We start from the raw sequence: 144,179 nt of genomic DNA on the forward strand, positions 1-144,179 counted from the left end.
GGGCCAGGCAAGGGCATTTCTCCACAGCCATCAGCCTCACACTGCATTGCAATGTTTGGATGCAATTTTCAGAGACTTGAGGCAAAGTGCTGTGTGTAATCCTGGGCACCCTTGGAATGGCAGAAAGTTGTGAGAATCAGGGAATCTTGTTTGCTGTGTAGTGGCAGCAGTGAGACAGGTGTGCGTTTTCTTGTGCACTATACTCTATTACTCCACAGGTATAAATGATGTGATGTGGCTGAATTTACAGTCTAGCATCTGTCAGCTGGGAGGGAAACACAGTCAGGCACCTCATTAGTCACTTGGGGATTAGCTGAGTGGTAGGTAATCCAGGAATGGTATTCTCCAATGCTTCTCACACCATGGGGGAGACCTTTTCATGTTGTATATAGGTAGTGCCACCTGAAGCTTCAGATGTAGTTGCTGGAAAATTAGTTGACCTAATACAAGATCTATTCACATATTTTTCAAAAGCCTGGATAATAAACTCTGACATTTGTGTAGCATGATACATTTGTGGAAGGGCTTTTACTTGGAGTGTCTTACATGATCCTTACAAAAAATTATAGGTCCTCCAAACAGGTATTACTGCCCAATTCTGTGCTTGCTGAGGGAGTTTCGTGTGGAGTACTGGGCTTGGAAATGGGCTTCACAACCACTATGAGCCAATTACTGTTATGTGCCTTGGTTTTGGCATCTACAAAGGCCAGGGGTTGGACTATGGGCATTTATGTCCAGGGTCATTCTTCATTGAGGTACCATCCTGTGCACCATAGGACATTCAGCAGCCTCCCTGGCCTCCACCTACCAGAAGCCAGGAGGACCCCCTACCCTAGAAAAGGCAGCCCAAAATAGCTCCCAACTTTGTCAAGTGCCCCCTGGGGCATAACCTCTGGTCTAGATAATGCTGTATTAATACACTGGGTGATCTGGAATTTTATTTTTTCTACATATCTGCCACTGAGGGTTACTTGGGAGAGACAATGTGTTGTATTAAAGATTACCAAGCAGTCATTTTACTAAGCATTTTTATAAATATAGCTGACACTTATGAGGTATCTATCATGTCCTAAGCACCTGCTGGGCATGTGTTATACAGATGTGGGTATTAGGTTTAATTTTTTTTCATCTCCATTTTAAAGATAGGAAAGCCAAAGCACGGTGATGATATGCAGTTTTATTGATGTAAACTGTGGCTTGAAACTGGATCTGTCTGGTTCTATAAACCTTCACTCATTTTAACGGTGGCATGTTTAAGGGTATGGATTCAGGATCCAAACTGCCTGGGTTCAAATCCTAGCAGAGGGGCTCTGTTACCTTACATGGGCTCTTTAGCTTACCATGAAGCCTGTGAAGTTGCTGTTATTAGCTTGATTTTACTTATGAAAAAATTGAGGCATCAAGAGGTTAAATGAATTAATGCTTGAAAATGCTTAGAACAGTGTCTGGCATATCACAAATGCTACATAAGCAGTTATTAAAAAATACAACAAGAGGCCTCTCTATTCTGCTTCTATTAGTACTTGGTGGAGTCACAAGGAAAATAAAAGACCTGATTTCTGGCTACTTGGATCATCTACTGTGGTTGACAGGAAACAGGCCCTGTAAATGTGGTCCTGCAGTGGGTGGGAGTAAATGCTGGTCTAGATAATGCCATATTAATACACTGAGTGATCTGGATTTTAATTTTTCTACAAAGTGCCTTTGACTAATTTTTAGCATCTGAATTTTTCCACTTCTAATGGCCATCACCTGTGTCTCTCTTCAGTGACCCACTTTTGGCGCATGCACTCAAGTACAGAGTGTTGGAAGTGATGTTCCTGGGAGTGCATGTACCTACCCAGCCTACAGCAGTGCCACTTATGTTGGGACATGAAACTTCAGATGCTTTAATTCAGATCAGGACAAACTGTAAGCTGTAAACTGCACTCCAGAGTTAGACTGCAGGCTCAGGAGGAGAGCAGCGCTCCTCCTGAAATCACCCACTTACTTGGTTTCTTCCCCTTTGTTCTTAGGCCCCACTCCTTTCCTGGTTCTCCTGGGAGCATGTCCATAATAAATTCCTGGTACACAATCTTGCTTTTAGGGAGCCTGGCCTCAGATAGGCCCCAGGGCAGAGGTAGGCCTTGAGCAGAGGGGCCACTTCTCTACTCCCTCTGGGTCACACACATAATTTGTGTGGCTGCTTTCTGGGCAAATGTTTGATACACAGAATCCAACCCGAAGACAAGATAGCTCTGAACTATGAGGTGTCATCCTGAGTATGATGGGTGTCCATTCATGCCTATTTAGAGGAGGGAGGCCATTCTGGACGAGGCTGGTAGGGAAGGTGCCCTGGGGGACAGGAAATCACATGGGCTTGGTCTGAGGGGCATGGGGGCTTTGGTGGAAGCCACTGAAATGATCTCCATGTTGAGCCAAGTGACCTCTGGGAGCTTGTGTATTTCAGTGATGCAGAAATACAAAACGTATGCACTGATCTGAGTCTTCCCTTGGTGTTTGCTTGAAACATACTGTGCCTGAAATAAAATCTCACAGCAGCCCTCAGAAAGAAGTGGCTGTGGTGGCTGAGCCCTCTGGTTCTACTCTGAGTATTTCTGGTACCTTGGACCTGCCCTTCGTACCTCAGCACAGTCCTTCCTGCCCCAGTGACTCCGGAGGAGTAGCTGTGATTTCACTCTCCTGACTGACACCAAGGACCTTGAGGGGCTGCAGATCCTGGGGCTTAAGTGCCCATCTGGGAAACAGCTGAGGCAGGCTCACTATTTAAAGGGACCTGTGGGGGGTCCTTTGGAATGATAAAAATCCTCTCCTTGTATGCATCTGAATGCATCTGCTCTGTGATACAAGCGCACAGTTAAGGTGGAGAAGGACCTTGAGCATGTGCTCGACACATCCAAGTTTGTGTAAGGACTGAGAAACCCAGGTCTCCTGACTCTCAAATCATGTTGTCTCCACAGTCCTGTTTCTATTTATTTACTTACTTAAATTTCTAACACTAGGTTTCCTTAAGCTATGGCACTAAGGCCATTAAGCTCATTTTTTTTCTTTCACTCCCCCAAACATCTACTGTGTGCCAGGCACTGGATGACATGTTTAGAGCTGTGTAAGAGGGGTTCCCTGGAAGCTGCATCAGTGCTTGGGACTTCCCTGTGAACGTGCCCACAGAGGTGGGAGCCATAGGACACCTTCTGGAAAATGCCCCAGAGCCAGGCTTTTGACCTGTGGTGATGGTAATAAAATAGTGGCTCACAGAGCAGCCTTCCTTCAGCTGTCTTGGTTTAGCTCATACAATGTTTGAAAGGTTTTGAATTAGCTGCCAATATTTGTAAGTTGGGGTTTCACATAGCATCCAGATTTCCAGTGTGTCTTGGTAAGAAAAAATCCTATGTCTGTATGCCACTCTGAATCTGAGAAGAGACTGCTTCCTTTAAGTCAGAGAATGCCCATGCCAGTTTGCCCCCGTCTCCACAACTCCATACTGTCTTACCCCCGATCTGCTTCACCCTTTGTCTCCTGCCTGGCAGCCATGGGCCATGTAGCACTGTGACCAAGAGCATTGACTTGGCAGCCGGGTCATCTGAGTTCAAATCTCTGCCTTTTCACTTCCCCACCTTATGACTTTGGGCTAGTTACTTCATCTTTCTATGCCATAGATTTCTCATCTGTAAACTGAAGCTAAGAATAGGGTCCACAATAGGGTGGTTGAGAGAAGTACATGAATGAATATTTGCAAAGGCCTAGAGCTGTGCCTGACACATGGTCAGCACCCAATAAATATTACTTCTTCTATCCCTTCTTTACCCAGTATCAGAATATGGTTGCGATTTGGCAGCCATTCTGCATCATTTTCACCTTGGGACTTCTGTAGTATCTGTAAGTAAAGATCAGGTTTGTTTGAGCTACATCCTGGGTCCCTGGAAAAAAAAGAGAACCTGTCTGAGTTCAAATCCCTCTTTGGGAATTGAGGGGTGGCTATTATATGGATCCATGTCTAGATGCCAAAGGGAACTTGAAAGCATAGAACTTCCATGTAGAATCTCAAGAAATATCTTTAGTGAAGACCCAGGTTTAAAAAAAATTGCTCTTATTGACTTGCTCTCAGAAGGATTTGTTGGATTCTCCCAGAGGAGGACGCCGCCCCAAATCACTCACGAAAGACGTCTCTTGATGCAACAAGCAAGAGGAATTTATTCAGGAACCAGCTAGCTGGGGGCCAAGTTAGCCCGGCGCAGCGGGTCTCAACAAGGACCCCGAACAGTCAAAGCCAGAGGTTTTTATAGCATAGCATTTTCAAAACGACAGTATTTTCTTACAGAGTGTTTTAGCAAGATAAGCTTGGTATGCATGACTATCCGACCAAGGTTAGCAGTCTGAAGGCCGCAGCTGCCCACCACCTGGTGTTCATGATTAACTGATTTGAGGTTAGCTAACTGAAGGTCACTACATTTAACAGTGGCTGACTAATTTGTTTCTCAAGATTCTAATAATTTTCCTTCTCCTAGGCTAGAGGGTGGTGTTTAACCCTTTAAGATGGCTGTACTTATGCACTTATGCTAACTTTTGATTTTTCAGATACTACAGATTAAATAAAAAGCTGCTTCTGGAAATGGACAAATCCTTTTCCTCACAGCGCTGTTACCCCCTTTGGCCCTGGAAGAAAAAAAAAGGAAGAAAAAAGGCAACAAAGACAGGGAGTTTGTTCATTGCTATTCTAGCAGCGTCCCCTCCCTAGGCATTGGCATCCATTTCATCCCACCCCAGTCAGTATATTTTCACCAGGCAGTGATGCAAAAATGTCTGTGTACTCCAATTTTATTGTAGTCAGGCAGCATTTACAGGTTTGACTTTCAACTGACCATGGCAGGAAGTCTAGAAGCAATTATAACTAACACCTGCCCTTTCTGTGCTTTGAGCACGCAGTGACTGATTCCAGGCCTCTGGTGCATGAGTGTTTTTCCTATCAGCTCACAATAACAACAGTGACACCTCACTTCCTCTCTATCTAGAGGACCTCATGGCACTTTACTCTGGAAACCCTCAAATTATTGGCATTTCTTTTAGTGAAGATATCAAATTAGTGACTGGAAAGGAAAGTGTAGAAGATGGTTATTGTCAATGTTAAAAGACAAGTTTAAATCATTGTTGCCACAGACCATGTCTCATAAGTGTATTTGAGTAGCGAAACTTATTGATGCAAAATTGAACAGAATCTGAATTGAGGCAATATTTCTGGCTGGAGAAAGGACACAGTTTTTGTAGCAGTGATTTCCACCCAGAATGTGTCTTGCTATTGTGTAAAATAGTTTTTGATTTTGGGCAAATCTCTATTTCCACTTGCTCTAATGTTTTGCCGGCTAGCTGAGGGATTCTGAGAAGGTGGAGGGGCCTGGGGGCTGGGCTGACCTCAGGAAATCATGTGTAAAGGGTTTTTTTCTCGCTTGGACACCGGCCAGAATCACAGCTGTTCTGTGTAATAATAATTCCTGCGCTCTTGCTTCTGAGCCTTGGCAAAATCTGAGTCCTAAGAGGCAAATAAAGGTGAGAAACACCTCAAGGATCTTAGGGTACTTCTTGGCTACCATCCTGCACTGCTCCATCTTATTTGGGCCCCAATTTTACTCTCCTTTTGTTTTACATAGAGCCAAAATGAGCTATATACAGAGGGCCAGATGGGCCACAGGAACCTAGTCAGACACCTAGTGGCTGGGCAGGGCAGAGGAATGGAAAACAGCAGTATAAAGGCTGCTGGCCAGCTCACCTGAGTGCGGGGTTGTTACAGTCAGTCTGGGAAATCCCAATGTGGCTTCCCATTAGCTGGGGACCAAGTGGTTCTCAAGTCCAGAATTTATGTTACATGTGTCTCTGAATCTCAAAATACGGGTTGGGCTTGCAGTGTTTAACAACAAGGTAGAAACTTGGTTTGTGAATTCTCTCTGATTCATACATTTCAAAGAGCTTTACACACAGACGTTTTAATACTCAGAGCACAGCAGGGAAAGCACAGGATGCTGTATTTCTCCTTGTCCCTCTTTTCTGGAATTCGTGGACTTCCAAGTGGCCACCCTGAACTGATGCTGTTTAGTTCAAGTTTAAAGATGTCCCAGTTCTGAGAGACTGTGCTTCTTGTGTAGGAAGACTTGATTTCTTATCTTGTGACAAAATGCAGAGCACTGAGGTCTCTGAGCCCACATCATTGTCACATGACCTTTGCTCTTTCTCTGGATATAACACTCACCTGTGCTCAGTGGCGAGCACCAAATCCTCACATCCTCAGATAATTTTCCCTCTTAGCAAGAAATAAGTGAACATTTTGTTAGCAACTCCATCCCCTTACCCCCACCCCCCCACCTCCACCATTACCCCCACCCACCCACCCACCCCCACCACCACACACACACACATCTGTGTTCTGGGTTCTTGTATTCTGTTTTTACAACCTCAGGCCTCCTACTTGCCCTGGCTTGCAAATTCCAATGCCAATAGGTCTAGGCAGCTAGCATAAATGGTAATTCTAAGAGGTAATAAGAGTTGTGAGGACTATGGCTACTTGGTGAGCTGTGGGGAAATGGAAATTCCTATGGCCAGGATCGTCTCCTGACCCTAAACTACTTGATGATGTAACTGGCCTGCTGCTAGGCTGCTGCTTCCACACCCATAGGCAATAAGCTATTATTGACTGTGTCACTATATAAAGAGCTCTGCCCAGTGCTCTGGGTAAAGGCAGAGACAAAAGGAGGATTACAGATCTGCAGTCTGTTGGATGCAGACTTAATTCTATTGCTTGACCTATCGCTGGGAGAAAAAGCTGGGTAATAATAAACCTTTTTACCCCAAGAAAGTTCTGTTGTCATTCCTCAGTATCACTGAATCCATAGTGAACTTGCCTGGGGCTGAAACCCATTGGTAAGACATGAGCCATACATGCTGTCTACATAGAATAACTCCATCTCACTTTTTCCATCTGGAAATACAAGCCATGTCTTACAGTTAATCCACATTTTTAAGCAAAAATTTCCAGTTACACATAAAATAACACACATTATGATAAACACTGAGCCAAAGTAAACATGTTTGTCAGATGGTCAAGTTTTAATTTCTGCTTTGGAAATTGGAGCAATTAAAGGTTATTCTATGAAGGAGGGGCTTAATCCAAATGGCCACAGACAAGGTGAAGCAGAGGAACTAGTTATGAAGTGTCTTCTGCACCATTGTAGGGAAGAGATGGTGAGGGCCAGAAAATAGTGACATAGAGGGTCTGGATTTGAGAAATACTTCTTAAATAGAATGCCCAGTGCTCAGAAGTTTACTGGGTTTGGGGGAGGGACATGAGAGATGTGTTGTCCCTTATGTGAATTCTCTCTTGAACTTTGGCTCACGAATGCTTCCAGGGTCATGACCTTTGGTCCACAATCAGGCCTGCCAATACTGTCTTACCCTGTTTAGTTCTCATACTCTTGCCTGGTTCCCATGTTGCTGTCATTCTGGGAGCAGCCAAACAAACCAGGCACGTTTTGCAGACAAGAACATGTCCCACTTCAACCAAGAGCAGGTATTTCAGGATGATGGATCTGAGATACCATGGAAAGCAAATCTGTTATCGTCCATGGTGCACAAAACACGCTGTCACAGCTAGGACTCATAATAATCCCTCAGTTTCCTAAATTGCTTTACTGCTGCTTTTTTAATTAAAACCCATTAACTTGTCATATATTGATAACAGGTTTGACCCTGAACTAGATGGATAAATTAAAGCTCCCTTTTGTTCTGTGCTTTTATGTAAGTGTGTTAATTATTTTCATTATTAGGGAGACTGATGGGGAAGAAACCAGTGGATTTTGACAAAGTGTTGGAGTTTGCAGCTGAAAACTCAGTGCTTGTCAGATGTCCTTTACCCTTTAATTTCACAGTTGGCACAGAGGGGCCACACTAGGACTTCTTGTACTCATAGTCTCCATCACAGAGGCTAATGGAGGGCACAGAGGACCCACTATTTTGCTGCAGAGTTGCACCCTGGCATTTATAGCAAACCAGATCTGGTGCTCAGATGGAGTTTTATTTGAATGCACACAGTTCACACCCTAATTTTTTAAAATAAAAATGCTTAACATTTAAGATAGGAAGATTTTACATAAAAATCTGGATTTCTAGCTGCTAAAAAATGTCTGAAGGTCTGACTCACTGGGCCTATGTTTCTGAATGGCAATGAGATCTGAGGCATGGCTGCTCCTTTGGAAGACCACATGCTCAACAGTTTATCCCACTGCCCACCACTTCCATTTGCCCATTGGTCACTAAAACTATGAGTGTTGTGGGATATTTGCTATTATGCTTGTGTGGTGGTTTTGTTTGTTTGTTATGGTAGAATTAGGGAACAAATGAAAACATTTTTGGTATGTATCTCCATAAAAAGAAAAGTGAAATATAGACTAAGGCAGGTAATGTTTTTTCAAGGAAATTGAGAGAGAGCGCATATCTATGAAGGAGTGAAGGCTGGAGCGGATATGCTATTTGCACACAGCTAGCTAGGCAAGAGCAGTCATGATGACTCATGGAGGGAGCTGATCAGAGCTTGGAATCCTTGCTTTCTAGTCACCTGCAGCTGTACCTTAAGGGGTGCAGGCATTTAGGAATGGAGTTCCAGGAAATAGGTTAGTATGGTACATAAAGCACATGGTCAGTCTATGAAGGGATACTATTTCAATTTATTGAGAATTCATTTTGTGCTTGCTAGGTTCTCAGGACATAGTTCCTCACCCTACCTGCTATGTGAAACTGGGAACATCCACAAATGCATAAAGCCAAGTACAGAAGGAGGAGCATCCAGCAGACCAAATGTCTTGGCCAAAACATAAACATTTACAGAAGGAAAGCTCAGGAGGGGCTCCTTTTGCCTGAAAAATGCAGGAAGTCTCTTTGGAGGACCAGGAATTGAGAACAGCCAGGTGAGGTGATGTTTGGAAGCACTCTTTCCTCCCCAGAAGGGCCCTTTGATTCAGTTTGTTTATCTGAATATTTATCCCAGGGTGTTATCTCTGGGATAATGCAAATCGTATGGTGTAAGGGTGTAAGTTATCTTTGGAAGTGACCACATGAGGCTGTCTTATGAGGACAGCTTGTCCCAGGTTCATTGCTGGGTCGTGCAGTGGAGATGGAGTCACTGTTCCAGCTTTGGTAAGTGGTTTTGGTGCATTGCTAAAAGTCCTTACCTGACTCATGTTCTCTGGGAGCCTGTGTTGTGTCATTCTCCTACTGACCTAGTCAGAGCAGCGGCATTGGCACTGCAGCCATCCCTGTCTCCTGGTGCACAGCCCACATTGCCCCACTTGGCACCATTACTCTTTGTCCCCCGCTGACCTGGAGCTGGTATACTTGCTTCATCCTCTCCCTTGGGAACGCTTTCCTTTGCCTTCACATGTGCTGCCCCATCAGACATGTACTGCTGAATCAGGAGGCAAGAACCTGATGAAACTGTTCATTCTGAGTCTTCCAATCCCAGCACCACTTTTTAATAGCTGGGTGGGTTTCAGCAAGTGGCTTTCTGGCTCTCAGTGTATCAGTCAAGGAGAGAGTAGAAAAGAGAACCCCAAATTGCCATTTAAACAATGGAAGTTTATTTTTCAAGCATGCTGCAAATCCAGTGTAGGCCTGGGGTGGTGGGGATGTGGGACTGCTTCACAAAATCATCAAGAACTCATACCAATAGAACTACTGCTCCAGAAGAGGGAGGGCCTGGGGGACCAACACCTGTAGTTAATGATTTTTGCCTGGATGGGACACAAGGCGCTTCTGCTCATCTTCCAGTGGTCAAAACCAGCCACACAGCAGTGCCTAAATTCAAGGTGTGAGAGAATTGTAATTCTTTAGGGACCAGAAAGTAGAGAAGAGTTGGATATAGTGAATATTAATAATGTGTACTGTACTTATTTTATCTATAAAACAGCAATATTAATAATTGTAGTACTTCAAATACTTGCATATGCTGTTGTGAAGCTTTCATAAGTATTTTCTATTATTTGTCATCATTATCATTATACTATGGTCTTGATGACTTTCTGGAATGTGTACTCAGGTGGAAGGTCCCTGAGAGGTCATCCAGCTCAACTTCTCAGGAAGCATATGATGTTTAGAGAGAGATCAGCTGGTGTTTGATTACTGGTCCTGCCATTTAGTGACTATGTGATTTCAAGCATTTATTTATCCTTTGTGAGCCTCAATTTCTTCATTTATTATTTGGGACTGTAAACTGTACTTCTTACAGGGTTTGGGAAGATTACAAGTGTCTCAGGCTTCCCTGATGACAAATGCTAGGGTAAACAAGAGCTTTACAGAGCTCTTTACTACAAGAGCTCTCAGCTATCCCTTTCTTCACCAGCTGGCAGCCCAGGGCCTCTTCCGCAGAGGTGCCCAACAGAAGTCCTGGGAGAGAGAAGTGTCTACCCATTTAATTATGGCTCTCCGGATGTTTCCTATCACAGACTCACTCTTTTCCTTATGACTGCTGCCTGTGGTGGGTGGCTGTCTGGCAAGTGCCAACTCTCTCCCAAACCACTCTCACCCCTGCCCATTGACTACTGCCTCCTTCTTTGATGGCCTCTCCATCATCTTGACTCTCATGTCTGTCTCTTTAGAAGACAGTCCCATAGCTCTGTAGTGGACACCCACTAATTGACAGATCTTTGTACAACAGCCCTCTATCTCGAAGCAATTGGGCCAGGCAATGAGGATGGAGTTAGACAATGGCTCAGCACAGCGTTTACCTTCCTCTGGCCCCCTGCTCTGTCCCACCACGTGGATAGATTCCATCTTCCCTGCCGGATCCCTTGTCTTCCCTTAAACTGACCTGCCTTTATCTCTTAGTTGTGTCTGCATACTTATGAAAGCCAATCATGACTTGGTTTAGATCGCTCCCACAGGGCTTCTGAGTCTGAGTGAATCCAGGAACATGCTGGGGGAGCATGCCTGGGGGCATCATCCCAGAGCTCACAGTGGGCTCCATGCGGTCTGTCTAGTCTTCCTGGCCTTTTAGAGTCTCAACTCTGGCTCAAACACTGTCAAAAAGCTTGGTCCTCTAAAATGTTAGGCACCAACATGAGAGCTCAATAAACAGTAGAGTAGAGAAGAGTCCAGGCTCTGGGTTAGACTCCTTGGGTTTACTTCCTGACTCCACTGCTTATGAGCTTGGATATTCTTATCTGCAGGACTGAATCATGGAATTTCCCACCTGACAGGATTGATGTAAAGTATTTAGTGCTTAATAACTGTTATTTATAATTGTTATTTTCTCTGGCCAGTATCCTTGCCAAATGATTATCTAGTAATGGCTTAACTTTCTATGACAGTCTATTCTGCAGAATTTGATGTTGTCAATTCCTCTATCCTGATTCCATGTTTCAGTGGGGACAGATGCAGAAATATAGATTCATAAACACTTTCATTTGAGCAAAGGGACTCCTAAACTCACTGTCAAACACTTCCTAGGGGATTTTATTCTTTGTTCTCTCCAATCTCCTAGACCTCACCCCAATCCCTGCTCTAGGTTGGGATTCTCAGGACTGTGTTATGTAATTACTGTTGACTTCATTTGTATCTGGATTTCTTTATTACATGTCATCAGCATTAGCAACCAGGAGAGTGGCCATTTATACTTGGTTATTAATCCTTTGCTTCCCTTGGTTGAACTTCAGAGATGTAGTTGAAGTGGCAGGAATATGGACTTCCCTTCTGCACACCTCACCTTCACTGAGCACATTCACCATGAATGGACTTACGAACATTCTTGGAAACTTGGAAGATTCCATTTTTAGTTTGTACACATGGACCATTCCTAAGCACACATCATCACCTAATGAAATCTTCACCAACCCTCTAATGAATATTTTTATATTCTAATTCCAGAATGTAAGCAAATTCAGTATGTTTCTCCTCTGGTTAACTCTACCCATCAGCTATTAACAAGTTCTTCCTTCCTCTGATCTGAAATGCACCTCTTGTAACTGCCAGAAGATTGATCTATTAATCACAAGTTATGCTTTATACTGGGAGTTCTTCTCTGGGTGAGTTTAAATAACCCCTTCCTGCACAGGAGAATCATTTATTTTGGTTGAAAAATACTGCTTTTAGGTTTTGTTCATGTGAGGCTCCTCATGGGGTAAATATCCTGAGCTTCATCAATCATTCCTAAAAGGCAGGTATGGGGGTTAGGCCCCTTCCCCACTCTGAACCCCTGTATGTAGCTGTACTTCCTGTGAAAGACACTGCCCAGCAGTGCAGGGGTTTCTCCTTAGAGACATTCACATTCTTTTTTGAGAGGGCATCTCTCATATTTATTGATCAGATGGTTGTTAACAATAATAAAATTCTATATAGGGGACTCAATGCTCAATGCACAATCATTAATCCACCCCAAGCCTAATTCTCATCCATCTCCAATCTTCTGAAGCATATCAAACAAGTTCTTACATGGTGAACAAATTCTTACATAGTGAATAAGTTCTTACATGGTGAACAGTACAACGGCAGTCATCACAGAAACTTTCGGTTTTGATCATGCATTATGAACTATAATCAATCAGGTCAAATATGAATATTCGTTTGATTTTTATACTTGATTTATATGTGAATCCCACATTTCTCCATTATTATTATTATTATTATTATTATTTTTAATAAAATGCTGAAGTGGTAGGTAGATGCAAGATAAAGGTAGAAAACACAGTTTAGTGCTATAAGAGAGCAAATGTAGATGATCAGGTGTGTGCCTGTAGAGTAAGTTTTAATCCAAGCTAGACAAGGGCAATAAAACATTCACGGATGCAGAAGATTTCTATCAAAACGGGGGGGGGGGGGTGAGGTTCTAAGCCTCACCTCTGTTGATCCCCAATTTCTCACCTGATGGCCCCCCTGCAACTGTGCCTGCCTTAGGTTGTTCCTCCCCTGAGGAATCTTACCCATCTCTGGCTAACCAGTCATCTTCTGGGGCCATACAGGCAAATGTAAAGTTGGTAAGTGAGAGAGAGGTAATATTGTTTGAAAGGTTACCTTTTTACTTCTTTGCATATTTATGCCCTGGGGCTTTTATGCCCAGTATGTGTCTTGAGGTATCTTTATCACTTAGAAGAATTATGATACTCGGTAAATTCGATATGAGGCATGAATTCTATTTAAGGGTTGTAATTAGGAAGGAAGATGGAAAGCTATAGGAGTAGTAGATGGAAGAAAACATGGGAGGATTGATTATTTCTTTGACATATCTTCTTGTAGAGTAACTTAAGCATGTATAGGTTTTAAACTACTAATTAAATTGTGCACACACATTAACATAATAGGAATACAGTTACATAACCAAAGCAGACCTATAATTACCAGCCATCTCCAGTGAAACCAAGAAAACCAGTTAGGCGCCCTAGGCATTTGTGAAAACTTATCTGTTATATGGTGGATATTGTCCAACTGAACTTGAACACTCTGAGAGAAATAAAACAAATTAAAACAACCCATTCTTGGGGACTGTTCACATCCCATATATTCTTTTAACGGTAGATAGTCTGTAGTCATAAGTTTTTGGAGTGCTAAAACTTGCACTTCTCCTTATTCTTGGTTGAGTTCCAACAGTATAGATCCAGTCAAATTTTTTGTTTTACTGAAAGCACAGGCCAGCTTAGATATCTCCTTTTTCATTCCAATGGCAAGTCCAGGAACCAGTGGGAAGAACGCAGCTACAACTGCAGCATCGCCTGGATCTTTGTTGAGGTTTTTGATGATCATCTTCTGGTATGACTCTTCCAGAGAGTGCTGATGTTGGAAGTTCTTCTTCATATTGTATCCTAGTTCATTTTCTGGGTGGCCAAATTAGGCTTTGATCCTCTGTATAAACACAAACAGACCCTTTGCCCACACTTTGATATGCCCTTTATACAATTGTGTAGAAATTATTGGAGGTCATCACACAGGAAATGCTTTTTTTTAAGAGAAAGGAATATTATCAAAAAAGTGTACCTCCATAGCCGATCATCTGACACCCTCTAAGTGATCAAAATTAAGGATATTTAAAGCATGCATTAATCATTGATTTACAGTTAGTTTTATCCTATCAGGGAGTAATCCCCCTTTTCATTCTTTCTTTTTTTTATCTTTAATCTACACTTACATGAAGAATATTATGTTTACTAGGCTCTCCCCTATACCAGGTACCCTCTTTAAATCCCTTTACAGTCACTGTCCATCAGCATAGCAAAATGTTGTAGAATAACTACTTGTCTTGTCTGTGTTGTACAGACCTCCCCCTTTCTCCCAACCCCCCATGCATGCTAATCCTAATACCCCACTTCCTCTTTCCCCCCCTTATCCCTTCATACCCACCCACTCTTTCCAGTTGGTACCTGTTAGTCCATTCTTGGGTTCTGTGATTCCACTGCTGTTTTGTTCTTTCAGCTTTTCCTTTGTTCTTATACTCCACATATGAGTGAAATCATTTGGTATTTCTCTTTCTCCGCTTGGCTTATTTCACTGAGCATAATACCCCTCCAGCTCCATCCATGTTGCTGCAAATGGTAGGATTTGCCCAATTCTTATGGCTGAGTAGTATTCCATTGTGTATATGTACCACATCTTCTTTATCCATTCATCTACCAATGGACATATAGGTTGCTGCCAATTCTTGGCTATTGTAAATAGTGCTGCGATAAACATAGGGGTGCATCTATCTTTCTCAAACTTGATTGCTGCATTCTCAGGGTAAATTCCTAGGAGTGGAATTCCTGGGTCAAATGGCAAGTCTGTTTTGAGCATTTTGATGAACCTCCATACTGCTTTCCACAATGGTTGAACTAATTTACATTCCCACCAGCAGTGTAGGAGGGTTCCCCTTTCTCCACAGCCTCGCCAACATTTGTTGTTGTTTGTCTTTTGGATGGCAGCCATCCTTACTGGTGTGAGGTGATACCTCATTGTACTTTTAATTTGCATTTCTCTGATAATAAATGATATGGAGCATCTTTTCATGTGTCTGTTGGCCATCTGTATTTCTTTTTTGGAGAACTGTCTGTTCATTTCCTCTGCCCATTTTTAAGTGGATTATTTGTTTTTTGTTTGTTGAGGCATGTGAGCTCTTTATATATTCTGGACGTCAAGCCTTTATCGGATCTGTCATTTTCAAATATATTCTCCCATACTGTAGGGTTCCTTTTTGTTCTATTGATGGTGTCTTTCGCTGTACAGAAGCTTTTCAGCTTAATGTAGTCCCACTTGCTCACTTTTGCTGTTGTTTTCCTTGCCCGGGGAGATATGTTCAAGAAGAGATCACTCATGTTTATGTCTAAGAGGTTTTTGCCTATGTTTTTTTTCCAAGAGTTTAATGGTTTCATGACTTACATTCAGGTCTTTGATCCATTTTGAGTTTACCTTTGTATATGGGGTGAGACAATGATCCAGTTTCATTCTCCTACACGTAGCTGTGTAGTTTTGCCAGCACCATCTGTTGAAGAGACTGTCATTTTGCCATTGTGTGTCCATGGCTCCTTTATCAAATATTAATTGACCATATATGTTTGGGTTAATGTCTGGAGTCTCTAGTCTGTTCCACTGGTCTGTGGCTCTGTTCTTGTGCCAGTACCAAATTGTCTTGATTACTATGGCTTTATAATAGAGTTTTGAAGTTGGGGAGTGAGATCCCCCCCTACTTTATTCTTCTTTCTCAGGATTGCTTTGGCTATTCGGTGTCTTTGGTGTTTCCATATGAATTTTTTAGTTATTCTGTTCCAGTTCATTGAAGAATGTTGCTGGTAGTTTCATAGGGATTGCATCAAATCTGCATATTGCTTTGGGCAGGATGGCCATTTTGACGATATTAATTCTTCCCTAGCCATGAGCATGGTATCAGTTTCCATCTGTTAGAGTCCCCTTTGATTTCTCTTAAGAGTGACTTGTAGTTTTCATAGTATAGGTCATTAACTTCTTTGGTTAGATTTATTCCTAGGTATTTTATTCTTCTGATGCAATTGTGAATGGAGTTGTTTTTCCTGATTTCTCTTTCTATTAGTTCATTGTTAGTGTATAGGAAAGCTACAGATTTCTGTGTGTTAATTTTGTATCCTGCAACTTTGCTGTATTCTGATATCAGTTCTAGTAGTTTTGGGGGTGGAGTCTTTGGTTTTTTTTATGTTACAATATCATGTCATCAGCAAATAGGTGACAGTTTAACTTCTTCTTCACCAATCTGGATTCCTTGTATTTCTTTGTTTTGTCTGATTGCTGTGGCTAGGACCTCCAGTACTATGTATATATAGCAGTGGGAGAGAGTGGGCTTCCCTGTCTAGTTCCCGATCTCAGAGGAAAAGCTTTCAGCTTCTCGCAGTTCAGTATAATGTTGGCTGTGTGTTTTATCATATATGGCCTTTATTATGTTGAGGTACTTGCCCTCTATTCCCAGTTTGCTGAGAGTTTTTATCATGAATGGATGTTGAATTTTGTCAAATGCTTTTTCAGCATCTATGGAGATGATCATGTGGTTTTTGTCTTTCTTTGTGTTGATGTGGTGGATGATGTTGATGGATTTTTGAATGTTGTACCATCCTTGCATCCCTGGGATTAATCCCACTTGGTCATGGTGTATGATTCTTTTGATATACTTTTGAATTCAGTTTGCTAATATTTTATTAAGTATTTTTGCACCTACATTTATTAGGGACATTGGTCTGTAATTTTCTTTTTTGGTGGGGTCTTTGCCTGGTTTTGGTATTAGGGTGATGTTGGCTTCATAGAATGAGTTTGGAAGTATTCCCTCCTCTTCTATTTTTTGGAAACCTTCAAGGAGAATGGGTATTATGTCTTCTTTGTGTGTCCGATAAAATTCCAAGGTAAATCCATCTGGCCCAGGGGTTTTGTTCTTGGGTAGTTTTTTGATTACCGTTTCAATTTCTTTGCTCGTAATTGGTTTGTTTAACTTTTGTGGTTTCTTCCTTGGTCAGTCTTGGAAGGTTGTATTTTTCTAGGAAGTTGTCCATTTCTTCTAGGTTTTCCAGCTTGTTGGCATATAGGTTTTCATAATAGTATTTAATAATTCTTTGTATTTCTGTGGAGTCTGTCATGATTTTTCCATTCTCATTTCTGATTCTGTTGATTTGTGTTGATTCTCTTTTTCTCTTAATAAGTTTGGCTAGAGGCTTATCTATTTTGTTAATTTTTTCGAAGAACCAGGTCTTGGTTTCATTGATTTTTGCTATTGTTTTATTCTTCTCAATTTTGTTTATTTCTTCTCTGATCTTTATTATGTCCCTCTTTCTGCTGACTTTAGGCCTCATTTGTTTTTCTTTTTCAATTTCAATAATTGTGACATTAGACTATTCATTTGGGATTGTTCTTCCTTCTTCAAGTGTGCCTGGATTGCTATATACTTTCCTCTTAAGACTGCTTTCGCTGCATCCCATAGAAGTTTGTGTTCTTGTCATTTGTTTCTATATATTTCTTCATCTCTATTTTAATGTGTTTGTTGATCCATTGATTATTTAGGAGCATGTTGTTAAGCCTCCATGTGTTTGTGAGCCTTTTTGTTTTCTTTGTAGAGTTTATTTCTAGCTTTATACCTTTGTTTTCTGAAAAAATGGTTGGTAGAATTTCAATATTTTGGATTTTGCTGTGGCTCTTTGTGGGCTAGATGTGGTCTATTCTGGAGAATGTTCCATGTGCACTTGAGAAAAATGTATATCCTGTTGCTTTTGGATTTAGAGTTCTATAGATGTCTGTTATGTCCATCTGCTCTACTGTGTGTTCAGTGCTTCCATGTCCTTACTTATTTTCTGCCTGGTGGATCTATCCTTTGGGGTGAGTGGTGTGTTGAAGTCTTCTAAAATGAATGCATTGCAGTCTATTTCCCCCTTTAGTTCTGTTAGTATTTGTTTCACATATGCTGGTGCTTCTGTGTTGGGTGCATATATATTTAGGATGGTTATATCCTCTTGATGGACTGAGCCCTTTATCATTATGTAGTGTCCTTCTTTACCTCTTGTTACTTTCTTTGTTTTGAAGTCTATTTTGTCTGATATTAGTACTGCAACCCTTGCTTTCTTCTCGCTGTTGTTTGCGTGAAATATGTTTTTACATCCCTTGACTTTTAGTCTGTGCATGTCTTTGGGTTTGAGGTGTTTCTTGTAAGCAGCATATAGATGGGTCTTGCTTTTTTATCCATTCTATTACTCTGGTCTTTTGATTGGTGCATTAAGTCCATTTACATTTAGGGTGACTATTGAGAGATATGTACTTATTGCCATTGCAGCCTTTAAATTTGTGGTTACCAAAGGTTCAAGGTTAGCCTCTTTAGTATCTTACTGCCTAACTTCGCTCACTTATTGAGCTTTTATATACACTGTCTGGAGATTCTTTTCTTCTCTCCCTTCTTATTCCTCCTCCTCCATTCTTCATATGTTGTGTGTTTTGTTCTGTGTTCTTTTTTGGAGTGCTCCCATCTAGAGCAATCCCTGTAAGATGCCCTGTAGAGGTGGTTTGTGGGAAGCAAATTCCCTCAGCTTTTGCTTGTCTGGGAACTGTTTAATCCCACCATCATAGTTAAATAATAGTCATGCTGGATACAGTATCCTTGGTTCACGGCCCTTCTGTTTTATTGCATTAAGTATATCATGCCATTCTCTTCTGACCTGTAGGGTTTCTGTCAAGAAGTCTGATGTTAACCTGATGGGTTTTCCTTTATAGGTGACCTTTTTCTCTCTAGCTGCCTTTAAAACTCTTTCCTTGTCCTTGATCCTTGCCATTTTAATTATTATGTGTCTTAGTGTTGTCCTCCTTGTATCCTTTCTGTTGGGGGTTCTGTGTATTTCCGTGGTCTGTTCGATTATTTCCTCCCCCAGTTCAGGGAAGTTTGCAGCAATTATTTCTTCCAAGATACTTTCCATCCCTTTTCCTCTCTCTTCTTCTTCTGGTACCCCTATAATATGATATTGTTCCTTTTGGATTGGTCACACAGTTCTCTTAATATTGTTTCATTCCTGGAGATCCTTTTATCTCTCTCTATGTCAGCTTCTATGAGTTCCTGTTCTCTGGTTTCTATTCCATTAATGGCCTCTTGCATCTTATCCATTCTGCTTATAAATCCTTCCAGAGTTTGTTTCATTTCTGTAATCTCGTTTCTGGCATCTGTGATCTCCCTCCAGACTTCATCCCATTTCTCTTGCATATTTCTCTGCATCTCTGTCAGCATGTTTATGATTTTTATTTTGAATTCTTTGTCAGGAAGACTGGTTAGGTATGTGTCCTTCTCTGGTGTCTCTGTGATCTTGGTTTGCCTGTAATTTTGTCTTTTCATGGTGATAGGAATAGTTTGCAGAGCTGGGACGATTGACGGCTGGAAGAACTTCCCTTCTTGTTTGTTTGTGGCTTTCCTCTTCTGGGAGAACAGCGACCTCTAGTGGCTTGTGCTGGGTATTTGCACACAGACAGGGCTTCTGCTTCCTTCCTGGATGCTATGGAGTTTATCTCTGCTGTTTCTCTGGGCATGGTCTGGCTTGGGCTGCTGCTCCAAAATGGTGGAGTCGCATTGGAGGGGCAGCAGCCAGGAGGCTATTTATCTCTGTAAGGGGCTCTGTGCTTCCTGCAGCCCAGGGGATTAGAGTGCCCAGAGATCCCCGGATTCTCTACATCTGGACAACGTGTCCGGCTCTGCCCCTTTTAGACTTCCAAAAATCACCCACCAAAACAAAACAACGACCACAAAAAAAAAAAATGGCCACTCGTTTTTCTTTATTCTCTGATGCCAGCCTCAGGCACCCGCTCACCGGTCTTGCTGTCCTGTTTCCCTAGTATTGGGGTCCCTGTCCCTTTAAGACTTCCAAAAAGCACTCGCCACAACAGAAAAACAAACAAACAAACAATATGGCCACTCGCTTTTCTTTTGTCCTCCAGTGCTGGCCTCTGGTACCTGCTCACCATTCTTGCTGCCCTGTTTCCCTAGTATCCAGGACCCCACGCATGCAATGTGTCTGTACTCTGGTCTAGATGGCTGGGGCTTGGTGTTCAGCAGTCCTAGGCTCCGTCTCCCTCCCTGCTCTAACTCCTCTCCTCCCGCCGGGAACTGGGGGGAGGTGTGCTCAGGTCCTGCCGGGCCGGGGCTTGTATCTTATCCACTTTGTGAGGCGCTGGGTTCTCGCAGGTGTTGATGTGGTCTGGATGTTGTCCTGTGTCCTCTGGTCTTTATTCTAGGAAGAGTTGAATTTGTTATATTTTCATAGATATATGTAGTTTGGGTGGAGATTTCCACTACTCTTCTCATGCTGCCATCTTGGCTCTGCCTCGAGACATTCACATTTTATAGGAGGATCTCTGGAGAGAATCATTTCTAAGAAGGAACATGAGTAATTCTTTATCCAAATGAGTAACGTTGATAGTGGGAAGTCAGAGGAAATCGTGGGGGCGCTCTTGGTGTCCTTTAAATTATATCAGGAAAGGGGCATCCTGTTCCCACAAGTAAACAGGTGGAGAGATCACCAGGCATGCTATATGTCTTTTCTGAATGCTGCAATTGCCTCCGCTCCAGAAGTCTATGAATTTGAAATAGAATTGTTATCTTTTATTTGGAACCTTGAGTGAGAGCTAATTGTGTCCTTTTAGATGTTCCCTTGCATTTTTGGGAAGATTCCTTCCTTACAGCTTGGGTGTATTCTTTATAAGTGACAGTGAACTGAGGTCTGTGAGGGGGTCAGGGAGGTGGCCCTTACATACTTTGAGTAATCTTGCCCAGGATGTTCACTCTGTGTGGTGGAATATATATATTTTCTGTGTTCACTGTCTCTGAGAAAAGCCTCTCTCCTTTGATGACCAGCAGTTTCACCTTTAAGGACTGCACCTTCTGCTGACAAGGGCTGACCTCAGACCAACCCTATCTCTTTTCCAGGTCTCATTTTCTTGTCTGAAAAATGAGAGCACTAGAGTAGATAAGCTCTAGGTGCCTTTTATGCTCTGACATTCCATTATTAATTTCTTTAACTTTTAGTCTAAAGAATACAATTTGCCATTCCTGAGTAGACAATTTTGTTTTAAGTTTTCAGTTATTTCTATGTGTAATTATTTTCAATCCTTTCCTCTGTGTTATTTAGATGTGTACATGTATGGGTCAATCTGTATTTGTGTAAATCTTTGGGTATTTGTGTGGTATATGCATGGGTGTAAATGGGTGTGTCTATGTGTATGTGTTTTGTGTGTCACTGTGTATGTATGTGCCTATATGTATGTTGTATGCATGTCATGTATATGTGTTTGAGCCTGTGTGTACATGTATGTTGTGCATATGTTATGTGTATATGTGGATGTTGTTTATGTGTGCATTTTGTGTGCCTATGTATGTGTTGTATATGTATGTGCATATATGTTGTCTCTCTGTATGTTGTGTGTCTGTGTACAAATGCATGTTGTGTATATTATGTGTCTATGTGCATACTGTGTGACTGTGTATGTATATGTTGTATATCTACATGTGTATGCTGTGTCTCTATTCATGTTTGTTGTACTGGTATGCTGCATGCATATGTATATGTTGTAGGCATGCCCATGTGTACATGCATGTATGTTGTATGTGTGTCTATGTGAGTGTGTCTATGTGTGTACATGCATGTTGTGTGTGTACATGTGTGTGTATTGTTCCTGAGCTGACTTTCCCTTCTTTCCAGCCCATCAGTAACCCTGGGTGTTTGTGGAAGGGCAGGGGCCCTGGCAGGGCTAGGCTGCTCCAGCTCAGTGTGTCTTGCTGACTGGAATAAGCCATCCCATCTGCAGAACTCCTATGCCCCAGTGCAAACTTTGCCCCTCTGCCAGCATGTGCATTGTCTCCCCTGCATCTCCTACCCGCCCCTCCTCCCTCCAGCTTTGGCCACTTCCCACTACAGCAGTACACTTCAGAGAAGCCTGTTTTGCTTCAGTGGCTCCTGCTTGTAGAGGATCTGGATGGGGGACTTGGGAGCTCTAGGGGAGCACAAGTGAGCACTAGAGTGTTCTTTTAAGAGTGCCGCAAACAATGAGCAATGACCCCACACTCCAGACACCAGGTCTACCCAGCACCGGCTGTGTGTGAGGGCTTGTTCATGCTCTCCACTGAGGGTCAGGGCTGCATTACCATTACAACTTTTGTGGGCCTGAGACACTTTCATCTTCATGGGGTCCTTCCTCCATAAATATTAAATATAATACTTTATGACGGAGTTTACATAAAGATGTGTATAATCCAGGCTGGATTCACTATTATATATTCATTTCTTTCCATCTAATTTTAAAGGAAAATTAAAATATCCTTGTAGGCCTCTGAAAGTTGCATGGGCCCTGGGCATTGTCTACTGTGCCTCATGAGGAAGTCAGCCCTGTTGGGGAGGGTGTCCTGCAACCCAGGTTGTTCTGACTCCAGGAATCTATTGTTATTTTCCTTCTGTCACCAGTGATCATCTGTAACCCCACAATTTGCTGGTTAACACTTTCTCACCATTTCCTTCCCCTGTTCCACTCTCTTCAGTGGGCTTCACTCCTGAGCCCCATTCTTACCCCATCATCTGGCCAGCTCACCTTTCCCAGCACCTAAGAGCTGTTTCAGGAGCTCCAGGGTCTGCAGAGGGATTTAAGTCAGAGCTAGGAGAACTGGTCCTTGCTTTATATCCAGTTTCAAAATTTCTGCTCCTTTATTCACTGCTGCTGGATTGAGCACCCACCCCTTGGGAGGCAGTGTGGTCTCCTGGTTAGGGCTGTGTGCTCATGGAGCCTGACCTCAGTATTCTTCATTCATGGTCTGGGCAGGTTCTTCACTCTATGCCCACTTTTTCATTGGTAAAATGAGAATAGTTGCAATTATCTCTTAGGGTTTTTTAAGGTTCAACGAAATGAAAACTGTGTCTAGAATAAAGTAAGTGCCAGATTTAACAAACAGAAATATAGGACACCCAGTTACATGTGAAAAAAAGCTCTGACTGATGAATTTTTATAGTTTATTGAAAAAAAAGGAAGCTGAAGACAGACATTTAGGGCATCTTGACAAAGTCAGTACAGTATGCAGGACAAGAATTAAATATATAACATGTCATGTATATAGAGGATACATGAAACCCTATAGATTCCACAATTATGCACAAAGGCCAGGAGGATGGGGCAGATCCAGGAACCCAGCTGTCCTGTAATACCAAGACTATGATACTGAGAACATCTGTCCCTACCAGCCAGTGACCCACATTCTCTGAAGGTAGAAAGAGCACTGTATGAGAAGTCAAAGTCAAGAGCATTGGATTTCATGTCACAGCATAATTTCATCACATCTTTTATCTTCTGTAGTTACTCTTCCTTTGAGTCTAAGTGTCTGTGTTTAGGTAACCATTTTCTTGTCACTGGTTGTTTCCTAGGCAAAATTTGGAGTTTTAAATGAGAAAGTCTTTGGAAGGGTAGTCCATTCCTCTCACTTTGTGAGGAAGCCGAGGCTCATAGGGACTCAAAGCACTGCATGAGACAGCTCCCGCTGGCCCAGCCCTTGTCCCTACCAACTCCTGGTCCTCCCCCATTTGCACCCCATACCACACCCTCCTGAGCGGCCGCACATCTTCCCTGTTAATATTCCCACAGGTTGCTGTTTATTTGCACTCAGAACTCTGTGGGGTTTTGTTTTCCATCGAATGACATGCTTGCCCTTATCCTCAGTCCTGGAAGTAAGACATTTGAATTAGTAGGGGCCTTGGGAGAGCAATCTCTAGGACTCTGTCCTTTCTCATCAGGGAGGCCCAGTGGATTTTGGCAAGAAAAGGCTCCTTTTGCTTGAAGATAGTTAAATGATTTTAAAATAAATCATTTTGTTTGTTTGGGTTAAATAAATGGGTTAGAAATAAGGAGAAGCAGGACAGATGCCTTCCAATTGCATTCTTCATTCCTTTTACAAAATTGAGAGAACTCAAAAATTCTTCCTGTGGCTGCCTATTTCTTAAATATATCTTGCCTGTGGCTTCAGCCTATGGTATAAATATGTGCTTAATGGTCCTATTTTATGTAAAAAGTATTTTTCAGACACACTGTCAAAAATATATGATTGGTTTGGAACCCTGAATTATTCAAGGACCCCTGTCTTTTCTCTGCATTCCCCTTTCCTGCTTTGTTTTTCTTCCTCTTTCCTGTTTTTAAGAATATTCTTACAGATTACCATGGCCAGACATCTTCCCCTGGCAGAATTCCTCCTGGACCTGGGTGAGCCATTGTAGCTTAGGGCACACAGGGTGACTTCCCTGCCTTGAGAAGCCAGACCAGGCTGGTCTTCACAAGACTTAGTTTTCAGAGGCAGAGTCATAGGTCTGAAAAGCTTGGAACAGAAGCGAGTCATTTCCATCTTGCTCAATTCAAAGACAGAACTAGGGGTCCTGGGAAGTGAGCTTGGCACACTTTGCCATTCCTGGGAGGACAGCAGAGCCAGGCATTAGTTTCTCAGAGTCCTTGAGCTGTTGGACAAGGACAGACAGGGCCTAGGACCTGAATCAGAGAAACTCTCATTCCTTCATGAGCCTTCTCCTCAGCTCAGCAGCATTGAGCCACCTACAGCTTGGCCGCCAGTGGGCATGAAGGACTGATGCCAAGATTTGGGGTGCTTATTCATTTTTCAGGAGACACTGACAAGCCCAAGTCCTAGTCTTCAGCAGCCCTGCCTGAATAAAGCCAGGCCCGCACTGACCTATCACATCAGGGGAAGGGGCAATGACTTAGTCCCTGCTGGGATGCAGTTAAAAAGAGAGCTCCGCCTAAAATAATTCTCTACCCCAAAGTGGGACCATGCTGACATCAATGAACATAACTGTGTTGGAGGAAAACAACTAAAATTTTAAATAATGCCTTGGAAAAGGGAGCAGGAAGAATTATAATTCCCTGGTATTTAATTTGATTCATTGTTCTCCTTGGGTGGGAATTCCTGTATAACCTCTCAGTTGCTATTGACACAGAGGAAGAGAAGATCCTCAGAAAAAAGTCAGTGTGCATGTGCAAGTGTGTGTGTGTGTGTGTGTGTGTGTGTGTCTGTCTTTGTGTGTGTATGGATGGGGCATGGTCTGGGGAAGCAAGGAAGATTTACCTAGCAGTGCTTATCTGCTAGGGGATTTCTATGATGTCATGAGTACAAATATTTTGAAAAGCAGCATGAAGCTGCCTCACTTACAGGCACAAAAGGAAACAAAACAAACCTGGTCCAGGAAACCCAACCAATCAGCAGATCATTTTTTGAGCATATGTATGTTCTGTATGAGACTCCCTTCTAGGAATGGTGAGGAGGGGACGGTACAAAGAGATAAATGAGGAGATAGATGCCCTGCAGCTCCCTGGCTGAGGAGACAAGATATACAATCCTTGGGAGATCGCTAACAGTTCTCCCTGAAGAAATTTTGCTTTCTAGGCTGTTCAGACTCTTGGTACTTTTGATCTTGAGGTGTTCAAGGCTGAGAATTCAGAAGGTGGAGATATGTCTAGTCACTGGTCTGCCAGGATGCATCAGACATACCTGTGCTAGCTGTAAGTGACAGATCCGGTGATGAAAGGTATTCACTGGCTTATAAACTGAGAAGTCCAGAGAGAGCATGTGCATCAGGCATGGCTAGAGATGAGACTCCAAGACTGCATCAGGAACATGCCTTTTCACATCTTGGCTCTGTTGTCCACTGTACTGGCTTCATTCTCAGGCAAACTGCCCCAAGCAGGGGCAAACATGGTCACCAGCAGCTCTAGACCAAGTTTTCAAGACAAAAAAGGATTTTTGTTTCCCAAAATCCAGCAAAAGTCCCAGGCTCTCATTGGCTCTCAACCAGTCAAATGCCCATATGTGACCCAACTACTGGCCAGGGAGGTAGAATGCCCTCCAAGATTGGCCAAGCTTTGGTCATAGCCTACACTGAGGGCTAAGAAGGCAGATGGAGACCCACATATACTACAAGGATAGAAGGTGGAGGAGGATTGAGTCCCCAGGAAAATTAGATGCTGAACAAGAAGGAGAAGGAGTAATGCTGGGTGAGCAAAAATAAGAGTTGAACACTTTAAAGTGAAGCTTCCCAAGAAGGGGTGGGACTTGAATAGTGTCTTGGAGGATGTTCAGGATCATCTAGAATGGAGAGGGTATTTCAGGCAGGGGGTCTAGAATGATCAAAGTTGTGACAAGCAAATGTGAATGGTGTATTTGGATCATGGAATGGGGAACAGTTTGATTGGAGTGGTGTTCTTGTGAGATGTCATTGGCTGTTGGATTGGTTGAATCCAGGCCAAGCAAAACTCTAAGGGGTCAGGAGAAGATTGGTTTTCTAAGGAACTGTGAGCAGGAAAGTGGCATGGTGGGGGCTGATCTTTAAGGAGATCAACTTAGCAGCAGATGGGTTGGATATGAGAATGGAACTCCTGTCTGGAGTCAGGCAGACTAGGGGAGGAACAGGTGGTGACAATGGGAAAGGAAGAAAGGAAAAAGTAACAGTAAGCCACTTCCACAACAACAGTGTGTGATAAGCCTCCTAAAGCTCAGCGACTTAGAGCAGCGGTTATTTTTTCTCACCTATCTCCATGTTGACTAGGAATTGGCTAATCAACTTGGGGTCAGGTTGGGTCCAGGCCTGTTTTGTGGGTCTCCCATCTTCCTTGAACAGTGAGCTAGCTGGAGGATGTTCTCATGGTGATACCAGAAACATAAGAACACAAGCTTTTCAAGTTCCTGCTTGTCACATCTGCTAATGTTCCACTGGCCATTCAATGACCAAGCTCAAAGTCAAGGGAAAACAAATAAACTGTGCTTCTACTGGAAAGAACTGTAAATTCATGTATTCTTTGCATATATGAAAAGATAAAAGGACTGGGGACAATATAATCTATCACTGAAGGGATGAAAAATATGGGCTATTAATTTTTCAAAGAAATTCTTTTCTTTTTAGTAGGATTAGCCATGGAGTTCTCCTCCCCCTTTAACACTGTAATTTTTCTTTAATTTTCTTTTTAATTACAAAATATTACAAAGATATACAGGATATAATATAATAATATAATATAATTAATATAATATAATATAATAATATAGTATAATTAATATAATATAATATAATATAATATAATATAATATAATATAATATAATATAATATAATATAATATAATATAATATAATATAATATAATATAATATAATATAATATAATATAATATAATATAATATAATATAATATAATTAATATATAAAATGGATCTCTGTGTACTCAGAATTCTGATTTCACAGATGTTAATACTGCTTTATGTTCTCTTCTCTTTACTCCCCCAAGAAATAAAATACTGATTTTACCAAGGGTCCATTCCAATATTCCTCAGCTCATTCTACCATGCATGTTTATATATTTCTACCTATTTCAGTTCCTTTAAACATGCTTTTATTAAAGAAAGAATCCATTGATGTGAACATCTGACTCACAGGGTAAAAGTTCTCAGTAATGCCTCTGGCTTTAGTGACTCTACCGAGAGTCCATAAGAGGGCAGTATGACCTCAGGCAAACAGTAAGGGGCTGGAGGAGGGACAGCCATTTATCCTTTCTCTCCACCTGCTGAGGCAAACTTTCTAGGTCTGGGTTTCTCTGATTCACCCTTGATGGATGATGTGTGGTCTGTGCGTGTGCGCGTGGTGACAGAGTGCTGGCCTCTCCCACGCTTCCTGCCTCACTGTCATTTCCTGGGTGCACTGACCTCCTGCTTCAGGCTCTGCTTTTGGGCCTGTTTCTAGTTCCATTTATTCTCTGTCTTGGTCTCAGTTCTCTCTTGGCATCCCTCTCCATGTCTGTCTTTGGTATTTGTTGTGTTTAGGGCCTGGATTTCTGCTCCCAGTTTTCAAATCTCTCCTGAGTGATGCAGACATTGAGTGCCATCCACTTCACAGCATGGGAGGCAGGACCCTGCCTGGCCCAGGAAGGAGGGCATGGCCCAGGGGTTTTCCCAGAATGGTGGGCACCTGAGGGGAATGAAAGATATTTTCCTTTCTTTCAAAAAATCAACACCAATTAAAACTCTGTACTAAACAGATTTATTTCTAACCATTTTATGTGTGGCATTAATTGGCTTTGTTTGGATGTTAAGGATCTTGACTAAGAAAAGCTCCCTGGCTTTGTTGTACAGGCCCATGTTGATTTACTGAGTACTGTAGTGTGTATATGTTTTTGTATTAAAAAGAGAGGGAATGTATACTTCTGTGTCTTGGAGAGTAGATGTGTAAGTTGCATGTATGTCTCCATAAGTGTTTGTTTCTGTGAGTTTGTTCTGACTGTGTATAATTGTGCCTGTAGGTCTCTTGGTGAAGGTGCGTGGCTCTATATGTTGGAGATAATGTCAGTGTGTGTATAAATGTTTGTGGTGCTGAGTGTTTCTAGGTATAAGTCTGTGGATAAATGTCCACATTTGGTAGACACCATGAGTGTCAGGGTTTGTGTTTGTTCTCTGAGTGTGAGTGTATAAACTGGTGCCAGAATTGTGGCACTTACTGCCAGGTTATCTCTGGAGCAGTGCAGGTGTAGGACAGGTGGTGATAATAGTGATGGATTGATCAACCATATGGAATTGAATTCTGATCTCCCAGGGGCCTGGGGATATGATTTAAAATTGCCTTTAGTTCAGAGAATACCAGTATTTCAGTGACTTTGTAGGAACACTAAGGTGACTTTGTAGGAAAGCTGCAAATTGGTAGGAGAATTGGGGCATCTCAGAGGATGAGCCTTAGAATCTTCCTTCCCCTCATGCCTGCTGCAGGATCATCCAGCTGGGGTTTCCCTGCTCCAGGACCCCCAGTCATTTTGGTACTTAGGAAGCCTCCCTGATCTGTTCATTTGTAAGTTGGGCATGTGGTGAGGGTCTTGGGGCACTGGGTGTCCAATTCTGTTCAAAGCCAAATGCAGCTTTCCAGTTCCTGTCCCCTCCAAGTTCTGCCAGCCTTTCAGAGCATGGCTCTGGCTCACAGGCAACAGCAGGCATGGGGATTGTGAGCCTGCCCTCCTGCAGTGTGGACTACCCAGGTAGATTGGAGTGGGGCTCTTTTGAGGCTCACTGCAGTGTCCTCCCTGGGAGACCGCTGCATGGCAGGAGAGAGGATCAGCTTGACTTTACCTCACTCACTTGCACCATTTCTCACTTTCCTCGTGCCAGTCATGCTAGAGCAGTGGTGGGTGGAATGGGGGTGTGAGTGTGGAGGCAGGGCCTAGGAGGTGGAGCTAGGAGTTTGACGCAGGTGAAAAGATCACTTTATTGTGTTAATTTGCTAGAGCTCCACAACATAATACCACAAACAGAACGGCTTCAAACATCAGAAGTTGGTTGTCTCACAGTCTAGAGGCTTGAAGTCTGAAATCCAGGTGTTGGCAGGGCCATGCTCCCTCTGAAACCTCTGGGAACCCTTCCGTGATGCTTCCTAGCTCCGGTCTGCTAGGATCTTTGGTGATGCTCGGCTCACATCTGTGTAACTCGTCTTTGCTCTTGTTGTCATATCATCCCTGTGTCTGACTTCACATGGCCATCTTGTAAGGACACCAGTCATACTGGAATGGGGGCCACCCTATTCCAGTGTGACCTCATCTTGACTGATTATATCTACAATGACCATATTTCCAAATGAGGCCACACTCTAAGGTTCGACGTACCTTTTTTGAGGGGACACAAAACCTGTGACACTAACCATCTCACCAATCATCCCTTCACACTTCCAGGACCCATGTCTTCAGATTACCCCACAGGTCTATATCTGAGCAGTGGAGCCCTCCCTTGCCCCTCTCCCCCATTCTTCTTTCTCTCTCCTCTATTGTCACAATCAGCTACCAGCTATAGATCCTCAACTGTACCAGCCTCTCCACAGGAATGAAAATTCAGTGTTATGGAACAGTAAAGGACTGAGACTGTGTATGTTACAGACAGCACTCGATTCAGCCCTGACCATGTGCACCCCCAGGAAACACTATAGTTGGGGGTGGGGGAAACACAAACAACTAAAAGTCACTTGAGACAACAAAGCTTTACTGAACATTTAGGCCTGCACAAGCTCAGATTTCAGATTTCATTCTCCCTTTTGGGAAGTGAACTGTCTGATTTTTTAAAGGGGCTGTTAATCTACCCTTTTACATTTCATTTCCTGGCTCTCCTCATCAGATTAATGGTTCCTTCTTCTGCTATGAGAAGCCACAATGTGCTGCATTAAATTCTTAGTGATTAGGTATTTGTGTTTCTTTTTTATTTTTGAGGAAGCTTATATTTATAAATAAAATGTGAAATTTCAGTTTCCCAGTATTGTAGCCACAGTAGACATGTGGTGTGTATATGTGCATATGCATGTTTTCATATGTATATGTGTACAACTGTGTATATGTACAGGCATGTGGTATATGTACAGGCACCTATGTATATGTGTATGGTGTGTGTGCACATATGCATATGTGCATGTATATGTGTGTGTGGTGTGTATGTGTGTATGTATGGTGTGTGTGCTGTGTGTGTATGTATAGGTGTGCATGTATTATATTAGTGTATGTGTGGTGTGTGAATGAATGCTTTGAATGAATGAATGAATGAATTCACAGCATTCTCACTCTCCTCTCCAGATATGAAAGCTGGGAGGTAACTTACTGAAGTTACTCAAGAACCTGGACCACCCAGTCTTGGTCTATGTCTTCTGGATGTTGAATTCTGTTTCTAGGGTGAGGCAGAGGGATTCTTGGCAGCCAGAAGACACTTTCTAGTCTTAGCACCATCATTTTGCTCTTAGTCCCAGAGGGAAAAGGAAGACTGTCTCTTGCCCCAGTTGCTACTGCACAACAGCTGGGATTCAGTGGCTGGATCGTTGGGTCATACACCCTTTCTTGAGCCAGTCCCTAGACCTAAGGGGGATTCAATTAGCAGATGGCCAAGCTCCTCTTCGAAACTTGGGTTGGAGCCCTTATGAACTGCATGAATGTGGAGTAGTGGTGGTGGTGCAGATGCAGCAACTCCTAGGAAATTTCTTCCTCCAAGAAAAAAGGCAAACATGCCGTGGGGGAAATAGCAGAGTTCTTCTTTGCCCTGATTCAGTTGCCTGAGGCACAGCCCACATGAACCAGGGGAGCAGTTTCCTGTCCTGCTACCTCCAGCTTGATTTCTTTTGCATTGGCCCAGGAGTCTGGTGCTCTGTGTTTGAGTGGAGGGGAGGTGACATCATCTGTATGAAAAGTAGCAGATCTGCCTGGGGTTTGAGTCCCATGTTGGCTTGGGAGCACGGGAAGGAGGGAAATATGCAAAGGGGTCCCTATTATCAGTCTTCTGTTCCTGGCTCAGCAAAACTTAAGAAGGGAGAGGCTGGAGAGGTCAATGACTAGACCAGCTGGTCCATCAAACTCAGACCAAAGCCTGGAAGTTCCAAGGTCTTTTGTGATATACACTGTGAGATCTCTGTCTTTTGTTCTCTCTGGACACTTCCATCAATGAGTTTCCTCTCTGTAGCTCCCTCAACATGTTGTCTTTCTTTTAGGAAAGCAGTCCCCTTTCTCCCTATATTACAGCACATAGTCCCTCCTTTCCTGTTTCTGAGTGCCTCCCACTGACCCATGGGGTAAACCTCCTTCTTACAGTTTTTCCCTGGTGTTGCACATGTGCATGTAGTATTACATGTGTACTTAAGCAGCCCTTCCTGACAGCCAGGATGATTTCACTTCATAATCCATGGTGGGATGCTAGGGGCAGAGTGTTGGCCCCATTCCTGTCTCTGCAGGAACACCCAACCCCCACCCAGGGTGAATGGAGGTCCTGTAATTTCTTGCTCAGTCAGTCCTCCTGACTGCCTGGTCTGCCTCAGATTAAAGAGGCTTCTGTACCACAGCAGAAGAACTTAGGAAAGGGTCAGGTGGACTTCAGAATAAACACATGGCTGGAGGAAAGGATCTACAACTTGACCTAAGACATTAGCCTGAATTATCCAAGAGAGGGTCCTTTCTGAGTTAGGGTTTGGAGAGGAGGGGGCAAATTCCACATGGCTCATTCTTTCTATGTAATCCAAGCTACCCCTTTGAGTTCCCTAATTGAGTCCCTCACTTTTCTTAAGATAATATAAGTTGGGAATGTTGCTTTGGCAATCGTGGGACCTGTTTAGAGTTTTTTTGCCCAAATACCAGACCCCATAAATCTAGACACTCAGCGTGCCTCCTCCTCCCACCATAGGAACTTTCCATGACAGTGTGGGAGACCTCTGTCTGCATCAATAAAGACAGGATCAGTATTTAGAAGATTGCTTTTTGAGGATAATTTCCATAGAAAGCAGCATCAGAGGTGGAAAGCTTGAATCTAGGAAATAGAGACTGGTGACTGCCAGATGAATTTCACCCACAGAAACACTTTATTTGTCTTTGAAAACTGAAAGGAGAATTCATATGCCTTCAGGTGGGGTCACATTCTCTATTTAGCCAGTTACAAAGATCAACTTTGCCAGTATACACTTGTCTTGTCCCAAAGGCATTTAATTTTGCAGGCCTTTATGGTCACCCCTTCCTTTGTTTATAGATGTGGAAATGAAGGTCCAGAGAGGGCCAGGTCATAGTTAGCTGGTGAGATCACCCAGGTCTTGGGCTCCTAGGCCAATCCTCTTTCTTTAATGACCAGGCTAAGTTTGTGCTCACAAATGTTTCCATGTTGCAGCCTCCCCAGTGATACCTGTAGCTGCAACAGCTGGACTTCAGGCATCATGGTTAAGAGAGTAGAGACCCTGGCTGTCACCAACAACCTTAATCTGACTTCGCCTGTGCCAACATTGGTTGCTTACTTAAGACTGGCTTGACAGCAGCCATAGACTCTGTCCTTACATATTCTGTGATTTAACATGAGGCCCTCCTGGCTACAGAATGCATTAGGGAGCTGTGAATAATCTTTGTGTTAATGAAACATTGGATTTTGCTCAGCCCTAGAGGGCTCTAGAGGTGGTGAGGAGATCAATGGCTGGCCTGGGAACCCTCAAGGCCCTGCAGAATCTCACTTCTGCTCTTCTGAGCTACTCTCAGAACCCCAGGTGGGGGACTCTTGTCAGCTATTCCATCTGGAGTCAGCGTGCTGCCCTAGCTTGGCTGATGCAGGAAGCAGTGGAGCATGATCAGAGAATATGATGTCCTGGAATGTAGAAAGAGGCTGTATGTGACGGGCCCCCACCCGTAAGATGGCGAACTTCTGGCTTCTCTTCCGGGTCCTTGGTTCCCGATGGCGCCACCTCAAGCCCAATCACCTCTCACCCCCCTCCCAATCCCAGCACCTAGGCAATAGCCACCAGCCCCGTAGAAGTAACACCACAATCACCTCATGCCCCTTCCTATATAACCCAGCAGCTTTCCCTAATAAAGCGGAATTCTCCGGTGAATTGCTGCTGTGTGTCACTCCTTCCTTTCATTGGTGCCAAAACCTGGGAGACGGGACACCCCAACTGGGCCCTGTCTTCCCCCCCAACACCAGCAGCAGCTTGCCCTCATCCTCTTTTTCCAGCGCTGACTCATCACACTCACCACTCCTCTATGGCCTTTGGGTAAGTTTTCCCCCGGAGTGGGCCACTCTTCCCTGAGGTATTGCAGCACCATTGACCGTGATCATCTGGCAAGGCCCTGAAGCTCGGGGACGAGGAGGGAACTCTCCCCGCCTCAGGCCTTCACAGCTGCAGCGGACCCTCAGGTCCCTCCTCCAACAGCCATAAATGAGGTGACTCCTTTGCGGATGAGAATGCTCCCTTTTCCCCCTCCTCCTTCCATTCCATCTGCCAAAAATTCTTAGTACTAGGTTCCTCGTGACTCCAGCACTCTGACTTCTTAGAGAAGTCTGTGTGACGACCCACACTTCCTAAGAAATTCTGACTCATATACGAGTTTCCACACACCACCAGGGATCATCAGGGACGCCCTTTGTCTCCTTGCAGTCTGCTCCCAGTCCAAGGATCTCCTTTCATCTTCCCCTGTTTGTCTCCTCCTCTGTCCTCTAGCCAAGGGAGCCTCCTCATCCCTCCCTGAAAGTTCACCTCTTGAATGCCTGCTCAAGCATCTAGCTACCCTCTCCCTGACACCTGATATAAAACCAAAACTTCTCCATAAACACTGCTCCCAAGATTGGCCAACATACCCCCTAGACAATAACAACCAATGGCCCACAGGGGGAACTCTTGATCCTAACATCACTCGCAATCTTTTTAACTACTGCCAGCACCTGAAAAAAATGAAAGGAGATTCCCTATATCGAAGCTTTTCGCCTCCTAGCTCAAAATCCCAGCCTCTGCAACACCTGTTCCCCACCCCACGTTCTCCTAGCCTGCAAGCCGTCTCCCTCCCCTCCCCATACTCCCAATCCCTCTTCTATTGCTTTGACCCAGCCAACGAGCCTCTGCCATACAGGCTTTCCCTTCAGCCCCTCCCCTCCCTCCTCCCTCTACCACTGTCGCCGCCACCTCCGCCTCCTCCCCCGCAGAAGCCTCCCATCCTCTCTCTTCCCACTCCTCTCCTTCCTCCACCACCATCTCCTCCCCCACCTCACCCCCTCAGCCTTCATCCCCCTCGCCCCCCCTACAGATCAAGCCTGAGCCTTTCAGCCCCCCTAAGTCCCAGGAGCCTCCTCCGTCTTTGCCCCCTCAGACTCGGTCCTGAGGGCCTCCCAAAATTATCACATCTTTGCCCCCATCACCTGTTTCCCCCTCACAGACTGAGCCAGAACCCTTCAGTCCCCCTCAGACTCGGTCCTGAGGGCCTCCCAAAATTATCGCCCCCTCCGGGAGGTAGCAGGATCTGAAAGCATCGTGTGCGTTCACATCCCTTTCTCCTTAGGAGATTTACCCCAACTTGAGAAACGCCTAGGTTCCTTTTCCACTGATACCATGACATACATCAGGGAGTTTCAATGGACCCTCCAGTCTTACAGCCTCACACATCATGACATTTTCATGCTCCTGGCCAATACCCTCCTCCCTGAAGAGCATAGATGAGTTTGGGACTTTTTGCCCAAATGCATGCTACAGAAACCCACAGGACTGACCCCACCTATCCCCCTGACCCCACCGCTGTCCCCGAACAAGACCCACACTGGGATTATAACACCGCCGTGGGTCTCCGCTCTCAAGATATTTTCACCTCCTGCTTAATAGCAGGTCTGAAAAGGCAGCTCGTAAAGTAGTCAAGTTTCAAAAGCTTCAAGACATAATTCAAAGGAGGGAGGAAACTCCCTCCAAGTTCTTAGACTCACTCAAGCCCTATTACAGTATACCAGCCTGGACCCAGAAACACCTGACAGAAGACATGTCCTTATGACATACTTCCTAGCTCAAAGCTACCCCGACATTAAAGCTAAACTCAAAAAGTTAGAACAGGGCCCGGCTACCCCACAGACTGAGATCCTAACAGTGGCCTTTAAAGTCTTCCATAACCAGAAGGAGGAGAAAGAATGCCGTAAACAAAAGGCTGATCAGGCCAACTTCCAGATGTTGGCCCAGCTGATAAAACCACAACCTGGGCGCCCCTCTGCAAACAAGGCCCCCCCAGAGCTTATTTCAAGTGCAGAAAAGAAGGACATTGGTCAAGGGCGTGCCCCTCCCCCAGATCTCCTACCACCCCATGCCCCAGATGCCACAAAAAGGGCCACTGGGGGTCTGATTGCCCAGCCACCCGAAGGGGAGGCTGGATGAACAACCCCCATCCTAAGCCCGCCATAGTGGGGCTGGCAGAAGAAGATTGATGGGGCCTGGGGGCTTCTCGCCCGACCATTTCCATCACCAAACAGGAGCCCAGGGTTACTTTAACAGTAGACGGTCACCCCATCTCCTTCCTCCTAGATACAGGAGCCACCTTCTCGGTCTTGTGAGAATACCGGGGCCCTACCACACCAGCCATTACTCCTATAGTCGGTATAGGAGGTAAACAGATTTTCCCATTAAACCCCCCCCCTTTTATGTACAATCCAAGACAATCCCATACCTTTCTCCCACTCCTTCCAGGTTATGCCCCAGTATCCCATCCCTTTACTAGGATGGGACATCCTTTCTCTCCTCCATGTTTCCATAACTATATCCACTCCCACAGCCCCCAGTACTCCCTTTCTGATGGCCTTCATAGCCGACGACCCCCTTCTACCCAATGAAAGCTCCAGTTCCACCCTCATGCACCCTGTAAATCCCAAAGTTTGGGACATTACAATCCCCTCCGTGGCTCTATGTCCTCCTGCCTCTATCAAATTATGTGACCCTTCTCAGTATATCTGTCAGGCCCAATACCCCCTAACCACTTCAGCCCTCATAGGCCTCCAACCCATCATTCAAGATCTCTTAAACAAAAATTACCTCAGACCCACTCACTCCCCATTTAATACCCCCATATTAGGTGTTAAAAAAAACCAACGGATCTTTCCGCCTTGTCCAAGACCTTCGTCTCATCAACATGGCCACTGTCCCTATCCATCCCTTAGTTCCAAATCCATACACCCTTTTATCACAGATCCCTGCCTCGGCATCCCACTTCTCAGTCCTAGATCTCAAGGACGCATTTTTTTCTATCCCTCTAGACCCCTCCTCCCAAGATTTTTTCGCCTTCACCTGGACGGACCCATACACAAGACATTCTGAACAACTCACTTGGACAGTTTTGCCACAAGGCTTCCGAGATAGTCCCTATATTTTTGGACAGGTCCTAGCTCAGGACCTCAAACAGTTTCATCATGATCACTTCAAGTCCACCTTATTACAATATGTAGACGATGTTCTACTCTGCAGTCCCTCGTGGGAACAGTCTCAACTTGACACTGCCTCCCTACTTAACCTTCTAGCTTCCAGAGGTTACCGGGTATCCCCCATCAAAGCTGAAATCTCTTCCCCTTCTGTCACTTACCTCAGATTCCTTCTATCTCAACAAAGAAAGTCCATTACCTTAGACAGAAAATGGCTCCTATCTGACCTGCCCATTCCCAAAACCAAGACAGAAATCCTTTCCTTTCTAGGCCTGGCTGGGTATTTTAGAGCATGGATTCCTAACTTCTACCTGTTGGCAAGACACCTATACGACCTCAGCAAAGGCCCCCCTGAAGAACCATTAACCTCCTCATCCCGACACTCCTTCATTAAGCTCCGTCAAGCCCTTGTAGAAGCCCCAGCTCTCCATCCTCCTGATTTATCGAAGCCCTTCTCATTATACATTCATGAGAGGTCCAGTCAAGCTCTAGGAGTCCTAGGCCAATATTATGGCCCATCCTTTGCCCCAGTAGCTCATCTTTCCAAGCAATTAGACCCCACAGTTCGGGGATGGGCCCCCTGCCTATGGGCATTAGCCACTCGACAGCTCTTGCAGAAGGAAGCTCATAAACTGACATTTGGGGTGCCCCTTACCATTCTGTCCCCACATAATGTAAAGGACCTCTTAACCTACAAAAGTTTACAGACTCTCCCTCCCTCCAGACTCCTGACCTTACTGTCCTCCTTCCTCCAAAATCCAGACATTTCTTTCCTCCCATGCCCGCCCCTGAATCTGGCCACTCTTCTTCCTCTTCTCTACCCTCCTCATACTCCCTCGCATAATTGCTTGGAAGCCCTACACAACTTCCTTCTGTGCCACTCCACGATCTCCGAAGGAGCCCTCTCACACTCCAACCTCATATGGTTTACTGATGGGCCCTCCTTTAAACATGAGGGCACCAACTACGCAGTATACGCAGAGTTTCCCTCGAAGACGTCATCGAGGTACGAGCCCTACCCGCCAGTACAACCAATCAACAGGCCGAACTCATTGTGGTCACCAGAGCTTGCACTCTAGCCCGGGACATGTCTCTCACACTGTACACTGATTCCAAATACGTATTCCACATTCTCTTGTCCCATGCGGCAGTATGGAAAGAATGAGACCTCCTCACCACAAAAGGAAATTCCATCACTAATTCAGCCTTAATTACCAAACTTATAGAGGCTTCACAACTCCCACACAGACTGGGCATAGTCTACTGCAAATCACATCAAAAAGATGACTCCCCCATTACAAGGGGTAACAACAAAGCTGACAGAGTAGCCCAGTCAGTTGCCCTATCAGAAGACGCACCAGACAATGATCTGTCTGCCCTTGCGGTTTTAGTTTTATCACAAGACACCCTCTGTTCCTAGGACAAAAAGGCCCTCTTCCGCTTCTTACACAATCTGTTCCATCCCAGCCCCCAATCCTTGATCCATTTTTTACAATCCTCTTTTTTTTCTCTCTCCTGAAGACAAAACCCTACTTAACCAAATCACCCACAGGTGTACCATCTGCCAACGCACTAACCCTAATACCCCCATCATAGCCCGACCCTTCCCGGCTCATCAAGCAAGGGGTAATGTCCCTGCCGCAGATTGGCAAATAGACTTCACTAACATGCCCCCCATACGGTGTACCAGATACCTACTCGTGTTAGTAGATACATTTTCAGGATGGGTCGAAGCTTTCCCCACCACTAACAAACAAGTGTCCGTGGTTGCCTCTATCCTCCTCACCCAGATCTTTCTTAGGTTTGGGATGCCCACTTCCCTCCAATCAGATAATGGCCCTGAGTTCACTGCCCAAATTTTCCATAATCTCTCCAAGTCACTTTTGCTCCCCTGGCATTTACATTGTCCTTATCGACCACAGGCTTCGGGAAAAGTAGAAAGAGCCAATAGGACTCTAAAGGACATCCTGACCAAACTATCTCTAGAACTACACCTTGACTGGGTTTGCTTACTTCCCTTAGCTCTACTCCGCATTCGGGCCCTCCCAAAGAAACCTTCCTCCTTGTCGCCCTTTGAGATCATGTACGGCTGCCCAATTCTACCTCCAGGGCTACCTTCCCACAAAGGACCAATTCCTCCCAATATGACCCTTCCGCTACTCTCTCTCCTCCACACCGAATTGTGGAAATATCAGGATTGGCTCCTTCCTGATCCATCCGCCTCCCAAAATCCTCCTGACTTACAGCCTGGCCATCTAGTGTTTTATAAGCCGCCAGAGGATCAGCCCTCTCTCACCCCAAAATGGGAAGGTCCACACCCAGTTATTTTCTGCACCCCCTTGGCTGCCAAGCTCTCACTGCCTGATAACTCTGTCACCCCTTGGATTCATATCTCCAGGTTGAAACCAAACACCCAGGACCCACCTTCTCTGGACACCCAAGACCCATTAGTCACAATCCAGAGTCCTTTGGATACAGCCCAAGATGCTGTCTACTCTACCATGCCTCATCCCTCTGATCCCTTAAAACTCCGCATCTCCCGTTCACCCCCTTTGCCATCCATACCCGAATCATGATTTTTTTCTCCTTTGCTGCTCTCTCGCTTTTTTTCCTCATTCCTATTGTCTACCCCACCACCCCAGCCTCCTTTGTATGGTGATTCAAAGTCAGACAGACTTACACACAGCATCAAACAAAAGTTACTGCCCTCATTGCCACATCAGATTGCCCTCTGAAAGGCTGCTCCTAGCCTTTATACCTCCACTTTCCTCCCTCCACTGAAGTGTTCACTAGCAGTTACCTTTATTCTCCCTACCTCTGCTTCCTCTATGACCAAAGACAAGCCTATTGCAGGTGATGGCAAGACACCTATGGGGGATGTCCCTACTGGTCTTGCGCCATTCATTACATGGGTAACTCCCAGTACCCACAGTATTACTCCTCCAACCATTTCATAAAATATTCCAATGGCTCATTCTCCTTATCAATCCCAGATCCCTGGGACTCTCGATGGGCCACTGGAGTCACAGCCTCAGTTTACTATGGGGGGGTCCTTGACCCCCCACGGTACCCTTCATATCTCTCAAGAGTATGTTCCCTCTCATTCCCAGATCTCTCAAGTTGCATCCGATATCAGACATTCCAAAAAAGTCATTATCCAAACTCTTGACGGCGCCTCTTCATCTTCTCACCCCCGCCCCTCTTCCAATCCTCCTACTCTTGGTAACAGCTCATTCAGGACACCACCATCTTTCTCAACCACACCCTTAAGACCACCAATTGTTTCTTGTGCACATCACTACAGCGCCCACTGCTAGCCGCTGTGACCCTTAACATTTCCAACTACTCCTTTCACGCAGAAGGACAACCCTTCTGCCCCCTGGCAGACATACCCCTATGGGAACCAGAATATGCAAACAATATCACCATCCACCACTGTGTAGGCCCAGCCCCTCCCCCCTCCAGCACACTTCACTGTCTCTCTATCCACACCCCTACCTCTGGCTCTAAGACTTTTATGCAACTGGGACACTTCTTTTGGTGTAATGGCAGTCTTTTCAACTCACTGCCTCCCAACTCCAGCACACCCTGCATTTTCGTCACCCTAATCCCACAGCTTACACTTTACCGCATGGCAGAATTCCTTGAGCTCCAACCTCCCTTGTCCTTGCACACAAGAAGGGCTGCTTTCCTTCCCATTATGGTTGGTATTTCCCTAGCCACCTCAGCCATTGGGGCAGGATTTTCAGGGAGAGCCTTGGGTCACTCTCTATGGGAAATTAGAGATCTCAATGCCAAACTTGAGGTAGCCCTGACATCCACTGCCGATTCCCTGGCCTCTCTCCAAAGACAGGTCACTTCACTAGCTAAGGTCACCCTTATAAACCGGCGGGCCTTAGATCTCTTACAGCCAAAAAAGGGTGGCACCTGTGTCTTCCTTCGAGAAGAGTGCTGCTATTACATCAACGAATCTGGCATTGTAGAAACTGACATTACCAAACTCACCAACCTTGCCTCCAGCCTCCATTATGCTTCCAATTCTAACCCATTCTCCTCAATACTAACAAGCCCCTTCCTTACCTGGCTGTGGCCCATTGCAGGACCTATAATAATCATTCTTCTCACCTGTCTCTTCTTGCCTTGTATAATAAAGTTTATCAAATCTCAAGTTGGAAAAATCTCTAATCAAACTTTCAACCAGCTTTTACTCAGGAACTACCAGCTTTTAGCCACAGAAGATCCCTCACCCTCACATAACTTCCTCACCACACGCTGAGATGGACCCTTCTCTCCACTGGAAACAATGGCCACAGACGCCTGGATTCTGGCACCTGTGTCCTCTTGGCACCATTGGAATCAACAAGTCCTCAACGTATGGTTACAGGGAACCTTCATTGATTTCCAACCTGAAGAAGTCCACATCTACTCATCCTTACTGTGAGGAGTCCTATCAACCCTTTCCTCCCAATCCTCAAGCCCTCACTCCCTTCTCTGCCCCTGTTCAGCAGAAAGCAGTCAGAGAGAAAGCAACGTCCACAACCCCATAGAGGAGAAAGGGGGGAATGAATGGCCCCCACCCGTAAGATGGCAAACTTCCTGCTTCTCTTCTGGGTCTTCAGTTCCCACCAGCACCACCTGAAGCCCAATCACCTCTTGCCCCCCTCCCAATCTCAGCAACTAGCCAATAGCCACCAGCCCCGTAGAAGTAACACCTCAATCACCTCATGCCCCTTCCTATATAACCCAGCACCTTTCCCTAATAAAGCGGAATTCTCTGGTGAATTGCTGCTGTATGTCACTCCATCCTTTCAAACATAATGAAGGCCACATATGACAAACCCACAGCCAACATTATACCTTACAGTGAGAAGATGAAAACTTTTCCTTTAAGATCGGAAACAAGACAAGGATGCCCACTCTCCCCACTTCTATTCAACATAGTACTGGAGGTCCTAGACATGGGAATCAGACAACACAAAGAAATAAAAGGCTTCCAGATTGGCAAGGAAGAAGTTAAACTGTCCCTGTTTGCAGATGACATGATACTGTACATAAAAAACCCTAAAGAATCCACTCCAAAACTACTAGATCTAATATCTCAATTCAGCAAAGTTGCAGGATACAAAATTAATACACAGAAATCTGTGTCATTCCTATACACTAACAATGAACTAGCAGAGAGAGAAATCAGGAAAACAATTCCATTCACAATCACATCAAAAAGAATAAAATACCTAGGAATAAACCTAACCAAGGAAGTGAAAGACCTATACTCTGAAAACTACAAGACACTCATGAGAGAAATTAAATAAGATACCAATAAATGGAAACACATCCTGTGGTCATGGATAGGAATAATTAATATTGTCAAAATGGCCATCCTGCCTAAAGAAATCTATAGATTCAATGCAATTCCTATGAAAATACCAACAGCATTCTTCAACGAACTAGAGCAAATTTTTCTAAAATTCATATGGAACCACAAAAGACCTAAAATAGCCAAAGCAATCATGAGAAGGAAGAATAAAGCAGGGGGAATTATGGCTCCCCAACTTCAAGCTCTACTACAAAGCCACAGTAATCAAGACAATTTAGTACTAGCACAAGAACAGACCCATAGACCAATGGAACAGACTAGAGAGCCCTGATATAAACCCAACCATATATGGTTAATTATGGTTGATACCACTATATTATAAAGGAGCCATGGACATTCAATGGGGAAATGACAGCCTCTTCAACAGCTGGTGTTGGCAAAACTGGTCAGCTACATGCAGGAGAATGAAACTGGATTATTGTTTAACCCCATACACAAAAGTAAACTCGAAATGGATTAAAGACTTGAATGTAAGTCATGAAACCATAAAACTCTTAGAAGACAACATAGGCAAACATCTCCTGAATATAAGCATGAGCAACTTCTTCCTGAACGCATCTCCTCAAGAAAGGGAAACAAAAGCAAAAATGAACTCATGGGACTACATCAAACTAAAAAGTTTCTGTATGGCAAAGGACATCATCAACAATACAAAAAGGCATCCTACAGATGGGAGAATATATTTGTAAATTACATATCTGACAAGGGGTTGACATCCAAAATATATAAAGAACTTACACACCTCAGCACCCAAAGAGCAAATAACCCGATTAACAAATGGGCAGAGGATATGAAGAGAAGGTTCTCCAAAGAGGAAATTCGGATGGCCAACAGACACATGAAAAGATGCTCCACATCACTAATCATCAGGGAAATGCAAATTAAAACCACAATGAGATATCACCTCACACCAGTAAGGATGGCCAACATTGAAAAGACTTAGAACAACAAATGTTGGCGAGGATGCAGAGAAAGGGGAACCCTCCTACACTGCTGGTGGGAATGTAAACTAGTTCAACCATTGTGGAAAGCAATATGGAGGTTCCTTAAAAAACTAAAAATACAAATACCATTTGACCCAGGAATCCCACTCCTTGGAATATACCCAAAGAATACAACTTCTCAGATTCAAAAAGACATATGCACCCCTATGTTCATCATAGCACTTTTTACAATAGCCAAGATATGGAAGCAACCTAAGTGTCCATCTGTAGATGAATGGATAAAGAAGCCATGGTACATATATATAATGGAATACTATTCGGCCATAAGAATGAAACAAATCCTACAATTTGCAACAACATGGATGGAGCTGGAGGACATTATGCTCAGTGAAATAAGCCAGGTGGAGAAAGACAAATGCCAAGTGATTTCACTCATTTGTGGAGTATAACAATGAAGCAAAACTGAAGGAACAAGATGGCAGCAGAATCAGTGACTCCAAGAATGAACTAGTGGTTACCAAAGGGAAGGGGTGTGGGAGGGAGGGTGAGGAAGGAGGGGGAAGGGGACTGAGGGGTATTATGTTTAGTACACATGGTGTGGGGGATCATGGGGAGAACAGTGTATCACAGAGAAGGGACATAGTGGATCTCTGACAACTTGCTGCACTGATGGACAGTGACTGCATTGGGTTATGGCTAGGGACTTGATAATACAGGTAAATGTAGTGACCACATTGTTTTTTCATGTTAAACCTTCGTAAGAGTGTATATCAATCATACCTTAATAAAAAATTACAAAATATATATTCCATTGTATGTATAATCCACATTTGCTTATTTATTCATCCATCAATGGATATTTAGTTTGTTTCCATATTTTGGCTATTGTGAATAGTGTGTCTATGAACATTGATATACAAATATGTATTTGAATCTTTGCTTTCAATTCTTTTGAATTGGGCTTGGTTTTGTCAAGTTTAAATCCTAAATAATGCCTTGCTTCTCTCATTTGACATTGCCTTTAATATATTGGGTGTAGAGTAAGTATAATTAGCTCATGAAAACAAATCTTTCTTTATTGTGCAGGGAATTACAACTCACACAAAAAAGATTTATAAGTTCATGGGAACTACCTCCATTTATATAGGGAAGAAGAAATAAACAGTATTTCTGAGGCTGCAGAAGGAAAGAGAACTAGAGCTTCTGGGATCCAGTGTTCAGCTTAACATAAGCAGAAACTTTCTAGATAAGAGCATTACCCAAAAAGGGACCGAACAGGTGAGGCTGTGAGAAAGCTGTTGCCACCTGCATGGGGTTGGAGGAGTGCTCAGTGTGCTCCCATAACTCGGTGTCTCCAAACATTTTTATCATCCTCTTCTTTATCTCCTTTTTCTGAAATACTTCCTACTCATATTGTTCATTTTGTAGTTGATTATGTGTGGGTAAAATTGCAATATTTCCAGAATCTCTTGCCTGGCTTTAGTGGTATCTCCACACAATAGGTGTTTTCCAAGTGATGGAGAGAAGTCCGTTCATCTCCATATCAATAGGTGATTACAAGAGGGGAGTGAGGGCTTATCTGAACCAGAGAGGTTGGGTGGAGGCCTCTTTTGCAGCCCGGTTGAGAGAGACATGGGAAAGCAGAAGTGGACTGCTTCTCCCACTTTATTTCTCCCTTTGACTGATTTCGGTTTCAAAGGTATTTTGCCCCTGGATTTACCCTCTGGAGTTACATTATGATTCTGTTATGTGGTACCCTTATTCACACATACACTTAATATGTGTGAATCTTGACTCCCAACAATATTTGGCAGGACTTAATACAGGCTTTTCTTCAAGTTTGGTGGGCTCAGTCCAATTTATTGCATTGGAGAGAAGCTGGAAACCTTATCAGAGAAAGAGAGATAATGGGAGAAAGAGGGAGAGACAGGGTTGGGGGAAAGGGAGATGGAGGGGAGAGATAATTTCTGACTTAATACACTTTGAATGGAAGAGGAACAGGAATGTTTTTCTCTCTTTCTTCTTCCAGGTACTTCTGCCCTTTACCATCTTCTCCTATCCCTCCTTCTTCAGAGAAGAGCTGGTAATTATTCATCTGTGATATCAGGGAATCATTATTAGCCCAAGTACCTGCTCTCCAATCCTTTAAGTAGTGTTTGTGTTAGGGGGGGCTGTGCATATAAAGCTCTCTAAATGGTGTGGCTAGAACTCCCCCATGTATCCTGTTAGCAAGGACAGGGCTTGTTTTGGACAGCTGCCAGGGAAGCATTTCAAAGATAGTTGGCAAATAATGTCTTAGGGAGAATGCAAAAAATGCATTGAATTTTCCTAGCCTGAGATTGGAAATGGTCCACTCTCTGCAAGGCAACCCTATGGTTTATAATAATCAACTATGGAAAATTGTATTTTCAAGATCCCAATTAATTTCTTAACCACTGAAGATTATGAAAGGACTGTCAGCCAGGAACTAAAAATAGCTTAATGGAGTGCTTTATTTCTTTACAAAAAAAAAATGAGTTTGTTTCTTTTGTCTTTTTTTTTTTTTAAAAACAAAACAAAACAAAGGATGTGGTCCAGAGATTACAAGCAGGAGTGAAGCAGCAGCAGTAATAATAAGGAAGGAGTGGGCTGCTCATTTGTACATTTGATCTATTGACTAATCAGGAGAATAATTAAAAGGCTCCCTTCATGTCAAGGTAGGAGATTGATGGCTGTAGATAGTGGAATGCCAAGGTGTTGATCTGCTATGGGGCCAAGTCTGAGATGTAGGCATCCTCTGGAGGCAGAAGGTCTTGGCCTCTGGCCTCAGTCTCTTGCATCTCCTGTGAGCTTTTTCTCTGGTTCCTGTGTATGCACAGTCCTTGAAACTCCCTCCTGTTCTCTGTCTTAGCTTGAGTTTCCTCAGTGGCCGACCCAGAAACAATGATCTGGGTGCATGTAGTTTCCAAGGATATACAATGGGAGAGTGGAGACAAGGAAGAAAAGGACAGAAAGTTGCGTTATGATCAAGGTACCATTGTGGGCAACTGGAACCCATCCCACTGGGGGACTTTGATAACTTTGTAGAACATACCCCAGAATTGTTCCCCAGAAAGCTGAGGAAGCCAAAGTATTTACCTTCATCTGTCATTGGTTAACCCCTGGTGTTTCTGGCTTTGCCTGTGAGGGCAGCATATAGCCCAGTGGCCAGGGAGCCCCACTGGGCAGAGAGACCCAGGCAGCCCCCACCATGAACTGGACCTGTGTAGACATCCTCCTGGATAGGCTGATCGGATACAAGTTTATCAACATAGGATTTATTATAGGTTCCTTCTCCATTTTCCTCTTCTTTCCAATTACCCCATGAAAATGGGACCTGAACAGAAGTCTCCTTGATTTCTTTCTACTCTTGTTTATGATTCTCCCTGGGGCATTTCATTCACTTTGTGTACCTTCTACCAGTTGCTCATCTGTAAAGTGGGATAATGACAGCTTCCTATAGGAGATGCCTTTTGGTTTGTCTGTCCAGCTGTTTATCTTTTCTGGGAACTAACCAGTCTCCACCTCTTTTCTGGGAAATGTTACTTGGTCTTCCTTCCAAACACATGGTTTCTCTCTGTGTCCCCTGCCCCTGGGCTACAGGTAATTGGTTCAGAGATATGCACCTCCCCAACATGGGCCAATCAAATCACTTCCCTGGCAATTTTCACTTGGCATTGAGAAAGAGTGCTGGCATACATCAAGCTGGGGAGTTGTTGGTGGACACATTCCACTGCAGGAACTAAGCCCAGGGTAAGCTGTTCTGCTGCTGTGAAGCTGACCTTTAGAGAGGAGGATAGACAAAGATGTGGGAGAATAGTCTTGAGGGTGTTCAACTGTGGGTTCCAGTTCTTCCAAGAGGCCTACAGCTGCCTAGCCCACTGATCCTGCAAGGCACCTCTCTTTCCTCATAAACATTCTACTTTTCACTAACTCAAATGAATGGGAGGAACAGAGACACAACTTGAACAAATATTCTCTGTTTATAGAGTCCTTATAATGACCCTATGAGATGAATGCCTGGGAAACACCCAGACCTCAACAAAATGGCAACTATTATTACTTATAATAATGACTCCTGCATCTCCAGTCCTACATAACCTTACCCCCAGCTTTTGGTAGTTTCATTATGAATGTCCCAAACACCTCAAACTCAATAAAACTGACCTTCCCATCTAAGACATCTCAACCTTTCTCTGTAAATGATCACTGCATATCTAGCACTTGGTTCAGAAACCTGGGAGCATCCTTGACTGCTTCGCATGCTCTGCAGCCAATCAGTGAACAGGTTTTGGTGAATTTTCCCTCAGAAACCTTTCTCATGTCCATGAGTTTCATTCCACATCACTACCATCCTAGTCCCTCCCCTATCAGTGCTCACTCCAAATTACAGCAATTATGTCCAACAAATCTCCTAACCATTGCTTTTTATCCTCTCCAGTCTGGTGGTTTTAAAAGCTCTCTGCTAAGGCAGGGGAATCCTTTGTTCACATGAAATCTTATGTGGAACTCCAATATATAAAGCACACAAAATGAAGCTATTTTGGTTCAAAAGAGGGGACTGGAGACTACTTGAACCCCTCCCAACCAACCTCCCCCTCCACACCCTGTCCCCACCCATCCCAAGGCCCAGAAGATGACATGCGAGCAAAGAGGTGAAGGAGGAGAAGAGTTCAGCCCCAAAGACATTTGAGAGAAGAGCACTCCAGATGGAGAAAACATTCAGTACACAGACTGTAAGGAGGTGGGGCATGTGTGAGGAGCAGCTGGGGGGCCAGTGCTGATGGAGCCCACTGAGCGTGGTAGAACAGCAGGCAAGGAATGACATGGCCTGATCATATAGGGCCTTGGCCATTGGGAGAACTTTGATGTTTACTCTGAGTGAGATGGGAGTGAAAAGCTCTGGGCACAGGAGTTACCTGGTTGACTTGTATCCTGAAAGTATCACTTAGATCACTGTGTGGAAAATAGACTGTGTGAAGGTGAGGATGGGAGAAGAGAGATCTGGGATGAGTCTGTTGTAGTAATTACATTAGAGATGACGAGGGTGGTGGCAGAGGAGGTATTGAGAAGGGATCAGATTCCAGATGTATTTTATTTTGGAAGTAAATACAACAGTATTGCTTAGAGGATTGCATGTGTCAAGAAAGATGCCACCTTTTTTTTTGCCTGAATATCTAGAAGGCTGAATTCTCATCAGCTGAGATGAAGAAGGCTGAAGGTTATTAGGCACACATGTCTAATGGTCACACAGATACAGAATTCCTCATAGGTGAACTTTGCATAATACTTTATTGACACCATTTCAGATATTCTTTGCATAAAAATTTCATACCCAATTATCTGGTTTCAAAAATCAGATCAGTAAGGGAAAGATTATTCACTTTTCAGAAAAGCTTAGACTTGGGACTGATTTCAGTAGCAAAAAGAGTAAACCCTCAAAGCATATATAAAACATGAATCAATTTAACATAAATTTTTAGAAACACATTTGTTATATAAAAGTCAGCCAGGAAAGTTAAGATGAAGCTAAGCAATATGCCAGTGGCCCTTATTGCTTTAGTACACAGTGACTTTGATAGGCACTATCAGGATGCTCTCCTCTTCTGGAATGCTCTACTCTTGTACTCAATACAATGATGAGCACACACACGGTTAGTTTCCATGCAGCAGAGAAGAATCTTCTCAGGGATTTAGATGGAGAGGGCACACACGGCTCAGGTGATTAGAGCAGGACAATGCATACTTTGGAAATGTTGAATCTACAGATATTCATGTTTTAAAACAGCTATGAAATAATATTTATATGTTTATAGTATCACATAGCTAATATCTAACACATAAGCACAGCAGATACTCCATGAGAATAACTAAATGAGTGGATATTGCTATAAGAGGTACATGCGAAGAGGGTTGTCATAGTCTACACTGATCTTATCTGCTTTCCATAGTGAGCTACAGCCTTCAGTGGTTTTTAGATAGGACTACTGACCACAGTGTTTCAATTTCCCTGCTGAGCTGGCATAATTATGTATCCTTCTCTGCTTCTCTCTCTAACTGTGCCTACTGCGAATGCTTTCAGTAGCAAGCTACAGAAATACCTAACTATAGCAACTTAATTTGGAGGTGACCAGCCCAGGGATTGTGCAACAATTCAGGTGCCTTGAAGGATCTGGGCTCATACCGTTTGGTTCTTCCATTCTTAGCAGGCTGGATTCCATCCTTGAGCTTATCACCTCATATTTGTGAGGTAACAGATGTATTTCCATAAATTCCAAGCCTACTTCAAGCAGGAATGGAAAAGAAAGTAAAGAAAATGAGAACCATATTCATTTCCTTTTATTAGAAAAGAAAGTTTTCCCAGAAACTTTGAAGCAGACTTCCTTTTAGGTCTCATTAACCGTAATTGTCACATGAGTGGCTTTCTAAAAGGAGCTTGGGCAAAAGACTGTGTTATGCAGATCCTATTGCTGCTCCAAAAAAACTAGGTTTCTGTTAAAATGAGGGAAATATCTAGGCAACTACCAGATTTGCTTCACCAACCACACTAAAATCCATGGCCATTGGGTCCATGTTTTCTACTCTGGTCTTTACTGAAGACCCCCATATGCCATAGAAGAGAACTAACACTTCCCAGTGGGTGGATTCCAGTGGCAGTAGTTATAGGGAGTCTGTCCAAATCTGGGAAATGTGTCCCATTGATCTCTGGCACTTTCACTAATAACCAGACCTTCACCTTGAGATGAAACTACTGTTGCTTCTGCCAAAAAATGCTGCGGGGCTCGTTAAGGGTTCTCTTTAGCTGTCAAGACTCATCATCAAACTATCCTTGACAAATTTTAATTTTAGTTTAAGTAATTGGCCTGACATGAATCAGACTGACAGCCAGCTTTCAGAACAGTTTCTAATAGCCTGTAATATCCACGCTACCAAGGGGATTCAAGATGACATCTCCGAAGATAAATATTACAGGATGTAGGTGCTAATAGTGAGGGCTAATTTAAGGTCTTATTTCATGTATATTTCCTGCTTAAAGGAAGGAAATAGGGAGCTCTGGAGAGAAGTAACAGGCTTCTGGGGAAAGTAATTTCCAGTAGTAATTCAGGATTACATCAGGATTTTAACTTCAGGAAGTTTCTGTTCAGCCCAGGAATAAGGCTGAATAAGAGAAATAGAAATATCTAAACTTCTAGGGAGAAACTCACAGAGTAATTAGAGGAAAAAGGCTGAATTAAGAAGTAGTATATCATATTATTAAAAGGACAGCTTTGAAGTAAGATGGGTCTGGATTCAGAGTCCAGCCCTGACACTAGTTTGAGAGCTTGGGCACTTTATTTAACTTCTTATACTTGGTTTTCTAATCTGCAAATGGGAGGCAATAATGGATACCTTTATGGAATTGAGGCAAGAGTTAACATGAGGTAGTGAATGTAAAGCACATAGCCCGAGCCTAGCAAATATAATAGGATGTATTAAAGATGGTTGTTTGGCAGAGTAAGTTGGCATGTGGGTCAGGGTTCAAGCCCCCTCCCCCCCACCTATGGTGACCACTGCATGTTTTGAATACATAGGGGATTTTGTTTCATAACTGGGAGGCTGGATGGAGATTGTCATTGGTGTTGGAACAGGCTGACAAGGATAAGTGAGGAGCTGCATCCCATACAGTAGGACAGCTCCTGGCCAGGTGCACATACCATGGCTAGAGGGGTAAGGACCAGAGGCCAGAGAAAGTGTGGCAAAAGTCTTTATGACTGGGCCTCAAAGCTGCTCTGCATGTGTCCACACATCCTGGACAGTGGCGTAGGTTAGAAGCAGAATTCTCCCCATGTGGCACAGGTCCCAGCATGTCTAGTGACTTTGTTAGGGAGCAATGTACTTTGCACACGCACTGATGAGCATCTAGCTGTGGGCAGACAGGAAGACAAGCCAATGCTGATGTAGCTGTGCCAGGTTTGGGGATCATGAGACTGTTTTTAGGGGGACTCTTCGATATGCCTGGAGGTGATATCAGAAGGCCTCATGTTTCTGGAAGCCCATGTTCATCACATTAGCTGGTGGCATGAATTTTAATGTAACTGGTACCTTCATTCTTATCTGCAGGCTAGTGCAGCCAAACGACACTGTGGCTGTGCTTCACACTGACCAAGTGTAATTAAGTATCGGAATGAGAGAGTGCTATGTCTTCAGATGAGAAAAGCTTCATAAATTATATACCATAGTGTCTGGAATATAGTAGGTGCTCAACAAGTGCCATTCATTCTTTAAGATTAAATTTCAACTTTTAGTGAAGATAAAGAATGTTATGTCCTAGAAAGCTCAGGCAAATGTTTATTCACATATCTGTTCATTCAACAAGAACTCATTTGGTGCTTATGTATATATGTGTGTGTGCATGTGTATATACATATATGCATAGTACACGTGATACACATGGTTGAACAGCATGACCTCTGCACTGGGGATCCCCAGCTCCTGATGGATGAGGCCTGTATGTGCCTTAATAGGTATAACGCCAAGCAGAGGCTGCTGACCAGTGCACCAGAGGGAGAAAGAAGCATGATAAAAGCATAAGTAAGGGTCTGGAATGGCTTTGTGGGGAGAAGGCAAATGAACTGAGTCTCAAAGAGCTCCACCTCCACACATCAGAGAAAACAGCAAGAACATGCATGGTAATTACAAGGGATCATAAACAGTTCACTTTGACTGAAGCCTCATTGGTCAGAAAGGAGAACAGTAGGGACACTTGCGAGTGTGGCTGGCCAAGGTTCACTTATAGAAGGCCTCTAACATGAACCTTGGAAGGGCAGGAAATGAAGGGGCTCTGTTGAGAGTTGTGGAGTGGCCAGTGGCACATTTTGGGGAGTTAGGCATGTAAGACTCCTGGACTCTATAAACAGAAAGGCTCTGTTTAAAGGAATGGTAATTTACCTTTACAAGGACTTGGACAAAAGCTGCTTTTTGTCCCCAGAAGCAGGGGTTGCTGGTGCCCTGGCACATAGGATTTGTGGCTTTTTTTCTCTTTTAAAGAACAGAGTTTCACGTTTCCTTGTTTGTTACCCCAACCCCACCCCATCCCCACTGCCCCCACCGCCCCCACCACAGTCATCTCCTAATTACCTTTGCATATTGTGAAAATGTCACTTGGTGGGGAAAGGAAGTGTTCTTCCATAAAATGCCAGGAACTGCCCACCCATCCTTCTCCGACTCCTATTTTTATGAGGTGCACAGGGCACAGACAGCAGAAAGAATGCCACCTGTGCAGGAACTTTGCAGCACAGATTTGCCCCTGCCTGAGCAGTCAGTGGGGAACATGCATGTCTCCTCCTCCCCACCAAGATTTTCTTTCCAATGAAGTGCATGACCAGTATCCAAAAGGGAGCCTCTCAATGAAGAACAACTTAATGGGAGATGGTGGCTAATCAATCAGCCAAGGACTGTCCCTCCTAGTGGCCTTGTAAGCCCAAATTGCCCACCTACCCTCTCAGAGCAATAACAGCACCGTTAGCCTTCCTCTCCCTCCATCTCCTTCACTTGAACCAAAGTTGACATCATAAGGCAAGTCATGAACCAATGATTTGGTTCATGATTTTTTTCATTTCCTCTTTGCTCTTAACTTGGAACTGCCAGGCACTCCTCCCCTTCCTCCAAGGGCCCATGTTCCTGTGACAGCTCTCCCAGACCAAGGTAAGATGCAGTGACCATGGGCCTACCTTGAGAAATGAGACTGTCCATGACTGCCCCATGGCTGAGTGGTGATGATGGAGAGAGCAATGCAGGGGAGGGATGGAGGTCCAAGAGGAGTGGAGAAACTCAGAAGTGGCACCATGACCCTGTTTGTGGAGTCTGCCCAGCGCTGGGTGCAAATCACAAATGGCCACAGATGGTCCTTTCATGGGGCATGCCTAGAGAGAGTCCCCTAGTGATAATTAGGTTCCTGCTGTAGCTGCTAAAGCCCATTTACCAACCATTACTGAGGAACTGCTCTGCTTCAATTACCTCTCCTCAGCACCAATAAAGCATATATTGGCAGCTCTGAGCTTGGGCACACACTTTCTTTCATGGAGTAGCTCCAACTTCCATCCACAGTGATTTTATTATGGCAAAATATTTTACTTCTGATTAACCTGAAACAGTTTTTAAGTCTCTCTTTGCACTGAGCTATCTGGGAAAATCAATGAATGGGTAGGTGGGCCCTTTGGGGCAACAAATACAGGCATGTGGTGGGGACTTGAGCTAAAGTTCTTTAAATCCATATCCCAAAATTTAAATTATTTCTCACTCAGTCCTCCTATTAGAAAAAATTTAACTGTTCCCTTGCTGACAAAATGTAAGTGGGAGGGAGATATTGTCTGTGGTCCACCCATATTCCCTTGAGTCTTAACATTATAGTACAGACTTCCAGCTGCCTGAAGGATTTCTCTGGGGGTCAGAGTTTACTCTTCTTGCACTTTGTAAGATGTGATGAGTGAAATAATTCCCCCCAAGTAAAAAGCTCACAGTAGAAGGCTGGCTTGAGTTGGTATATAATTGCCCTTGTCCCATTTTCCCTCAGTGAGATAACTGAGGGTGGTCTACACTGGCTCTCCAAGTTCCCCAGAAGGATAATGCTCTAATTGCCCACAGTGGTAATTAGCTCAATAACTCACCTGTTATTAGTTACTTCTTGCTCTGTCTCACTCTTCTATTCTCCTACTTACGTTTCCTGGGATCACCTTCCAAATAAATTTCTTACTCTTGAATCCTTGTCTCAGGATTTGTTTCTGGAAGAAGCAGAGAGAAAAATGCCATCAAGATGATCAAAATACCTAGTTTGGGTCTTGTTGAAGTATGAAGGTGCAGGATTGAGGATAAAATTTCTAAATTCCAGGGTAATGCTTTACATTCAGCATTGAACAGACAGTTCTTGATAGAAAATAATTCAAATGTTGGCCTTAAGGTTCAGCAAATTATATGTAAGTTCTTCCTAAGACCCCTTATGAAATTTACATTATGATTTGGGGAGCTCTTTGGCCTGAAGACATTTAACCATTTTACTCTACTCAATGTGTTGAAAGGGATGAATTCCTTGCAATTGATTGGATCTGATCATTAAAATGACCAGAGCAGACCCGATGTAATGGGAAGTCATATATCTTGACAGCCAACAGATTGACTGGGTGGAGACCAGTTATTAAAAATTAGCCATTTGTTCTTCTTTTTTTTGTGACCTAGGCATTAAGGCTCTACTGTGTGCACTGCACTGCGTGGATTATGGAGGAGGAGAAGGAAAGGAGAGATAAAAGGACCCTCCTTCAAAAGGCTGATGGTTTTCTGGGGAACAAAAGAGAAAACTGATAATCAGAAGACCTCAGGTCTTACACCTTGTTTCACTGTATGGCAGGTTACTTTTCCCTTCTGGTCACAATTTGCCTAATGAAAAATGAAAATAGAGAAACAGTTTATTTCCAATTGCTCTTCCAACTCTGTATTCTCTAATTCTCGCTTTTCAATCCCTGTATTTCTCAGAAATATTTTGTATATTGTGTTCTTCAGAGATGAAGTCTGGCATTAAGTTAATAAGGTAGTAAAAGAAATGTTTTTATATTTGTAGTCTTTGATGCAACCACTGTAATTAACATGTTCAAAGTTTATATAGTTTTAAACATAGCTAACATAGTATTAAATATTATCACCTATCACAGATAATTTCATCAAAGTCTGCTGATGGACATTTAGGTTTCTCCTATTATTCACTAGAAATTATGTAATAAACATCTTATTGGACATATTTTTTGCACTTGGTAAAAGTATTTCTATAGGGTAAAGTAGTTGTGTATAGGAATCATGAGGCAAAGGATATGAACTGCAATAATGTTAATAGATTCCATCTAGTGCAATTCTTAGTTACCACATCTTTTAAAAAATTGTAATCTTCCAGGTTTATTGAGATAATTGACAAATAACATTGTGTAAGTTTAAGGTATACAAAGTGATGATTTAATATATGTATACATTGTGAAATAATTACAATAATTAGTTACCATGTCCTTGTCTACTCTGATATAGATTTAAAGAAGATAAGACATAATCTGATATGTGAAAATGACATTGTATTGTTTTAATTTTATGTCTTTAAATATGAGTGATATTCACAATGATTGTTTTATGTTAATTGCCTATTTTATTTTCTTTCTTCTGTAAATTCCTTTCCTTTTCTATGTGTAAACACAATTGTGTATTACCTTCTATGTGTTTCAGGGGTTACGTATATTTTATATTTATCTTTTGTTTTTCAGTTTAATTTTGGTTTCTTCTACTCAGGAATGAAAAATCTTAACATCAAGTTGGTCAGTATTTTCCTTCATTACTTTTATTTTTCAGGTCACAAAACTGATATCTTTTTCTAAGGCAATAAATATATTCACTTCTGTTTTGTCCCAGTGCTTTAAAACATTTTCAACGTTATTGAGGCATAATTGACATATAAAATAGTAAGATATTTAAAGTGTACATCATGGTGATTTGATATATTTATACATCATGAATGGATTCTCAAGTTAATTAACACGTCCATCACCTCACATATTTATCTTTTTTTTTCTTTTTTGGTGAGGACATTTAAGTTCTACTCTCTTAGCAGATTTCAGTTATATAATACTCTGTTTCTGCTATAGTCACCATGTTTTACATTATATCCTCAGACCTTATTCATCTTACAGCTGAAAGACTGGATGCTTTTACCAACTTCTCTCTATTTCACCTACTCCCCAACCTCTGGCAACCACTTTTCTACTCTGTTTCTATGAGTTTGACTTTTTAAAGATTAAGTATATAAGTGATACTGTGCAGTATTTGCTTTCTCTGTATGCTTTTTTTACTTAGTGTAATCTCCTCAATGTCCATCCATGTTGTCCCAAATGACACTATTTCCTTCTTTCTCTGGCTAAATATTATTCCATTCCTTTATCTGTTGAAGGACTCCTGGATTGTTTGCATATATTGGCAACTGTGAATAATACTGCAGTAAACATGGGAATGTAGATATCTTTTGGATATCCTGTTTTCATTTTCCTTGGATATATGCCCAGAAGTGGGATTGCCTCCACACTGTTCTCCATAGTGGCAGAACAAGTGTTCCCTTTTCTCCACACTCTTACCAACACTTGTCTTTTTGATGATAAGCATTCTAACAGGTGTGAGGTGGCTTAGATTTGCACTTCCCTGATGACTTTTAGTGATGCTGAGCACCTTTTCATTTACATGTTGGCCATTTGTATGTCTTCTTTGGAAAAATGGCTATTCAGTTTCTCTGTCCATTTCTTAATTGGATTTTTATTTTGCTATTGGATTTTATGAGTTCTTTATATAGTTTGCATATTAACCCTTTATCAGATATGTGATTTGCAAATATTTTCTCCAATTCTGTATGTTGTCTTTTCATTTTGCTTATCACTTTCTTTACTGTGCAGAAGATTTTTAATTTGATGGAGTCCTACTTTTTATTTTTTCTTTTGTTGCTTAATCCAAAAAATCATTGTCAAGACAAGGAGCTTTTCCCTTCTAATTTTTTCTAGGAGTTTTATGGTTTCAGGTCTTATGTTCAAATCTCTAATCCATTTGGAATTGATTTTTGTGTATACTGTAAAGTAATTGTCCAGTTTAATCTTTTTCATATGGTAATCCATTTTTCTTAATGCCACTTGTTAAAGAGACTATTTTTTCTCCATTGTGTTTTCATGGCTTCTTTGTCACAAATTAATTGATCATATATACATGAGCTTATTTCTGGGCCCTCTATTCTCTTCCATTAATCTATGTATCTGTTTTTATGTCAATATCATTCTGTTTTGATTACAATAGTTTTGTAGTATAGCTTGAAGTCAGGCTGTGTGACACTTTTTAGCTTTATTCTTCTTTCTTGAAGCTGCTTTGGCTATTTTGGGTCTTTTGTGGTTCCTTATGAATTTTGGGGTTTTTTTTATTTCCATGAAAAATGCCATTGGAATTTTGATAGGGATTGCACTGAATCTGTAATTGCTTTTGTTAGTATGGACATTTTAACAATACAATTCTTCTAATTTATGAGCACAGCATATCTTTCCATTTATTTATGTCTTCTTCAATTTCTTTCACTAATTTCTCATGGTTTTCAGTGTACAGATTTTTAAGCTACATGTTTAAATTTATTCATAACTATTTCATTCACTTTGGTGCAATTGCAAATGGGATTATTTTCTTAATTTCTCTTTCTGATAGTTTGTTAATAGTGTATAGAAATGCAACTGACTTTTGTGTATTGATTTTGAATCCTACAACTTTACTTATTAGTTCTAACAGTTTTTTTGGTGGCATCTGAAGGGTTTCCTCTATGTAATATCATGTCATCTGCAAATAGAGACAATTTTGCTTCTTCCTTTTCTGATTTGGATTCCTTTTGTTCCTTTTTCTTGCCTAATTGTTTTAGCTAGGACTTTTAGTATTATGTTGAATAAAAATGGTGAGACTGGGAACAGGAAAATCACTTATATCTGTTTCACTAAGGTCTGTTTCTGAAGTTTTACCTTATTATTATTATTATTTTTAACATATCCATCTGTTTTCAATTTCCTTGACACTCTGTATTGGTTTCTGTGCATTCAATGAAACAGCCACCTCTCCCACCGACCCTTGATGGAGAGATCCTGTGTAGGGGATGAAACTTATCATTTAGCCTGACCCAAGGTCTCAGTTGTCTCTCAAACCTTTGTGATTATCCAGTCTGTCTTCTGTGCTCCTAGTGGCCCCAGAAACTGGGGATATGCCAAGACCTGCTGTGTCCCAAAGAGGTGATTCTGTTAGCACCTGATTCAGGCTGATTAGAAGTTAGACTCTCAGCCAGAAGCTTCTAAAGTATGCACATATATTTCTTTCAGGGGAAGACTGGAAGACAACTTCTGTCAGCTTGCTCTGCTCTGAGCCCTAGGGAACAGCTGGTTAAGAACTGTTTATTTTTTGCCTCAGTCCTGTGGGACTAGTGAAGGCAAGCCCCGCTGGCCACTAGAAGCATGTGATCAAGGAATGTGTTCTCTGGACAGCAGCCACAAAAGCTGGGGTGCCAGGTGTGCACACAAACTCCTTCCAGGGAGACACCAGTGACCTGAAGCAGGCCAGGCAGAGAATGCACAGATGGCATTCACTGGCCTTCCTGGTCTCTGGGGAGGATCCCAGTCAGCCCCTGTATATGTGCTAAATTAGAAACCTGACACTCAAGTAGCAGCTTTTAAAGTATGCTAATGAGCCATTTTCAGGGAAAGAGTGGAAGATGGGTGTTTCTGCCTTCAACTTCTGTGCTGAGGCCTGAGAGATAACCACAGCTATTTCTCATGAGCCTCCTAAGAAGTGTTTCTTTATTTGGTGGTCTTGTGGTCTCAGAAATGCAAGCCCCATTGGCTTTCAGAGCAAGGTGTTTTGGGGACCTTAAAAAGTGGAAGTTTTAAATTGGGTTGCTAGATGTTGGCCCAAATCTCTGCTCCTCAGGAAGAAGCTGGCAGTTGTGGGTCCCTACCAATTATACCTTACTGTGTAGGGAGTGGAGTTTATGGAAAGACTGTGTCTCAGCCTTTCCTACCTGTTTCGATGTCAGTATTTTCTCATTTGCCCAGTGTGCAGGAGTCACTCAACTAGTGCCTGGATTCAGAGGGAATCACTCCATGTGCAGCTGTAGATTTGGTGGGCCTGTGGGAGAGGAGTTCAGGAGCTCCTGTGTTGCCATGTTGGACAATAACCTTTTCTCAGGCTTTTATGGTCTCATTTTTTGTATTTAAATCTTTATCTATTAGGAGTTTATTTTAGAAAAATGAATGAGTCAGGATACATTTAAAATTTTTTTTTAGAACTAATAATCTGTGGCCCAGCTTTGTTAACTGAACAACCCAGGCTTCTTCAGTGAACTGAAATTTCACCTCTGTTATACACTGAAATACCAGATCTACTTGGATTGATTTACATACTCTGTTTTTTGACATTTTGAGTACGATGTGTCTAGGTGTATAATTCTTTGAGTGACTTCTGTGAGCTTACTGAGTTTCATAGCTATGTAGAGAAATAATTTGTCAAATTTGGGAAGTTTTGGTCATTATTTCTTCAAATATTCTTGCTGCTTCTCTCTCTCCTCTCCTCTGTGACTTCTCATCATGCTTTTTTTCATATATATGGTTAAGAACTGTTTATTTTTGTATATTGTATATTTTTGTATATTTTGTATATTGATATTATTGCCCAGGTTTCTGAACCTCTGTTCATTTTTCATTATTCTTTTTTCTTTCTGTTTCTCAGACTGAATAATTTTAACTAATGTATCTTCAAGTTCACTGATTCTTCTTTCAACTAAAATTTGCTATTGAGTCCTTTCAGTGATTTAAAAAATAATTATATTTTTTCATCTCCTCAGTTTCTATTCAGTTCTTTTTAATATTTTATGTTTCTTTTTTAATATTCTCTGGTGATCATCATTCACATACTTTCTTTTAATTCAGGAGGTCTAGCTTCTTTTAGTTCTTTGAAAATACTTATAAAAGCTGAATTTAAATGAGGAATTATAATATATGGATTCCCTTAAAAATAGTTTGTTTGACTGCTTGTGTTTGTGTATGTGTGTCATACTTCCTGTTACTTTGCATCTCTCATAATTTTTTGCTGAAAACTCTACTTGTAAAATAATATAACTTTTCAACTCTGTGAATCAGACTCTCCCTCTCTTCAGGGTTTATCATTTTTGTTGTCTAGGGACTTTCCTGAACTAATTCTGTAAAATCTGTGTTACATGTTGGATGCAAGCATTGACATCTCTGTTTGGTTAGCTTAGAGGTCAGCTAATGATTGGGCAAACTTTTCCTTAAATGTCTTAAACTAATAAGTCTTCTACACTTTGCCAAAGGGCTCTCTCTCTCTTAGTTGGGACATGCCTTCAATGTTCTGGAAGTTTACAACTCCACCTCAGCTGTCACTTCCTGCTTGTGTAAGGCCTCAGAGTAAGCCATATGAGAGAGATTGGGCCCTTCAGGCCTTTCTTGGGCATGCCAGAGACTCACATGTAAATGGCCTGCTAGATCTGTAGGAATATGGGGATCTCCTTTTTAAAACTCCTAGGAATAGCTCTTTTTCAAATCTCCTTTTTAAATTTTTTGGCCAGCCTCTTATTTCCCAACTAGTATCACTTCTTCAGACAACTGTGAGGTTCAACAATTGTCACTTACTGTTTTTGACAAATGCCCTGGTGTAGGACTTTTCCCACTGAGGGATTTGTGAGCCAGGTGAAATAATGACAAATCCTGTGAATAGTGCTTTTCTAAGGGCTGACAGATGAAGTAGTGACAGTTTGCTGGGGGTGGGGCTCTCTGATGCTGTCCAAACCCCAAACCCATATTATCTCCTGCTGGTTTTAGCAGCTACCATGGTTGTGAGTCTTCTGGTTTTCAAGCCCATTGTGGGTCTGAAGTGGGGATGGGAATAGGAAAGCACCACGAAGCTTACTGTCCTTACAAACATGCAGCTGTTTTTCTTGATGATTGATCCTAAGATTTTTGCAAGTCTCTGGTTTTTCCAGAGTCCTGAAAAACTTTTGTGCCTTTTTTTTAGTGTCTTCATTGTTTTAATGGAGGAGAAAATTTTTGGAGATCCTTACTGTGACATTTTGGAAGTACCACTCTGAAGTCTATTTTTATACTTTTTTAAAATTGTTGTGTCTCTATTTCAATTATTTTAGTTATAGTGAATTAAAGAACTGATAATAAAATCATCCCGCCACTCCTCTACCCACCAATATTTTTCTTTTTAAAACATTTTGGACTATTCTTTTTCATTTATTTTTCCAAATTAATTTTAGAATAATGTCTTCAAATTCTAAAATAAATCTTTTGGTATTTAATTGAGACTATTAAATTATAGATAAACATGGGAAGAATTGCTATCTTTGAAATATTAAATCTTCCTTGAAGGAATATGATGTGGTTATCCATTTATTCAAGTCTTTTTTGTTCTTTAATAGTTTTACTGCTTTCTTTACAAAGAAAAATTTCTTCATGAGTTTATTTCCAAGTACAAATGTGATCACTACCAGTCAAGTCTGAGCAGTGTATAGTGATTCTGCAGGACCCAGACGTTCTCTTCAGAGGCTTGATTAGTGAATTAAATGAATATAATAATAGAGACCATTCCCTCTGCATTCTTAAGATCTTTAAGGGTGGTAAACATCTATCTTCTCACCTACTCCTGGAATAAGCTAATGTTTTAGAGTCACTGCTTTGGCCAGTGATGGGAGGACAGTTTAAGTGGCTTTCACTCAGTTTTTCCTTTTATGATCTTTCCTATCCCAAATGCCAATGACCCAATGTGGTGTTCGGATTCACTCAGAGGCTAGGCACACTTTGCAGAAGAGCATTCTCTGAGTGGGCTTGCAGCTGGAGGATGACCTTGATAGCACCCCTTGCATCTGGGGCAAAAGGCTCTCTCTTTAAGGGAGCTCTGCATGGTGTATCTTTATTTATCACATAATTTGATCTCATTCATTAAAAACTTTTATGTACATACTTACATATAAATAAATCTATATAATTCTAAATATATATATTTCCAAAAACATATATGAAAATACTATGTTATATAGCATACTAAGCTAGGGAGTGATTAAAACTACCTTTGTCTTTATCTTAGTTTGGATTCCTGCAGAACCAGAGTAACTCAAGGACTTGTGCTGGTATCTTATTTGGGAGGTGAATCTAGGAAGTACAAGTGAGGGACTGGAAGAAGTGACACAGGGAAGGGATAAAAGCCCATAAAAATATGTAAATGAATGAGTTTTAGGAAACCCTCTTGTCACAGACCCTGTAAGAAACTGTATGGAATACACCTAGAGTTGACCACCAGAGGCCAGGGAAATTGAGGCATTTATTCACTTACTTCCATCTCTATTACTTGAGGGTTGTCCCTGGTGTCCTGCCACCTGCAGATCCAGTTTACACTCCCATTTGGTGGAGTAAGCTCTGGTGCTGCTGGGGAAAGTCTTCACCCACAGTGAAGGGGTGCAGAGGCTTCAGGTAGGAGGCTGTTGCCATTTGGGGAACCACAGCTTCAGGTGACCTCAAGTGAACTGAGGGAATTAGAACTATCAACATGCCTGCTATAACACCATAATGGTTCTAGAAAGATTCAAGTCTCTAAATATATTTAGGATGGGAAAATGACTAATGTAACCTTACCAAGCCAGCCTTGGGTAGTGGCATGGATAACCTGGATTGGTGGAGGTCAGTTTCAGATCTAATGCTAGATAGGTATGTGATGTTACCGCTCAGAAATATGTGGTGACTTGAGCAGTTTGCCCAGTTATAACATTCTTTTACCTCAGTAATCAAAGAGATGCTTAGTTAGGTGCCAGTCTGTGACCAGAGGAACCCTGGGCCCATCTCTAGTGCTGGGGCTTCTGCCTCTAGGCTTTGGTTCAGACACATGACCAGCATCAAGCCTTTAGGCTCTTCTAGTCAAGCATCACTGAAAGACTGCCCTTTAAAGCATGGGTTCCCCTTCCATTTTCTGTTATGATGGACTGAACACAATTAGGGAAGCTTTTTTGATTAGAAAACTTTAAGAGAAATTAAAAGAAAGTCTGCTCTGTAGTGAGCGCTCCCCATCAGGTGGTTTACTGTAAAAGAGACCCAGTTGCCATAGTGGATTAATCAGGGGAACCAGTGAGAGGACACAGTTTACCCATGGTAACCTAGCCTACTCTTTTGGCCTATTTTCAATATCTTAGCTTTAGGTAGGCTTGTTTTAAGCACTTTTCCAGACATCTGAGTGTTCACAGAGTGCTTATACTTGCAAGCATGCATCACAGTGGCACATTACCCAGGGAAAAGAAGAGCAAGCTTCCAGGAAGGGTGGTGATGTGCGGGCACCTTTGTGATGTTGCAAAGTTGCAGTTAGCTGGAGATCCTAATGAATCTGGCATTCTTAAGAAACCACTCAAGAGCTCCAATTTCCCACCTGGTATGTTTCTTTCCAACCTATGGATGGAAATAAGTTCTTCTCATTTCAGGTCCCTATCTGCAATCTTTTTTTCACAAGGCTACAGGTTTGGGTTGATCTAAAGGCAGAGAGGAGACACAATGAATGTTAGTGATTCTGAAATGTGTTGTGTCTGAATTTGCCCAAGTTTAGGGTTATCTACTGGGGTGAATGCTAACTCTGTGCTTCCACAGAGTTATACATGTCTTGAGTGAGGACTCTTCTGAGATTCTGGGACTCTGAAGTCTTTCCAATATACTGTTTTCTTTTCTGGGAGAGGTCTGGTGAGAATTTGTGTGTGGAGCTCATGACTTATCACCCTTTCTCGGCAAATCAGGAACACCTGCTCCATATGTTTGCTTTCATTAATAACATGTGAACATTTCAGATGCCAAGTTAACCTAATTATGTATGGCAGATAATTTTCTGAATGATAGGCAAATCTTTAGGGACTTTTTTTTTAATTGTGGAGAACACTCAAATTACAGCTGAGAGGCTTTGGTAGGGGGAGGAGGAGGAAGAGAGGTTGCAGTCTGGTGGGCTTCCAGGAAAAATCCTCTAAGAGAGGGAGGAACTATTGTCCTTTTTATTCAAGGAGCTCATTCAGGCATTCAAGGCTTGGATGAATAGTATGTTATCTTATTTGAGAGTTACAGGAAACAGAGAGTACAGACATGACACAGGCAAGGGAGGAGTCCTATGAAGCCAGATACCACATTGAACAACTGGAGCTTACACCTACAGGTTACTGTGAATATATGCCAGATACATACCTCAGGACTGTCCTTCCCAAAGGGGTTAGGGAGTTGGGGGCATTTGTGTGCCAAATCCAGATCATTGGTTGAGTGTTGCTGGCAGAGGATATTTATTCCTTAGAACTTCAGCCTGCTGGACAGTAGCCTTTCAGGTTTCCAAGAAAAGCTCTTAGGGCCAGAGATACATATATTGGCTGAGCTCCCTAAAATGATATGGTTGGAGGGATGTGGGTAGGGCACGGACTGCATTTTCTATAGAGAGAGACAGTAATCAAATATTAACCCAGGAAAGCCCATAAAATGACAACTGTGATAAGGTTTCTAGGGAGAGATGTGTTTAGTAGTGATTTGTCCTGGACAGGTTTATTTGAATAAAAACTTTACACACGAGCTTATTGGATCTTTTACAACTCCATGAGACTGAATAACTTGCCAGAGGCAGAGACAAGACATGAACCTAGGGTCCTGAGTTGGAAATTGGTGCTTAGTATTCCCGTTCTACCTTTTCCACATAAAAATTCATCTTCTCTTGGCAATATGCAGACTGAAAACAGCAGGCAGATGTGGTCAGAGAGAATTAAATAACAATGTAGGTGCACCTGGAGGAAAGACTTTCTTTAACTGAGTGCGAACCTAGCCTGCCATCTTTGGATTCCTGTTACTGTATTTTTTTAAACAGTAGTTCTGCACATGTTCCAAGAGGTGGATAGTAGCCAGAGTTCCTCCAAGGGAGAGGAAATCATCCTTTTTGCCTCTCTGTCTTTTCATTAACTCTTAGAGCATAAGATTCAGTTTCACTTTGTATGAGAGTGCTATGCAAACTGGCATTGTTCTCTGGGTATGAAGGGTTACTCTTATTAAAGTGTAGTCTTTAGTTGGTCAGCACAGGGGAACAAACCAGGAGACTGGAATTTGAGTCTAATCTTTGCCTTTTGATAGCAGTTTGGTAGCACCGAGGTAAGACATTGTTCATTTTTGGGTTTAGTTTGCTACCTTACCACCACCCTGTCCTCATCTGCATAATGAATATCCTGGCAATTTATTTAGTAACATTTAAAGACAGAAGGATTTCACATAATATCTTGCATCTTGAGCCTCCATTGCCCTATGTAAGGTTGCATGTCACTGGCCAGTTTTCATTGTGTGTACTGTCTCTGTTCTCACCTCTGACCCGCTCACTCACTCATATTCCACTTCTGGCTGTGCATGTTTTGGATTTGTAATCCCTAAAATACATGGTCTTCTTTAAGGTCACATCTGTCTTTGAAATTCTGCCCCTAAGGATCCTACAGCTGGCCTTGGAATCTCCGACATGGCGGTTTCTGTGCCATGTTTCTGGAGCAAATGGCTGCTTCCTGATGCAGTTTCATCAAAAGCCACCTGTTACACTTACTTAGATGGCCAGTTTAAAGCACAGAATGAAGATAAATGAACTAGACAGGTGCATCAGTTAGATTCTCCATTCTTTATAAACTAAACAACTCTAACTCAACCTGGCTTGGACAGAAGAGGGAATTTATTGAGTTACATTATAATAAAAAAGAGTGGAGTCAGAGGCTCAAAAATGGTCACAGTACTGTTTCTCACTATTTCTTGGCTATTCTTTTCCATTTTGGCTACATAATCAAGCATGGTGGAAAAGAGAGTATGCCTTTTTCCCCAAAGGGCCACTGAAGTTTCACTGCCTCTCTCTGGTTCCAACTGGACTATGTGCCTGTTAAGACCAGTTGTCATGGCTGGGGGACTGTAATGCTCTGGCTGGTCAGTCCTGTGTCCCATGACTTCTCCTACAGTCAAGGGTGGTATCAATTCCCCCTGATGTTTATGGAATGAGAGTGGGGAGCAGTAATTTCCTATGGGAAAATTATGGCAAAATTGTCCAAAGAAGGGAGAATGGATGTTGTATAGATGTTGTGTATCAAAAAGAATATCCACCCATCTGCTATATATGGTATTTTTTCCTATAAAAAGTGATCAGAAGACTAAGTACTTTAAAAACACTGTGCTTAAGGGTGAGGGGATCATAATGCTGAATCACTAGAGGTAGAATAAATCATTTACAACATATAAAACTACTAAAACAACTTCTCAATTTAATAACAAAAAAATTAAAGTAGCATTAAGTGAATAGTTTGATATGGGAAAAACAGTGCTATTTTGAACGTTTCATTTTTCTGCAGATTGTTTTGATAGCTGTTGGTAGCCATGGAGTTTCCTTCATTTACAGAGATTTCTCATACAAGACAGTGATGATGATGCATCACAGTGCTTGACATAACCCTCAATTCATGTTAACTTCTCTGTGCTTCAATGCATGCATGCTTTCACTCATTCATTTAGTAAAAGTTTATTTTGGACACTTTCTCTGTGTCAGGCATTATTCTAGGGGTCAGTACACATTTTTTGTAGAAAGGCAGATAGTGAATATTTTAGGTTTGCAAGCTGCATATTGTCTCCATCACATTTTCTTTTTTCTCCTTTCCCCCACCTATTTAAACATGTAAAAACCTTTCTGAGGTCTTGGGTCAAACAAAAGAGGCTGTGGCTGGATTTTGTGCACAGGTATGGTTCACTGACCACACAGACTTTAGGTGATACGGATTGTTTATTGAACGAAACAGGTAAAAATCTCTGCTCTTATGAAATCTTAATTTTTGTGTAAATTTAAATCTCATAAAAATCAGATAATAATTATTACATTTAGCCCTATGTTAGAAATAAGTAAAAATAGTACATAATTTGTCCAAAATCACAAAGCTAGTAAGAAAAAGAACTGGGCTGTGAACCAAGCTCTGACTCCAAAGATTATATTTTTAACCCTTGTATCTCACTCCAAAGATTATCTTTTGAATCCTGTTTTAACCCATAGCTACGTGCCTATGCGTCTCTCCATGATGATCCCAGAACTTCTGGCTTCAAGTCAATTAACTATGCAAAGATCATGGAAAGACTATGCATGCGAGTTATTACTTACTGGGGAATTATGGTGAGCAACACAGCTGTGATTCTGCATATGGACTGTGTTTGCCATCTTGGGAATGAGAGAGATCTCCAGGAAGAAATTCAAAAGGACAAAGAGCCAGGTATGAGGAAGTTTGATACTTAAAGCTGGGCAGAGGAGGGGGAAAGGGTTGTGCCCACAGACAGAGATTGGGAGGTCATAGGAAAGCCAGGAGAACCTGCACAGAAGTCAGAAATAGAGAGGATTTCAAGAAAACACAGCAGTCCTTCTAAAAGGCCATATGAAGTGGAGATTAAAATGTAACCATTAGGTTTAGAAACATAGAGGACTCTAGTGCCTTTGGTAAGATATTTTTTGGTATAATCATGATCATGAGGTCATCTTGGAGTGGACTGAAAAGAGAATGGGAGTGAGAGGAATGGAGAGAGCATGTGTAGATGGCTCAAATCTTTTTGAAGACTGGCTGTGAAGAGGAAGTGAGGGATAGGACAGGGTGAAGGGCATGTAGAGTTTCCTTTTTTAAAGATGGGAAAGATTAGAACATTTTTTAATATTCACGGGATGTATATAAAGAAGAAGAAGAAGAAGGGGATGATGAAGATACAGGAGGGTCAGAGAAAAATAGAATCAGTGGGGTTCCTTAGAATAATAAAAGGATTGATGTTCATAGCACAAGCAAAAGACTGGGCCTTTCTTACTCATGGGGAAAGGCTTCATCCTCATTTTTAAGTTGAGAGAAAGAGGCTAAGCCCTGACTCAGCAAGGTTTATAGGTTTGGTAGATGGAGGATGAGAGAATTTCCATCTCATGGCTTCTATTTTTTCTGAAAACCATGTATTTCTCTAGATTCCAGTGTTATTTCTCCTGGGCCCACATGCCCAGAATTGAGTTCAGCCCTGCACAGGCTAAGAGAGGGAGAGACTGAGCTGAACTCATGCAAATTGTCAACTCCTCTTATTCTCTGCTTTTATGCTTTGCTGGAAATAATACTCCTCATGAGTAAACAGACAAAAGAAGCCTGTTCTTGAAAAATAAAGAAGCATGATGTTCAAAGCAGAGTATGCTCATGTCATAGGACTGAACAGGCTGACAGTACTTGAAGTGTTTACCTTGTTTATCAAAAGCCAACTAAGGCCTTGGTAAGAGAACTCTTACTGTGCAAGTCTCCTTGAGTCAAATTTGCAAAAATCTTTGAAGGAATTCATCTAAGCAAGTACAGAAACTAATACCCAGGCCAAGTATATGCAGTGTGCATGAGACCATTCACCCCTGCTGCTCTGTCTCTGCCACATGGATCATCTCATTGGCAGTTGAAAAATGAAACATCTCTGCTGAATTCAAAAGGGATCCATGGTGCAACAAACACTGAAGATTAGTGCTGAATTCTAATTCTGTTAGATGTAAAAATAGAAAAAAAATTAAATTAGCTTTATGTTCCCAGTCTGCATTGTTTCTCAAATTTCATGATAAGAAGTACAGGGTACAAAGAACAAGATTCCCAGGAACTAAAGGAACAGGGCCTTTAGCCCTAAGGATCATGGAGTCTTGGAGTTGGAGAGGAGCTCATAGATTCTTGGTTGACACTTTTCTTGATTGAAGAATCCCATCTTCATCGGAAGTTGATGCACAGTAATGGGACACTATCACTGCCGTGATTTGTCTTTCTGTTCCTAGGGAGTTTGGGGGATGGAGTCCTTCTTCATGTGCAGTTTTCCTGTAAGTCAACTAATTCTGTGTTTGCAGATTTATATGGAATAAGTTGAATCCTCCTTACACAGAATTTATATTCTTATATTGGAAAACAATTATCTTGGCCTTCACACAGTTACAATGTATTGGTTCGGAGCATGGGGCTGTGAATTTTTTGGACCTGAATTTGAGTTGCATCAAAGCCTTTCCTGTTGATATGACATTAGGCAAGTTACTTGTTCTCTCAGTATCAGTTTCACATTTATAAAATGGTGTGATTCTAGTGCTGTATATAGGGCTGCTATATGGCTAGAGTTTTATAATGAAAATAAAGGTCAGAGACCCCCACATCCCACAGAGGAGTTGACAATTTGCATGAGTTCAACTAGGTTTCTCCCTCTCTTACCCTATTTCTCTGTTGAATGACCGTGGAAAAGCTACGTCATTCTTCATACATCTGCTTCCTTGTGCACAAAATACCTCCCTCATGAGGTTGTGAGATTAAATGCAAACTGCTTAGAGCATATAGTAAGTACTCAATATACATTTAACATTTATTAATAATTAGCCAACTAATTCACTATAAGTCAATGAATAATTAATAATAATTAATAGAGTGCTATTATTTATAGAACACTGGCACCTCATTCTTCTATCTTCATCTAGACATTCAGCAGGTGCGATATCTTCTTGGTCTTCACAATAGTACCTAGCAAAGTTCTGGATTCGTTAGTAGTCACACATTATGCAAACTGAGGAAATTATTGTGATGGTCTGTTGTGTCTTTGTTGACAGTTTGTCACACTTCTCCTTAGCAAAGATTTGCAGGCATCCTTGATATGCAAAAACTCTTTTTTTAGGTGGTTGATTTTGTGTTGTTGATAGGGATACAAAGATGTGGCTTGATTTCTAGAGCTCCTGTGAAGTGTTGCTAAAGAGCCCTCCTCTCTGGTTATCCCCTTGAGCATGAATGGCTCCATGTGTGAGCTAGTGGAGGAATACCTGGGAACATTTGTTTCCGATTCTTTGTTCTTTTTTGTTTTCCACCATCAGTCTGAGTAAGGCCTGGATTTTCGAAGTCTGATTTATGTGCTCAAGATAATTTTACCTGTTTTCTCAAGAGACTTTTCTGAACAGCTCTGCCATCTTTTGTCTTTGTCATAAAATAGAGTTTCAGACTTTTATGTCATGAATGTTTTAGGGGAGGCTATTATAAAGAGATGTTATTGAAAAATAAAACTAAATCAGTTTACGGATTCCCACCATGTGCTTCTTAGTGAGCACCAGACTTCTCTTCTCATCTCAAAACTGATTCATCTTGAGGGATTTCTGTGGATTTCTGCTGGGAGACACCCACTGTTTCTGCATCTCTGAACTGTTCCTCTCACTGTCTGTAGAGACATCTGAAAATGGCAGCTCTGTCCTCCAAACCCTTTGCATTTCAAGTGCCTGCTGATTCTTGGTAACATAAAACTTAGCCTGAGCACCAGCTATATAACTTTGTTGTTATATCCAAGTGCAGATAAAGGGATTTATACAATCTCAATACATTGCAACCAGAGAAAAATTTTGCTGGACTAGTCTGCATTATTCCTGAATGGATGATTATTCAGTAGAATAGTGACTACTGCTAGGGTCTTCTTGCCATATTTGGATCAGAAAGGCTATCCATTCATCTATCCATCTATGGCTTTGTATAACCAGATTAACAGATGCATAGAATGCAATTCAATATATGTGCTCATATAAATTCACCAGAAGTTGGACATATAAAGAAGCGTCCCAGATCTCTTGTTCCAGGTGAGACCTGTAAAAACAAAAACTCACTTGAAAACTATGCTTCAATGTTTCACAGGTACTTCAAATTCAACAAGTACAAAATAAAGCTTAGAAAATTCCTGCTCTGAAATCTTTGTTCTCCTTAAGTATTTATGTGTCCATGAATGGCATCATCATCCTTCCTTGTACTCAAGACAGAGCCTAAGAATCATTCTTGACATCTACCTCTTCCTAACTTCAATTCGTTGGATACATCCAATTGATCCTAAATCCTATTGATTCTACTGTCTAAGTATTTGTCACATCTGTCCACTTCTCTGTTGCTACACTTCACCTCAATTATAGCTACTAGTGTCTCAGACCTGAATTATTGCAATAGCTTTTGTGGTAGGCAGACTCTAAGATGGCTCACTTTGATTCCTGCTTCCTACTATTCTTGTCCTTGGGTAATACCCTCTTTTTGAGTGTGTTTGCATGTACAGACCTGTTTCTAATGAGTAGAATATGGCAAAAGTGATAGGATGCCACCTCTGAGACTAGATTATTAAAGACTGTGACTTATGTTTTGCTTGTTCACTCTCTTTTGACTCTTCTTGCTTTGCTGAAGCGTGCTGTGTTTTGAGCTTCTGTTACCACCTCTGATCAGCAGCCAGTGAAATGTTGAGGCCCACAGTCCAACAGTTGCAAACAACCACAGCTGGGTTTCCAATTGAGCCTTGAGATGACTTCAGTCCTGGATGACACTTTGCAGTTTTGGGAGTACAGTGATCCAGAAGATCCAGTGAAGTGGCACCCAGATTCCTGATTCATAGCAACTGTGAGATAATACATGTTGTAGACCCGTATGTTTTGGAGCAATTTGTTAAATAGCAATAGATAACTAAATACAGCACCCTGGTTGGACTTCCACACCCAACTCTTGGTGCCCTTCACATGGCAGCCAACGTATGCAAATTTATTAACTCATAAATCTGATTATTGCTTAAATGTTTTCAGTACTTTCCATTGCTTCATGATAAAGCCCAAAGTTCCCAACATTTGTTCAATTATCCCTTTTGATTGACTCTCCAGCATTATCTCCCACCATTTCTATGTTTGGACCCTGTACTCCACCAGTCAGTCTTTTCAGTGTCTCCTGGCCATGTCTTCATTCTTACTTCCAGGCCTTTGCACTTGCTATATTTTCTAGAAGCATCCTTTCTCTTTACCCTTTACCTAGTTACCTTGTGGGCATATTTTAAGTTTTAGCTTAATCATGCCTCCTCAAGGAGATCCGCCTTTTCTGGCCCAGCCCTATAGACCAGGTAAGGACTGCCATTGTTCTTCCATGACACCTGTGATTTCTCTACCACAGTGCTGATTACTCCTCAGCATGAAGATTGCTTTGCCTTCCTCTTTTTCTCGCCCAACTTGAAGGCCCATGATGTTAGGGACTACGCCTGTTTTGCTCCCTGTTATGCCTGCAGCACCAAGTACAGGCCAGGAGCATAGCAGGAGCTCACTGTGTATCTGTTGAAGGGGAGAAGGGAAGTTTACTTCCTTTCTAAAGGGTGATTTGGCTGTTCACCTATTTTATGGGCACCTCATACTCATCTAGCCTCATACTTGTGGAGACCTTAGACTTCAAGTTTCTTTTGGCCAGACTTGTATGTGACTTTCTCCTCTAAAAAGGAACGTATAGTTTATAGGTAAGTAGTTTCAGAAGTAAGACTGAATATTTTGTATAGAAAAAAAAATGCTGCCACTTTCCTGTAGAATATTGAAAGTTGTTTGGGGAGAGTGGTAGAGAGCAGCAGTCTGCATCTTCTGCCATCAGAAGGAAAGGACTCTTCATCTTTACAACATCCAGGCCCATGGTAGCAGAGAATGACAAATGAAACTATTCCAACCAAAATGCAGTTCCAACAAATGCTTCGCTCTGTTCAGGGCTTTTGGTTTCATGAGAAGTTGGTCTTAGTTATGACTTATGTGGAGGACTTTGAATATGTGAAATAGAACCAGTTCTGAAGTGAATCTTCCAACAAAATTCTACCGGCAAGTTATGGTAGCCAGCATTCATAGACCAGAATTAATATTTCCCACAATATGTGACATTTAATGAAGATTGCTAAGGACAGTGCAATTTGGGATTTCATATGTAGTGTTAATATTTTACATACTTACAAGAATGGCTGATAATTAGCATATTAGCAAATCCAAAACTGTGTGTGCTGAGGCTGAACCAGGAAATTGCTTATGTGGGAGGCAGGTCACCCTGTGTTGTGCTCTGGTTATTTTCCAAATCCAAAATACCATCATTAGGCAAATGTGTTGGAGCTGCCGGTTGGCCTGTGTCCATCATAAAAGAGTTTGTGAAGCACATTGAAGGGATGGTACAAAGTTGTGTTGGACATACATTGCATAGGCATGAGCAGCCTGATGGGGAAGGACCACCACTATTGATCAGATTATGAAGGAAAGCTGGTCTCTGACATGGTCTATAATTGCTGGTAATTAGAAAATATGTGGGATGTTGATCAATTTTGGCTTTTTGGGTAAAATATAGATAGGTAGGCCTTGTGCTCAGAAAATATGGCTGGTCTCAATATAATATAAAACAATTTCCTATTAACATAACAATGTGCATTTGAAAATGCAGTTGAAATCTTATAATAATAAATTTTTTAGTTTCAATCCATCCACCCATTACTAAATACTAAATTGAATATTAGAACAGCACTTGGCAGTTAAGTGTATGCATCAGTCAGCATAGGTTAAGTTATACTACCGTAACAAATGGCCTCGAAAATTTCAGTTCATTATGGGTTGTCTCTTCCACATCATCTTCACCCCAGGGCCAAGACAAAAGAAGCAGTCTTTATCTGATTCATGCCAGCTTCATGAGCCACGAGAGACTATGTGATAGCTCTCAAAGCTCTGTTCAGAAGTAGCCAGTCTCATATCATCAGTCAAACTAAATCACACCTCCTGGTGTCAATGGAGTGAGATGTATAATTCTCCCAAGCTTCCCTCCCCTAGTAGTAGAAGCATGAATATTTTGAACAAATAATATAATTTACATCAGTGTGAACAGTGAAGAATTCCCAATGACAGAATGACTGGTTTTGATGACTGTTTCAGCTTATTTCACAGGAAGATTCCATAGAATGTGAAGTTAAGTGGATCTGCTAAGAAGTTCAGAAAAAAATCTTCCCTGATTCTTTTTTTGCCAAAACAGTGATCTTTCCCCTGCTCTGACCTTGCCCAGCCTTGATTTCCAGGGTTTACCCAGATTGAGTTTGTAGAAGCCCAACTATTCCAAGTTTCTCAGTGCACCGTAACAGATGGAGAGGTAACTTTTGAAAAAAAGTTTTTCCTGGAATTTGCAATTAAGATGTCAAGTTTGCTATTCTACTGGGATTGTATCTTTTGACTTAATTTATACAAAGTTTCCATACTGGCAAGTGATTTACTCCTAAAGGAAGTAAACTCATAAATTCTTACAGGACCAAATTTAAAGTTCCTCATTGCTGATATCCAGTGTAAAACTAGCAAACTTTATTACTCATCCTATAGAAAAAGTGATGACAATGCATGTTTTTTATAGCATGAATGGGATTTTATTTATACTTTATGTAAAACAAAGTAGCCAGTATAATTAGACAGTAATTTGTAACTTCCTTAAACGTAAACATTTTAGGAGCAGTAGTATCAAAAGTGAGTGCTAATTAGAGAGCTGTTAGAGAAAATATGTAAGTGGTAACAGATTGGTAACAAGCTATACCAAACAGCAGACTATTTATAACTCCATGCTCTTTTTAAATTCTATTTTATTTGATAGTCTTTGGACAACTCATAAGAGGGTACAGCTTCACAACTTGATTTGCGATATAATTTCTGTAAATACAACTAAACTTCGAAGACATAATTGCAGTGTGGCTAGCTGTGATAATTAAAAAGTATTATTAACTGGATGACTTTCTGACTGTGTCATTTAAAATTCTAATATCTTTTGTGCTCCATCTCCCCAAAGATAAGAGAAATCCAGACATTATTTAATTATGTTTTTAACAATAAGGGCACTTTAATCAGCAACCTTTCAGTAGCTCTTGTCCGGTAGTCATTTATTCAAACAATGAAAAAGTCAATAAATATTTATGTGAGAGGGGAAGGGTGGTGAGTCACAGGCATTCATTTGGGCTGCTGTTGACCCTGTGGACACTTGACCTCTAGCTTCATTAGCGAAGATATTATTTAAAATATTGACAGGAGGCTGGGAATGATTTGATGCTAAATTTATAGCTTTCTTAGTAAGTAATAAGAAAAAATTAGCCCCTCATGAATCACAGTGTAAGAGTTCATTTCTCCTCCCATGGTCATCTCTCATGAAAACAACTGTAAGGGCCCATGAGCTATAGAGAAGTGAAGGAGTGAGAAGGGGGAAATTCTTGTATGATAATTGCTTTTTTAAAATATTGAGTTAAAAATCACGTAACAATTTTAGTCATTCACCATCTTAATGATTTTTAAGTGTAAAATTCAGTGTCTTTTAAAACTACTAAGTCCAGAATGTTTTCATCATCCCAAGAAGTAACAACCACATGCCCAGTAGGCACTTTCTCCCATTTATCCCTTCCCCAAGCCCTTGCAACACAAATCAGCTTTCTGTTTCTATGGATTCTAGACATTTCATATATATGGAATCACAAACATGTGGCTTTTTATATCTGGTTTCATTTACTAGCATGTTTTGAAGGTTCATCCATGATCTAACATACATCAGAATTGAATCCCTTGTGACTAAATAATATTCCACTGTATGACTAGACCACATTTGTTTATCCATTTATCAATTAATGGACATTTAGGTTGCTTCCACTTAAAAAAAATAATATAATGATATCGCTATTGTGAAGAGAGCTCTCATATATTCTGCTTATCTCAGCTCATATGAGCAATGGGAAGGAAGAAGATTTCTATATTTCTCAGTAACAGCAACCTGCAGCCAGTGGCAAACTGCCACAACCTTGAATCTTCATTCCTCTCTGATAAAGTTATGTTCAAAACAGCCCTCCCCAGTGTCCTCCCAAAGCATAGTAAAAGTGAGCCTCCCCTATGTCTCATAAGACTTGCCTATGGTTCACCATAGTTTCTTGTCTCAAATTGCAATTTCCCTCTATTCCTGAATAAACTTATTTTTGTTTAATTAAATTACCATTTGTTTCATTTAAGGTTGACATTATGAACATTTGTGTACAAGTTATTGTGTGAGCACATGTTTTCAGTTACCTCGGGTGTATAAGAGTGGAATTCTAGGGTCAAATGGCAAATCTATGTTCAACTTTGTGAGGAACTGTTTTTTATAGTAGCTGTAACTTTTTACATTCCCATCATCAGTGCACCAGGATTCCAGTTTCTTCACATTCTTGCCAACAATTTTTTTTTTTTTTTGTGTGTGTGTGTGTGTGTTTGTTTTGGTTAGAACCATCCTAGTGTGTGTGAAGTAGTATATCATTATGGTTTTGCATGCCCCTAAGGATTAATGATGTTAAATTAGTTGTCTTTTCATTACTTATTGGCCATTGTACATCTTAGTGGAAATGTCTGTTCAGATGTGTTGCCCATTTAAAAAATTGGGTTGTTTTCTTTTTGTTGTTGAGTTGTAAAAATTCTTCATTCTTGTTATGAATTCCTTGTCATATACATAATTTGTAAATACTTTCTTAAATTCTATGTTGTCATTTCTCTTTCTTGATATTGACCTTTGATGCACAAATGTTAAAATTTTAATGAAGTGCAGTTTATCTATTTTTCCTTTGTTCTTTGTTCTTTTGGTATCATATTTGAAAAATCCAAGGTCATGAAGTAAACCCTATGTTTTATTAGAATAAAGAGCTAGAAGAGTTCTGTATTTTAGCTCTTACATTTATGTCTTTGGTCCATTTTGAATTAATTTTTCTATATGGTTTCAGGTAAGGGTACGACTTCCTCTTGCAAGTGGATATCCTGTTGTCCCAGCACCATTTGTTGAAAAGGAGTGGATATCCTGTTGTCCCAGCACCATTTGTTGAAAAGGCTAGTCTTTTCCCCATTGAAAGATTTTGACACCCTTTTGAAAATCAATTGACCATAGATATATGGGTTTATTTCTGGACTTCCGGTTTTATCCCATTAACCTGTATGTCTGTCCTTATGCTGGTACAGTATGGTACCTGTCCTTATGCTGGTACCATACTGTTTGATTATACTATATTTGTAGTAATTGTGAAATAAGTTCTCAAATTTTGTTCTCTTTCCAGGATTGCTTTGGCTATTCAGAGACACTGGTAATTCCATATGAACTTTAGGATCAGTTTGAAACATATGAAAAGAGAAGTTGGTTGAAATTTTGAGATTACATTGAATTTTTGGATAAATTGGGTAGTATTGCTATATTAATATTAAATCTTCCAATGCATGCACACAGTGTCTTTCCATTTTATAAGGATCCCTTATTTTATAAGGATCCCTTTCCATTTTATAAGGATCCTTATATAAGGAGGCTTTGTATTTTTCAGTGTACAAGTGTTGCATCTCCTTGGTCAAACTTATTATTCCTAGTATTTTATTCTTTGAGATGATTTTGTAAATTGAGTTCTTTTCTTAATTTCAGTTTTGGGTTGGTAGTATATAGAAATATAACTAAATTTTATTTATGTTAATCTTTAATTTGGCCACATTGATGAACTTATTATTTCTAATAGGTTTTTCAGTGTGTATTCTGTAGGATTTTATCTATATAAGAAAATCTCATCATGAATCAAAAGAGTTTACTTCTACCTTTCCAATTTCTATACCTTACATTTCTTTTTCTTTCTTACTTGCCTTGGCTAGAACTTCCAGTGCAGTGTTAAATAGAAGTGACAAGAAAAGAGAAATCCTTTTCATATTCCTGACCATAAGGCGAAAGTCTTTCATCCTTAAGTATCATGTTAGCTGGAGATTTTTCATAGATGCCCTTTATAGAATTGAGGAAATTCACTTTTATTTCTAGTCTTCTGAGTGTTTTTATCATGAAGGGGGTTGGGTTTTGTCAAATATTTTTTACACATTGTTTTGGACTGAATTGTGTTCCCTCCAAATTTATATGTTGAAGTCCTAACCCCCAATGTGACCATATACAGAAATAGAGACCTTAAGGATGTAATCAAAGTTAAATGATGTCATATGGATGAAGCCCTAATCCAATAGTACTGGTGTCCTTATAAGAAGAGGAAGAGGAGATTCTCAAGATGGCAGCATGTGTAGATATTTATCTGGGGAAAGAGGAGAACCAGGGTGGTATGAATGATGCTCATCTAAGCACTTTCATCCAGAATTTTTCTCTTGACAAGTTCCTTTTGGCTTTGGCTATTTTCTGCTTTTGGCCACTTGGGGGCACTGTTGTGCCGTGTAATTTTGTTAGCTCCCTGTTAAAGTTTGTGTTACAGTACTAATGAAATTGTGTCTTCCTAAGACTTATAGACCACCATGTCTTGCCGTGGTAAGCAGCCCTTTGCTACTCTGGAAATTCCTTTTCAACAGGAAGGATTACTTTCACTCCAAATTTAGACGAGAGTTGACATGGCATGGGCCTCAGAATCTTGGAGATTCTGGAACCCCAAGAGCTTCCAAATTTTGTCTCAGTGAAGCTGCCAAGTGGTTCACCTCACCCCTAAGGCAAAACAGGACACCCAGGTTGTTTTTTGGGGAGTAGAAGAGGCTTTAAAGCTCTATCCAGGAAAAGCAGATATGACACACACATAATTAATGAGATTGTCCATCTCTCCTCAATAAATCTTGGGAAGTGGCTGCTGTGAGACATGGGAGAGATACCTTCCACTGTCTAGAGTAAATAATTATCAAGTCATCTTAATATCATGCCACTGTTGCCATACAAAGACATATTCTGTGATTAGAGGGAGGCAGAAGGTGGGTGGCACATGGATGCTAGCAAAAACTTGTAAGCCAAAAGGAGTCCCAATTTCAAATCTGACTCTCCTTTTTCTGGAGACTATCCTGTCTTCCATTGCACAGACTGCACGCGAGGTACGATCAACTTTCCCTCCACTTGAGGCATGGCTCTTGGGTTTCGACAGCTCTAAACCAGCATCCCTGGCACAATCTGCTGTGCTTTGAAAAGCACCTTAATCTCCTTGCTCTGTCTTAAAAATGTGGTGCTACAAGAGCCCCATTAGGCTGTGAGATCAGAGGGCCTGGATCAGGTCCCTGCTAAGCCATTTACAAGCTGTGTGATCCTGGGCCAGTTAAGTCATCTCCCTGAGCTTTAGCTCCTTGCCTATGAACAAAGGACAATGCGTCTTTCTCATGGGGAGGATTTAATTAATCAGTAAAGGTGAAGGCACCATGTAATTGCCAATGCTATGTAAATACAAAGTATAATTGCCATTATTTTAATAGATTTCCCTTTGTATTTTCTTATCTAGTTTTCAAGAAATGGGAATAGAAAGGAAAAAGACACCATCAACAGTAAACTAGAAATTCATCACTCAAGTTTACAAGCTAGAAAACCTGCAGGGCAGGGGAGCAGAGTGCGCATCTGCCATGATGTGTTTAAGCATGTGCAGGTGTTATAGTATAAACTATTTGCTCTTTTATTTATATAAATAAATTAATTTATTATTGAGATATCATTCACATACCACAAAACTCACCATTTTAAAGTATACAACTTAGTTATTTTTCACAGAGGTGTGCAACCATCACTACTACCTAAGTCCAGAGCACCTTTTTTTTTTAAGAGCCACCATCATTCCCTAGCTCCACTGCCATGTCTCAAATTAAGCTACAGCCTCAGCCCTCTCCACATCTGCTTTTTTGCCTTGTATGTCCAGGGAGAGGAAATCCTGGTACAAAATAACTCTAAAAACCAAAATCAGTGAAAGGGAGAAATAAAGTTTAAAATCCGTTTATTGCTCACAAGCTGCAGTCCCGGGCCATCTCTCTTTCTGGGTCCAGCAGAAGCAAAACCCACCTTCCCCTCACATCCTGGGTACAGATAAACCCTTCCATTGCCCAGGTATCTCTCAATAAAAGCCTCTCCCTGGCTCTCCTACTGATGCCGGGGTTCTTGTTTGCAGAGTCAAAGAATGAACTTAGCAAACACCCAAGGTAGGACAGCCAGGGCAGAGGCTTTTATTGAGAGATAAAGTGAGAGGAAAGAGCTCTTGGCTCACACCAGGAGGGGACCAGAAAGCCCTGGTGTGGTGCGTTGTCTAGGGGATTTATAGGCAGTTGAGGATTTTTGGGAATTGAGGGCTTAGAGTGCAGACTTGTACCACCTGCCCTGCCCTCAAGGTGGGCTGGGTTGTTGTCTGTTTGCTAGGGCTGTTTACAGTGAAGTCATGGGTTATGCTGAGATACCTTGCAGAACACTCAAACATTCTAGGCCAAGTTGCTCCTGGCCTTTTGACCTTTAACTGATCTCACTGAAGATGTCTATATTCCTAGTCTGGTATCTTTACCCTAGAGAATTAGTGTGACCTTAACTTTGCATAATGCTGAACACAGAGTTTCAATAGGGACTTTACATTGTTACATTGCCTTGACTCTAAATATCCTGCCTTGCTTTTGCCAGAGGCCCTCACCCTACTCTGACTATACCCACTGTCCCTGTCTCACTATTTGGGAGTTTGCTAAGTTCATTCTTCAACTCTGCAAACAAGAACTTTGGCATCACATTTCATTTGGGACAATTCTTATCGGTTTTTCTCTTGGGCATGGGCCATACTTTCTTGTTTCTTTGCATGCCTAATAATCTTTTGTTGAAAACTGGATATTTTAAGTAACATAATGTAATGTGACAACTCTGAAAATCAGATTCTCCCCTCACCCTAGGAATTGTTGGTGTGGTTTATAGTAGTTCCTGTTTGTTTAGTGGCTTTTCTGAACTAATTATATGTAGTTTGTATTTTTTGTTGTGTGTTGCTTCTGAAGCCTCTACTCAGTTTATTGGTCAGCTAATGACTGGAGAGAGATTTCCTTAAATGGCTGGAGCCAGAAGTATCCTACTCCTTGCATATGGTATGTGTTGGGACACACCTTCAAACTCAGCCATGCAGCTTGCAAATCTGCCTTAGCCTTTACTTCTCACTTACGTAAAGCTTCAAGGTCAGTCAGAGGTTAGACCACTGGGCCTTCTCAGGCTCCCTGGGCATGTGCTCAGCTCTATGGGACAGATTCATAGGCTCTTTTAGATTCCCAAGGACATGGTGGAGTTTTTCAAAGCCACTATGGACATCATATTCCTCAGCTTTTCCTTTTAAGCTTTGTGATTACTGTATTGTTTGCCCCAACTCTTTTCCATCATCTCAAGCAGCTGCACTCTTCAAACACTTACCAGTAAGTACTTTCTACACATATTCTCCATTTCTCCAATATTTTCAGCACTGGAATGCTGATAAAGACATGCCTTTCTAATTGGGCCTTCCAGAGTACCACCAGACATGTCAAATAATACTTTGGGAGTGAGGTTCATTCTGCTCCCTTCAGCACAGGAAACAACACAAACTGCTATTTTCAAGGCTCCTACTGAGCTGGAGGGGGGATGACACTAAGTTAAAATGCTACTATGCTCCCTGTTCTTACTGAGATTCAGCTCTTTTTCCCATATAAACACTCCCAGGGGTGCTATAAGCCTTTGGTTCATTTTCAGAGTTTTCAAAAAGTTTATTCTGAGAATTTTTGCCAGTTTTTTCATTGCTTTAATGGAGGAGTGAATTTTCAGAGGCCTATACTTTGCCATTTTCACCGATGTTCAACTGCTGTTTTTGCTTTTGAAGTTGCTTTGAAACCTATCTGTCCATGTTGGGGCAATGTCTACACACCACCAGAGATCCTGTCAGTTTAGCCAATGATACTAATAATGTGACATTGGCTTCAAGATACAGCATCTTGTATCTTATTATCCCATAAAGATACAGAGAAATCTGCAAGACAAAATTGATTTTTACCTCAAAATCAATTAATAAGGGAGAAAGGTAGTCCTAAATTAAACCCCAAGTGGGAAGATGTTTTGAAGTTAAAACAGTCATAATCAATAAGGAACAGACATGTCACTCCAGGCTAATATTGTCATTAGTCCATTCACTCAGTAAATCTTTGTCAAACAGTGGGTATCAACTAAACCATGTGGCTGGTGATGTGGAAGGGACAGAGCCCAACAAGATGTAGTAGCTGAAGTAGGTCCAGAGGAAGTGAGGGAGGCAACGGTGGATGGGCCTGTCAGGGAGGCCTGGTGCCTCACATGCCTCAGAGAAAGGGGCAAACAGAGTCCCTAATGGACTTCCTGGGCAGGGTGGCATTTGGGCTGAATAGATTTGGGCACAACCATTTTGGGGGCATATATTTCTTTCTCCTTGCTTTTCCTTCTTCTGAAACTTTCTTGCTTCACATGCCTAAGTCCTTCTCTTCATTTAGGTCTCAGCAGAGAGACCTTCCTTGAGTACCAGCCTAAAGTAATCTCTCCTTCCCCATAACTTCCTCACATTGCTTTCTTATCTTCCTAGAACCTGTGGTCAACTGAAAAAACTTAATTATTTATTCTATGCTCCTTGGTCCTTGTCCCTACCACTACTCCAATGCAAACCCCCACGACCGGGTACCTCATCTGTTTTATTTGTTCCTTTAACCTCAGGGCTCAGATCAGTCCTGCACATGGCTGGTGCTCTATAAATATAATATATATATATAAACATAATACAAATATAAATATTCAGTGAATGAATAAACTGGCAGAAGAAACATATTAGGAATGGATTCCCTATTGCCTGGCTTTCTCTGCTTCAACTGTACCCCTCTGCCAAGCTCTGCCCACTCCCTCTCCCTGCCCTTGGGCCTGGCTTGGTTGCCAGTCTCAGGAGCAGCACTGCAGAACAGGGCACTGCTTACAGAGGAGCTGAGCAAATGCAGGGCCCATTTCCTCCTCTGCAGCTGAAGGCAGCCCTCAGAAGTGCTTCCTTATTCAGGCTTGGTGGCCACTGACATCAGAGAGGTGACATCATTTAATTTTAATCTTTTTCTTTAAATTATTATTAGTTTTTAATTTTAAGAAATTATATTTTTCTTTAATAATAGAATGGCTGCCAGTTTGGGAATGACTGGAAAGAGGTGGCTTGAAAAGCATTTGAGTAAAAATAGACATATGCATGGGGGAAGGCATAATATTTTCTTCCCTACATGACTGAGGACAAGTGCCAGGTTGATTAATGAGAGTAGAAAAATCGCCTACAGAGAGATACAGAGGAGGAATGTCATCCTATCCCCAAAGGAGAACTTCTCAAGGAGTCAGTGGTAGCTGGTTTGTGTTTGTGTGTTTGTTTCCATGCAGAAGTGTGTGTGTTTGTGTATGTTTGCATGTGATTTCCTGAAGTACTTCCCAGACCTCAGAAGTGTGGTTCCACATCCTGCCCCATGGTTCCACAAGTCCATTGTGGAGCTCTCCAACTCCCGCCATCTCCATCACTGTGCTACTTCTCCGCACATCTGAGTACAGGCCGGACCCACAGAGGAGAACATGGTGAGATGACAGAGGCGCCAAGAGCTGTCTACATGGGTAAACGTGTGTAAGGTGACTTGGGAGGGACTCCAGGGCTGGTGAGAGAAGAAACGTGCTTTGAGGAAGAAGGAAATGGCAAAGCAAGAGGGGTGGGTGTCATCTGAGCAAAGCCAGTGCTTGGGGGGATGTCTCTCTAAGGCCCAGCATACAGGAGCAGTACACGGAGGAAGATAGGGCCACTTTGCAGAGGCCAGACATGGCATTTGGTTGTGAACAGAGTGGACAATGGCAGGGTTATGGGTGATGGATGCTGTAATGTGGCCTGTGTGATCAGGTGCTGGGAGCACATTATTAAATATGTAAGCAAAGGTGAAACCATAGATGAAATTTATCTTGATTTCAGAAAAGCTCTCTCCTCTCCTTACAGCATTTTGATGTACAGGCAGTCAGCAGAGCCTAGGAAGTACAAGCTATTGAAATGAATTCAAATTGTTTTATCCAGAGAGTGTGAAGAAAGAAATGGTTTTGGTATAAAGCTCCCCACCAGAGGACCAGTCTGCCACCTCCACTTGACAGTGATGGATGGGGTCTTGCTGAGCAAGACATTCCCAGGGTGTGAAGGGATTTCCACTGATCCACACAGCAGGGGCAGACAGACACAGACTGAGACCTATGAAAACATGGGGGTCATCCTGGCCTCTACTGCCTCTCTGAACATCAACTGACAAGTGTGACATCAGCACCCTAAAATCCCTGAGGAGTAAGGCCCAGGCACTGAAAGGTTGAGGATAAAATCAGCTACTCTGGGGGTAATGGGTGTAGTCAGCCTGAGTGTCATGAACAGAGATAATGAGTTTTCCCAAATTCTTACCTTAGTCAGATTTTAAACTCCAATCTTTTCAAGTCTATACTTTTCATTTTTCCCTCCAGGAAGTGTTCTCTAGTGGGAAGTCTCTGAGATATGTGCCAAGAGTAAATTTTGCCAGCCCTGTCTCTCCTTTGCTCCTTGGAGCAGGCAGGAGCTAGGATGGTGTGATTGCCAGAGCTCATCCCTGAGTGCTGTGTGCCCTGAAGTCACACCCTGAGAAGGTGACTGCTCTGGGCTCCAGGTCTCAGCTGCTGCCTAGCTGGGTGGGACAAGCAGGCCAAGGAGATAATGGTCTCTATGCTGTGAGGAAATAGCAGCCTGGGGACTTGATGCTAGCAGGCCAAGTGGTTTGGGACACAGGTAAGGTTTGTGAATCTTTGCTTTGGGAGAGAGTCAAGTCTGAGGCAGCCTAAGCAATCTTGTGCTGGGAATTATAAAAGGGCAGTAAGAGAGTTGCTTCCTGAATGGGGAGGACAGAGGCAAAATTCAGGGCCTTGTCCTGTGTGTGGGGCTACTGAATGCCAGAATCCTTCTTTAGTCCCTTTCTTCATTCAAATGAATGATACAGGGTTTTCTCTCACTGGGGGCATTGTGCAGTCAATACAGTTTTTCTGCCTCTGGCTGAACTTCTCTACCAAACCAGGTCTGCAGGGGGCGTCAAGGCATCTGCTAGGTTGTTAAAACTACAGTCTTCAACTTGTGGGTGTTTGTGAGAGCAAAGCAATGATCAGAGGTGGAAGTTAGCTGGGGCTGGGTCAGAATAAAGAGCAAAGGACTGACTCTTAAGAGTCTGAGAGAAATAGATGATAATGACTTGTTTTAGCTTATAATTCAATGCAGTCATTAGCAGTGCCTATATATTCTCAAATGCAGGTGTCATTTAAGATATGCCTGGCAGCAGTGAGAGTAATTTTAATTGAGAAGAGTGTCCATTAATACATATAGAGATGGAAATGGATATATATCTATACCTAGATAGAGCTACAGATACATTCATATAGATTCAGATAAGTATATATCTACATATAGACATAAATAGATGTCTACAGCTATTCTTTCCCTCCTTCCATCTCTTCACAGTCCTTGTTGAGCCTAAAAGATGCAAAAATATCAAATAAAAAGTAAAAACTCAATTTAACCTAGCTATTTAACTTCATATATTCCAGGTATTTATAGACTACTTTTTTGAATATTTGAATTTACTCAAAAAAAGGGTAGCCTACTCTTAACTTCCTGTTTGTCTTCTTTCTTTTTACCACTTAACATCCTGAAAGTTCAGGAACCTTTGTAAGTCACTGTAACTCCCAGGGGATATCCAAGAGTAAAGTACCTCTGAAACTGAAATCAATCAAAGGGAGAAATAAAGTGGGAGAAATCCATTTTCTTACAAGCAGTCGTCCTGCATCTCTGGCAACCTGGCTGCAGAAGAAGAGCCTCCCACTCAACCTCTCTGGTCCAGATATGCCCTCCCTCACTCTCGTAATTACCTATTGATATGGGGATGGGATACTTCTCTCTACCCCTTGGAAACACCTATTGACATGGGGATGCACTAAGGCCAGGCAAGAGATTCTGAAAATATTGCAATTTTACCCACAGTCACACTGGAAATGACCCTGCCTCTGGCCTTTGTCTATGACCACCTGAAATTTCTGTGCCCTTCTCAAGGCCAGGGTCTTCTATTTGTACATGTTTATGGAAACTCACTGTGTTTTGAGGCTCTGGTGGATCAACTAGGATGCACCAGGTTATCTGGTCCAGTTTTGTGTAAAAGATTTAACTCTCTGAGACATCTTTTGTGAATCACAGAGAGGCAAAGGCTAATGGATGTCTGTGTGTATTTTCTTCCATGTGTGTTTAGCATCTTGGAAGACAACAGGGCTTCCAAGTGCCAAGAGCTGAGCCCCAGCAGGACTCACCTGCAGCAGCAACAGAGGGGTGTGTAGTTACTTTTGCATTGAAGGCCTTCGCCATTTCATTTGCATTACAATTATTTCCCTGAAAACCAGGGACCTAGGCTTTTATTTTATGAAGTAATAAAACTAATTAGCCACAACAAATCCTATCTATGTTTAGTTTGCTGAGGACTACATAGTGCCTCTTGGTAGGAGCCTCTTGGCTGTAGCCTGGCATTGCTGCCATCCACAGGGCTCAGCTGGGGTGCCACACTTAAGGTAAGAGCCTGCTGCAATCCACTGATCAGTCACAAAGAGCTGTGCCTTGGGCTAAGGGCTGTCAGGTTTACACCTCAAAGCCAACAGCAGTGTTCTGGGTGCTGCATTTGGGAATAAAGAACAATGCTTGATAAGCAGGGTACAGATGTAATCTAGGGCTTGGAGAAAGAATTCAAACAAAAGATAGAGAACATGACCACCAGCCAGGCAGACTCACCATGGAATGCGTGTCCTTGGACCAGACTTGCTGGCAGGCTTTACATGAGGGCAATGGGAAGAAATCACCCTGTATAGATCTAAACTCCTGGGCTCTTTTGCCTAGGGTAGTTCCTGGGAGCAAGTGAAATGAAACAATAATTAAGATGATTTATAAAATGGAACTTGCCATGGAGATTAAAAGCAGAAACTGTAGTTTAATTAGACCAGGCTACTGCTTTCACTCAATTTCCAAATATTAAAATTTCTCTTTCATTCTTATGTGAGTAATCCTGATTAATTGGAAACACTAGGTCCTTGCAACTCCCACATATTATCCCTGGAGGGGACTGTGCTTCAGTGACAAATGTTAACATAATGTGCTGCATTATCTTTCCTTGGCATAGCAAATAAAGAGGGGAGATAATTTATTTCAGACTTCAGGAAGCAACCTCAGGGGAAGGCCTGTGGCCTGGCTATGTTGCCCTATCTCCCTGGCAGGCAGAACTGCTGCCCTCATACCATTAGCCTTGCCAGAAATATCAAACTTGTATGGAATCCAAGCCAGCTGAAACAATGGACTCTTTTATCACTGTCACAAGAACACTGGGAGTTACTTTTCTTCTGGAAAATTAATACCTTGAATGTATCAAGTGTATAATTCAGGATGTTATTTTTTGATGCCAGAGTGGTTGACTTTTTATCCTGGAGAGAGGGAATGTGGAGTTGAAAGACTGTTGGTTTCCTGTGATGTTTAACAAACAAGGCTCTCCCAGGATGCACTAAAGGCTTTGCACTTTTGAGATGCTAGAGGTCAGGCACCAGGTAATGCCATGGTCCCATTTTTACTTTCCAAAAATGTCTGTCTTTGGAGGTCAATCTCATAAAAAATAACCCTGAGGCTTTTGAAAGCCTATTTTCTCAGCTAAGAGTCCTTCTGGTTTCTTGATATTAAAGTGAACTGTGTAACTGTATTTATCTTATTTAAATAACCACTTTGCCAAAATTAGGGTGAGAGGTATTCAGGTTGCTATGGTTACCAGATTAGTGATGTGTGATGGCCTTCTGGGCTGCCTCCTGAATCGATAGTTCCTTGATTATTCCATTCAGTGCTGGGCAAATGGGTCAAAATGTTAGCTTTTAGCCTCCTTTATGTTATTTGGAATGTGGAAACATCTCTATAGGGTTGAAAATATTTTATTTACCTCATTAATTCTTAAGGAAAATGATGGACTCTAGTTTCCTCTTCATTGGGAGCAAATGTTTAAAAGTTGTCACTTCTGGCTTTCCATAGAATGCCAATTAATGAATGCAGGGACAAGGTGTAACTGCTCTGGCATTTCCAGGTGAGGTATCCTGTTAGACAAGGACAATATTCCAAAGAGCCCAGCTGGAAGTGGTGGTATTGGCACACTGGCCTGGTGAGGGAGTAGCCTGGGCCCAACAGCATTTAATGAGCAGGATTTGCAGAGGACAGATGGTCAGCCTCTGGGGCTAAAAGCAGCCTGGGCAATTCCGACACCCTCATTACTTTTCAAGTCAAACATGAGATCTGCTGTCAGTTCTATAGGATCTTCCCTCCCAGTCAAGGCTCCTTGGTGTTTGTGTGGGATATTTGTTATACATGGCCTCTGGGCCTCCAAGTTCCCTTCCTCTGCAACAATATCTTACTTTCCTTCTGAGGGATCACCTCTCAGTCCTTCCAGACTATCTTGGCAAGGCTGTCGGCCACGGTGCTCTACCCTTTCGTGGCTGACGTGTGGGCTCTGAGCCCAAGCTCAGCTGGCCAGAGCCTCTGCAGAGCCTATGCACTGCTGTGGCACTTGTCCTTTCCTGGTCATGCATTTGCAGCCCTCAGTTTTGTGAGATCCACCATGTCCTTCCAATAGATCTTTTTATTTTGTTTAAATGACCACAGTCAGTTTCTATTTTTTACAACATTGTAATCCTGACTGAATCACTCTCATTCATTTTGATGATTACTGGGATTTTCTGTGCTGTGACCATAAAGTTATGTGGCTGATTTTAAAAGAAACTCCCCAGAACTTCAATATCCAAGAATATCTCCTTTAAAGGTCTATAATATCTGGAATATTGTATAATGTCTTGCTGGTTCTTATGGCAGACACTACAGGCAGTCTAGCATGCTCTTATAACCTCCCTATCTTCATTTGCAGTTTTGTCTAGGTGCTTATTTTTCTCCCTATGGTCATTTACTTGAAGAGGGAAACTTTTTGCTAGTCCCACTGGTTGAACTTCAGTAGGCTAAGACAACATGCTAATTCCATTTAGAATCAGGCTTAGGAAGGGCATGGGATACACATATGGACAGTGAGACATGAAGAAGTGATGGGGGATGGTGGGCATCTAGGAAAGGTTTCTTGGCTCTTAAAGAGACATATGGAAGAAATGGGTCTTTTTTAGCCTTTGTGCATTGAGTGTGACATTGTGATGCCTGAATCAGAGACAGACACTTTGGGACCATTAAGGGAGCCATCTGAAGTCAAGGCCAATAGTGATAAAATATTGATTCCCCCATGGCAGGATATTAAGGTGAAAGAAACTGGGTCCTTGCTGATATTATTATGCATCTGAATTACCCAGCTTAGCAACTGTCCCACCGCATTCTGCTTGCTACAAGAGATAGCAATCCCATATTTTTAAAGAATGTTTTGGGTTTTCTGTTATTTGCAGTCCAAAGCATTCTAATTAACATATAACCCTGTTCAGAATAGATTTTTCATTGAACTTCACTACACTATTGACTACTGACCATTTTGGGGTCTGTTCTCCATGAAGATAAACATATAACTTAGAGAAGATTTAATTTTGGGAAATAGTCAAAATGTTTTCAAAAGTTATCCAAACTGGATAATACTGTTACAGAAAAAAACCTGTAAAACCTGGATTGGATCACAGATGGAAGAACCAGAGGTTCTTGGAGTGATGAGGTTTTATTTTTACAGTGGTGGCCTCAGAGGGGAGTAATCTCCCAAGGTCTGAGCCCCGAACAATGGCAAGGGGAGCAATACATATCTTTCTGCTTCCGTATCTTCAACATTTCTATGAGCACAGCAAATGAGCAAGCAAGGGGGAGTAAGTTTAGGGAGTGAGTGCCTGACAGAGTGGGAAGTTAAGGGCTAAGAAGAGAAGTGAAAGGGAGCCACCTGGACTAGATTGCTGTCCTTGTAAATTTTCCCCTATCAATACTGTATTTGATTTTGTAATATATTGGTTTCTTTCTGAGACTAAAAAGCTCATCTGGAACTATGTCAAGAGTCTTCCCAAATTATCATGTAAACGTCCACACAATTGGAACAACTGCAGAAGTCCTTAGGGTGCCATTCTGAAGAATAATGTTCACTGACTATCTACTCTTAAATACTTGTTAAAAACTAAACACACTAATAGGCTTTGTATACCTGCCTTCTATTATATGTCATCTTCAGTTCTGTAAACACTGAGTTATAGTGGGGCTTTTGGGACAATAACTGGCACTTAGATCAACTGCCTGTATTCAAGTTATTTTAGGAAGGGTCATATGGCACAGGTATGTGTTATGGCTAGAAATGTTGGGTCACCATGCACCACCTGGTGACATACTAATTGAGAACATTAAGATTTGGAAGTCTGTCTCTTGGGCCAAAGCCCTAAAACAAGAAAATAGGCCTTTTTCACAGGAAGACTGGGGATGTGTTTCAGTCTGTTGTCTGTGTCATGCCCTGGGAGTGGTAGTCTGCCAAGAATTGTGTTTCTAAATGTTGCAAAGCCTTGGAGCCCAGGAATACAAGCCCCCTTGGCCACAAGGGCCAGAAGGTCAAGTGGTGTACTCTGTGTGGATTGCACATTCCCCAGCTTTAGTGAGGTGGCTAGAGAGCATAGTGATTTGCAGAGGATGGATGGTCAGCCTCTGGGGCTAAAAGCAGCCTGGGCAATGCTGATACCCTCATTACTTTTCACGTCAAAGATGAGATCTGCTGTCAGTTCTGTAGGATCTGTCCTCCCAGACAAGGCTCCTTGGTGTTTGTGTGGGATATTTGTTATACATGGCCTCTGGGCCTCCAAGTTCCCTTCCTCTGCAACAATATCATTTTTTTTGAGGAGCTGCAAAGCAAGAGGTCATCAACATACTGGAGTCAGTGGCTTCAGTAAGGCAATGGGGAAATGTCTTTACTGCATGCACCCACCAGCTTCAGTGATACAATAGAAGAGTGCTCTGTCTTCATGCACCCACTTGCTTAAGCCAAGTGGGTGGGAGAATGCCAATGAAAGATGAGAGGGTATGAGAACTCAACAGTCCAAGCAGGTTTATTGCCAAACCTGAGAGGGACTCCTCTGTCCTGGCCAGCAGAACAAAGTAAAGAGGGCCTCTAACAGATCAAGAGGCTTTTTGTGGCCAGGGTTTTTGGTGGGCTTTTTGAGGGGAGGGGTCAGGGGAAAGGTGGGCTATTGCTGACGTGTCCTCTGGAGAATGCTTGTAGCCCAGGTAAGATGACACCTAGGTCTGTCTGAGATGGTGGGTGGGCTCATTCAAAAGGTGATAATCAGGTCTGGTTTCTATCATTCCTGGCTCTAAAAGGGTATAGGAAGACACCTTGCCATTCTTTTCTTGGCTACTTCCTGCTGAGAAGGGTGATGAAGGGAGTTTTCTGATATTTTAAAGCAGGAAGGCCATTTGGAGGTGTTCTTGAGTAATTGCCTCAGAGATTGCTGCCATTAGATTCTTTAAATATCTTTGGAATAGATTAATTAAGCAGAGGAGGAAAAGAAGGAAGAGGGTGACAGAGGTGGATGGGGCCAGAAGAAGTAGAAGGTAACCGAGGGTTATAGAAGCTGAAAGTCTAAGACTTGGACTCAGGCCAGGAAGAAAAGGGTTAGAGCCCAGTGGCTGAGAAGGTCAGAGAGGTTGTGTGAGTTGTGTACTTATAGGGGCTGATGGAAGGCAATTTTGGGGGGCTTTGGGTATAAGGAGTGCAGCTGACACTAGGACCTGCAAGCAGAGAGGCCAGTCTTTTATCACAAGGTCAAGTTGTTTGGACAAAATAGGCAACAGGCTGGAGGGAGTCCCCAGTTGACTGTGTGCGTAGCCCTAATGCTTGACCCTTTTTGCTGGTTAAGAAAAGAAAGGTTTTTAGGGCTAGGTAGAGTCAAAGTAGGTGCCTTGAGGAGTACTCACTCAAGGGCGAAGAAAGAAGCAGGAATTAAGTCTGTCTCTGGCATTCTTTCTCAGGGATCTCCATGGGAGGCCTTTGTAAAGGGGTTTTGAAAAGTGTGAGAAATTTTGTATCCAGTGTCTAAATAGCTAAGAAGCCTTAGAAAGGAAAGGAGATCTTTCTTTGTGGTGGGAAAAGGGAGATTATTAATAGCTTGTTTTTGGAAGGTGGGTATGCAGTGAGTGGTAGGGGTGAGGTCAAGACCAAGGTAAGTGACTTTTTGCTGTACCAGTTGAGCTTTGTGTTCTGAGACATGGTATCCCTTTTTCCCAGGAACCTAAGGAGGGAGACAGTGTGGGATATAGAATCATTTTTTTTGAAGGGCTGCAAAGCAAGAGGTCATCAACATACTGGAGCAGGCAGCTAGGGACAAGGTTGAGAGATTGGAGGTCCTTTTGCAGTGCTTGGCCAAAGTGGGGACATACCAGTTCAGACTGCCTGCCCTGCCTTAAGATAAGCTATTGGGCTATTGTCTGATTACCAGAGAATATGTTAGGAATTTTACTTCTCAACTTCCTGCATTTTAAAATGGAATCTTAGCCTCAAGATGGAGTCACTCCTGTTCTTAATACACTGTTTATATCTCAGCATTTTCATCGGAGGCAGGAAAAATTAAATCATGATGTTTTCCCCATGTCTCTGACTCACCTCATTCACTCCTCAAGGAATGCAGACACTTGAAATCTCTCAATGAAAAGTGGGTGTCGGTCACTCTTCTGTAACTGCTTTCTGCTAAGTAGAGGTATTGTCCCTACCTGTGTGTCCAGCAGTTCCTTGCTGTCAGGGAGAGGAGGGGTCATGGAGCCATTTTAGCAGAGGCAGACATGGACAAGGGCACATGAAAGGAGGATGCAACCAAGTTGCAGGGCTGCTGATGTGTGTCTTCATCAGCATTAGGGTGGATTGAAATCATCATCTGAGCAACATCTGGAGTTGGATTTTTTGTTCTGGAGGAAGCAAACTTGACAAGGAGATTAAGAATGAATGGTTGAATATGAGGATTCGAAATAGTAAAACTCTAATTGAAATGATGGGAGAAAACTGAAACATTTGGAGTCATAGACAGATAGTCTGAGGAACCTAGAATCCAGGATCTAGTCTATTTTACAATGAGCAGTATTAGAATCTAATAGTAATAAGGCTGAACTATTGAAACATAACTCTTTTTTCTCTCTAAAATTATCCTCATTTTCATTAATATAAAATAAGCTTTGCTTTAAAACAGTTGGCCTGATTATTATTACGTAAGTGCAGTGATCACACAGGCTCTTTTAAATGTGATTTGCTGTAACTTTTATAAGGAATTTCAGATTGATCTTTTAAAGGCCTTTCAGGGCCAGAAAGCCAAGCCAGACTTGCCATCAGGTTTTGCCTGCGGTATCTGTAGATTTGGGTGAATTTCTCTGTTCTCGAGGTCCCCAAGAGATCTCGAGGTTTCTGCACCTGCCAGGAAGTGACCTTCTTTACTCACCTGGCAAGGCTGCTGGAAACCCTGCAAGCAAGGTACCAGACCAGTTCTTCCAAGGGGCTTCGTTGGCTCTATAAAGTCAATCTTAGTTCCTTAAGGCTGTCTGTTCATATCTGAGTTTATGCATGTGTCTCAAACATGACATTGCAGTCAAAGCCTTGGTAATATAACCAATGTTTCCAGTTGGTCCTGTCACAAGGAGAGAAGATTCTTATTGAACTTATGCAAATAAAAATGTTGCCATAAAATATGACAATAGTCACTGAGAGTTTTAAATTCTGGAGGGATCAGGAAGAGTGAGAAAGATAAATGTTTCAATTCTGTTTATAAAGATACTGTCATTTACTAAACTCTTGTAAGTCAGCTTAAGAGAAAAAGGTTGAAACACACTTCTTTTTCTGTTTAAGAGATTAGTGACATTTGCACAAAAATTAAAACCATCTTTCTCAGTTTACTTAATTTTGTGTAATTAATTTTTGTTCTGCTTGAATCTACTTATTTACCAGTTCAGGAGTAAAACAGTGACTATAAATGATAAAAGACTTAGAAATAACAATGGTTAAAGATGTGATGAGAGCTTATGGTAAGACAGTTGATATAAAAATATTTGGGTATTTTTGTAACACCAACTTAGCTCTTTTAATATTTTAAGATGTCATTTTTTAAGTACTTAAGACCTTAAGCATTAGAAATCATTTTGATACAATTAGAAAAACCCTTCATAATTTTTCAATATTAAGAGCAGACTAATAGTTCAAGAAAACCTTGTCCTTTAACAAACAGAGAAGAAAATTCTAATTTTGCTGTGCACTTCATATCAGGACTCATTTGCTTTAATCTTGCATAGCATGACCATATCAAATTCTTCCACAAACTTCTTACAACTTCTTTTTACATTCAGAGTTCTCCCTCTTTAAATAAACTGCTGTAGTTTAGAATAGTTACCTTCATTTTTATAAATGTTTATTAAGATATTATTGATATACACTCTTATGAAGGTCTCACATGAAAAAACAATGTGGTTACTACATTTTACCCATATTATCAAGTCCCTACTCATACCCCAATGCAATCACTGTCCATCATTGTAGTAAGATGACACAGATTCACTATTTGCCTTCTCTGTGCTAAAGTGTTTTCTCCGTGATTCCCCACACCATGTGTACTAAACATAATACCCCTCAATCCCCTTCTCCCTCCCTCCCCACCTGCCCTCCCACACCTCTCCTGTTTGGTAACCACTAGTTCCTTCTTGGAGTCTCTAAGTCTGCTGCTATTTTATTCTTTCAGTTTTGCTTCATTGTTATACTCCACAAATGAGGTAAATCATTTGGCACTTCTTTCTCTGCCTGGCTTATTACACTTAGCATAATGTCCTCCAGCTCCATCCATGTTGTTGCAAATGGTAAGATTTGTTTCTTTCTGATGACTGAATAGTATTCCATTGTGTATATGTACCACAGCTTCTTTATCCATTCATCTACTGATGAACACTTAGGTTGCTAACATATCTTGGCTATTGTAAAAAGTGCTGCAATAAACATAGGGGTGCATATGTCTTTTTGAATCTTAGAAGTTGTATTCTTTGGATAAATTCCAAGGAGTGCGATTCCCGGGTCAAATGGTATTTCTATTTTTAGTTTTTTGAGGAACCTCCATATTGCTTTCCACAATGTTTGAACTAGCTTACATTCCCACCAGCAGTGTAGAAGGGTTCCCCTTTCTCTGCATACATGCCAGCATTTGTTGTTCTTAGTCTTTTTGATGCTGGCCATCCTCACTGGTGTGAGGTGATATCTCAGTGTGGTTTTAATTTGCATTTCCCTGATGATTAGTGATGTGGAGCATCCTTTCATTTGTCTTTTGGGCCATCTGAATTTCCCCTTTGGAGATCTGTCTCTTCATATCCTCTGCCCATTTGTTAATCGGGTTATTTGCTCTTTGGGTGTTGAGGTGTGTAAGTTCTTTATGTATTTTGAATGTTAAGCCCTTGTCAGATATGTCATTTACAAATATATTCTCCTATACTGTAGGATGCCTTTTTGTTCTGTTGATGGTGTCCTTTGTCATACAGAAACTTTTTAGTTTGATGTAGTCCCATGTGCTCTTTTTTGCTTTCATTTTCCTTGCTCAAGGAGATGCATTCAGGAAGAAGTTGCTCATGCTTATATTCAGGAGACTTTTGCCTGTGTTGTCTTCTAAGGGTGTTATGGTTTCATGACTTACATTCAGTTCTTTGATCCATTGTCAGTTTACTTTTGTGTATGGGGTTAAACAATAATCCAGTTTCATTCTCTTGTGTGTAGCTGTCCACTTTTGCCAACACCAGCTATTGAAGAGGCTGTCACTTCCCCATTGTATGTCTATGGCCCTTTTATCATATATTAATTATCCATATATGGTTGGGTTTATATCAGGGCTCTCTAGTCTGTTCCGTTGGTCGGGTCTGTTCTCGTGCCAGTACCAAATTGTCTTGATTACTGTGGCTTTGTAGTAGAGCTTGAAGTTGGGGAGCATAATCCCTCCCTCTTTATTCTTCCTTCTCAGGAATTCTTTGGCTATCTGGAGTCTTTTGTGTTTCCATATGATTTTTAAAACTATTTGCTCTAGTTCGTTGAAGAATGCTGTGGGTACTTTGATTGGAATTGCATTGAATCTGTAGCTTGCTTAAGCAGGATGACCATTTTGACAATATTGTTTCTTCCTATCCATAAGCATGGCATGTGTTTCCATTTATTGGTATCTTATTTAATTTCTCTCATGAGTGTCTTGTAGTTTTCAGAATATAGGTCTGTCACTTCCTTGATTAGTTTATTCCTAGGTATTTTATTCTTTTTGATGCAACTGTGAATAGAATTGTTTTCCTGATTTCTCTCTATGCTAGTTCATTGTTACTGTATAGTAATGCCACTGATTTCTGCATATTAATTTTGTATCCTGCAACTGCTGAATTCTGATATTAGTTCTAGTAGTTTTGGAGTGGATTGTTTAGGGTTTTTTATGTACAGTATCATGTTATCTGCAAACAGTGACAGTTTAACTTCTTCCTTCCCAATCTGGAAGCCTTTTATTTCTTTGTGTTGTCTGATTGCCATGGCTAGGACCTCCAGTACTATGTTGAATAGAAGTGGGGAGAGTGTGCATCCTTGTCATGTTCCCGAACTTAAAGGAAAGGCCTTCAGCTTCTTGCTGTTAAGTATGATGTTGGCTGTAGGTTTGTCATATATGGCCTTTATTATGTTAGGGTACTTACCCTCTATACCATTTTGGTGAGAGTTTTTATCATGAATAGATGCTGAATTTTGTCCAATGCTTTTTCAGTATCTAGGGAGATGATCACGTGGGTTTTGTCCTTCTTTTTGTTGATGTGGTGGATGATGTTAATGGATTTTCGAATGTTGTACCATCCTTGCATCCCTGGAATAAATCCCACTTGGTCATGATGGATGATCTGTTTGATATGCTTTTGAATTCTGTTTCTTAGTATTTTGAGCCCTTTCTTTACCCAGCCCACAAATTACTAACACCCAAAGCTCAGCCAGAGATGTAAGCACAGAAGTGAGCAGTATCGAGTCAACCAAAACATACATTTCTATACCTCACTGTTTAGTCCCCATGGAAATTCTGATGCTTTCACTGAGGGGCTCCTTTAAATGTTTTCCCCTTGGATTCTCTCAAGGTTATGTTTCATGACCTGAAAAAGCAAAGGCTTTTCCAACCTCAATTCTGAGTTCCAACTTCAGCTCCACCTCTTACTAACTGTGAAACCTTAGCTACATAGTTGAACTTTCCTGAGCCCTAGTTTCTGTTTCTGTAGAAATCCTCTCCTAAAGGTGATTTTGAAGTCTATCTACCAGACAAGTTGGTATCTGTTGCTTATGGCTGCCCAATCTCAAATTTCTCTCCCTTGGTAACAGTACCAGGTTTTTTTTTTTTTAAACCATGTGTCTTTACTCTCAGTTGTCTGGAAAAGGGTGAGGGCAGGATGTGACTTGATGATTTCAGAGTTGGACCTGAGACCTCAGCCAGGCCAGTCAGGTTTTCCACTTACCTGGTCACATGTTTTGTCCCAGGGTGGATGTACAACCCAAACGGGTCTAATAAAAATCAGCCTCAAGATTTTTTTCTTTTTTGCATCCTGAATAATCCAACAGGACTGGACTCTTCCAGAAGGAAATGGTACATATCATTCTTAAACCTTTCCTGGTACTGATCCCAACATTCTGAAATGGCCTTTGTTTCCACTTCAGATCCTGATACTGTTGAAATGGATTTGCAAATGCAGTTCTGGGTCACAGGGAGAAAGCTAAACCACAGAAAATGTTGAGTTCTCTAGAGTCTATTGGTGCCCCGCCCACTTTTCCTCAGTGGGTCAGCACATGCTGGCAGCTTCCTTATATGGGCACCTTTGACTACCCAAGAGCTTGCCAAGAGCTTGCATACCCCTACACAAGATAGGTAGGAAGTGTTGAGGCACCAATGCCCCCAGCACACCCATTCGTGAATGATAAACAGTACTGAAGGATATTCTTCAGAGAGGAATGGAATAAATACCCCATTAGCCTTCAGAATACATCACTCTGAGGTATGTTCTATCCTATTTTCCAGAGACCCTGCTGTCCAGAGCACTGACTTGCTCTTTAACACATATACTGTATTGTTTCTTTCCTCCCTGTCTTTCTTCCCCCTTCTTAATTGTGTTTTCTGGGATCACCTCCCAAATAAACTCCTTGCACCAAAGTTCTTGTTTCAAGGTCTATTACTGTGGGAACCTGTCCTAAAACAAGTCCTTTCAGATTCAAGACAATTGGCCAATCCTGCACTGAAACACAAGGTGGAATGTTTGGTGGGCACAGGGCAGGATAGAAGCAGTAATACATCTGATATGCTATCTTGGTAAACATTCTTGTTTTACAAACTGATTCCAGGATCCAAACATGAAAATCTGTCTAATTATTTTACCAACATGCCTAGTTCCTTAAAGTCATAAAATCTTACAGCTGGAGGATGATCGAATCCATTGGCTTTTAAACTCATTTTCTATTACAGTGCAAATTTTTTTCAGATTAAATATTGTTAACAGCAATAAATGTTATTGAGCTAATTCTCAGTATTATCTTTGTATGAAGCAGTTTTATACACTTTGTTATTTAACATTCTCAATAATATGATAATGTAGTTTCCATTATTTTACATGAAGGGGAACTGAAATCTTATACGGACAAGCCCCTCACTACCACCACATGAAGTGGATGAAAGTAGGGATTCTTTCAAAGAAGTGACTGGTGGCCATAGACAGAGTTCACAGGATGGGTGACTTTCTTAGACGAATGTGCTGTTGGGAGGCTGCAGAGACATGGAACCCAATGTGCAATGGAATGCAAACACAGCAACATAGACTTTTTCTTTGAGGCTTTAGAAAATACATCTTGGTTGGTCATCTGTCACTCATTTCTCTATTTCCTTCAGCCTTGCCATCTCACCATTTCTGAAACTCAGCATATATATCAATATGGACCCCATTTAAAGTCTTGGCCCTGCCATTCTACATTCCCAGGACATTGTACTTACTCTGCATGTGTAATTAGGTGCATTTTCCTAAGTCTCAAGGAAAAAAAAGATGCAAGCAATATTCACCAACAGTTAAAGGAATGTCTTCTGATCTAACATCCCTCTATTCTTTGGTAATCTTAAACCCCAATCCCATGTTTTCCCTTATACACAATATGACAATGAATATACCCAACCTTAGGCCTCCCTACTGCTTAAGTTCCACCCCAAAATTGACTTATTCTGCTTGCTAGAACTTGCAGGCATTCAATCATCCGGTGCTCATACTGAATGACATATCTCCAATTCTCCAGAAACTATGAATTGTTTGTGAGTAAACTGAGAGAGTTTTCAGGTCAGGTCTAGACATCAGTGTGATGTTTCGCCATCAACATTCAGAGCTTCATTTAAAGGATGCATTTGGAACCAATAAGGCAGTGCAGCAATTTTGAGAATGTGCAGCATAACATTAGTTGTGGGTAATCTGCTGCAGCCACTGCAGTTTGGGACCCTCTGCTGATGTGTATAACAGACCAGCAGTTCAAAGGGCCTTTTGCTTAGAAGTAATTGTTCTCATTCTGTGCCAGTGGCTGGGACTGCTGCTTTTGCTTTTGGAAATCTCATAAGGGAAACCTGATCCTGTCTTAACTCATTCAGCCAATGTTTATTGAACTCTGTCAAACACTGTTATATGTGCCATGAAGCCATGGATTCATGGATGGGGATCCTAATCTCATGGAGTTTAAATACTAACTCTATGGAAGATGGACAATAAGCAAGTAAAAAAAGAATATTTCACATAGTGATAAGTGCTCTGAAGAAAATTAAACAGGAAAATGACAGACACAGTAAGGTTATGGGATCTGGGGAGGGGTTATGTGATATAATGAGTTATAAGAAACATATATTTGGTCATTCAGATGACCAAGTACGTACATTTCCCGGGTATATTTGGTCTTCATTCACAGTTCCTAAAAACCCTGCAGAGTCTTAAAGGTGAAATGGGTGTCTTGTCATGTTAACTAGATACCTTTGGACCCCACCCAAGTGCAGAGGCTGGACGATGAATCAGCCAATGGTCAGTGATTTAGTCAATCATGACTATGAACTGAAGCCCTCACAAAAATCCCTGAGAAGAGCTTCTCTCTCTCTTGGATTCTGCTTCTCTGTTGGAGGACCTTCTATGCTTGGGGAACCAGAACACATCCATGTGCCATCAAACCAGACCCTAAGCTCCACAAGGATAGAAGCTCCTCTTTTGGGGACCTTGCCCTATGTATCTCTTCATCTGGCGGTTAACTTATATCCTTTACAGTATCTTTTATTATACTGGTAAGTGTGTTTTCCTGAGTTCTGTGAGCCACTCTAACAAAATTAATTGAACCTAAGGGGAAGGTCATTGGAGCCTTCAATCTTTAGCCAGTAAGTCAGAAGCACAGGTAACAACTACCTGGGGCTTGTGACTGGCATCTGGAGGGCTGTCTTGTAGGACAGTGCCCTTAACCTGGGGTATCTGGCAATGTCTCTGGGCAGAAAGCATCAAAACTGAGTTGAGTTCTCTGACAACTCTGTTGGTATTGAAGCATTGCTTGGTGTGATTGGGAAGAGCCCACACCCCTCCCACAACACACACATGCATTGGAATCGGGTCTGGGAACCTGAAATAAGTTATACTATTACTGTTACACAATATTATTGTTGTATAGAAAAAAAACACAAGGTAGGAATTTAGTATGATTTGAAGAGGACAATAGATCTCACCCAAACAGAGCATCAAAAAGAAAAAAGAAATTAAAAAGTGAAGATAGCCTAAGGGACCTATAGGGCAACATAAGCAGATTGATATTTACATCACAAATGTCCCAGAAGAAGAGACAAAAAGCCAAAAAACTTTTTTGAAGATATAATGGCTTAGAAACTTCCCTAACATGAGTAAAGAAATAGATATTCAGGTCTAGAAAGTATAGAATGTCTGAATAAGATTAATTCAAAGAGATTCACAACAAGACACAATATAATTAAAATGTCAAAAGTTAAAGACAAAGAGAGAATCTTAAAAGTAGCAAGAGAAAAATATGTTCTTATATATCAGGGAAACACCATAAGAATATCAATATATTTTTCATCAGAAATTTTGCAGGCCAGAGGGATTGGCATGATATATTTAAATACTGAAAGTATAAACAAAACTCTCAACCAAGAATACTCTACTTGGCAAGGTTATCATTCCTAATTGAAGGAGAGACAAGAAGTTTTTCAGATAAGCAAAAGCTTATCTTTTATCAGATAAGCAAAAGCTTTACCCCATTAAACTCACCTTACAATAACTGTTAAAATGACTTCTTTAAGCTGAAAAGATATGACACTAATAATTGGGAAACATACAAAAGTAAAAACTTCACTGGAAAAGGTAATTGCATAGTAAAAGTAATCACTTATAAAGCTGATACAAATGCCAAAGGGCCAATGTAGTAAAATCAGCTAAAGTTACAATAAGGGATACATAAAATAAAAAGTTGTAAAATGTGACATCAAGAACAGAAAACATGAGGGAAGGTAGTAAAAATGCAGAGTTTTAGAATGGGTTCAGATTTAAGTGGCTGTCAACTTAAGATACCTTTATATACATAGGATACTACATATGAACTTCATAGTAACTGAAAAGCAAATAGTAGAACCACAAAAGAGATGAGAAAGGAATCAAAACTTAACACTAAAGAAAGGCATCATACCATAATGGAAGAAAGCAAGAAAAGAGAAAGGAAGAGAAAAGAACTACAAAAATAACCAGAAAACAATGAACAAAATGGTAATAAATACATATCTATCAATAATTACTTTAAATGCAAGTGGACTAAATGCTCCAATCAAAAGATGTAGGGTGGCTGAATGGATAAAAAAAATCAAGACCTATGTATATGCTGCCTATAAAAGACTCACTTCAGATGTCAGGACACATACAGACTGAAAGTGAAGAGAAAGATCTTCCTGGTGAATGGAAGTGAAAAGAAAACTGGTGTAACTATAATCATATCAGACAAAATGGACTTTAAAACAGACTGTAATAAAAGACAAAGAACACATAATGATAAAGAAGTCAATCCAACAAGAAGATATAATATTTATAATATATATGCACCTAACATAGGAGCACCAAAAAATATAAAGCAAATATTATCACACTTAAGAGGGAGATCAACAGCAATACAATAATAGTAAGGGACTCTGACACCCAACTTACACCAATGGCTAGATCACCCAGACAGAAAATCAATAAGGAAACATTGGTCTTAACCAACACATCAGACTAGATGGACTTAATAGATATATATGGAACATTTCATCCAAAAGCAGCAGAATACACACTCTTCTCAAGAACACATGGAACATTCTTCAGGATAAATCACGTTAGGTCACAGACAACTCTCAATAAATTTCAGAAGAGTGAAATCATATCAAGCATACCACAGTGATACAGAACTTGAAATCAGTTAAAAAAAAATCTGGAAAAATCACAAAAATGTGGATATTAAACAACATGCTACTGAGCAACCATTGGGTTAAAGAGGAAATCAAAGAAGAAATTTTAAAAAGTACCTAAAGACAAAAAGAAATATGAAATATAGGGAAAACAGAAATATGACATAACAAAATCTATGATACACAGCAAAAGCAGTTCTAAGAGGGAAGTTCATGGCAATACATAGTAACACAATCAAGAAACAAGAAAAATATCTAATAAATAATGTAACTTTACATCTAATGGAACTAAAAGAAGAACAAATGAATCTTAGCAGGAAGGAAATAATAAATATCAGAGGAGAAACAAATGGAATAAATATTAAAAAGATAGTAGAAAAGATCAATGGAAGTAAGAGCTGGATATTTGAAAAGATAAAATTGACATGCCTTTCACTAGACTCACCAAGATAAGAGAGAAGGCTGAAATAAATGAAATAAGAAATAGAAGGGGGAAATTACCACTGATACCACAGAAATCTAAAGGATCATAAGAGACTGCTATGAACAGTTATATACTAACAAATTGGACAACATAGAAAGGATGGATAAATTCTTATAATCATACAATCTTCCAGGACTGAATCAAGAAGAAATAGGAAATCTGAATAGACAGATGACTAGTAAGGAGATTGACTCCATGAAAAAAATCTCCCAACTAACAAAATTCCAGGACCAGACAGCTTCCCTGGTGAATTACAGCAAACATGCAAAGATTTAGTACCTATCTTTCTCAAACTCTTCCAAAAAATTCAAAAGTAGGTAACACTTTCAAACTCGTTTTATGAATCCAGCATTATCCTGATGCCAAAATCAGATAAGGGTATCACAAAAGAAGAAAATTATTGACCAATATCCCTGATGACCATAGATACACAAATCTTCAACAAAATGTACTGAATTCAACAATATTGAAATGATCATACACCATGATCAAGTGTGTTTCAACATCCTCAAATTAATCAATATGACATGCCACATTAGCAAAACAAAGGATAAAAGTCATATTGGCATCTTAATACATGCAGAAGAAGCATTTGATAAAATTCAACATCCTTTCATGATAAAAAGTCTCAACTAAGATTTTCCTCCAAGATTGGGAACACGACAAGGATGCCACTCTCATCTTTTTATTCAACATAATATTTGAAGTCCTTAGCAGAGTAATTAGGCAAGAAAAATAAATAAAAGGTATCCAAATTGGAAAAGAAGAAATAAACTTGTCACTATTTGCAGTTAACATGATACTTTATATAGAAACCCTAAACACTCCATCAAAAAACTGTTAGAACTAAAAAACAAACTCAGTAAAGTTGCAGGATAAAATCAATATACAGAAAGTAGTGATAATTCTACACACTAATAATGAACTGTCAGAAAGGTAAATTAAGAAAAGAATTCCACTTACAATTGTGAAAGACCTGTATGCTGGAAATTTTAAGCATTCTGTTGAAAGAAATTGGAGAAGACACAAAGAAACAGAAATCCATCTGTGCTGATGGATTGAAAGAATATCATTCATATGATCATATTACTCAAGGCAACATACTGATTTAATGCAATCCTTATCAAAATTTCAACATTTTTCACAGAAATAGAATAAAGAATTATAAAATTTATATGGAACCACTAAAGACCCATAATAGCCAAAACAATCTTGACATGGAAGATCTAATGGTATCACACTCTCTGTCATAATCAAGACAGGGTGGTTTTGGGATAAAAACAGACACACAGATAAAAAATAGAACAGATCCTCTGCCCATTTTTTTAATTGCACTATTTGCTTTTTGTTTGTTGAGGTGTGTGAGCTCCTCACACCAGTAAGGATAACCATCATCAAAAAGACAAACAACAACAAATGTTGGCAAGGTTGTGGAGAAAGGGGAACCATCCTACACTGCTGGTGGGAATGTAAATTAGTTCAACCATTGTGGAAAGCAGTATGGAGGTTCCTTAGAATGCTCAAAATAGAAATACCATTTGACCCAGGAATTCCACTTCTAGGAATTTACCCTAAGTATGCAGCACTCCAGTTTGAAAAAGACAGATGCACCCCTATGTTTATCGCTGCACTATTTGCAATAGCCAAGATATGGAAGCAACCTAAATATCCATCAGTAGATGAATGGATAAAGAAGATGTGGTACATATACAAAATGGAATATTATTCAGCCATAAGAAAAAAACAGATCCTACCATTTGCAACAACATGGATGGAGCTAGAGGGTATTATGCTGAGTGAAATAAGCCAGGCGGAGAAAGACAAGTACCAAATTATTTCACTCATATGTGGAGTATAAGAACAAAGGAAAACTGAAGGAACAAAACAGCATCAGAATCACAGAACCCAAGAATGGACTAACAGTTACCAAAGGGAAAGGGACTGGGGAGGATGGGTGGGAAGGGAGGATAAGGGTGGGGAAAAAGAAAGGGGGCCTTACGATTAGCATGTATAGTGTGGGGGTCACCGGGAGGGCTGTGCAACACAGAGAAGACAAGCAGTGATTTTACAGCATCTTGCTACACAGTGACTGTGAAGGGGTATGTGGGGGGGACTTGGTGAAGGGGGGAGCCTAGTATACATAATGTTCTTCATGCAATTGTAGATTAATGATACCAAAATAAAAATAAATAAATAAATAAATAAATAAATAAATAAATAAATAAATAAATAAATAAATAAAAATAGAACAGAAAAGAGAAGCGAGAAATAAACCCATGAATATATAGGGTCAATTAATTTGCGACAAAGGGGGCAAGAATGTACAGTGGGGAAAGGACTGTTTCTAGTAAATAGCCTTGGGATAACTGGCCAGCTATATGCAAAAGAATGAAATTAGTCTGTTCTCTTACACTGTACCCATAAATTAACTCAAATTGGATTAAAGACATGAATGTAAGTCCTGAAACCATCAAACACTTAGAAGAAAATAGGTGGTGAGCTATTTGACATTAATCTTAGTGACAAATTTTTGGATCTGGCTCCAAAAACAAAGGCAAGAAAAGCAGAAATAAATGGGACTACCTCAAATTAAAAAATTTCTGCACAGCAAAAGAAATGATGAACTAAAGAAAAAGACAATCTAATGAATGGAAGATAAATCCAGTGAGTTAATATCCAAAATATGTAAATAACTCATAAAATCAATAATAAAATAATCCAAACAATCCAGTTAAAATATGGGCATAAACATTTTTCCAGTGATGACTTACAGATTGCCAACAGGTACATGGAAGATGCTCAACATCATTAATCATCAGGGAAATGCAAATGAAGATCACAATGAGATATCACCTTATGCCTGTTAGAATAGCTATTATCATAGATAAGAAATAACTTGTTGGCAAGGATGTGGAAAAAGGGGAACCCTTGTGCACTGTTGGTGGAAATGAAATTGGTGCAGCCATTATGGGAAACGGTATGGAGGTTCCTCAAAAATTTAAAAATAGAACTACCATATGTTAGAGCAATTCCACTTTTGGGTATTTATCCAAAGAAAAAGCAAAACACTAATTTGAAGAGAAATATGCACCCTTATGTTCACTGCAGCATTATTTACGATAGTCAAGGTATGGAAACAACCTTTGTGTCTAAGGGTCATCAATACATGATTGAATAACGGAGATGTGATATGTATACATACATATATATATATATATATATATATATACACGTGTGATACATATACACATACATACATATATACACATGAACATATACATAGATACTACACATACACACGAACGCACAGTGGAATATTATTCAGCCATAAAAATAATGAAATCTTGCCTCTTGTGCAAATATGTGTGGACCTTGAAGGAATTATACTAAGTGAAATACATCAAAGACAAATAATACATGATTTCATTTATAGGTGGAATCTAAAAAACAAAACAAAACAAAAATTATAGATACAGACAACAAAACGGTGGTTGCCATAGGGGAGGGGTCTGTGGAATAGGTAAAATGGTTAAAGGGGGTCACAAGGTGCAAAATTCCACTTATAAAATAAATAAGTCATGGGATGTGAAAAACAAAAGACACTGTTATCTGACAGTTTTTCCAAAGCTGAAGCCCATATTCCTAGATAACTGAAGGTCCCTTTCCTCTGGAAGGAAGCAAAGCTTAGACTGTCTGTTTTGTGGCTGTACTTCTCAAGCAAGCTTGGAGTGAGGGATGTGTGTCTGTGACAGTCTGTAGTTTTTTGAAGTCTTCTTATCTGCAGTGATCAAACCTGTCCCCTGACAAGCGGTATAATGAACAAAAAATGTAATTGGGAAGAAACTTCCAGACTGAACAATTTAGGTGCAAACTCTCAATTTTCTCCAGTCATATGTTTGGATTGGACTGAAGGGAAATGATTCTGGCAAACACATAAATCATTGAAACATGATTATGTAGCCTTTGAGGTTCCTCCACTTGAACGCTTAAACTCTTCTGGGCAGAAAGAAATGGCAGCAGTTTATGAAAACCCAATGAGATAGCAATGCTGATTTTTTTTCTCCAATCCCCTGAATGGTTATCAACCACAACTTCATAAGAGTCCCTCTCTGGTTTGTAGCAAGTTGGAAATGAAATGTAGCAGAGGAAGGGAAAGAAAAACTCAAAGCAGCTGGTGCCCCTTATATTACGACTCAGAACTACCATTACTGGCACCAAGAGACCTAACTGCCAGAGTTGAGAATGAAATTGCCTAGAATGGACCAGGTTCCTAGGAGGTAATGAGAAAAATCTTTTTCATGGGTCATTGTAGGCTCTGAAGCAGTCTCTCCATCCTGCAGAACATTTCACAGTAAAAATAGCTTATAGTTGTCCACATTTTCATATGTAAGCATTTGGCATGTGAGTGGAATCTTTTCAGTTGCTGAGACAGGAGCCACCTTCTCTGAGTAAGACAAGAACCTTGAAACATGGGTTCCTTTATTAGAGGCATCTTAATTCTGGAGATCCAATGTGAACCACCCAAGAACATGCTGGGTTCATGTTTTCTCAGGACTTTTATTGCTTCCCTTGGGCTGTCTGAAAGCAAGACAGAAGCAAGAGGTGTGGGTACTTATGTCAGCATGGGCCTTGTGTCTCAGTCCACTAATCAGCTTGAGAAGGATTTGAAAATGCCTGTTGGAACAAGTTCAGAGATCTCTGTGTTTAGCACAGCACAGCTAATTCATCCTCTTGACACCTAAGGCCTCAGCTGATCTGGCCCCACTCTCCATGACATGACTTTTCAAAATGTGCCGTTTCAGAGAATCACCAGTGACTTGAGCCTATCACTAACTGGCTTAACAGAAAAGGGCGTTTATTGGCTTACATAACTGAAAAGTCCTTCCACTGGGGCATGGGGCGGTTTACAATATCCTTTCATTCCAAAATACATGGACTAAGAGCAGGAAAGGCTGTGCCTGCCCCTGGGAAAATTACCAGCAGGGGAATCACTGCTGCAAAGGCAGGAACAGATGTTCTGGTTGCTTCTGGGTGGACCCTAGCTCTGTCTGACTTTCGGCTCTCCTTTCTTAGGCACTGCACCAACTGCCTCCCAGCGTGAGCCCTGCTTGCTCTTCTTTGTGTCTGTCCTGGAGAGTGAGGACTTTGCCCACTGGCATTCATGAACTTTGCAGCTTAAAATGCATATAGTGATTTTGTTTAATACTCGAAACTATCCTGTGAAATACTGGTTTTGTTCATTTTATAAAATAGAAAAACTGAGGCCCTGATGGTTCAGTGACTTTCCTCTTTACATTTTAGTTCACCTCTTTTGTGAAGGCTGGAGGAAGCTGAACTGTGACTAACTCCGAGTGGGCTATTCAAACCTGTGTAAAAACAGGGTAGGAAAACCTGTTTAGAGAATTTTCCCTTAACTTCTCCCAGCCTCCTCATTCCTCTTCTCCCCTGAGATCCCGTAACAGCATGGCATGGCAGCTTGATGACTGTCTAAGCCCTGCTTCATTCCTTAGACCCTTTCTTCAGGAAATCTGACAGAGGAGCCTGGACAGAGGTTTTACACCAGCTGGGGCTTAGGTTGCAGGAGTGGGGAGGCACTGGTCAGCCTCCCACACACAGGGACAGATCATGCATGCATACCTTCCGGGGCAGTATTCTTAGGAGGAGGCTGCAGAGCTGGGCTGTGAGGGAAGCACATATCTTCAGAAGAGGCCTTGGGTGCTTCTCCATTTAGCATCTGGGGAAAGACTTCAGAGAGCTCCTGCACCAGGAGTATCTCAGTAACAAGCAGATGTTGGGCTCCTACTTTGTGTGTTGGCCCATGTGCACACTGCATGGGAATCAGGCTGGGAGAAGACTCCTTCTCCTCACTCTCATAAAGTGTTTGCAATCAGCCAACAAACATCCCAGAGACCCAACAGGTTGTGCATAAATATGAACAAGGGGTGAGACAGAAGTGCACAAGTATGCCACATATGGGGCTCGGCAGAGAAGTCTACCACAGAATGTTTAGGTGACAAAAATTTAATTGAAAGACAGTGACAGAGAATGAGAGCAAGTGAAAGTCAAAGAATAGTTCAGATAGTACTATGCTGTGCCCATGGCCTCCAGTGAGGGTTTTGCTCAGGTGAGAAGAAAGCAGGAGCCATGGACCTATGATTTTTCACAGCTCAAGTTGGTCTCCAGTGCCTCTAGAAATGAGCATCTCACATCACTGGCTGTGACTCTGATATTTAATGAAACAAAATTTCCATATAACATGGTACCTAAAACATAAGCTGAATGAGGAAGCACATCTGTCCTGGTGCCAGGGGAAAAGGCAGCTGCGTGGACTCAGTGTGGGTACAGTAGCTCCCTTCCCCACTCAGGTACATTCCAAGGCCCCCAGTGGATGCCTGGAACTGCACATGATACTGAACCTTACATACACTGCATTTTTTCCCATATGTAAATACCTGTGATAAAGTTTAATTTATAAATCAGGCACAGTAAGAGATTAATAAAATATAGAACAGTTATAACAATATGCTGTGATAAATGTTATATGAATGTGGTCTCTCTCAAATGTCTTATTGTACTTTCCTCCCCTTTTTCTTGTGATGATGTAAGATGAAAAAATGACTACATGGTGAGATGAAGTGAGGTGAGTGACATAGGCACTGTGATGTAGCATTAGTCTGCTGCTGCTAGCTTTCTGATGGTATGTCAGAAGAAGGATCATATGCTTCCACACTGTGGTTGACCACTTGTAACTGAAATCACGAAAAAAAACTGAGGCTAAGGAAGGACCACTGTTCCTTGGTTTCCAGTACAGCATCTTTCTAAGAGAGTTTCAAGACTAATTTTGACCACTCACAGATTTAGATTTTGCCTTTTGCCTTTACTTTGGGAACCAAACACAAGGAAAAACCAAAAGAGGCATCTCCATTCAGTGTCTTCCACCTGGAAGGCCCATGCTTTGTGAAGCCATCCCACCTCCTGAGGTATTAGCAACACTCACAGCTGATAATTCACAGGCTTTGTTTCCTTCAGTTCTTGCTCCCAACAGGGAATAAAACATCCTGAAGACACACATCATATCATTAGTGTTCATAAGATGAACATACCAGCAAAAAAATTTGCTAGATTTAATTGTGGCTTTCAAATTCTGAGTGCCTAGGAATTCCAAAAAGTGACTATCTCTGTAGACAGGATATAGAGAAGCTTCCTGGATGAGGGGCAGGAACTGTACCTTGAAAACTGGGTAGAATTGTAGTTGGTAGCAGAAGATTAGAGAGGAGGTAGACTCTTGCCCTAGCCTACTTTCTGTGCTCTGTGCCTTGACACTAGTATAAAATTGCTGTTTATTTTGCTGTCCATTGATTCTCCCAACAGGTGCTGGGATTTCACTAACCTCTTGCCTGATCTTAAAATTAAACGTTTTAGCAGTCTTTAGCACACTGCTGACATTAACCAGCCTGGAGAGCTGACCTATTCTGAATTGCATTGTTATAATGACAAAAGCATAAAACCTACTGAAGATTATTTTTCAAGTGTCAGAGAAATTCTCACTGTGTTTGGTAAAAAAATATGCATGTTTCTCCCACACCTATAAACCTGTCAGGGAAAATGGAGGTTGGATGTGGGAGGGGAGCACCATGGTGAATGCCACTTCCTATGATGATTAGTTTTCCTGGTTGTTATAATGAAGGGAGGTGCCAGGATTGGATGGGGTTTTAAACAACTGGAATGAAAAGCATAGTTGGATACGAGGACAGGTTGGACCTTTACATATTAAGTAAGTCAGCTTTCAGCACAGTTTTTCATCTGACACTTGTTTATGGACATGTTTAAGTGTAACATTTTGGAGGTGATTAATACTCCTGAAGTGCAGCTGGGGTGGAGGCAGTTTATGAACCATAGGCTCAGGCCATCTTCCCACCCACATTTGCCAGCCAGCTTCCCCTTTACATCTCTTGGCATATTGTCCTGATCAGATTTCCTCCCCTTACCCCTTGCTCTATGTTTCCCTCTCATCTGCCTTCTGATCAGGGGAACATTCAGACACAGAGAGTCGTATTCTACACCCCCACTGCTCCCACACATGCAGGCTTAGTGAGCAAAGTGGCAGAGTGAAATTATATACAACTGGCACAGAGTACCTTCTTCATATGTGTAGGCAATTATTTCTGATTGTCACATTTGACTCATCCTGTTCAAGTTCATTTGGATTTTAAAACCTTAGGTTCAACTGGAAAATCTTTTCGGCAATGAAAGGAAGTCTGATGCAAGAGAAAAGACAGTACACTGAGAATTAGGAGACTAGGAGTGTAACCTTGAGCAAGTCACCAAGTCTCTCTGGAATGAACATTCCCCATAAGACGTTGACTAGATGTTTTCAAGATGTTCTTGAGAACCAGTACTTATGTGCTGTATGAAAATCAGACTGTCTCTTTGCACGTAAGAAGTATGGTGCCCCATGGGATTTCTGCATGCATGTGAAGGGCCAATTACCCCCTCAATCACATGGCCCATTACACTGTTTCACCATTTGTCACTCTGCTGCACTGTCATGGCCTCTGCCTGTGACTGAATTCTTTAAAACAGATTGGAAATCTTTGCCTGGGAATTAAGTCAATAGAGAAAATTTTATTCCATAAAATTCAATGAGTTGTGATTAAGAGCATGTGACTGGTGACCAAAACTTGTCTCCCATATAGCTTTACAAGCTCAGATAGTTAAAAGAAGATCAAAGAAAATATAGGCTTATTTATTTAACCAACTGCAATAAGCTAAAGCTGACTTTCTAAAAATTAGTTAAGAATGATGTGCTTGCCTGGCTTCCAGATCCACAGACACAGAAGTGAAATGGTGGCCATGCGTATTGCCCAGTAGACTCACCTGCTTGTTTATGGATGGCAGTGCTTTGTAAAGTGGAATGAAAGGACGGGCTGAGACCTGAAGGTGCTCAGCTCTCTGAATGTAGCACATCACAGGTGACCTAAGATCCAGGATGAGCTTTGTGCTAAGGGTGTGCCTGGGAAGAGAAACTAAGGACATTAAACTCTGTAACAGACTGTATATAAAGTTGCCAAACTCTCCACCCCTTCCTGTGGTGTTTCCTGTAGTCCTCCACTCTTGAAGAAGTCATTTGACCAATGATAGTGGGCAGCTTCCAACCAGTTTGGCTTAAACCGTTGGTTACCTCACAGCAGTTGACACTGCATTCCCTCAGTGCCTAGCCACCATCTTCTTATCTCTCTCTCTCTCTCACCTACAATATTCATTGACCAGTCCCATGGGCTTAACTCATATTCTGATTCTCTTCATTTCTCTCCCTTTTAAAAAACAGCCTTACTGAGATATAATGCACATACCACATAATTTGCTCACCTAGATTGTAGAGTTCAATGGCTTTAGATATTATTAATTTTTAAAATTGTGGTAAAAGAAAGAAATTCTGCCATTTATGACAACATGGATGGACCTAGAGGGTGTTATGCTAAGTGAAGTAAGCCAGAAGGAGAAAGACAGGCATCATATGATTTCACTTATATGTGAAATCTTAAAACAAAACAAAACGAAAAGAACAAAATAGCAATATACTCATAGACACTGAGAAGTGACTGGTGGTTACCATGGGGGAGAGGTTGGAGGAGGTGTGTGAAATAAATGAAAGAGTCACAAAGTCTCAATCATAATATAAACTAGTCACAGGGATGAAAGTAAAGCATAGAGAATATAGTCAATAATTCTGTAACATTTTTCTATGTTAACAGATAGTAACTACACAGACAGGATTTAATAACATATATAACTATTGAATCACTATGTTGAAACAAATATTGTGTATCAACTATTCTTCAATTAAAAATTTGTCAAAAGTTGTAATAAAATATATACAACATATAAGTTACCATTTTAACTATTTTAAGCATACAATTCACTGGTCTTAATTACATTCATAATATACCACCATCACCACTATATTTCACAGACTTTTTCATCACCCCATCCCAAACAGAAATTCGGTATGCACTGAGAAATAACTCCTCCTTCCCTTCTCTCCAGGCCTCATAACCTCTCATCTATTTCTGTCTCTATGAATTTGCTTATTCTGAGTACTTCATATAAGTGATATCTTACAATATTTGATCTTTGTGACTGGCTTCTTCCACTAAGTATAATGTTTTCAAGGCTCATCCATGTTGTAGCCTATGTCAGAACTTCATTCTTCACTTTTCTTTTAATCACAACTTCTACCACTCAATTCTAAGCCATCATGATCTCCAAAGGGCTTTGAAGAGAAGAAGAACAGCCCACTGTGCAGGGTGGCTCTGAGAGGTGGATGAGCATTGGAATTTGTGTGACCTGGGCCCTGGTGACTTCTGAGAGTGGTGCCAGGCATGCTGGGGTGCCAGGTTGTCAAGGAGCAGTGACCAGGAGTATGAAGGAAGCAGGCATGACAGCAGGAGTTGGTGGAAGTGGCAGAGGAAGGAGGCTTGTTTGGGGCTGCAGAGAGGGGTAAGGGAGGAGGAGCAGAGACTGAGGTACAAGAGAGTGGAGACTGGGGTGAGTGAGGCCTGGTAGAGTGAAAGGATGGGATCATGGCCTCATGGGCTAGGGTTTTCCCTGGGCTAGAAAATAGGACACGTTTTCCTAGGATAGAGATGAAAGGGGAAGAAGCTGGGTAGAGAAACAAGAAGTTTGTGTGGGATGGAGAGGTAGGATCGTGACTTTCGGGTCTTGGGGTTAAAGGGGTCAGTGGCGGGGGTTCCTGAGATCTTCCAGAGGGGGTTGTTCTTTAAACTGGTCTGCCATGGAGAGACAGGAGTGCATGGGATTTTTAGCTGTCCTGGGAGTGGGGAACCTGGGCCTCTCTCCCATCTCGTGGTGGATTAAGCATAGTTATTTACACCACTGTAAATTAAACTGCTCGGTGGAGTCTCTTTGTGGGGTGTCTTCAAGGGGGCAGAAAGCAGGCTGAGTTGCATTTCAAGAAAAGCCTGCAGGCAGGGCTGATGGCCCCTCAGCTGCCTGGCAGGGAGGGCAGGTGAAGAGTGGCTGCACCTCCTCCTATACTTCATGGGAGGGGCTGCTGGGTCCCTGCTATCAAGGCAGGCTCCACTTACAATGTGAATAACAGGCTCCAAGTGTTCTGGGCAGACCCTCCTGCAGGCAGATGGACACACAGGCTGCCTGCCATGGAATCCCACGCCTCCCTGTCTCTATCTCCAGAGGCCCTGCCGGGAAGTTGCTGCCTTTCTTTTTTCTCAATGTCTAGGCTTCGGCATCTTTGTTGAACCTCTGGTATCCTGTGGGTTCTTGGCTGTTGCCATTGAATAGGGAGAAGTTTTTTCCAACCTCAGCAAATTTCTGGGACTAGCTTGGGTCTTCTGAGCCATTGTCTCCAGCCTAAAGAGGCCTCAGAGCAGCAGGGTAGGTAAGGGAAGCACAGTGGTGGTGCCAGGCATACAGCTAGTCTTTGCGCCCCCTGAAAAGGTTTGAATGTTCTCCTGGGGTCCAGCCTGGGCTCTTCTCCACCATTTAGGGGTGAGCTGTGAGGGTTCCAGGCCAATGTCTAGGGCACCAGGTGGCTTGGGGGACAGTGTTCTCTTGGGATTCCCGGGCTGGGCTGTGCCATTAACTGTGTGTAGCTGTTGAGCACTTGAATGTGCCTAGTCTGACTGATATGTGCTGGAAGTCACACACACACCTGATTTCAAATACTTAATATAGAAAAAGGTCAAATATCCATTAAAACTTTTTATATTGATTACACATTGAAATTACAATATTTTGGATATACTGAGTTAGATATATGTACTATAATTAACTTTGCCTGTTTCTTTGTATTGTTTTTAATATGATAAGTAAAACATTAAAATTACACATGTGGCTTGCATTGTGTTTCTGTTGGATAGTGCTGCTCCAGGGAGAAGGACGTCCATGGAGCCAGGCAGCACCCAGTGTGCAGCTGAGAAAACAAGACCTGCCTGCCCTCAGTACCTTTTGCAATTGGGGCAGGGTGGGCTGTGACTGCTGGCATTCCTGGGGGGTGATGGGGGCCTGGGTGGGGGTCATGGAGGTGCTTGGAAGAGCAAACACTTAGTCCCTAGGGTTTTCCCAGCAGACAGTGTATCTGTGTGCCCCTCCCAATGCCAGGAAGGAGGCAGCCCAGAGTGGTCCTTGGTATTCTGTATGAATGTCATGACTGACACAACAATTATAGGCTTTTGCATTGTTTATGCCTCTCCGAATACATAGCCAAGTGCTTTGAACTAGTGGCTAGAAAGTGCTCCACTAGGTTTCATTTCAATGTATGATTGTATTTACCCTTTCAGGCCTCCTGGACTATTGATACCTCACACAGCTTTAACACTATTCACTTTTCTCTTAATTAAATCCCTGATAGAATGAAAAAGGAAAAAGAAAAGATAGGATGAAAAAGGAAAAAGAAAAGAAAAACCGTATCATTTTTCTAAACAGTGATCCAACATGGCTTGGGTTCATTAACATAAAAGCACCCAACTTTCTGTCACTTTACATTTTTTTTGCTTTCATCTATGGCTTTGCAGCTTCCTTGGTGCCTGGCTGGAATCAAGCAACCTGTCTGAGTGGACCTCCAGCACAGGGATGGAGCCTCCTGCACAGGGATGGAGCCTCCTGCCCTGACCCCAACTCATCTTCCTGCAGACTCCAGAAGGAGCAAACCTCTGCTGGTGCTCTGGGCCAAAACTATGCTGCACTCTGGGATGTTGAATGAGCAGTAGGTTGTTCCTGTCTGTTCACATGTTCACAACTCACAAACATGCTTCCTTCCCTGGGTGTCTTTGCTCAGAGATGGGCTGTGCGTGTGTGTGTGTGTGTGTGTGTACCTTTGGATTACAAAACCAATGACAACGGATTCTTTCTCACTCACTCTTTTTTCCCTGGAGCCCCTGCCTTGCAGGTGCCTCGGTCCAGCACAGGTGGTTCATCAGGGAACCCAGGTACAGGCTGGCTCCTCTGACAGAAAAGACAGGCAAGGCCAGGCAGGCCAGGCTCACTCTGCTGAGGAGCCAGGGAGACAGCTCACCTAGGTAACTTCCTCAGGAAGAAAACCTCCCTTCTGTGGGGTCTTCACTCCATCTCATGCAGCCTGAAATGTTTCTTTGTTTCACTATTAAGACTAGCACTTTATTGCAGATTCCCATGAGAGAATAAACTAGTATCTTAACATCATACCATGGAGCAAATGACCAATCAGAATCTCTCCTGAGAAAGCCTTGGACAGTTAACAGTTGTAACAACAGTAACAATAATAGCAAACACTTCTATAGCTCTTACTATGTTCCCAGTACTAAGTAAATATGCTAACTTATAAAATGTACCAACTCTTTGAGGTAGTTAAAGCCCAAAGAGATAAGTTGCGATTCCAGGAGTCAAATCTGTATGTGCCCTTAACGTCTATGTTATGCAGAATATAAAAGCATGTGGTAGCTGGAACTGGGGCTTGGTGGGAGTGTTAGTGCTGTGGAACTTCAAAGCAAATTCTGCAGAGCCCTCAGTGTTGATGGAGGTTGGATTCTGTTGGGATAATTGAAGGTATGACATGAGAGGAGACAGCTCAGCTGCTCATTTTCAGGCAATATTTAGGTCAGAAAGAATGGCCATTTCCCCCCTTTAATTAACAAATGTTGGACACTTAAGAAACTGTCCTAGAAAGCCATTGTTAAAATCAAATGTTTCAATTCAGCTCTTTTAACAGATTACATGGTTGTGATAACCAGACTTCTGGGAGCAGGAGCACAATGTTTGATTAATGTGATTTTTAAAAAAGAGAAATTCAGTTGTTAAAGAAAATGTAGTAAGAAATTGAAAAAAATAGCATAAATTAACGTTACCCTCCTTCCCAAGAAGCTTGCCATGAATGATCTTGTTCTTCATATTTCCTGGGGGAGTTTAAGTATAAGAGCTGCAATAGGAAGTGGAGTCCTCTGTGGCTGGCCGGATAATGGAATTCTACAGTCTGCAGGTGGTGGGAGAGGAGACACTGCAAGGACCTACCTCCATCCTCAGCCCCCAAACTACCCACATGAAGCATGGAGCAGGTTTCCAGGTGCTAAAAGCTCTAGAAGGCACTATTGTCAGCAGAAGGGGCAACAATGCACCCATTTAAATTTCACAGGGCAGCACCACCCATCACCCTAGATTGCTCCTCATTGTTATCCTGTCCCTTTCTGGTAAGATCTACAGAGTGATGTCCCTAAAGAATACAAGAAAAACAAAATCTCTTTAAACTGTTCAGGGAGTTCCCCACTACTCATAATAAAAATGTAATTCCTTAAAAAAATGGCTAAAGAGCTTTATGATTTGGCTTCTGTGTGCTTCTCCCACCCCATCCCTCAACACCACTTGGTCCCACCCTTTGCCAAGTATGCTGGACTCCAGCTCAACCCATTTGCTCAACCTCAAACCTACAAATTATTTTTTATTTTTATTTTTCTCTCACTCAGTATTGCTGATGTTACTGATTCTACCTCCTGGAATACATTTCAAATCCCTTCACTTTGCTTTTTCTCCATAACCACCAGCTGTCTTCATGCCACTGTCATTTCTTACCTGGGCCACTAGGATAACACTCTAGTAGATCTTCCTACAATCCTTTCTCTACCAAGCCACTAGGGTGATCTGTCTGAAGCCTAACCTGGGCCATATAACCACCTATTTAAAACCTCCCAAAAACTATGTACATGTGAAACCCCTGCCTTGGTCCTCCTGGTGCCACATACAGTCAGACAACATTACCCCAAACCACTCTCTTTTGTCCCCTACACTACACACAAACTGGCCTCCTTTCTCTTCTAATTCATCTATTTCCTCTTTTCAGCCAGACCAATCTCTCTTCCCCCAGCTTTGTCCTGCTGTTCCTTTTTCCAGCATGTTCCTTCTGAAGTTCTGAAAGGACTGCTGATTTTTATCCTTTAAGCTTCTTCTCAAATGTCCCCTGACCACCATCTTAACATGCACTCCCCCATCCTCTTCTCCATATTCTCTCTCTCATCACAGGATTTGCCACAATCTTTAATTAACATTTCCACTTTTGGATTCCTTGTTATTTTTCCATGAACTCCTTGAAGGCACCTGGCCAATTTAGTACTGCACTCTTGGTGCTTGGCTCATAGTAACCTTCAATAAGTTCTTGTCAAATGAGTGAAGGTACTCAGGTTCTTAATTTCCCCTGTGCTCCTAGCTCTTTCTCACTCTCAGGCCTCTGTACCCGCTGTTGAACCCCTTCCTTCCTCTTCAGGTGTTGGTCTAGACGTCATTCCCTGAGAAGCCTTCACTGATCTCTTCAGCCTAAGTTAGATGTCCCTTGTGTGTTCCCATGCCACCTGTGTGCTCCTGTCATTGTGCTTCTCCTATTTCACTGTCCTTGATGGCTTGGTTCTCTGCCTATAAGCTCTGTAAGGACAGGGACCCTGGCTGACTTCCACTACATTGTACCCGAGAAAGTGTACAAAGGCTGACACACATCATGATCCCATGAATATAGATCAGTGGCACATGGTCCCTGATAAAATATTGTGTCTTGGTGATCATTTAAAGTTTATCCCCTATATCCTTTGATTTTCAGACTTGAGCCCCTAAACTCCACTTTTGTCTACTAAAGGGATCCTTTTCCTCAAAAGGCTTGCTGCAGTAATTGTTTCTTCTACCTTCATTCTTTGTTCCTAAGCCCTGGCCCCTGGAAGTCTCTTGTGTACTAGGATGAACCATAGTAATTAGCTTTGGTCCTAAAAGACTACCATCCTGTAGCAGGTAGGCTGAGTCCTTCTGCGTATCACAATTCTCCAGATACCTTGTTATGGGATGTGAGGAATGTAAGGCCCTTGGTCTTTCTGTGCTTGCCTGAAAGACGGTTTTTTGGTGTTGTTATTTTCTTTGCAGAAAAGGGTTAGTTCTAAACCTAAGAAAAGAGTGTAAAAAGGAGGGACATGTGGTTTTTGTATGCACAATTTCTGTGGACTTTTGGGGTTATTTGGTGAAGTCAGAGTTATCAAGAAAGACTTTATGTCATTATAGTTATATGCCTTTTATTCTCAAACTGTATCCCTTTAGAGAACTATCCTCATTTGTGGTCTTTGTGGTCCAGGTGGGGCTCACTCCATTTCCTAGCTACAAGGCATTGACTCACACCTGGCTAGTCATCCCTGGTCATGTGACCCAACACAAGCCAATCAGAGCCCTCCCAGGACTTTCAGTGGAACCTCTAGGAAAGATGCACTATCTTTTTACTAAAATTAGTTTTGTGAGGATGGTATAAATCCACAGTTAGTGATATCTTTGCCACCACGTGGATTAAACTGCTTAGAGAGAATCCATTACTGAGGAAAGTAGAAATAAGAAATGGAGAGAGACTCTGTGACTTGGTTTGATTCCCTGGATTTTTGCCTGAGGATTATATTCCTTTTTATTATTTATGTTTTTCTTAGACTAGTTTGAATTGGATTTTTGTTATTTTCAACCATAAGAATGTTGATGAACATAATGGAGATCTTATATCAAAAGGGAATGGAAGAACAAAGAATCATAATTATAGGACTAAAATTTGTTGACACATGACAAAGCAAAATTAATCAGTTATTAAATAGATAATTAAGCTAATTAAAGATGAGACTATTTACAAAAGTGTGGATAGGGTGTAGGGTAATCTGGGTCAAGCCGCAGGGGGAGCTTTTTTTACCCCTAGATCCTAAGGGAAAAGAGGAGGGAGCAACTAACAGAAACCTGGAAGGAGAAGGTCTGTAGAGAGCCCTCACTGAGATGAACTCTGCCTCTGTTGACAGATGTTCAGGCTGAGTGAAGGAGCCATGGGATTCACACCATGACCTCAGTCTCGTCCCTTGCTGTGTTTCTTGGCTAGGAAGCAGAGGGTGTAGGATCCTGCAGTCCTTTATCTGAGAGCTGGGTGGAGAGGATGGCTAGTGGATCTGGAGGAGCCATTGGATCCACCCACATGTAAACCTGCAAAAGAGCCACAGGTGATGAGTGTGAAGCTCATTACCCCAAAAAACGGTGGAAGCAGTGAATGGAAATCATGCAAAAGTATTTGAAGCTATTCAATGAACAATTTGCATACATTTGTGAATATTTTGTTGGTTTCTCTGGTTGAGTAAAAAAAAACTGTTGTACAAAAGTTTAGAAGTACATCCCTATTTTGTTAAATCTTACAAGATGAAACATGTTAGTCATGGCTTTACTACTGAGAAAAAATAGAGCATGTGAATTTACTGCTTTTTTTAAACCAGTCAAGTGTGCGGAGATTTGACATCTAAAATATGGAGAATAAATAAAGATAATAGTAATGCTTAATATTTGCTGAAGGCTTCTTATGTGTCCCATGCACTTTCTTTTTCAATCTTTGCACAACATAGATAGGTAGGTAATTCTATTTTTCCCTATTTTGTAAGTGAATACTCTCAGGGCAGTTATAAAACGTAACTGTTATCAGTGGTAGAATTGTATGACCTGGAACCTGAGCTGGTGGCCTCTCTGTCATTCCTTCTAACTCTGTGGCCACTGGGCTCTGGCTGACTCATCATCTGGGTTTTACAGAAATCAGTAGTGAATCATTCTTCTCTGACTTGGCCAAGCACCTTGAGAAAGCTGCTAATGGTGGGCTCCAGAGAAGGAGATCCTTTTAAAATCCATAAAGCATAATTATGTCAATATCATGGCCCATTATATGATGCCATCTCTTGACACCATGCATGACTGTCACTCCAGTGGGAAGGGCCCTCTGTGTGATCTGTGAGAGACCATCTCTATTATCTCCAATAAGGTGAACCTATACCATACAGCACTTAAGTTAATAGTACCTTATGACATTGTCTGAGTCTTTCAATGAAATAAAATGATTATAAATTAAGTGAAATTGCCTACACCCTTACAGGCAATATATATATATATATACACACTAGACCTGCTTGATACATCAGTTATTAGAATCTATTCAAGCATCACAGGAAGAGTGAATACAGAGATATTAAATGCGTTGAGAGATAATGAGATGAACAGTGAGCACAAATGCTGGTTCTTCTTACTCCCACCCCTAGCACCAGCCCACTCCTACCTCCCATCCACTCCCAGAAATGATGCTGAAACATTTTCCTTTTTTGACAGTTAATTGAAGGCTGGCTTGTCAGCAACAGTACCCATGGAATTAAGTGTGAAGTTAGAAGGTGGAGGTAAGGAGCCGGCTATTTGGATTGCTTTGAGGAAGGGCTTGATTCTCATTCTCCTGTCAGATGTGAGAATTTACATTAAAACATCTGGGAACCATAGGTGTTTTGCTGTTCACTGCTGAACCACCAAAATATTGGCAAGCATTCCAGAGACTGCAAGCTGGAATGAAGAAAGGTTTTATCCGGGAACAAAGGGCTTTGGAGTACAGCCATATCTCTGCTCCACAAGCTCATGACATGGGTCAGCCACCAACTGTCAGACCTTGATTTTCTTGTCTGTGAAATGGAGATGATTGTAGCTGCCCTTTGTTTTCACTACACGGAGCTACACTTGGAATGGAGTGAGGTAGTTTCTCAACCCTGATTCAGAGTTACTTTGAGCAAAATGTTGCCAATCATGGAGGTGATGGTGGAGGAGAAGAGCAAGGCTGCCTCTGAGATGGCCCTGACTGAACTGGAAGTCTCTAAGCCTCAATTTCTTTATCAGTGTGAACAGGATTATCCTACATCATAGGCTCACTTTAAGATTTTAATAATAACACTAAAGGCTAACTTTTATTGGTATTCTTGTTATATACAAGCTTAAAAATGTAAACGGTCATCAAATCACTCAGTCTTGTTCCATTATAGCTCCTGAGTTTCATATCATGTCTTTTCCCACCACAAGATTACAAAATGTTAAAAAATAGTTTCTTCTACTGCTTATGTGGTTTTTGCATATTTTATTCATTAAACCATCTGGGATTCATTTTTGCTTATGGTGTCAGGCATATATATGATCAAAACTGAACTTTTCCCAAGTGAATGGCAAATTGTTGCTTGTATTAACTCTTTTCCCTACCAATTTAAAATGTCACCTTTTCCATATGCTAAATTCCCACATCACATAGACTTCTTTTTGGACACGAATTCTATTCCATGGATCTCTTTTGTTGATTTCAGTCCCAATTCCATACCATAGGACTTATTATAACTCTAATACACTGGATAGATTTGGTGTCATTGTTCATTCTTTTCCCCCTTTCTGGAATGCTGCCATATTTTCTTTTCCAGAGGAAACATAGCATTTTATCTTTTTCCCAGAGCATGCGTCTCAGCATGCCATGAATTGTCATTGTCCGTATAGTTGGCTTGGGTTCCGCTGTCTGCAAACTATCATAAGATTTGCCTCCCTCACACATCTCCGCAAATGAATAGATGTAGTTCAGTAACTGCTTGATGAATTGAATGCTCTTTGTAATAGCAGGCAACTCCTGCCTCTTATAAAGAGGATAAATTGTGCTTCTGGTTATGTTTGAAGCCATGTGCTGGATTTTCACCAACCATCCTTTTTGGAATCTGCCTCTTTTCATGCTGCCACACTGCCTGCCTGCCATCATCTCTCAAGCTAGGTGTGGGCGACCTAGATTGAATGCTGTTCAAGTCAGTGCTGTTCACAATCTTGGGGGCCTGAGCTACCCCTGTATCTTGCTGCACACCCTGGTTTCCACATCCACCTCTTGTCTCTGGCCCTGTGTAATACAAAATAGCCAGTTTGGGGCTGGTCACAGGTGTTTGCAACTTCCATTTAGTGAATTGCTTAGTCAAGAGGTGTTTAAGAGCTGAAAATGGAGCCTGAACTTTCTCATTCTGAGTTGCTTAAGACAGCAGCAACACAGCAACCAAAACTCTTTCATTAAAAACAAAAGCAAAAAACTAATTATATGGCTTGTCTAATCTCTCCTAGCACATTTATTTTTGACAATGAATTTTAGGGGGTAAATTCCAAGACTTGTGAGACAGAAGAAGAGGCTTTATCAGGCTACTGAGATCGAGTATCCCAGCTTGGAAATGGAGATGCTTTTAGCCACTTGATTTCAAGGGGTGGTGACCTAGTCCCTAAAAAGAGTAAGGGCTCTTCACTTCACAACTTCACATCAATTGCATATTTCCCAGAGTAGTTTCCTTAACAGGGAACCCTAAGGTCAAGGTGAGTGTGAATCACTGGGTTGGCCTTGTAGGTTGAAATTCTAGTTCTTGGAATATAGTTAGGCAACAGATGGAGGGAAGACTCTTAACCTCACAAAGGTGGCATTTTTCTCTCTTTGCCATTTTCATCAAGTTGAGCTATTGAAAATCTGCCCCTAGGTTGGTGACACCAGCAAGATGGTGGGATAGGAGATACCAGCTTTTGTGCCAACCAAAAACAAAATTAAACAGCTATCTGTGAATGAAAGTAGTCCTGGGAGGGCCCAAGAATCCAATTATGAACTTATGGAAAGAAAAAGGGAAGATCTCCATTCCAACAGGCATGAGGTGATGCTTCACCGTAGTTTTGATCTGCATTTCCCTGATGACTAGGGATGTTGAACATCTTTTCATGTATCTGTTGACCTTTCATATATCTTCTTTGGAGAAATGTCTATGCAGGTCTTTACCCATTTTTTAATTGGATTATTTGTTTTTAGCTATTTAGTTATATGAGTCCTTTACATATTCTGACTATTAACCCCTCATTAGAAATATGGTTTGCAAATCTTTTTCCCATTCTGCAGGTGTTTTTTAACTTTGTTGATAGTTTCTTTTGCTGTGCAGGAGCTTTTTAGTTTGATATAGTTCACTTGTTTATTTTTTATTTTGTTACTTGTGCTTTAGGCATCATATTAAAAAACCATTACCAAGACCCATATCAAGGGGCTTTATTTCTATGTTTTCTATTAGAAGGTTTGATTTCAAGTCCTACATTTAAGTCTTTAATCCATTTTGAGTTACTTTTGTGAGTGGTGTAAGATATGGGTCCAGTTTCATTCTTTTACATGTGAATATCCAATTATCCCAATACCATTCAGTGAAAAGATTACTTTTCTCCATTGAATATTCTTGGATCCCTTATCAAATATTGGTTGACTGTCTAACAAATGCTGGTATGGATGTGTAGAAAAGGGAACCCCTGTGAATTATTGGTGGGATTGTGAATCAGTATAGCCACTGTGAAAAACAGTATGAAGGATCCCCAAAATTAAAAATGAAACTATTATGTGATCCAGAAATTCCACTTCTGGTAATACATCCAAAGAAAATGAAAACATTAACCCAAAAGGATATCTGTTTCTGCATGTTCATAGCAACATTGTTTACTAAAGCCAAGACATGGAAACAACCTAAGTATTCACTGATGGATGAATTGATAATGCAGTTGTGATATTTATACTGTAATATATGTATATTATAATGTACTATAATATATGTATATTATAATATATGGGGCATAATATATAATATAATATTGTGACACACATACACACATACACACACACATAGGAATATTATTCACCCATAAAAAATGAGGTACTGCTACTATTTGTGACAATGTAGATGATCTTGCAGGCATTATGCTAGGTTAAATAAGTCAGACAGAGAAAGACAAATATTGTATGATCTCACTTATATGTGGAATCTAAAAAAAAATTCATAGAAAAGGAGATTAGACTTGTTACCAGAGGTGGAGTATGGGGAGGGGGGTAACTGGGAAGAGTTGGTCAAAAGGTACAAACTTCCAGATATAAGGGAAATAAGCACTCGGGATGCAATGTACAACATGATGACTACAGCTGACACTGCTGTATGATATATAAGAGAGTTGTAAAGAGTAAATCCTGGTTCTTATCACAACAGAATTTCTTCTTCTTTCTTTTATTGTTTCTTTTCTTTTTATTTTATCTATATTAGAAGATGGTTCTTAGCTGAATCTATTTTGGTAATCATTTCAAACATATGTACATTAAACCATCATGCTGTAATGTGTAGCCACAGATAAATAAACAATAAAACCAGGAAGTCCTTTGTTCAGGACTTCACCCTGTGTATCTCTTCATCTGACTGTTGATTTGTATCCTTTAATATTCCTTGTAAAGCTGGGAATCTAATAAGTAAACATTTTTCTGTATTCTATGAACCACTCTACCAAATTAATTGAACCCAAGGGAAGGATCACTGAAACTTCCAATCTGTAGTTTATTGGTCAGAAGCCCATGATAATCTGATTTGTGACAGGTGTCTGAACTAGTAGTAGGCGCAGTCTTGTAGGAATACACCTTTAACCTGTGGGATCTGACACTATCTACAGGTAGATGGTATCAGAATTGAACTGAACTGAAAGATACACAGCTGGTGTTGGAGAATTGCATGGTAGCATGGCAATACAATCCACATGTTTGAATTGGGTGCAAAATTGTACTATGAAGGAAGAGAGAAGAAAAAAATTAAAATCATAAACGAAAGACGAGACATTGCAACTAATATCACAGATGTACAAAGATCATAAGAGGCTGCTATGAACAATTACACACCAACAAATTAGATTACCTAAAAGAAGTGGATAAATTCCTAGAAATATAAAATCTACCAAGACAGATTCATGAAGAAACAGAAATCTGAATGAACTTATAGCTAGAAGTAGATTAAATCAGTAATAAAATATCTTCCAACAAAGAGAAAACTCCAAGACCAGATGGCTTTAATGTGTGAATTCTATCAACCATTTGATGAAGAATTAATGCCAATACTTCTCAAATTCTTCCAAAAATTTTAAGAGGAGTTTCCAAATTCATTTTATGAGATTAGCATTATCCTAATACCAAAGCCAGACAAGGACATTACAAAAAAAAAAGAAAATTACAGGCAATCTCCCTGAGGAACATAGATGCAAAAATCCTCAACTAATTATCAAATTGAATTCCACAGCATATTAAAAGGATTATACACCACCATCAAATAGGATTTTTCTCTGAGATGCAAAGATGCTCAACATACTCAAATTAATAAACAATTAACAAAGTTAACAAGTATCATACAATCATCTCAATAGACTCAGTCAAGCATTTGCCAAAATTCAACTTCCTTTCATAATAAAAACACTCAACAAATTAGGTATAGAAGGAATGTACCTCAACATAATAAAGACCATATATGACAAGCCCACAGCTAATATAATTATCAATGGTGAAGAGCTAAAGCTTTTCTTATAAAATCAGGAACAGACAAAAATGCCCATTCACTTTTATTCAGTGTAGTACTGGGTATCCTAGCCAGATCATTTAGGCAGGTAAAAGAAATGAAAGCCATATGCTGTATTTTCTCTGTTCATTCATCTAATGATGGACACTTAACTTGTTTCCATGTTTTGGATATTGTAAATAATGCCACATATACATCCTGATTTCAAATTATATTATAAAACAATTGTAGTCAAAACATTATGCTATTAGCATAAAAAGACACATAGACTATTGGAACAGAATAGATAACCCAGAAATAAACCCATATCTAAATGGACAACTAGTTTTTGACAATGGCACCAAGAGCATACAATGGGAAAAGATAGTCTCTTCAATAAATGTCATTTGCAAAATGGATATCCACACACAAAAGAATGAAATTGGACCACATCTTACACTAATCACAAAAGAATAACTCAAAATGGATTAATTTTAAGACCTGAAACCATAAAACACCTAGAAGGAAAAGGAAAAAGCTACTTGATATTGGTCTTGGTTTGGGTAAGATACCAAAAGCACTGGAACAAAAGTAAAAACAAATAATGGATTGCATCAAACTAAAACACTCCTGTACAGTAGGAGCAACACCAACAAAATGAAAAGGCAACCAAGAAAATGTGAGAAAATATTTGTTAACTATATATTGGATAAAGGGTATTATCCAGTATATATGAGGATATAAATTGGTACAGCCACTATGGAAAACAACATAGAGGAATCCTAAAAAATTAAAAATAGAACTACCATATGATCCAGCAGACCCATTTCTGGGATATATTTATAGGAAATGAAATCAGTATAGTGAAGAGTTATCTATACTCCTATGTTCACTGCAGTATTACTTACAAGATACAAAATACAGAAATAGCCCAAGTGATTATTGATGGTTGAATGAATAGAGAATATGGGACACACACACACACACACACACACACAGTGGAATATTATTTATCTATGAAAAAGAAGGAAGTCCTGCCATTTGCAACAACATGGATAAACGTGTGGGTATTATGCTAAGTGAAATGAGCCAGACAAAGATAAATACTATATCTCTTATATGTGGAATTAAAAAAAACATAAAACCATGAAATTGAGTGCATAGAAGCAGAGTAGAATGGTGGTTGCCAGGGGCTAGGGCCTGGGGGGAAAAGGAGATGTTATTCAAAGCATTCAACCTTTTGGTTTTAAAATAACTGCTGATGATCTAATGTACAGCATGGTGAATATACTTAATAATAAAGTATATGTACTTGAAATTTAACAGAGTAGACCTTAAGTGTTCTCACCAAAAAAGTAAAAGATAATTATGTGAGGTGATGGATATGTTGATTAACTTGATTTTCATATTCATTTCACAATGCATACGTATATCAAATCATCACATTGTATACTTTAAAATATGCAGTGCATACATTTATCAATTATATCTCAATTAAAAAATATCCCCTTAAATGCTTATGGTCCTGGTATTTCTGAGATTGGAGTTATTGGATGATGACATCCCAGAATAATATCTTTTATCTGAATTACTGCCCTTTTGCTTGGCAATTTCTTAAAAAAAAAAATTAAACCTAATATTTGCCTCCATGAAAGCAAACATGAGTTGATCATTATAACTGGCTGGATGAAGTGTGTTTGATGAAATACAGTCTCAAAAGTGATGCACTTTTACCAAGCTTTCATTAAATAATAATCAAGAAAAAAATCCCTTTGTATCCTCCTTTCCGTCTTCCTCTCCCTCTTCCATTTCCTCCCTCTCTGTCTCTCTCCTGTTCTTTGTCTGAAGAATTCAGGAGCAAATTCTCACACTTAGTAGAAAACCCAGATCTTGTTACTAAAAGTGGTGATTCTCTTTTCTAAGGACTCAGAGAAGATATAAATTAACTGACACATCTGAACATCTCTTGTGAAAATGTAAAAGTTTGATTTGGCCAAGTAATTAATAGTTAAGTTAAGAAGTTAAGTTAATCTATGATCTTTGCATGGTGGGTCAAAGTAAATTGAAATTTTAAGGGATATTTCCAGTCAGAGCTGGCAGGAAAGTGGTTTTTCTGGAAAGCCCGAATGGCTGTGGCTTTGATGATGATGAGAGAGAATCTGTGGTGGATTTACAATGCTATGATACATTAAAATTTACTCTTTAAGCACCTATAATGCTGGACATTTTTACAAATACATAGAGGACTTGGTCTCTGTTCTCAGGAGTAAGATACGATTATAAGCTCACTGTGCCAGGGTGTACCTAGTGTGCCCAGTGATCAATGCAGGACCAGTTATTGAATGTCCGAGGGGCAGATGGGGCCTCTGGAGGAGAGGAGGACATCAGGATGGACAGGTGTGGTGAGGACATCTGTGGACTTGGATATCTCCTGAAGTGAGAGGGAGCTTGCTAGAAACGGATGGGCAGTGGGGTGATAGCATCATGACCCCCAGGTATACAGGCTCCTTCATCTTCTAGGCTCTCTGATGGAGACGCTCTCCCCATCTGGCTAAGGCCATCTGAAAGGTAGTGGTGAGCACCTTCGTATATACTTCCACAGCTAGGGAAAGTGAGAGGGGCCATTTTCAGGGGCACTGGGAGAGGGGAAGAGAAGCCAGTGAAACTAGAGTTCTGGAAATTTGTTGAGTCTCAAAAGGTGCCCCAAATACCTGTTCCATGGCAATGATGGCCATTTTTGGAAACTGCTTAGATTCAAAGAGCTGGTAGTGACATTCTCAGTACTGAGGGAGAAGACGCCTTGTACTCAGAGGTCTATCCTCATTTGCCCCCCCCAACCCCCATAGATTCCTTCTCTGTGACTAGATCTTAATTCTCATTTTGTTACAAGTTAGACTTGTAACTAACTGTATTTCTGCATCCATGACTACTGTGACTAAAATAAGAAGGCTTTGCCACATGCTGGGGACACAGCAGAATAGTGCCTTTAGATAATGAAAGAAAAATGTGCTGCATAATTAATATGTGTCATGCAATGTGGAAAGCAATTTATGTGCACTGCCTCCTTCAACCTTCAAAACGAGTCTATGAGGCAGATTCTACTCTCCCTATTTTATAAGAAAGAGGACTTCATGGTGATCACCATGCTTATAGTCTTACAGACTGTTTGGGAATGGCTGAACTACTGTTTCCTATATTTATATGTCAACAGTTACACAAAAAAATGCAGAAAAGGTAGTCAATGTTATAGAGGACTTTATCCAGAAAACTTTTTTTGATTTCAAGTACATATTTTGGTGCATATTTAAACCCAGGCTTTAGGCGATACACAGAATTCATTGGCTTATGTAGTTAAAAATACAGCTAGTCTACCTTCAGGAACATCTTGTTCCAGCCTCAGATAGTAGCCCAGGATTTATTTTCTCTATTTCTTGGCTCAACTGCATTGACATTGGTTCCATTCTCTTGCAGGGTCTTTCCTCATGGTATCAAGATGACTTTTACTATTTCAGGAATTGCAGCTTCCTTTGCATATACAACAAAAAAGAGATAGTTGAAGACACATTTTAGACTTGATCTTCACTGGCCTGATTTAAGTCTAATGCCCATCCAAGAAGCAATCACTGTGGCTAAGAAAATGTGGTGTATGCTGTTTGCTTAAATCCCCTCATTGTCATCCGCAGTGGCTGAGGGGTGAGGTTAATCCCTCTCAGCTGATACAGAGTGAGAGTGAGGGAGGAGTGGTTACCGAGAGGCTTACTGGGCTAGTGTTTTATCAAAAGAAGAATGACAGGATGATGGGCTGTTAGAACAGTTAGTGTCAACTACAGGTGTGGAAAGACAAGGTCACAGTTGGTCCTACCAAACTGCTGATCAGGTCTTTGGGGCTTGATTGTGCCAATATTTTTTATAAGAGGATGGACCTACTTTCTGCACTTCAAATTGTTGGTCAAGTTTGGTCCTTCTCGCTCTGACAATGAGCAGATTAAATTAATATATTACATCACTTTTGGTTATATTTTGCCATTTCTATATGTGTTGCTCTCCTCCCCAGAGTGAATGTATTCCTCCCCACAAAACTTTGATGCAAGAAAGGCTGAGATCATTCCCCATATTTTGCAGATGGGAAAACACAGGCTCCTTGGTTAGTGATGGGAGGATTATTTGCTCAGCAACTCATACATATTATGCCACAACTCTACGAACATATTTTGGGGTTCGGTCATTATGGTAGGTGCTGTTGACATGATCCCACATTATCGTCTGAGCAGGCCACTTTTGGTTATTCAGTTCTGGGCAACAGGCTTTGAAAACATCATTGGTCATCAGAAAGGCATTTTTGAGAAGAGTGGCAAGGATGGAGAAGACACAAGCCACACCTTCTGAAGAACAGCTGACAGCAGTGGGGGCAAATTTCTGGAATGGAGGAGAGAAAATTACGAGTTTACAAGGTTTCTATTTTAATCTATTTGAAGGACTGTCATGTAGAAGAGGAAAACATTCTGAGTCTAGCGGAGGGTAGTTCTCAGCTCAGAATAAAGAAGCAACACCCAGTAATGAGATTTGCCCACCAACAGGATGGCCTATCTTTTTGGTACTATTCAGGCAAGGGTTACATGATAACAAATCAGAGATGCTGGCATTTGATGGAAGATTATACTTGATTTAATTAAATTATATCGAGGAGTTCTTCACTCTTCGGTATTCCAAGGACCCAGCTCTCAAGAAGCTCACTGCCTAGCTGGGAAGGTAAGGTAAGTATAGAAGAGACACCAGTATGAAAAAAGGTAGAATATGGCAGGTAATGGAGAGGTGGCCACTGAAGTTTGTCTGCCTGGGTTTGAGTCATGGCTCCACCATCTGCCTGCTCCAATTTGTTTAGCCTCAGTTTCCTCTTTTTTAAAGTGGAGTTTTAATGATAGCAACCATGTAGACACTCAGCACAGGGCTTAGCATACAGAAAGTGCCCACTAAGTCCTAGGGGTTAATATTGTTATAAGACAGGGAGAGTTAATGCAGTGGCAGGTCTTGGGTTTCTGACCTCATGTAGTCTGGCTGGGAACACAGAGAGTGGGAATGAAGCAGGTAAGGCTTTAGGCAGCCAAGCCATGGAGATGTGCTGTGAGGAACAGGCTCCTCTCATAGTCTATTTAGTGTATTCAATTCTGAAGCTTGGCTTAGCTTTCTTTGCAGACTTCTCATCCCAAACAAATTCTCATAAACCCAAGTTAATGTAAATAGTATTAAGATGAGCTCTGGGGCTTTGGCCGATCAGTGGGGTAAAGTGCTGAGATGTATGGAGGACAACATATCCTGCTCTCAGGGGAGACTCCTTGATGGGAGGATGAAGGGAAGGAAAGGAAAAGCCAGGTAAACTACCATAGGATGGAGGTGGGGCACAGGTGGCTGCCCTCTTCCCACAGGTCTTTGCTCTGGGCTGCATCCAGTGAGCTTGCCCAGGATGTGAGTGCTGAGATGATGGTCTTACCAAAATTTAATATAAGACTCCCCCTGGCATCAGGCTTTCTCTCTTACTTATTTAGTGGTGCTTTAAAAATTTTTTTCACCGTTGCAGAAAAATTCTTAATAAAAATAATCTTAGTCTCTGCACAGAAGAGTTTAATTCTTTTAGCTTGTAGTACAAGACAGTTCTTGGATTTCTGCTCCCCTGGGCTCTTGAAGTGCTTCCTGGAATGTGGGTTTTTTCCATGTTATTAGGCCCTCAGGTGTTTTGACACCACAATAAAAAATAATTATGTGATAACAATGTTCACTGACACCATATGCCATTCAATATTCTAAGCAGTTTATATAGAAGAATCTATTTAATTCTATTATGAGGAAGCTAAGGCACAGAGAGGTGAAGTAACTTGTCTAAAATCACAAAGCACAGACTGAAGCTGGGATGTGAATCCAGTAGCCTTGTCCAGGTCGTTTCTATATACCTGTTGTAGCAAAGACTGTTGGTGTCTCACCTATAGCCCTGCATGCTGACTCAACCCTATGATTTTCTATTATAGGCAATTTGCCCAAGGGTTTTCCTGGCCACTAGCCTGACTGGGTCACTGGCACATTAGTCAGAAGTCCTGGAGAGTTATGACCCCTAGAACATTTCTCAATTAATGATGGACAGTAAGTGGTGGATCAATATCCCAGTTCTCTTGCCCACTGGGTGGAGAATTCTAAGGCATGCTCTCTACATCATCTGGAGATGTTCAATGGGATTTAGCTCCAGTTGCTGTCAGTGATAACCTGCTCACTAAGACACTTTTTCCCTTTTCCTTCTTTCACTTTCCTACAGGTAATTTCTGGCATTTTCTCCCAGGTAAACTACTGGCACCCAAATCCTTGCCTCAATCTATTTCTGGGGAAACCCAGCTTAAGACATAGTTATACTAATTCTTTCTATCTCTGCTTTGACTAGTTTTTTTTGGGGTTTTTTTTGTTTTTTTTGTTTTTTTTTGGTGTGTGTGTTGATTTTGTATCCTCCAACATTACTGAATTCATTTATTCTGTTTATGGGGAACTTTAAGGATTTTCTACATAGAAGGTCATTTCAGCTAACAGAGATAATTTTACTTCTTTTACAATTTGGATGATATTACTTATTTTTATTGTCTAACTTGCCCTGGTTAGAACTTGCAGTACTATCTTCAATAGAAGTGGAGAAATTTTTCAGTCTACACCATCAATTATGTTTGCTATTGGTTTTTCATATATGGCCTTTATTTTTGTTGAGGAAGTTCCCTTCTTTGATTTTTATCATTAAGGGTGCTGTTTTTTTTTTTGTTTTTGTTTTTTGTTTTTTTTGTTGTTGTTGTTGTTGTTTTTTGAGAGGGCATCTCTCATATTTATTGATCAAATGGTTGTTAACAACAATAAAATTCAGTATAGGGGGGGTCAATGCTCAATGTACAATCATTAATCCATCTCAAGCCTAATTCCCGTCAGTCTCCAATCTTCTGAAGCAAAACGAACAAGTTCTTACATAGTGAACGAATTCTTACATAGTGAATAAATTCTTACATGGTGAACAGTACAAGGGCAGTCATCACAGAAACTTTCGGTTTTGATCACGCATTATGAACTATAAACAATCAGGTCAAATATGAATATTCATTTGATTTTTATACTTGATTTATATGTTGATCCCACATTTCTCCCTTTATTATTATTATTATTTTTATTTTTAATGAAATACTGAAGTGGTAGGTAGATGCAAGATATAGGTAGAAAACATAGTTTAGTGCTGTAAGAGGGCAAATGTAGATGATCAGGTGTATGCCTATGGACTAAGTATTAATTCAAGCTAGACAAGGGCAGTGAAACATCCACGGATGCAGAAGATTTCTCTCAAAGCAGGGGGGATGAGGTTCTGAGCCTCACCTCTGTTGATCCCCGATTTCTCACCTGATGGCCCCCCTGCGACTGTGCCTGTCTTAGGTTGTTCCTCCCTTGAGGAATCTTACCCATCTCTGGCTAACCAGTCATCTTCCGGGGCCATACAGGGAAATGTAAAGTTGGTAAGTGAGAGAGAAGCCATATTGTTTGAAAAGGTTAGCTTTTTACTTCTTTGCAGATTTATGCCCTGTGGCTTCTATGCCCAGCACTTGTCTCGAGGTATCTTTACCACCTGGAGGAATTGTGATGCTCGGTAAATTGGATATGAGGCACGAATTCTATTTAAGGGTTGTAATTAGGAAGGAAGAAGAAAAGCTATAGAGGTAGCATATGGAAGAAAACATGGGAGGATTGATTATTTCTTTGACATATCTTCTTGTAGAGTACCTTAAGTATGTATAGGTTTTAAACTACTAACTAACTTGCGCTCACATATTAACATAATAGGAATACGGTGACATAAACAAAGCAAATCTATAATACCATCCATCTCCAGTGAAGTCAAGAAAACCATTTAGGCACCCTAGGCATTTGTGAAAATTTGTCTATGATATGATGGATATTGTCCTACTGTACTTGAACAGTCTGAGAAAAATCAGACAAATTAAAGTAGCCCATTTCTGGGATCTGTTCACATCCCATATGTTCTTTTAACCGTAGATAGTCTATAGTCATAAGATTTTGGAGTGCTACAACTTGCACCCTTCCCAACTGCTGGTTCAGTTCCAACAGTACAGATCTGGTCAAATTTGTTGTCTCACTGTATGCACATGCCAGCCAAGACATCTCCCTCCTCATTCCTATGGCAAGTCCAGGAAATGGTGCGGTGGACGCAGCCACAACCGCAGCATAGCCCGGATCCCTGTGGAGGCTTTTTGATGATCATCCCCTGGCACGAGTCCTCAAGAGAGTGCTGATGCCAGAAGCTCCTCCTCATATCGTATCTTAGTTCATTTTCTGGGTATCCAAGCTAGGCCTTGATCTTCTGCATAGAAACAAACAGACCCTTTGCCCACACTTTGACATGCCCTCTATACCACAGTGCAGAACTCATTGGAGGTCAGCACACAGGGACTGCCTTTTTTTTTTTTTTAAGAGAAAGGAATATTATCAGAAAAGAGTACCTCCATACCTGATCATCTGACACCCTTTAAGTGATCAACATTAAGGATATTTAAAGCATGCGTTGATCTTTGATTTACCAATACTTTTATCCTATCAAGGAATAATCCCCCTTTTCTTTCTTTCTTTCTTTTTTTAATCTTTAATCTACACTTACATGAAGAATACTATGTTTACTATGCTCTCCCCTATATCAGGTACCCCCTAACAACCACATTATGGTTACTGTCCATCAGCTTAGCAAAATGTTGTAGAATCCCTACTTGTCCTCTCTGTGTTGTGAAGCCCACCCTCCCCTTTCTCCCTCCCCCCCATGCATGCTAATCTTAATACACCCCTTCTTCTTCTCCCCCCTTATCCCTCCCTGCTCACCCATCCTCCCCAGTTCCTTTCCCTTTGGTACCTGTTAGTCCATTTTTGGGTTCTGTAATTCCGCTGCTGTTTTTTCCCTCAGTTTTTCCTTTGTTCTTATACTCCTCAGATAGTGAAATCACTTGGTATTTCTCTTTCTCCGCTTGGCTTATTTCACTGAGCATAATACTCTCCAGCTCCATCCATGTTGCTGCAAATGGTTGGATTTTTCCACTTCTTATGGCTGAGTAGTATTCCATTGTGTATATGTACCACATCTTCTTTATCCATTCATCTACCGATGGACATTTAGGTTGCTTCCAATTCTTGGCTATTGTAAATAGCGCTGCGATAAACATAGGGGTGCATCTGTCTTTCTCAAACTTGATGGCCGCGTTCTTAGGGTAAATTCCTAGGAGTGGAATTCCTGGGTCAAATGGTAGGTCTGTTTTGAGCATTTTGATGAACCTCCAAACTACTTTCCACAATGGTTGAACTAATTTACATTCCCACCAGTGGTGTAGGAGGGTTCCCCTTTCTTCACAGCCTCGCCAACATTTGTTGTTGTTTGTCTTTTGGATGGCAGCTATCCTTACTGGTGTGAGGTGTTACCTCATTGTAGTTTTAATTTGCATTTCTCTGATAATTAGCAATGTGGAGCATCTTTTCATGTGTCTGTTGGCCATCTGTATTTCTTTTCTAGAGAACTATCTGTTCGGTTCCTCTGCCCATTTTTTAATTGGGTTATTTGTTTTTTGTTTGTTGAGGCGTGTGAGCTCTTTATATATTCTGGACGTCAAGCCTTTATCGGATCTGTCATTTTCAAATATATTCTCCCATACTGTAGGGTTCCTTTTTGTTCTATTGATGGTGTCTTTCACTTTACAGAAGCTTTTCAGCTTAATGTAGTCCCACTTGCTCACTTTTGCTGTTGTTTTCCTTGCCCGGGGAGATATGTTCAAGAAGAGATCACTCATGTTTATGTCTAAGAGGTTTTTGCCTATGTTTTTTTCCAAGAGTTTAATGGTTTCATGACTTACATTCAGATCTTTGATCCATTTTGAGTTTACCTTTGTATATGGGGTGAGACAATGATCCAGTTTCATTCTCCTACACGTAGCTGTGTAGTTTTGCCAGCACCATCTGTTGAAGAGACTGTCATTTTGCCATTGTGTGTCCATGGCTCCTTTTCTCAAATATTAATTGACCATATATGTTTGGGTTAACTTCTGGAGTCTCTAATCTGTTCCACTGGTCTGTCGGCTCTGTTCTTGTGCCAGTACCAGATTGTCCTTGATTTACTATGGCTTTGTAGTAGAGCTTGAAGTTGGGAGGAGTGAGATCCCCCCTACTTTATTCTTCTTTCTCAGGATTGCTTTGGGTTATTCGGGGTCTTTGGTGTTTCCATTTGAATTTTTGACTTATTTGTTCCAAATCATTGAAGAATGTTGCTGGTAATTTGAGAGGGATTGCATCAAATCTCTATATTGCTTTCGGCAGGATGGCCATTTTGACGATATTAATTCTTCCTAGCCATGAGCATGGGATGAGTTTCCATTTATTAGTGTCCCCTTTAATTTCTCTTAAGAGTGACTTGTAGTTTTCAGAGTATAAGTCTTTCACTTCTTTGGTTAGGTTTATTCCTAGGTATTTTATTCTTTTTGATGCAATGGTGAATGGAATTGTTTTCCTGATTTCTCTTTCTATTGATTTATTGTTAGTGTATAGGAAAGCTACAGATTTCTGTGTGTTAATTTTGTATCCTGCAAACTTGCTGTATTCCGATATCAGTTCTACTAGTTTTGGAGTGGAGTCTTTAGTAGGGTTTTTTATGTACAGTATCATATCATGTGCAAATAGTGATAGTTTAACTTCTTCTTTATCAATCTGGATTCCTTGTATTTCTTTGTTTTGTCTGATTGCCGTGGCTAGGACCTCCAGTACTATGGTAAATAACAGTGGGGAGAGTGGGCATCCCTGTCTTGTTCCCGATCTCAGAGGCAATGCTTTCAGCTTCTCGCTGTTCAGTATAATGCTGGCTGTGGGTTTATCATATATGGCCTTTATTATGTTGAGGTACTTGCCCTCTATTCCCATTTTGCTGAGAGTTTTGATCATGAATGGATGTTGAATTTTGTCAAATGCTTTTTCAGCATCTAGGGAGATGATCATGTGGTTTTTGTCTTTCTTTTTGTTGATGTGGTGGATGATGTTGATGGATTTTCGAATGTTGTACCATCCTTGCATCCCTAGGATGAATCCCACTTGGTCATGGTGTATGATGCTTTTGACATACTGTTGAATTCTGTTTGCTAATATTTTATTGAGTATTTTTGCATCTACATTCATCAGAGATATTGGTCTGTAATTTTCTTTTTTGGTGGGGTCTTTGCCTGGTTTTGGTATTAGTGTGAGTGTTGGCTTCATAGAATGAGTTTGGGAGTATTCCCTCTTCTTCTATTTTTTGGAACACTTTAAGGAGAATGGGTATTATGTCTTCTCTGTGTGTCTGATAAAATTCCGAGGTAAATCTGTCCGGCCCCAGGGTTTTATTCTTGGGTAGTTTTTTGATTACCGTTTCAATTTTTTGCTCGTAATTGGTTTGTTTAACTTTTGTGTTTCTTCCCTTGGTCAGTCTTGGGAGGTTGTATTTTTCTAGGAAGTTGTCCACTTCCTCTAGGTTTTCCAGCTTGTTGGCATATAGGTTTTTCATAGTAGTCTTTAAATAATTCTTTGTATTTCTGTGGAGTCTGTCATGATTATTTCCATTCTCATTTCTGATTATGTTGGTTTATTGTGTGTTGATTCTCTTTTTTCTCTTAATAAGTTTGGCTAGAGGCTTATCTATTTTGTTTTATTTTCTCAAAGAACCAGCTCTTGGTTTCAGTGATTTTTTGTCTATTGTTTTATTCTCCTCAGAATTTGTGTTTATTTCTTCTCGTGATCTTTATTATGTCCCTCCTTCTGCTGACCTTAGGCCTCATTTGTCTTCTTCTTTTTCCAGTGTCGATAATTGTGATGTTAGACTATTCATTTGGGATTGTTCTTCCTTTCTCAAGTGTGCCTGGATTGCTATATACTTTCCTCTTAAGACTGCTTTCGCTGTGTCCCACAGAAGTTGGGGCTTTGTGTTTTTGTTGTCATTTGTTTCTATATATTCCTTGATCTCTATTTTGATTTGTTCATTGATCCATTGATTATTTAGTAGCATGATGTTAAGCCTCCATGTGTTTGTGAGCCTTTTTGTTTTCTTTGTAGAATTTATTTTCTACTTTTGTACCTTTGTGGTCTGAAAAATTGGTTGGTATAATTTCAATATTTTGGAATTTATTGAGGTTCTCTGTGTGAGCTAGTATGTGGTCTATTCTGGAGAATGTTCCATGTGCACTTGAGAAGAATGTAGATCCTGTTGCTTTTGGATGTAGAGTTCTATAGATGACTATTAGGTCCATCTGTTCTAGTGTGTTGTTCAGTTGCCTGTGTGTCCTTACTTATTTTCTGCCTGGTGGATCTGTCCTTCGGCCGTGAGTGGTGTGTGTTGAAGTCTCCTACAATCAATGCATTGCAGTCTATATCCCTGTTTAGTTCTGTTTGTATTTGCTTCACATATGCTGGTGCTGCTGTATTGGGTGCATATATATTTAGAATGGTTATATCCTCTTGTTGGACTGAGCCCTTTATCATTATGTAGTATCCTTCTTTATCTCTTGTTACTTTCTTTGTTTTGAAGTCTATTTTGTCTGATATTAGTACTGCAAACCCCTGCTTTCTTCTCACTGTTGTTTGCCTGAAATATGTTTTTTCCATCCCTTGACTTTTAGTCTATGCTTGTCTTTTGGGTTTAAGGTGAGTTTTCTTGTAAGCAGCATATAGATGGGTCTTGCTTTTTTATCCATTCTATTACTCTGTGTCTTTTGATTGGTGCATTAAGTCCATTTACATTTAGGGTGACTATTGAGAGATGTGTACTTATTGCCATTGCAGGGCTTTAGATGTCGTGGTTACCAAAGGTTCAAGGTTAGCTTCTTTAGTATCTTACTGCCTAACTTAGCTCGCTTATTGAGCTGTTATATACACTGTCTGGAGATTCTTTTTCTTCTCTCCTTTCTTATTCCTCCTCCTCCATTCTTCATATGTTGGAGTGTTTGGTTCTGTGGCTCTTTTTAGGAGTGCTCCCATCTAGAGCAGTCCCTGTAGTATGCCCTGTAGAGGTGGTTTGTGGGAAGCAAAATCCCTCAGCTTTTGCTTGTCTGGGAATTGTTTAATCCCGCCATGATATTTAAATGATAGTCATCCTGGGTACAGTATCCTTGGTTCAAGGCCCTTCTGTTTCATTGCATTAAGTATATCATGCCATTCTCTTCTGGCCTGTAGGGTTTCTGTCAAGAAGTCTGATGTTAGCCTGATGGGCTTTCCTTTATAGGCTTTTTCTCTCTAGCTGCCTTTAAAACTCTTTCCTTGTCCTTGATCCTTACCATTTTAATTACTATGTGTCTTGGTGTTGTCCTCCTTGGATCCTTTCTGTTGGGAGTTCTGTGTAATTCCAAGGTCTGTTCTATTATTTCCTCCCCCATTTGGGGAAGTTTTCAGCAATTATTTCTACAAAGAGACTTTCTATCCCTTTTCCTCTTTCTTCTTCTTCTGGCACCCCTATAATACGAATATTATTCCTTTTGGCTTGGTCACATAGTTCTCTTAGTTTTTGTTTCATTCCTGGAGATCCTTTTATCTCTCTCTATGTCAGCTTCTATACGGTCCTGTTCTCTGGCTTCTATTCCTTCAATGGCCTCTTGCAATCTTATCCATTCTGCTTATAAATCCTTCCAGGGAATGTTTCACTTCTGTGATCTCCTTCCTGACATCTGTGATCTCCCTCCTACATCCCATTGCTCTGTTCATTTTTCTCTGCATCTCATCCCATTGCTCTTGCATTTTTCTCTGCATCTCTGTCAGCATGTTCATGATTTTTATTTTGAATTCTTTTTCAGGAGGACTGGTTAGGTCTGTCTCCTTCTCAGGTGTTGTCTCTGCATTCTTTGTCTGCCTGTAGTTTTGCCTTTTCATGGTGATACAGATAGTTTTGCACAGCTGGTACAAGTAACCGCTGGAAGAGCTTCCCTTCTTGTTGGTTTGTGGCCTTCCTCTCCGGGGAGAATAGCGACCTCTAGTGGCTTATGTCTTGTCAGCTGAGGTGCGCAGGCAGGGCTTCTGTCTACCTGCCCATTTGCTATGGAGTTTATCTCCCGCCTGTTTCCTGTGGGCGTGGCCTCGGCTGGGGCTGCTCCTCCAAACTGGTGGAGCCCCGTTGGAGGGGGAGCGGCCGGGAGGCTATTTATCTCTGTAAGGGGGCCTCTGTGCTCCCTGTTGCCCAGGGGGTTAGAGTTCCCAGAGATCCCCAGATTCCCTGCCTCTGGTCTAAGTGTCCTGTCCTGCCCCTTTAAGACTTCCAAAAAGCACTCCCTTTCACGAGGCACTGGGTTCTTGCAGGTGTGGATGTGGTCTGGATGTTGTCCTGTGTCCTCTGCTCTCTATTTTAGGAAGAGTGTTTCTTTGTTATAATTTTCATAGCTCTATGTGTTTTGGGGAGGAGATATTCCACTGCTCTACTCATAGCTGCCCATCCTGGCTCCACCTCACCTGTTACACTTTTTTAACCAATAAGAATACATTGGTGCCCACTCCTTGTCAGAGCCCAGCAGTTAGGGTTGGGGAATATAAAACAGTTATTTAGGTCAGACTCCTGTCCCTAGGGAGTAGATCCCACCACTGAGTGACCAGGGCTTTATTTTATATTGACTGACTGTTTCTGACATTCCTTGTACTTTCTTCATGTGCCATGTTTATTTGTGTTGAATCACATATTCTCTTTGTTTTACACACATTTTATATGAATCATATCTCCTCCTAAAAAACTAGAGTGTTTACAAGGACTTTTGCCTTACTCTTTTTAAAACTTCCTTCTGGAGCTTGCCATTTGCAAAGTAGGAATGCAATGGACACTGGACACTAAGTTGCATGATAAGAGCTATCTGACACTCAGATCTTGCCTACTTGATGGTGGAGCTACTGACACAATAGAATACCAGGCTTTTCTCTGAACGGGTCTGCACTTTTTCAAAGCTTCTTTCTTCTTGGTGAAGTCACTTCTGGATTCTTTTGCAGTGAGCCCCAGGGACAACTCAGGGGCCAGTGCCATGGCTGGTCACCCTATTAAGCAGTTAGCCTTTCCTGACTGACCAGTGTTGCTCTCAGTCCCAGTTTAGTAACTGGTGCCTAAGTTTATCAAGCTCTTACTTCCCCAGGATGCTGAAGATCATCTATACTTGTTACCAAACTCACCCCTTTCCAGATTGTCAGGAAATTAAAAGAATGAGGGTGCTCATTAGTTATGACTTTGAAAGCCACTCCACTTCTTTTCCCAATCTTCTTCTAGGACCATCAGCCACTCAGGGATTCTGCTTTTTTCTACGACTTTATACTTTCTTTGATTTAAAAGTAGAATGAAGACAACAAACAGTGTAAACAGGATAGTTCGTCCATTTGGTGGTCATTCTTGAACTGCATTCCTTTCCACAGAGAGGGAGAAGAAACAATAACAGCTTTGTAAGTCCTGGTGCTGATTCATGTTCTGGTAGATAAGAAATGCTTTGTAAGATTCAGCTGACACAGACCTGCTCTGTTGAGTAAGATATCCCCACTCTGGTTTAAATGCAACCTGATACTGCACAGCCCAAGGTATAATTACAGTATACAGCAAAAGGTGCAGAACACTGAAGTACATTTGTGCAGGTGCAGAAAGCCCATTGGGGGTGGACTCACTGAATACTGACCACAAATACAGTATAGAGTCTTTGCTGAGATTCCAAAGGTGAACTTGTTGCTGAGGTCCCTGGAGTTGGGATGACAATTCCAATCTGTGCTGAGTAGGGCAAGGGAAAGAGATCTATTACCCCTTACGGGACATGTGATACCTAATTTATGACAACTTTGCAAAGAAACATGTCTTAAGTCCAAATAATTCATTTCATTGTACAACAAAATAGTTTCATGTGTCTCATCTTTCAAAGACTATTGAGTCTGCTGAAATGAGGCTGGTACATATATCCGTAGAGAAAAATTCCTTTAAAAAATCTTCTGTCTTTTCCTATCATCCCTATACAAGCCTGCTCTTTGAAAGTTCCCTAAAAGCAAAAAATGCAAAATATTCAAATCAGCTCTAAATTTGCCTTCATTAATATCTATGACATACTGGTTAGGATATGAATTTCCAGTCATTTTCACCAAAATGTTCAAATAATTAATATCCCTAGTGTGATGGATGCTAAATATTCATAGTCAACAATTACTGTAGGGCCGGTTTTGTACCCAGATCTCATGGTGGATGGGTTCTCTCACTCTTTTATATTTTGTTTTCTGCAGATGATAAGTGAGGAAAAGGTTTGAAAACAGTCAGCTCCCAAGCTCCTGTTTCTACTACAAGTTTGGCTTATCCAAGATCAATGGTAAATGGTGCTTCATATTTCATTTAGAGGAAATGAATAAAATGAGAAACCCAGGTTGCTTTCATGATACTCTGTTACATTCATCTTTATGTTTCCAATCATATCCCTTTGTGTGCCTTGCTGGAAGGAAGTATGGAGACAGCTAGTGAAACCACTCTGGCATTCACTCATTCCAGCCAGCACCTACCAACTCAGTAAAATCAGAAATAGATTTTTCCTGAAAAACTCTCTTTTTAATTTAACTGTCAAGGTTTACACAGTGATAAAAATATAAATGAATAAATGAGATATAAATATATTATCATAATCTCACTTATTCTATTTTTCTTTATCAAGAAGCTATGCATTTTATTAATATAAATATACTAATAATTACCCTTAAGTTCATGTCTATTTGATATAATAGAACATGAAATTAATGAATATTTCTATCTTTATCTAAACATGTAAGAACTTTATCTCTGGCTTATCTCCCATACTTTCATTTTATTGTTTATCAGTGTTTGGTTCTACCTAGGTTTTAATCTCCCCCCACCCCCCGCCACCATATTAGTTAGTGATTATTACAAAACATACTCATGTATATACCTACATACATATGTAGATATATATACAAAATATATGTTATAAATGCAGTATTATATAAGACAATGTATAGTGTGTGAATATGTGGATATGTATGTTCTCTATTGCTTTTAAGATTTTTTTCTTTGTCTTCAATGTTTGGCAGTTTCACTAAAGTGTGTCTAGATGCAAGCATCCCTTGCTTTTTGAAAGTTTGTGTTATGCCTCTTCACTTTTACAAATGACCTACATTAGTTTCTGTTTTCGATACCAGAAGGAAATCTTAAGAGAATTTTCACATTTATGAGAAGAGATAAAAAGTCAAAATGGAGCTCGGGGTTAGTTTTGCTGAACTGTTAAAAGGGCAGTGCGCACCTGGAGCAGCAGGAGTGGCTCCACCCAGCTTTTTCTCCAGGAACTACACTCAACTTCTCACCATCAAACCTCCATAGCTTTGAACTATGATCATCCTGCTTTATGTCGATTTATTTTGTGTATCTGTTAGCAAGATGTGTTGTAGACATCAGGAAAGCCTATGAGAGATAATTTTTGGGATCTGGGAATGCTAAAATAATTTTTCATATAAATTCATTGTAATTTTTTTTCACTTTAGGCCATTTCAGCTTATGAAAGATTTCACAGAAAAGCTCTACTTTTGTATAGTGGAGGAAACCTGTACACACACACACATAGACACGTGTTTGTCTATATATTTACCAAATGATTGCTTATATTTGCTTCTTGCACTGAAATCTTTCTTGTCAGGTATTAACCTAAAAATAAAATAGTTATTTCACCAGCAAAAATGGGTTCATTTGGGAATAACAGAGAATTGCAAATCAGGCATGCAAACTACAGCAAAATCATAGGCAAGTCCAGCAAAGGAGAGGAAGGAAGTTGGGAGGGGTTGTTTTGAATGCAAATCCATTGGAAAAAAGCAAGAGTTCAAGGTGATGACAGTTTCTCGTGGGCTGAGTTGCAGGGCAGGTCAATTTCTTTGTAGGAGAAGCAGTGTGCATCTTCCCCCTGTGAGGCCTGTACTGGGGAGTCTTTCCTGTTGAGGTCTGTAATTGACATGGAGTAGTATGGATCCCCCTTCTAGCTTCTGGACACCATTTTAGCAAGGTTTCCCTGTATTAATTTTCACATAGGTTTTATTTTCTATTATTTCAAGTGTATCTTTTAATATTTCAGTCATTGGAAGTCTGTGCCTGAGTAAAAATTCCCCAATATTTGTTATCAAAAGTCTTTATTTTGTCCTTACACATGAATGAGACTTTAGCTGGAACATGAATCCAAAGTTAACAATGATTTTTCCTCAGTAGTTTGACGACATTATCTTCTGGGCCATTATATTTCTGCCCTCATTTTTCCTCTTGGGAAATCTCTTCGGCGTACATTTTTGGGTAATTTTCTTAGCCTGAGTCTGAAACAAGTACTGTGTGCAATTTGTTTGGGAGGTTATGCCAGGAAGCTCAAGTGAGGACTGGAGAGAGTGAGACAGAGGCGATAAAAAGTCAATATAAGAGTGTGTTACTAAATTTAACCCAATGGACAATGGGAGCCTAAGTTTCATTGGGATCTCTTAAGAGCATATAGAATGCCGCTTAGAATTGTGTATCCAAAGGATGCAAGAGCATTTATTCATCAACTTCTGTCTTCCATTAATCAAGGGGCTGCCCTCTGGTGATTAACTCCTCTACACTGCATATGTGTTGGGGATAAGAGAGCTACTATCTATGTCTGCAGCATCAGAGGAGCACCAGAGCAGAAAAGTGCAGATGTGTATCGTAACAGGACACAAGGTGCTGTTGATGTCAGGTCTATTAGAGCACACATAGAACCGAAAAGCCCAGCCACAACTGGGATCAGAGGTGTGACTG

At 41.1% G+C, this 144,179-nt stretch overlaps 1 long non-coding RNA gene across 2 annotated transcripts; it reads right to left on the reverse strand.

Annotated features, from left to right (window-relative positions):
- Positions 1-22,639: 22,639 nt before the first annotated feature.
- On the reverse strand, positions 22,640-92,849 carry LOC140847591 (uncharacterized). 2 transcript variants are annotated; one of them, XR_012127631.1, is made up of 6 exons: positions 92,666-92,849; positions 91,843-92,155; positions 86,004-86,116; positions 53,676-53,789; positions 52,740-52,931; positions 22,640-25,721 (listed from the first exon to the last, which is right to left on the reverse strand). It is a non-coding gene; the product is annotated as an uncharacterized lncRNA (long non-coding RNA). The 2 variants fall into 2 exon arrangements; XR_012127630.1 differs by lacking the exon at positions 22,640-25,721 and adding an exon at positions 45,816-45,938.
- Between the last annotated feature and the right edge of the window lie 51,330 nt (positions 92,850-144,179).

This window comes from Manis javanica, unplaced genomic scaffold (assembly GCF_040802235.1).
Source record: "Manis javanica isolate MJ-LG unplaced genomic scaffold, MJ_LKY HiC_scaffold_23, whole genome shotgun sequence".
Taxonomy (NCBI): Eukaryota; Metazoa; Chordata; class Mammalia; order Pholidota; family Manidae; genus Manis; species Manis javanica.